Consider the following 126,473-nt stretch of genomic DNA (forward strand, 5'->3'; position numbering starts at 1 on the left):
GGGAAAAATAGGTAACTGATTTCTGGCAATGCTCTCTTCCCTCTGGGTTCTTGGCCTTGTACTCACTAGCCTTCTCCAGCAGCAGTAGGAAAAAAACCCAAAACATTTAAGTAAAAGGGGTGTGTGGCTATTGTGAGCTTAGTGACATAAAAATAATGGAAAAGTTAGTTCTATATCTCCTCCACACTGGGACATCGGTTGTTGACCTCTCATTCCATGAAGAACTGCCCACCCAGATGCCGGGCAGCTGCAATACAAGCATGAGATTTCACTAGGTTGTGAAAGGGACACAGGTAATAACTTAGAGTATTTATCAAGATAATTCCAAATGCCCATGCCTTTTAATCCAGCTATTTCACTTTTAGAACACTAACCAAAGGTAATAATCAGATGTTATCAAATATGTATGTCTCCCCAAGTTCCAAAGCAAACCTAACGTTCCCAAACAAGGAGACAGTTGATCAAAGTATAGAAAATCCAAACAATGCATTATTGTGTGACCATTAAATAAGATGTGTATAAGTTTTAAATGACAAGGAGAAATATTCATAACAGCACATTACCTGGAAGAAGCAGGCTATGAAAGTGTAATCTACAATATCAGCCCTTAATATAAATATAAATATAATTTATAGATGGTAGAGACATCTATAAATCTACACAGATACTTGGAAGAAAAATAGAAATGAAATATACAGAAACAGTAGTAGTAGTGATTTCTGGGTAAAGGGATTATGGCAATTAAAAAATACCTTTTTGCTTTTTCCAAAGTTTTATACAATGACTATATATTACTTTTAAAAACTAAGGCTGGGTGCGGTGGCTCACGCTTGTAATCCTAGCACTTGGGAGGCCGAGGCGGGTGGATCGTTTGAGCTCAGGAGTTCAAGACCAGCCTGAGTAAGAGCGAGACCCCGTCTCTACTAAAAATAGAAAGAAATTATATGGACAACTAAATATATATAGAAAAAATTAGCCGGGCATGGTGGCGCATGCCTGTAGTCCCAGCTACTCGGGAGGCTGAGGCAGTAGGATCGCTTGAGCCCAGGAGTTTGAGGTTGCTGTGAGCTAGGCTGACGCCACGGCACTCACTCTAGCCCGGGCAACAGAGCGAGACTCTGTCTCAAAAAAAAAAAAAAAAAAAAAAAAAACTAGGGGGCAAAGTTATTAAAAGACAGGCACTCTGAGCCCCCCAGAGCAGGGTCTCAATGTCTGTCCCCAACCAAAATGGCTGAGGGATGGAACACCCAGTGGGGCTGTTATATAGTCAAGGGCAGAATGTGTGTGTGTGGGGGTGGTCATCCAATGTCAGCCCTCAGGTGATTCTGGAGTGTCTCCCACTGAAGAACGAGATGGCCCCCAGCCACCCACCCCCTCACTCTTCTTCAGAACCTTGGCCTTCATGGGAGATCCTGTTGGAATCCAAGGCATGAGAACCCAGGTACGCTGTCCAGGGAAGGAAGAGTTGGCCTCATGGTTGTAACATCAGAATTCTTCTCAACTCTTCCTTCCCAGCCCTCCCAAAAAGCTATTCCACTCAGTCACCAGCACCCAGAATTCCACTATGGACCTTCATTCATTGGTTGAAGGTTTGGTAACTGCAGTGTGTTTAGGACACTTGTGGAAAGGATTTAGACTAAGTGACCTCTGAGATCTAATGCTAAAATTCCATGATACTGCACTTTTTTTCTTCAGTGTGAACAAATTCCAGGTCATTTCTTGAAAGGCAGTTTGGATAGAGGGTGAATAGGGCATCTGTAATCTGAGGAAGGAGGAATGAAAACAGGGTAGAACTATAAGGAGGACGCAGACCAAGTTTGGGGTCCTCACTGTACCAGGGCTTCTCTACGCGCTGACTTTTCTCTTCTCCAAGGGGCAGGGGAGGGAGGAGAACTGTCTCATGGTCTGAGGTGAAACCCTGACATTGGCAGCTTCCCTGTGGCTTCTGGTTGGAGAGTGAGAAGCTGCAAGACTCTCCTGGGTGAGCAGTATGGGTTGAATTTTGTCCCTCACAAATTCCTATATTGAAACCCTAACCCCCAGCACCTCAGAATGTGACCTTATGTGGAGATAGGGTTATTGCAGATATAACTGGTTAAGATGAAGTCATACTGGAGTAGGGTGGGCCCAAGCCAATACGGTTGATGTCCTTATCAAAAGAGGAAACTTGGATACAGACATGCACACAGGGAGAGCGCCTTGTGAAGATTGGAAATATGGTGCCACAAGCCAAGGAACTTCCAGAAGCTGGAAGAGAGGCCTGGAACAGGTCCTTCCCTAGTGACTTCAGAAGGAGCAGGCCCCTGCTGACATCTTGATCTCAGACTTCTGGCCTCCACAGCTGTGAGAGAATACATTTCTGTTGTTCCCAGCCACACAGTTTGTGGTGTCTTGTTATGGCGGCCACAGGAAACTGATCCGGTGAGCCTGCAGGAGGCGTGGGCTGGTGAAGGGGCCCCAGAAGGCGTGCGGAATTGGCTCCCTGGCTGCGTGCAGCCCAACAGCACTGGCCTCTGATTCCACTGGGAGCACTGAGGGGCCCCATTTCAGAAGAAAGCTGACCCCCCCTCCCCAGCCAAGAGAAAGGGTTAATGGAATCTCGTGCCACACTGAGCCTTCTCCCCGAGCACAGTTTATTTAAACTGTCAGTCCATTTTTATTACTCATGACACACCATCATACAAGTGACTCATAAAGTGGGATATAAAAGGAAGGTAGTATCATTTTTAATCCCTTTAATGTAATGTAATGGGGGAATCAATCATTTATTACAGCAGACAATTGAAAACCACTCAGAAAGACTATTCTCTTTTCCTGAAATTGGCAGTGAAAAGTTTGTTTCCCACAGTTTTCTGAACTCTTTGCATTTTTTAAATCTTTGGCAGAGGAGACATCAGATCATTTGAATAACAGGTTTTGTTTGTTTGGGTTTTTCTTAAGCTTCTTTATTAAATATTGTCCTAAGAAGCAAACTGCAACGCAGGCCTGGAGGTGAGGTTGGCATCGCAGACGGCGGCACCCTGGGACCCGCACTGTGGTGTGGAAAGAGAATACGTTACCTGCTAGTTACCCAGAAGAGAGGGCGCAAGTCTAATTTATTAGCCATATTTAACAATTACTCCCTCATTTCTACTGAGGAAATATTTTGTGAAGGGAATTGAAACTTCACAATGACTCAAGGGATAGACATATGCTAGCTAAATTTGCAACAAAGGAGGGCAAACGAAGACACAAAGACAAGGCCAGGGGCGCCAGCTGGGCCACCCAGACTGGCCAGGCTCCTGACCCTGTGCCTGCCCTGGCCAGCGTGGCCTGAGCAAACAACCCTGCAGCTGCTCACAGCAAGCGCTGGTGTCTACCAGTCAAGTGTTGCAACCCCAGGGACTTGCTAATTACTCTTTGAGACTAGTTCCTGGCTTTGTTTCAGAGGACTTCCTGGCTGCTGGTAAACCCATGCTCCTCTGGCCACTGGTCAGGCACAGTCCATAGAAGCAGCAGAAAGAGATGTGGCTGTCACCAGCCACCATGCTGTCTGCAGGACTACAGCCAAGGTGACACCGTGGCATGTGGCCACCAGCTGCTGAGGTTGCTTCCTAAATAGAATTCATACTATGTAGGAGGCTTCTACTGCTATGCCTGTCGCCACGCTCGCCAAGGGAAAATTGGGGTCTGTTCCCAACAAACCCAGAACCCCAAACCTAACAACAACAAGGGAACTTGTAAAAGCTACTGGGAAAAAAATCTCTGGTCTTGGTGGCATATTTTGGATTCAAATGGCAAAGCACAGTCGTGTTTCCAAAGAGTTTTGGATTCAAGGATAAGTGTTGATTCCAAGAGTCTGTCCCTACAGCGTTGGAGCCCAAGGGAGTTTCCAATAAAGAATGTAATATGCTGACAAGAGGTGTACAACTCTGGCACCTCCTTGGTGGTTTTCTCAAGCCACCTCCTGCCACTTTTGTTGACAAGGGTGTAAAAATTGGCTAGAAGGCCCCAGAACAATCACTGCACCAGCACTGGGGCTGCTCTTGCTCACGTCTCCTTATGGATCTCTGTGGGGACAGGACAGTGGTGAGGTGTGCAATGCACAAGGGTTCCTGTGTCTCATCAGATCCTCCTTTCTGCCCCCCACTTTGGGATGCCTGCCAATCTGGAGGACACAGGCCTCCCCTCCTTTCTGTCAACAACTTATTGGGTGTCTGCCGTGTGCCCACTCCAAAGCAAAATGGAAGACTTGATTATAGTCAGTTCTGAAAAATGTCTTCCCCTAGATCCACGTATTTCATATAGAAGCATGACTCAGTATTCAAACCTATTCATTTTCTGAATTTTGGAAAGTGATAGCTAGAGATAGCAATGGATACTCTTTTCTCCAAACAGCTCTATTTCAAAAAATTGTATCTAAGTGATCCAATCTGTAAGTAATGAGGAATAGGACATATCAGATGAAGAGAGAACTAAGATGCTTCCAGAAGAGATAACAAACGAACATCCCAGCACAACGTTAGGTATCGACCCAAGTCTTTACTTCCAACTTTCTGAAACATTAATTGGATACAGAGTCCCCCCTAGGAATTGTATTTATTTTATTTTTTTGAGACAGAGTCTCACTCTGTTGCCTGGACTAGAGTGCTGTAGTGTCGGCCTACCTAGCTCACAGCAACCTCAGACTCCTGGGTTCAAGTGATCCTCCTGCCTCAGCCTCCCGAGTAGCTGGGACTAGAGGCGTGGGCTGCCACGCCCAGCTAATTTTTTCTATTTTTTAGTAGAGACAGGAGTCTCACTCTTGCAGAGGCTGGTCTCGAATGCCTGACTTCAAATGGTCCTCCTACCTCGGCCTCCCAGAGTGCTAGGGTTATGGGTGTGAGCAACTGCACCCAGCCAATACTGTATTTTTTAAAAATGTTTTATTGCTTTGAATATTAATAAATAACAGAAATACAAATCTTAAAAAATGATGCAAAATTCCCATCCCCTAACAAATCAATTACTTCATTTGCCAAGTTTCCTAATAGTCTTTTAAAGAAATATATCTATGTTTTATACATAATTGCACAATATAGATGTAACTTCATTTTCCATTTTACCTTAAATCATAAACATTTGTTTCTACCTAGATTTTGTACTTATCAATGTTTACCAATTCATTATAATAAATCTAGTAAATATACTCTAATTGACCTACCATCATTTGCTATTAAAAATATCTATAATAAGGATCTTCATGTGTGTATTGTTTATTCCTTTGTTGGAATATTTCCTTTGGAAATTTCCTAGAACCAGGGTTATTGGTCTAAAGGGTATTTTTATTTTATTTGTTTTTAGTGAATTGAAGTGCATTTTGTTTGGAAAATTTCACAATAGCATTTGAAGTCGTGGGGAACGCGAGGGTGTTGCAAAACCAGCACTGGTGATCCCAGAGTGCCTGACACCGAGTCTGCTCAAGCTATATCCGTGGTCTAGACACACACCAGGCTGGCTTTCATGCACAGAGGAGTACCTTTAAGAGGCAGACAGAAAAAGAGTGTAACATTGAAAACAGTTCAGATAGGGCATACAAATGACTAGGCTAGAAAAATGATCTTTTGCCTTATTGATGTTTTTCTGCTGCTATACAGCATGTTATGAAAATGAAGTTCCCAGTTTTCATTTATCTGTGACTCATCAGAAAATCTTTTCAACTGCATTCAGAGCTAGCAGCAAGCCTTATAATGACAGGTGCTCAACAAATATTTGTTGAATCAAATTGCAGGGAACTGAATTTTTGTAAGACTTTATTGTATTATTCTGTTTTTATAGTGGACAGCAAACAATGAGCAAAAAATACACCATTGTGGCTGTAAGTGCAGAGATGGGAGTTGTTTGTTACTGTAGCATTATCTAGACCCTCTGGGCTGATCGACCACTGTCAAGTGCTTTCTTTGAAAAATAGTTAAATGTATGAAGGTATCTGTTGTAGCATTACTTATAGTTGCAAAAGAAAAGAAACTACTGTAGGAGTTAGCAAATAATGGAATTCCACTCAATTTATTATACAATTATTAAAATCAATGTTTATAAAGACCTTGAAAGTATGTGGAAAATTCTAATAAGATTAATTTTAAAAGGAAGACCAAATTGTATGTATACACTGTTAACATTACATTTCAAAAACTATGCATATGGAAAAAGAATAAAATCAATGTAACAAAATAATGATAGTTTTAAATTTGAGAGAATGGAGTCAATTTTTTTCTTCTTTTTTTCTACTTTTCTTAATTTTCTTTAAGAGTGCATATTTTTCTGAACAAAATATTTTGTAAGAGACCATTTTCCCTGTGGACCACTTTTTCCCTATTTCCTTCTTTTACAGTAACTCATTCATTCATTCAGCCCACATTTATGCAGCTCCTAATATGTGCACATCCTCATGGTTCTACAGCCACAAACAATACAGACAACTGAATTCCTGTTCTCATAGAGCTTACATTCTAGTGGAAAATTATAAGCAGAAAATTTCTGTAATAATAATTTTGCTTAAATTATTTTTGAGACTTGGAGGAGGAAGGAGAGAGGTGTCTAAATGAGAAACTTGACTTTCTTCTTTTACCACATGTTTAAAACTCTGGGTTAGTCATTTTCTGCTTTAATTAAAGTCATTTTCCTAACACTTTTTTAAAAAATCTGCAATCACTGTTAGAGTTGTGTCTATGTTTTACAGCTTTAGTTAATATTAATAATTGTTATTAAAATCTAGAAAAGAGGCCCCAGGAAGAATACTGCTGTTTATTAACCAGTGTTTCATTAAGCTTCTGGCCATGGACATGTACGGTATGTGACAGGTACACACTTACTGGAATCCAAGTGCCACAGAAACATTCAGCCTGATTCTGCAGACTTAGAAGCAGAAGCCAGACCCCAAATAGCAGAGAGGCACAGTCCGACCGGGCAGGAAGCGAGGAAAGCAGGGATTTTCTCTGTTGCTCTTAAAGGTGTCTGACTATGCTCTCCAAAGCCAGCAAAGAGAATAGCTCTGATTAACAAGGGTTTTCCCTTAAAAAAGTACAAAACACTTAGAAATTAAAAACTAAAGAGAATTAGGGTGGCACTCCATCTGGTTTGTTTTAATAACCTTTATTATTTTACCGATTGTAAAAATAATATATGTTCTTCATAGAAAGTATGAATAATGCAGAAAATTAAGAAGAATATAAAGCTCATCTGTAATCCTGCCACACAGAGATAACCACTGTTATTATGACGGTGCACCTCTGTGCAGTCCTTCTGGAGCAGGGGCTGCTAAGCGTTTTCAGTACAGGGCCAGATAAATATTTTAGGCTCTGCAGGGCCTCTCTCCCTCCCTCTCTCTCTCCATTGCAGCTCCTCTGGCGCTGGGGAGGGAGAGCAGCCATAAACAACACCTAAATGAATGAACGTGGCTTTGTTCCAAAAAAACTGCATTTACAAAAACAGGCAGCTGGCCTGACTAGGACTCATTCGTAGCTTGCTGCCCCCTGTTGTATTAATAGAACGTTCAATTTGGAGAGGAACAAGCATGAATTGCAAAATTTGTATTTCCCTGTCCCCTCCTTGTCCTCCCCATCGTCATCATCCTGGATGAAGGACCTCATTACTGTCCACTGCGTCCAGCAGTCAGCAAGTGTTTACTGACAGCCAACTACTTAGACCCCAAAGAGTGGTGTGGAAACCCACTGAGTTCCTGCCCTCCTAGGGCTATGGGCAGTAAGCAAATGATTGCTAATACTCGAATAATGACAAGCGTGCACAGGAGGGCTCCGGGGTGCTCTGGGAGTGTGTGGTAGGCAGACCTCACCCGATAAAAGGTTCCAGGAGAGCTTCCCTGGGAGGTCGATTAAGCTGAAATCTGAGTGATGAGTAGGGTTACCAGGGCCACGTGGTGGGAGGAGAACGTGCCAGGCAGATGGGACAGCAAACATGAAGGCCAAGATTTGGGACAGTCCAGACAGCCTGAGGGACTGAGAGAGGCCCGTGTGACCAGAGCCCAGAGATACCAGGTGGGAAGAATAGGCAGGAGCCAGACATGCAGGTTTCTTAGACCAGGGAAAGCATTTGGACTTGATCCTCTGGGCAGTGGGAAGGCACTAGAGAGTTTTAAGCAGAGAAGTAACAAAATCAGCATTATTGCAATAGATCCTGACCTCAGTTACCCCACCCCACCCCGCCCCCAGCCACTCCCTTTTGTGCATTGCAACAGAATAATCTTCGAGTATCCTCATCTTTCATGTCCCTGCTAAGAAAGATGTGAAATCAAGTCCAGACTCCTGGGCCCAGCATTTAGAGCCACCCCATCTCCTGACTCTCCCCTGACTCTCCCTTACTCCTTACTCCCCTTCAAACGAGGTCATTTACTATTCTCTGGACATATCCCCTGTTTTCCCATTTTCATGCTGTGGCTCAAGCGGTTTTCTCCACTTAGAATGTCTTCACTTGTCTCAGTCCATTTGGGCTACTGCAACATAAAACACCATGGATTGGGTGGCTTATGGACAACAGGAATTTATTTCACTGTTCTGGAGGCTGGGAAGTCCAGGATCAAGGTGCTGGCAGATTCGCTGTCTGGTGAGGTCCCACTTCCTGGTTCATATGTGGCTGTCTTTTTACTGTAACCTCACATGGCAGAAGAACCAGGAGAATTCTCTGGGGCTTCTTTTATAAAGGCACTAATCCCATTCATGAGAGCTCCACCCTCAGGACCTAATCACCCGCCAAGGGCCTCACCTTCAGATTCCATCACATTAGCGATTAGGTTTCAGCATATGAAGGTAGGGTGGAATAAACAGTCTATAGCATTACTCTAAATTCCATAATCTAGGCCTGCTTCACATGTACCCCATAGTGAACCTTGTGCCTGGTTCAGGATCAATTACTACATGTTGAGTGAACACCTGATTTCAAGAACCAAAAGGTAGAGAACCTCTCTGCTCTAAACTTCCATAGCATGGTACCTTCCCTGTTTCCACATACGTCATTTTTGTCTTGTATGATAGTCACTTGTGCATTTATTTTATATCCTTTCCTTGATGGTATGAAGGAAAGGGACCATGTATCTTTTCCAACAATAACAAGAACTGTTATTTGTCAAGAACTTTAATTTATGGCAGGTGCTATTTTAAGTTTTGACATACATTATCTTATATAATGTTTATGACAATATGGAAGGCTTGTGATAATATATTACTGTTTTAGAGATGAAGGTTGAGTTACTTGTCCACCGTCATAAAGCTAATAAAAGATGATGCTAGGATTTGAACCCTGGGTAACTGACTCTAAAGCCCATGCTCTTCTCTGTGGAAGTTTCCATCATTGCTTGGTACTTACAGTAAGTCCTGGCTGAACAGAATGAGAAGAGGAGGACTCATTAGATCTACGCCTACAGAACAATTCTGTCTAAAGCTTGACCATCCCTCGCATTTCCTGCCTACCAATTTGCTACTTAACAGAGGCTAATGAATCTCTTTCTAGTGAAAACGGTGACCCACAGAAAAAAGATCCACAACACTAGCGTTGCCAGGTTTTGCAAATAAAAACGCAAGATGCCCAGTTAAAATGAATTTCAGATAAACAATGAATAATTTTTTAGTGCATGTCTCAAATTCATTGCCTATCTGAACTTCAAATTTAACTGGCAACTTTAATCAACAACTGAGGAAAAAGTAAAAAGAACCTCATTATTATGTTCCATAACATCAAAGAGGAAAAATGGAACTGGTTCAAATTTTTTTTCCTAACAAATTTAATTTCCAAAATTGAAAAAGTGTAAAACCTAAAAGAGTAACTCCAGCTGCTGTAACAAAATACCATAGACTTGGTGGCTTAAACACCAAACATTTATTTCTCACAGTTCTGGAAGACAGAAAGTTCAAGATCAAGGCACCAGCAGATTTAGCGTCTGGTGAGGGCCTGCTTGCTGGCCACAGGTGGCTGCCTCCTTACTATGTCCTCACGTGATGGGGAGAGAGAGAAACCTAATAATTTACCTGAACATTCTTTTGGATTTTCTAATGTACAAAGTCACATTATCTGAAAACAATTTTATCACAATTTTATTTCTTTCTTTACAATACTTGCAACTTTTGTTTCTTTTTCTCACTTTATTGCACTGGCTAGAACCTCCCCCTCCATACTGAGGAGAAGTAATGATACTGGTCATCCTTGTTTCCTTCCCAATTTTAGGGGAAAGGTGTGCTACTCCATTGAGTATGATTTTTTCAAGAGGTTGTTTGCAACTACCTTCGGTAGTAGCTTCCCAAGGCTGCCATAACGAATTATCACAACTATGTGGCTTAAAACGATGAAAATTCACTCTCTAACAGTTGTGGAGGCCAGAAGTCTAAAATCAAGAGGTCAGCAGGCTTGGTTCCTTTTGGAAGCTCTGAGAGAACATCTGCTTCTGCAATCACTGCTAGTTTCTGGGTATTGTGGGCAATCCTTGGCATTCCTTGGCTTATAGAAGCATCACTCCAGTCTCTGCCTCCATCTTCCCATGCATCTCTGTCTGTGTCTTTTCCTCTTCATTGGATTTAGGGCACTCCCTAAATCCAGCATGACCTCCTCGCAGGGCACTTAAGTACATCTGCAAATACCCTTGTCCCAAATAATATTACATTCACAGGTTCTGGGAGTTATGACTAGAATATATCCTTTTGGGAGCCACAATTCAACCCACTACATTCTCTTTAAGAAAATTGCCTTCCATTCCTAGTTTACTGAGTGTTTTTAAATAAATGGCTGCTATATTTTATGAATTTTTTTCTCCATCTATTGGTCATCCATTGTGTGACTTTTGTTCTTTATTCTGTTGATGTGCCAAATTCTATTAACTGGTTTTCAAATGTCAAATCAATATTGCAGTCCTGGAGTAAGCCCAATTTGGTTATGATGTATTATCCTTTCTATGTATTGTTAGATTTAATTCTCTATTTTTTAAAAAAATTTTTGCATTTATGCTTCTGTGAAAGATTGGTCTGTAATATTTCTTTCTTATACAGCACTTGTTTGCTTTTGGTATCAAGATTACACTGGATTCATAAAATGAGTTGGAAAATGCTGCTTCTTTTTCTATTTTTCAGAATATTTTGTATAAGATTGATATTCTTTATTTTCTTTTTTTTGAGACAGAGTTTCACTTTGTTGCCTGGGCGAGTGCCATGGCGTCAGCCTAGCTCACAGCAACCTCAAATTCCTGGGCTCAAGCAATCCTCTTGCCTGAGTAGCTGGGACTACAGGCATGTGCCACCATGCCCAGCTAATTTTTTCTATTTTTAGTAGAGATGGGGTCTCGATCTTGCCCACAGGCTGGTCTTGAACTCCCGAGCTCAAGTGATCCTCCCACCTCTGCCTCCCAGAGTGCTAGGATTACAGGCGTGAGCTACCACACCCGGTCTTATTTCTTTCTTACATATATAGAAGACTTCACCAGTGGGGCCATCTCCATTAGCAAAATCCTAGAGTTTTCTGTGAATAAAAGTATTACATTCCGTTTCCTCAATAGATATTGAATTCAGATTTTCTCTTTCATCTTGTATCAGTTTTGGGAAGTTATATTTACCTGGATTTTGTCCATTTGATCTAAATTTTAAAGTTTATTGGTATAAAGTTATGCATGACATCCTTCTATTATCTTTTTAAAGTTGTTAAGATCTTTAGCAAAGTCCCCTTTCTAGTCCTAATATTACTAATTTGTGCCTGTCTCTTTTTTCTTTTTCAGTCTTACCAGGGATTTATCCCATTTTTGGTCTTACCAAAGAACCAACTTTGGCTTCATTGATTTTTTTTCTATTGTACATTTGTTTTGCATTTTATTAATTCATGCTCTTTTTTTCTCTTTCTTCCCTTCTACCATCTCAGAATTTAATTTGCTCTTCATTTTGAACTTCTTGAGATGATTAGTTTATAAATTTTTCATCCTTTCGTCTTCTGTAACACATGCACTTAAGGCTATAAATTTCGTTCTAAGTACATCTTAGCTACATCTCATAAGTTTTGATTTGCCAGGTTTTTTTTTTTTTTTTTCAGTTCAAACATTTTTTTACTTCTGCTATGGTCTGAATGTGTCCCCCAAATTCATATCTTTATGACCATCCTTTTGAGCTTCTGTGAGCCCTTGGGCCACCCCTCATGTACCCTTACATTCGACCCCCTTTATCAAACATACTGTTCTCTGTTATCTGGCTAGAAATGTTGCAAAAGATGTAATGCAAAGCCAGATAACATTTCTCATTTCTTCTTTTTAGATTGTAAAATATCTCAAACACAAAGAAAAGTATAGGAGAGTGATGTCAGCAAAAATGGCAGAGTAGGATCCTTCCCACTGCAAAAACATTGAATTTTATAAATAAGCAAAAAATGCTACAACCAACTTTTTCAGAACTCTGGAAAATAGTCAACTGGATTAGTCTACAATGTTGGTCTCCAGCGACCAAGTGAATGCTGAATCGAGGCAAAAATGACTTAAACATGGTAGAATAGCTTTGTGGTGTTTTAATGTAACCTTGTCCTACTCCTCTCCCCTCCCCAGCATGGTGGCAATTTTAAGATGTGGCCTGTATTCCTTCCTCTGGGAGGGAGTTCCAGAGGGGGCAGAGCAGACCTTGTTTCCAAGGAATTTTGTGTGTTGAGGGGGGGTTCCCTGAAGCGCTAACATTGGGTGCTTGCTTTTGTTTTGCCTAACACAGAACTCTCTCAGTGCAGAAAATGGCTTAAGCAGAGGGAGTTCCATGAAAACACTAATAGGCAAATAAGTAAACTGCTGCTACCTGGAGCAAAAGATTACAGTTGAGTCAACAGTAGACATGTCAAAACCTGGGAGGAAAAACCAAGAAGAGAGTTACTTTGGGGAATAAGGGCTTGGGTAATCTCCTGCATGTAACAGAAAATCTACAAAGCCATGTCTATGTCCAGGTTAGGATGCAAGCCCAGAAAAGAGCTGAGAAAACCCTTAGCTCTCACCTCTGCCTGACCTTTAGGCTCAGTGTGAGCAAGAAGCGAAGGCCAAGGCAGAGTTGCAAATTACCTGGATACGTGTTCAAAGAGTGTCTCTAACACAGAGCCAGTCTGCAAAGACCAGGAGAATATTTTTTCTTTTGCCCCTATGAGTTTAAGGAAATCTCTGTTAAACCACTAGCTGACCAAAGGGGAAAGTAACAGAGCATTCAGAGACTGTTCACAGCAGGCAACAACAATAAACCCTGAGGGAAGTAAAGAATCTGATTTCTAGAGTTACTACATTTAAATGTTTAACATGTTCAACTTTTAACACAAAATCATGTGGCACACAAAGATACAAGAAAGTATGACCCATTTTCAGGAAAAAAAAAGCCAAATGAATAGAAACAATTCCTGAGGAAGCACAGACATTGGTCTTACTAGACAAAGATAATAAATCAGCTATCAAATATGGTCAAATAGCTAAAGGCAACCATGGACAAAAAATTAAATGAAACCGAGAAAATGATGCTGCAATAAATATCAATAAAGAAAAATTATATAAAGGAAGCAAATAGGAATTCTGGAGCTGAAAAATACAATAATTGGAATGAAAAATGTACTAGAGTGTTTTAACAGCAGATTTATGCAGGGAGAAGAAAGAATCAGTGAGTTTAAAGACAGGTCAATTGAAATTATCCAGACTAAGGGGAAGGAAGAAAAAAAATGAAGAAATGTGAACAGAGCCTAAAGAAAAGTGGGATAACTTCAGGTACACCAACATATGCATTATAGGAGCCCCAGAGGAAAAAAGAGAAAGAAAGGGGAGATAGAATATTTGAATAACTAATAGCCCAAAATTTCCCAAATTTGATTTTAAAAACATGAAGCTACATATGCAAGAAGCTCAAAGGACTTGACTTATGAAAGAAAGAGATCCATACTGAGACACATAATGAAACTTTCAGAATACAAATATGAAGAAAATCTTGACAGCAGAAAGAAAGAAGAGAAACATTCCCAGATAAACAAACGCTGAGAGAGTTTACTGCCCACCTAGAGCTGTCCTACGAGAAATGCTAAAGGGAGTCCTTCAGGCTACAATGAAAGGACACTAGATAATCCCTCAAAGCTGTATGAAGAAATAATAATAACAATAATAAGAATAAAGAACAATGGTAAAGGTAACTGCACAGGTATTTTTGGTTTGTTGTGCCTCATTATTTTTGCCTAACGATAGCCACATAGACCAATAGAATAGAATGGAGAATACAAACCTGTACATCTGTGGTCAGTTATTTTTTAACAAGGATGCCAAGACTAATCAGTGGGAAAGAATAGTCTTTTTAATAAATGGTGCTGGGACAACTGGATATTTACATGCAAGAGAATAAAATTAGATTCCATTTCACATCATAGACAAAAGTGAACTCAGAATTGATCAAAGACCTAAATGTAAGAGTTAAAACTATAAAACTCTTAGAAAAATCACGGAGGTAAATCTTCATGATATCAGATTTGTCAATGACTTCTTAGGAATGATACCAAATGCACAAGCAACAATTAGACTTCATCAAAATGAAAAACTTTTGGATTCTAAAGGATACTATCAAGGAAAGTGAAAAGCCAATCTACAGAATGGGAGAAAATATTTGTAAATGCTATATCTGATAAGGGTCTAGAATCCAGAATACATAAAGAACTCTTATGACTCAAACAACCCAATTTAAAATTTGGCAAAGGATTTCAATAGACATTTCTCCAAAGAAGATACACAAACCATGAAAAGAGGCTCAACATCATCAGTCATTATGGAAATGCAAATCAAATCCACAATGAGAGAGCATTTCATACCCATTATGATGGCTATTTTTTTAAAAAAATGGAAAATGACAAGTGTTGGTAAGGATATGAAGATGTTGGAACCTCCATACACTGATGTTGGAAAAGAACTAAAACTAGTGCAGCCCTGTGGGAAACAGTTTGGCAGTTCCTCAAAAGGGTAAATATAGAATTATCATATGATCCAGCAATTCTACTCCTAGGTGTGTACCCAAAATAATTGAAAACAGGTATTCAAACAAATTATTTATACACGAATGTTCACTGCAGCACTATTTATGATAGGTGGAAACAGTTTGGAGGTTCCTCAAAAAGCTAAACATACAATATGACTCCTACATATAAACTTAAAATAATTGAAAACAGGGACTTTGTGTGCCAGTGTTCATTGCAACGTTATTCACTGTAGCCAAAAGGTGGAAACAACTCAAGTGTCCACAACAGATGCATGGATAAACAAAACGTGGTACCTATACAATGGGATATTATTCAGCCATTAAAAGAGTTGTGGTTGCACAGCTCTATGAATGTATTAAAAACAATGTGTTGTACACTTTAAAAACTTATACTCAGGACTCATATTGAAGCTCACTCACTAACCCCGAAGTTAGTGACCAATATACATACAGCTTACTTTGTTATTTCTGGGAGAGAGTGAATGAAAAAATGGTATAGAGGGAGGGTGCATCCTAACAGGAGTAGAAATTTAAATTAAGGTACTGAAGTTCTAGATAAATTTCCAGCATCAACCTATGGGTCCGAAATGAGGTTTGGGGTCTCCTGGAATAGCATTTGGCCGTCCCTGAAGGGCATGCTCATCAGCTTTGCTAAAAGCCATTATAATTTTCTTTCAAACCTGTTCGATTTCAGCTAGGAAAGTGTTGCAGTTAACAAGTCTGAATGTGAAATGTTTATAAACCCCAATATAGCATTTACACTGCTGCTGAGATATGGTGAGAGTGTTGAGACTAGCTCAGGGCAACACTGCATCATAAGGATCGTGACAGACTTAATACGCGGCTTTTCTCATCTAACACTCAACTGTTCCTTCCACTTTTTAAATTAAATATTTCTCCTGTAGCATTCTTTTGTACTCTTCCCTTCCTTCCGTTCCACAGCTTCCATCCTTGATGCCTTTCCCCCTCCACCAGCACGAGATCATTACAGCGTATCTGACGAGCTCTCAGACATTCAGAAAAGCGATTCTTGGAATGCCATCTGGCTAACCATTAGATATGTCCAGACAGACATTTTGCGGATTATCTCCAGGAAGGAAGAAAAATAGAAGAGAGTCTCAGAACTATTTATACAATTATCCTGCAGGCTTTGGCCTGGAAAATAAGAAACTAGGACTTTCAGGTTTTTGATTGCGTTTCTTCTTTCCTGTGTTTCATGAAGTTTAAATTATAACCATCTGTTTCAGAAGATATAAAAATCCTGGCTCCATCTTCTTTCACGTTACCAGAATACTAACCCTTCAGGGAACCTTCCATCGATGAGGTGCTTGGTGATGACTACTAGAGTGAAATCACAGTGTAAAACAAGCACCAAGCTACAGCTCATCGCCTCGCTACCTCATTGGCCTCCTGCATCTAGTGGGGAAAGGGGCATCGATCTCTAAAATGCATTATAATATGGATGTTCCCCTGTGCAGTTGTGGGGACACTGACATGTTTTCTGTTTGTTTGATGATGCTGTTGAGGAGGAGGATGGCAATGATAGTAAAATCTCCCTTTTTCCCAACTCTTATTAGAGACCATTCTTTTTTTCTCTTTTTTAAATTTTTAATTATTATGGGTATGTAGTAATTGCATATCTTTATGGGGTGCATATAATGTTTTGATACAGGTATACAATGTGCATTAATCAAATCAGGGTAATTGGTTCATCACCTCAGGTATTTACCATTTCTTTGTGTTAGGAACATTCCGATTTCACTCTTTTAATTATTTTAAGTATACACTAACTTATTGTTGATTATAGTCACTTTGTTGTGTTATCAAATATTGTTCTCCAGTTCCATCCATGTTGTTGCAAATGGCAGGATTTCATTCTTTTTGTGGCTGTATTATATTCCATGATGTGTATGTACCACAATTTCTTTATCCATCATTCATCCATTGATGGACACTTAGGTTGATTCCACCTCTAAGCTATTGTGAATAGTGCTCCAATAAACATAGGAGTGCAGATAGCTTTTTGATATATTGAATTCCCCTCCTTTGGATATATACCCAACAGTGGAATTGCTGGGTCATATGGTAGTTCTATTTTTAGTTTTTTGAGGAACCTCCATACTGTTTTCCATAGTGGTTGCACTAATTTACATTCCCACTAACAGTGTATAAGGGTTCCCCTTTCTCCACATCTTCACCAGCATTCGTTATTGCCTGTCTTTTTGATGAAAGCCATTTTTACTGGGGTGAGATTATATTTCATTGTAGTTTTGATTTGCATTTCTCTGATGACTAATGATGTTGAGAATTTTTTCATATACCTGTTGGCCATTTGTATGTCTTCTTTTGAGAAATGTCTATTCAGATCTTTTGCCCATTTTTAATTGGATCATTTGATTTTTTTTCCTATTGAGTTGTTGGAGCTCGTTATATATTTCTAGTTATTAATCTCTTGTCAGATGGGTAGTTTCCGAATATTTTCTCCCATTCGGTGGGTTGTCTCTTCACTTTGTTGACTGTTTTCTTTTGCTGTGCAAAAGCTTTTTAGTTTGATTTGATCCCATTTATCCGATTTTGCTCTGGTTGCCTGCGCTTTGGGGGTTTTACTCAAGATGTCCTTGCCCAGACCAATGTCCTGGAGCATTTCCCCAATGTTTTCCTTTAGTAGTTTCATAGTTTCAGGTCTGAGATTTAAGTCTTTAATCCATTTTGATTTTGATTTTTGTATATGGTCAGAGATAAGGGTCTACATTCTTCTGCATATGTGTATCCAGTTTTCCCAGCACCATTTATTGAAGAGACTGTCCTTTCCCCACTGTATGTTCTCGACATGCCTGTTGAAGATAAGTTCACTATAGACATGTGAATTTATTTCTGGGTTCTCTATTCTGTTCCATTGTAGAGACCATTGTTCTTTTGCTCATCTTTAATTCTCAAAGATCCCCACATCATTTCTGGCGAATTCAGAGGCATTTCACACTTGGTGATTAATTTAATTTGCTCTCATTCTTACAGCCTATAGGACAATGTGGGTGTGAAAAACACCACTCTCAAATTCACCATCTGCGACAAGTCTTACCCTATCCTCCACTCCATCGCTCCTCCCCCCCTCAATTTGGTATGTGATCCTTGATATCTTTTTGATAAACTGGAGGCAAAACATGTGTCCTCAGACTTTTTTTGACTGGTGCCCCATCAATAAAAAAGATTTGAGCACGTACCCCAATGTGCACTGTGGCTGTCTAACATAGCCTTTTCCTATGGCCCAGAGAGTCACGGTGCCCCTTTTGGTTAATGCGTTAGACTCCAATTTTCCCTCTCAATAGGATTTCTCTCATCTTCTCTCAGAAACAGTTTATTTTTTACCTCCCCTTAATAATCCTTTATTGAGCACCCACTGTTTTCTAAGCACTGTGCTGGGTAGTGGAAGTACAGAGATAAACAAAACCTGATTTTTAATCCCAGAGCAACCAGTAGTGGGGAACAAGCCATGTATAGAAATACCTACAACACAAGCAAACGAGAGCTTTACAAGTGAGGAGTTGGGTGGTGTGGAGGAGGGATGACTCATAAACTATAAAATCTTATTTTTTTTCTTCTACCATGTATGACTTTCTAGTATTTGATGGTGAATTCCTTCTTATTTTACTATTTGATATTTCTTTAAAAATCTCTGTTTTCAAGGCATGTGTTTTTTAACTTCTTTTATTAGAACACGCTACCTTTTTGGAGTCTCATAGATAAATATAACCTTTTATTGTGTCAGTTGGATCTGTCTGCGATATAGAAATCAGGTAAAGGGATATCAGGTAAAGGGAGTTGCTGGTTCACACAAATGTGCAGGCGTTACCGAGAGCTGGGACCAGATATGCTGTTGAGTCACATGCCACGGTCGAGGCAAGTGTGCTACAGGCTCTTAGAAGGTAGAGATGACAAAATGAGTCAGAATGAATGAGGAGAGGGAAACCTCCCCCTCCAGCCAGAAAGAGAAAGCCTGGAGGGCTAGAGAGGTTTTATCAATGTGTCTTTCAAGAGAACAGCGGAGACACAGTCTGATATAATTCACTGTCAGCTTCACTGTCAAGGTGAAGCAAGTTGAAGAACTAAAACTGAAAACAAGTGTGATCCCACTCCATATATTGTTACTTCTTATTTGGACCCAAGCCCATAGGGAGGCTAAAACCTGTATCTTAGAACTAAAAGTAAATAAGCATTTCAAAGTGGTTTTCCTGAGGCTGGGGTATAGAGAGAGAGGCAAGGAAATAGAAAAGTATATTACCTGGGAAAGATCAGAGAACATAAACTCTCTTTTTATGTTGAAAAACTAATCATGCGTTTACATAAGAGGAGTAATTAACTGCCTATTAATGAATTGAATGAAGAAAGGAACACTAGAAAGAATTTTCTGGAAAGCATTTGAGGCCTTGGCTAAACTAACAAAATGATGCACTCCCGGGTTGGGATATAGGGTTCCAGTCACCCCTCTGTACCTGAGGGGGGTTCAGCTGGAGAAGGATCCCTCACACCGATCAGGCAAACTGGTGACGTGGCTCTGGGAAAAAAGCGGACCAGCGTCACTCATTTTTTAAAGTTAGTGAGTGAGGATGCAGACTCTTGACTGGATGGGGCAGAGGGGCTGACCTCTGCCACACAGTGCCTCGTGGCTTTAGCAGCTAGAGGTTTGTGGCCTCAGCCCCGGGTGGGCAGCAGTAACAGGCAGGCGTGGCCAGCCCAACCCCCAGGAGCACTGCGGAGGTGGAAACCCTGTGACCAGAAGGACGCAGGGTCACAGGGAGTCTTTGGGAGTCACAGGGAGTCTTGGGGAGTCTTTGATGTGTGGCTCTGTTTGAAACAACATGCTGGCAAGGCCTGGAGAAGGATTCCATTGCTCCAGTGCCAGGCGTGGATGGGGTTGGAAGGTAGGGAGGCCAGCCAGTTCAAGGATAGTGACTTCAGGTAGACACCATTCTCGTGTGGCACCAAGGAGTCCTTTAATGCAACAGGCCAGAGCTCCTGATGAGGGATTTCCCATAACTGCACCTAGGAGAGCACCAGCCTCGGCAGGGCTCAGAGACGGTCCCTAAGGATGGGTCAGCAATACTTTCCCAAGGCAGGACAGGCAGCCTGGTCTGCTGCTCCAGACGCTCCCGTGTTCTAGCATCTGTGGAACTTTCCTCAGCCTGTTTTATTGAAGTATTTCCACCCTGGTTGTTTAGAACCATGTCTCCTAACTCTTTTTGGTCGACACCCCACCAATAAAAAAGATTTGAGCATGAACCCCAATGTGCATTTATTTACTTATAAATTATAGACATAAGCTCTTATATTAGAAAGCACACACAGAAATAAAAATTACAAAAAGGTAAGATAAAAATAAAGTATAAATAGAAGTTCTAGTATTTCCTTCCAGCACTCCAGTGGAGTTTCTGGTGCATCCTTATAGAGTACATGCACCCATTGTGAAGGTCACAGGTGATTATAGTAGTCACCTGGTAGTGACCAGTTGGACAGCCCATTTTCAAACCAGTCTTCTGCCTTCAACACTTGCACATCAGGAGTTTTGGTGACATTGGCTCAATTCTCATTCAAAACCATCATAGGTAAGACATCTGTCACCAAGGGAGTGAAGTGTGGAGGATCTTGCTACAGTGCTATGGTTTAAGTTCACCCCCATGCCCAGGGGATTAGCTGTTGTTCACCATATACACACAGCCTAAATCCTGGCCTACAGACGAAGGAAAGAATTGGGAAATGTGGAGACAATAACAGTTGTGAACTCACTAGAAAAAATAAGGAGAGGAGGGTCATTATAAATATGTTTCTGAAGTTCTGCTTTGTCTATCCATTACTTCCTGAAAGGCACTTTAATGACACTAATTATATCTCTCTATTAAGTGCTTTATCTAGTCCTCTATAATTGACTTGTGATTATTTGGAACAGCTATAAGAAGGCTGTTTTTCCTCTTGTTGTTATATTCATAAGTATTTGCTCAGTTTAAAAATCATTCCTTTTAAAATTACTATGTATAGTTTTAGACTGTCCCATTAAATAAAAATGTTGACACCTTTTGAGATTATCCCAAATTATTATGAATTTGTCCTCAGTTATTGGAATTGAGTTCTGGAAAACCATGTGCAAACATACATGAACTTTGCCAATACTACTCGACCTGTTATTTCTCAAGGTAGGAGGGGGATTTTAAAAAGATTAAGTTACTAATAAGCTATGACCCCTCTTATATCTTTGTTTTAGACACACTGTCTAAAGATTAAGTCCTTGGCATCTACATAATACAGTGCCAAAATGTCATCTTTGCCAGTAGCAAGTTTACTGCTAATGATTCAAGAAGAGGATTTCAGAACACATAAGAGACAAACTATATACCCTTGAATTTTATTCCAAAGTAGTTTGGTAAGTCACAATATATTCACTAGATTATAATTTCCATGATGATATAATTTTGTTTAGTTGGTTGCTATATCCCTAGAATCTAAAATTGATTTTGGCACAGAGACATGTGAATATTTGTGAAATTAATAAATGAATTTAGAAAAGCCAAAATATTATCATTGATACACAGAATCACAAATTTGCCTGGGGAACAAAGAACATATTTGGAGAAAAAGATGTGAGATACACCATAATTTTTTTTTAAAAAAGGGATCAACTGAAATATTAATGGAAAGTGAAATTTTCAATTTTCTTTCAAACTATGCCCAAGGAAAGCTTAATTGTGGCTCAATGTTTAATAATATATAGGAAGAGTAATGCATTTTTATAATGTGATAATTTTTTTAGTTGTTAAAATGGCATCTGAACTAATATTATACAAAACATGGCCATGAGCCAGGAGGTCCCGGACACGAATCTGTCAGAGCAGAATGTGCTTTGCCTCTGAGAGCTGCAGAACGCAAGGGAAGGGTAGGTGGCAACCACCGTGCTACGTCCATTTATCTGCTCATTTAGTATCTGTTCCTGGGGCACTGAGCTGGGCACTGAGGGTACGGAGAAGAAAATGATTGTTCTGCAAACTTGAAGATCTCATAACTAAGCAAAGCAGCAGATCTGTGGGGGTATAAACACCTGGGCTAGATCTGTAAGGAAAATGTGGACTGAGGGTGACACAGACCCGAAGGAGGGCAGGCTGGCTCTGTCTGAAGGAAGAGGGGACACATGCATGCCAGCATTTGCCTGATCTGTCAGACAGAGAAGTGGAGGAAACAGTTTTCAAGGGACTGTTGCCAGAGAGGCCGCCTGACGTGGAGGATGGGCAACAGGAAGCTCTGCATCCGTTTCCTGGGGCTGCCATAACCAAATTGCAAAAGGTGGCTTAAACAGCAGAAGTTTGTTTTCTCGTAATTCCGGAGGCTGGAAGTCCAAGATCACAGTGCTGGCAGGGAGGTTTCCTCTGAAGCCTCTCTCCCTGGCTTCCAGGTGGCTGCCCTCTTGCTGCCTCTACACATGGTCCTCTCTCTGTGCATGTGTGTCCCTGGTGTCTCTGTGTGTCCTAATCTCCTTTCCTTATAAGGACACCAGTCAGGTTGGATTAGTGCCCACCCTAATGGCCTCATTTTAAATAATCACCTCTTCAAAGGCCCTATTTCCAAATACAGTCACATTCTGGGACACTGAGCATTAGGGCTTCAACATATGAATTTTGGTGGAACACAGTTCAGCCCATAACAGTCTGAAGCAGCGGTTCTCAAAGTATAGCCTCCCAAAGTGCTAGGATTACAAGCATAAGCCACCATGTCTGGCAACTTAATTTTTTTTTTTTTTTAAGACAAGGACTCGCTATGTTGCCCAGGCTGGACTGAAACTCCTGGGCTCAAGGGATCCTCCACCTCAGCCTCCTGAATAGCTAAGACTACAGGCACCAGCCAGCCTGCCCAGCTACATAATTTTTATTACAGTATACTGTTACAGTTGTTCTATTTTATTAGTTTTGTTGTTATTCTCTTACTGTGCCTGATTTATAAATTAAACTTTATCACAGATATGCATGTATAAGAAAAAACAGTATATATAAAGTTCAGTACTATATCCATGGTTTCAGGCATCCACTGGGGCTCTTGGAACGTGTCCCTGAGGATAAGGGGGGACTGCTGTACATCAATAGCATGAAGAATTAGGGTAAGTACTCATTAATTTCAAGGAGAACACATTGCATGAGTGTTTTCTAAAGGTTTTTGAGGAAGGCAGTGGGGTGGCTCTTCTGAATGGCTGCCTTAGTTCTACATTCACTTAATTTCTCAATGCTGTTATCTGTTTTAGAGATAATATCAAGTGGGTCTTTAAGCAAAAACAAACAAAAACCTTTATCTATAACTACGATTACCAACGCAGTATTGTACAATGGTCAACTAATAAAAAGGGCACTCTAGAATAACGATAATAATAGATTCCATGCAAATTGCACTTTTTGTTCTAATGCTGGCAGCATGCACTGTCTAGATAATTGCATTGGATTTTGTAATTTTGATAAACCTTATTTTTAGATACAAATAGGTTTGTGGAGCATCCAGAGTTTAGCAGAAGTACCGGAGACTAGGAAGGCTGTGTGGTAAAGAAAATGTCTAAATCTATGAAGTCACTCTGCTGCCATGAATACTGAAACTTAAAATTCTTGGGCTTAATTCTCTCAGTACAAGATTCAGTCTAGATTGTGCTAATGGTTTCATCTTATATGTGTATCTAGGTATTAAATATTTACCTTGTCACATAAACTAAGTTCGATCGATCTAAAGCCACACCATCCATCATAGTAGCCACTACCTATATGTGGCTATTCAAATTTAAATTAATTAAAATGAAATAAAATTTAAAATTCAGCTCCTTGGTCTCACCAGCCACATTTCAAGTGCTCGGTAGCCTCAGGTGGCTGGTGGCTACCACAGTGGACACTGCAGCGATGGAATATTTCTATCGCTAAAGCAAATTTATTGACCAGTGGTTATCTAAGAAGATAATTTGTAGTTCTCATTTTTAAAATATATGACCGTATAACAGTCATGTTGATTTTTAAAGAATGTGAATAATTTGAAAAATTGATTACATGAAAAAAATGAGTTTTAGTTTTGGAATTCTGTTGATAAATTCGTGTTTTTTAAGTAATTAACATGAATATGGCAAAAGCGTTTATTTGCAGAGCAGCTGTCTTCCAGGTTGCTTATTTTACTCTGCCAACATTCATTTATTTATTTAAAAAAAATTATTGAATGCCTGCTGTGGGCCAAGCACTCTTCTGGGCTCTAGGACAGAAGAAATAAAACTCCCTGGCCCCTGGAGCTTATGTTGTATCCAATGGGATTAGAGGCAGATATCACCTCTGTTTTTAGGGCCAGGTACAGAGCTATTGTGTGACAAAGCAGGGAACAAAATGAGAACATTCTGATTCTTAGGTTATTGCTCATTGAGAAGTCATGGAATGAGGCAAATATTAAGAACATAATTTCTGATTTTAAGACATTCTCAGCAATAACAAAAAAGCCTTGCAAATAATTTAAAAATATTATTTCCAAAAAATCCTATTTTCCTGACAGAATGTGCAAGAATCTTCGGCACATTTTCTAATGTCACCATTTTCCTTCCTGGAATCATAGTATCTCCAGTTGGAGGTGAATTTAGCGTCTTCTATTCCACCTTTCCTCTACAACGTCTAGCCAAATAACTGTCTGGGCCCTGGCTGAGCCCTTTGGGTAGCAAATAAATATAGCTCTAACTCACTATTGCAATAGCTGTATAACATTCCATTCAATGAATATATCATGATTTATTTAAGCCCTTATTATCAAAAGTGTACATTGTCCTAAATGTTTGACTATTATAACTGATATTGTGTTGAATACCCTTGCACGTATCTCTTTGTGAAGCTGATTAAACGTCTGTGACCAAAATCTAGAAGTGGAATTCTGGAGTCAAAAGTTGTGCATATATTTAAGGCTCTTCATACACTTTGCCAAATTCCATTCCAGAAAAACCATACCTTTACCCTTAGTCCAGCAGAAATGAGAATGCCCCTTTCCCGCAAGCCCTCAGCTAGGACAGTGTTCTTGAGAGCACTTTATCTTTTCTCTATTTTTTACTCCTTGGTTCTTAGCTTATCCCAGGGACAAGCTTTCTAGTGTTTCAAAAAAAACTGTCATGTCCCTCCAAAGTCTTCACCTTTTCTTGACTTAACAACCCTCCAATATGGATTAATAAATTATCGTCAGCCTGGCACCTGCAGGATCAATAGTTTTGTCCTTGATCTTTTATTGCTTAGCATTCTAACAGATGACCCGGAGGAAGCTATAAAAAGCGTGCTTGAAAATTCTGCTCAACGTTTGTTCAGTGCCTACCAGAGGCGGGGCGTGAAACATGGTTCTAAGGGCATAAATACAAATGAGCTCTCTGCCCTGCCCTGAAGGAGCTCATGGAAAGATCTGGAGCCAGAAATGTAGGTGAGGCTGGACACGGTGATTTCCAACACGGCACACGTAGCAAATGGTAATATTTGCAACAGAAGCCAGTGCCGTGCCAGGGGACACAGCCACCCGCCCCTGACCTTTCACAGGGCTGAGCCTCACTGGATGGGAGACTCTGCTCTGCTCAACAAATATTTATCAAGCACCTCTGTGTGCTAGGCCCTGTTCTCCCAAACATGGATTATTTTGAAGGTGTCATGCCCTTTCTCCCGGCAGAGCTACCAGCAGAAATGGGTTTTCAGTGCACTCAGACACAAGTGCCCTCAGCTTCCCCGTGCCTCTCCTGCCTCAGCCATTTATTTTCTCTGACAATTTCCCAAGAGAAATTTTGACCAGCGAATATAAAAATCAAATACGTTTTGAAGAGTTTTAGGGCCCAAACACATTAACCTTAAAGGGAGATAAGCTGCTTCAAAGCTTCTGGGAGGAGAACAAGGCAGCGCCTAAATAAATACCTAAGATGGTAATTCCCAGAGTTCGCTGTGAAATATAAATTAGCCTGGAATAGAAAAAGAAGTGCTCAAACTCAAAAACAGTCAGCATTTCGTGACTGATAAATGATTTTGTTACTAATATTAAACATCCAGAAACATCTTCTAAATGGTTCTCTGAGAACAGCTAGTCCCAATGTCCTGTTTCTTCCTCTACCCCATATCAGCCCAGGTCTTGGGTTCACTTTATCCTCAGCGGATGGGGTTGTTGCGTGTATACCAGGAAACCTCCATGTCTGACAAGACTTGAAACAAGAAACAGCTTCTCTCCACTGCGGCCTCCCGGCCAGTCGTCCTGGCTAGGACAGATGGACCCAGAGAATATCACCGTACTTTGAACTGTTAGGTGTTGGATGCCAAAATCAATCGCCCTTCTTTCCAGAGAAGGACAAACAGCTCATGGTTTGAAGAGTGAAATAATGAAGCATATCCTGTTTTATTTCAGATTTATATGTTGTAATCTTTGGATGGGTGCCTGACATTTTGTTTGATGTCATAATCGCATGTGGATTGTGATTGGAGCAGAGCAGTTGATCTTTGCCTTCGTGTATTTTATGAACCGTGTCCCATTCACCAGAGCTATCGGAGTCTATCAGGGGCTGGCTACGCCTTCCTCTGACACTCCTTTCCAGAATTTTTTGGCTAAAAGGAAGAGAAACAATGTTCCTGCCCTCCCTCCCCCACGAGGTCAATGCCATGCAGGGTTACCTAACATTCTAGGTCTTCATTTTCCAAATCATGACCTGTTGGTGTGTCCCCAAGACAGCCACCCACTGGCTTGCCTTGGGCCCAGAGGTGCACACGCTGGCAGTGCAGCAAGATCCACTGAGGACATGGAGCCGAGGAAAAGGCCCTCGCAGGCTCCAGAAGTGGGCTGGAGGCCACTGTGGCAGGAAATTCCAAGACTCAAGGCTCTGTACTGAGCAAGTACTTGGCCAAACCCCTTGGCCTGTGGGCTCCTTGCCCTGTGAGAAGGGGCCAGGCAGGGGTGGCCAGAGAGGGCCTCTACAGCAAAGAGCTCATCGGGGCACCTTGACTTTGGATCTATGTGTCACACAGCTACACACACACACACACTCTTCCTTCCTCCTTCCCTCCTCTTTTTTAAATTTAAATTTTTATTGAGAAAATTGTAGATTCATATGCATGGGTCATATGCCCTGGCAACACCCCATCCCTGTCTCCTGGTCTTTGCTCCCTCGCTGCTTTATTGCCATATAGAAGACTCCCTCTCTGATGGTGATGATTACTCGCACCCTGCCTGAGTTGCTTGGGCCACTCCACTGTCCTTACAGAGCCATCTTCTGAAGCCAGATCAGTTGAATGTCCTCCCAGCCTGTCCCCTCTCACAGCCTCTCTCGCTTTGCTTGGGATTCAGTTTGCCTGAGCCCACAGTGGGCCCTGCAGTATCTTGGCTGCCAGAAGAGCTCACTTGCACCAACAGGAGCAAGCATGGCAGGACCACGGCCCTGGACCAGCGGAGGGGGCAGGACCTGATGACCTCTAAGGCCCCCTCAAGCCCTGAGGTTCCATATTTAATCAAGGCAAACACATACTGTTACCCCTGTTTTCACAGATGGGTGAACTGAGACTCAGAGAAGGTAAGTGACTTCAGTAAGCTCACACAGCTGGTTAAGAATTTCATTTTAAGCACAAAGGTAACTTAGGAAAACTGACGACAGTTAGTGGTTTTACTTTTGGTAATATTGGCACATATATAGCTACCTGCTAGGACTCTGTTAAGATCAGGACTTTTTCTTTTTTAAAAAAAATAGCTTTGCTGGCTAAGTTTCAGTTTCATTTTCTTTCTATCACTTAAGTTTCAGTTCTGTTTCTCAGGATACTCTCTTTCCCTTTTAGTGGTATTATTTGATCTTGTTTGTTATAATTGTTCCTTTGTGCCCTTGAACCTGATTAAAAGAAACCAGTTATTCTAGGGCAGATGTTACCAAACAGGAACTTTAAACAGATTTAAAGCTTAGTACTATGCCAATTTATTCTAGCATTGAGCAAAATGCATCTGCTTTACTAGATCATAAATTTTCCCAATAGCTGCTTAGTATTTATGTGTTCATGGCTTGATTAACCCTATCTGTAATTCCTTGATGTGAAAAGGCCACTAAGAATTTGTGACACCCTGATCAGCCTACCTTTGAAGGACCCTATGTAGTATTTCTGCGCTTACCTGGAGGTAAGATTGATTCAGAACTTCCTGAGTTACCCAGTATTCTGGCCATAAAGTAGAAGAAAGGAATCTATAATCCCTTCTGTTCACTCAGTTAATTCTCAGCTCTGCAGAAATCCAAACTGCCCCCGGGGTTCCATGGGACCACAGAAAAACTAGAAAGTTTGAGGAAGGGATTCAAAATAAACAAAGTGGTTAGATCACTTGTCAGACTAGACAACACTTAGGGAAAAAAGGGTTGAACTATTTAGACAACCACATATACTTCAGACACTAAATCACTAAGATATTTTAAACTCTAAAAAATTTCTGCTTGAAACTTAAATCCTTGATGCTCCCATATTTGAAATTATATGTTTTATTCCAAAATTAATATATGCTCAATTTTGATGATTTGGAAAACAGAAAAAGACAGAAAGAAAAAGAAAACAATCTAAACGGCAATCCAGTCATAAAAAGATAACTCATCTTAGCATTTTGGCATATTCCCTTCCATTTTTTTTTCTACTTATATTTTTGTATATTATTTTGACCATGTTATATATACATTTTATATCCTGATTTTTTTCCACTTATGTCATTTCCCTGTGTTGCTACAAATTTTACCAACTACATTTACATAATATTCTCTCACATATATATTTGCCCACTAACTTATTTTTGAATATTAATATTACCATTTATCCTATTATGAACACATTTGTTCATGTTTGCATACAAATATGTTTGCATATAAAGCTTTTTTATTTTTATTTTTTAATTTAGGATTATTTCCCTAGGATACATTCCCCAAAACAGGTGAATTAGGAAGTGCAAAAAATTATAAGATTTTTGATATATATTGTCAGGTTACTGTACAAAATAGTTACAGCAGTTTATACTCTAGAGTAGCCTATGTAAGGTAAATATTCCTGGTAAAATCAGCTAAAGTTGTCTAAAGCAAATACTCTGTTAAAAGTAGTTTGCCATATGTCTAATTTGTACAAAAAAGTTCTTTATTTTACCGATGTCTGTGTGGTTTTTAGCAGTTCACTAATGTGACCATATTTGAATTTAAAAGCCAAGCTTTAATCATTGTATTTATTTGACACAGAGGCATAAAAAGAAGCATAAAATGTGGTCCACATTCCATAGGATAGACAAGAATTATACACAGAAATAGTTGGGGGACATCGAAGAATGGTAGGGCTTAGTTAAACACAGAAGAGGAGAGAAGGGCCTTCTAGACTGGCAGAACAGCATCACAAAGACTGTTCATCATTATGTTGGAAAATACAAAGACAGTAGGCTAAAATTTGCAAGTGATGTGGACCATATTTGTTCACTAAATTCTGATGTGCCACCTCCTGATTTGTATTCAAAGTCAGACCCCATACACTCGTATAATTTTAGAGCTATAAAAGACCTTAGCAATCACTCAGCCCAATACCACTCACATCCTACATTTTGCAAAGGAGGAAGTGGACATCAGTGAAGGGTTAAAAGTTTTATGTCCTTATTCCTAGGGCAGTGCTCCTTCTGTGGTCCCTTAGTACTAATCTTATTCACTCAGATTCACCATATGGAAGTTTAAAGAGACCCAGATTATTTAATGCTTTATATGGTGTTATATTTGTGTGCTCTAACAGAGAGCGGGGAGAGGGGAAGAACACAAAGCCTGGGAAAATAGTGGGGGGGAAATTCCAGGTAGGAGTGAATATGTAGATTCAAAGAGGTATCTGAGTTTTTAATAGCTTCAAAGTTTAATTCCACATCTATATTAGGTTATTTTGTGTGAAATCATTAAATGGTATAATTAACTATTGGGACATTAGTTTCTTGCATACTGAAGTATATTTAAAGAAAACCTACAAATGTAATCATCATATCGATTAAACTTTTTCTTGAACCCTTACTACATGGAGGTCACCCTGCTAAATTTTTATAAGGAATGCACTAAATTAGGAGGAAGTACCCCTAAGTAACTCCTAACTTAGGAAATAAGATACACTTAGGCATCACTTAACAATGGGGATATGTTCTGAGAAATGTATTGTTAGACAATTTCATCACTGTGCAGACGTCATAGAGTGTACTTACACAAATCTAGATTGTACAGCCTACTACACCCCTAGGTTATATGTGACCAGAGAGCCCATTGCTCCTGGGCTACAAACCTGTACAGCATGTTAATGTGCTGAATACTGTTGGCCACTGTAACACAGTGGAAAGTATTTGTGTATCTAAACATATCCAAACAGAGAAAAGGTACAGTAAAAATACAGTATTATAATCTTATAGGACCACTGTTGGAAGTCATCAAACAATACGTCGTTATGTGGCTCCTGACTGTATAGAAACACATATCTACAAATGCAAAATATTTCGGTACAGATAATTTTTACATTACTTCTATTACCTACTCAGTGTCTCAGAAAGAGTGGGCACTTGATACATATTTGCTAAATGAATGGAGGAAGGAAGGAGGAAAAGACCATTTCCAGGTAGAAGAGCCAGGGGAAAGTCCCTGAAAGAGAGTCAGTGTGAGCTGGGTCCTCAAGGGTGGCTGACATTTAGAATTGGGAGGAGATGAGAAACATTCCAGAGAAGGAAGAAAACAAACCCAAAGGCCCTATTCTCGGCAAGTTAGACAAATATGTTCTCTGATGGCTAAAAATTAACTTTCCCAAACAGATAAATGTGGTATAACCAGGCACATAGCATAAAATAGCATGAACATAGCATAATATAAACATATACCTACACACAGCATAAAATTAACAGTACATCTCACCAAGAGATAGTTTTAGGGCAAGAGAAAAAAGTATATTCTAAAAGATCGTTGAAAAATAAATACATTATTTATCCTCTAAAAAATAAACAACTAAAACCATGCACTAAAAAATTTTCCCCAATCATAATGCTATAGACTAGAACAGTCAGAAATGGAAAGTATACTATCTCCTAAAATTTCTAAGAGATATTATTGATGAAGATCACAGAGTAGCAAAATACTGATAGATGACAATGCTCTCTCTGTGTAAAAGACATGTAAGCTCAGTTCTGTGTGATTGCACGGGGGCAAAAGTATTGCAAGCATACACAGATCACTCACTTTACACATAATACCTTTGTCACCAATAACCCTCTGAACACTATATACATAAATGAATTAGAGCCATTATTTTAGACACTAGTCTCTACAGTATAAAACCTTTCTTTCCTCTTTTGAGAATTTTAAACCATAAGGAAAGACATGTATTAATACTATACATGTCGACCACAGGTAAAGAGATGCAGAACACATGTAGTTTTTATCATAATTTTTTTTTCCCTTAAAAGCATTTGTGGTTTTTGAATGAAAGGGGGCCTAATCATTGTTTAATCCAAATCCTGAAAATTGTTTGTAGATATATGATAACTATAGCAAAGAGGATAAGAGATGAGGGAAGTGTTTACCATGACCATATAGATGAACCTATATATTACAAGGTTTCTACATTTTTGCATGAAGTAGGAACAATATTAACTAAAGTGACTGAAAAGTTAAGGATATATGTTGTACCCTTATGGAAACCAATAAAAAAAATAGAGGGCCAGGATTGCCAGAAGGGAGAAGCATGGTAAATCCTTTCCCCAAAAAGCAATAATAAAATTGGACAAAATTATCAAAACAACCATTCCAGTATTCTGTAAATTGACCAAAGTCATACAATAAATTTGAGAAGAATTTATTCAAGGAAGACTACTGAACTCCAGTAAGATCAGTGGGGGTCTGTGGTGTTTTCACCTGGGGCTGCTCCTACCCATTCCCTTCCCCCAGCTCCACCATGTGACAGTTCTGCCAGGGCAGTGTAGTAGGTCATGAGAAGTTGCTGCCAGAGGGGGCTGATTTTATCTGGGGCAGAGCTTGGAAAAAACCTATCTCAGGAACATTGTCAAAAACAATAGGGATCTCAGTGGCAAACAATCAGAAAAGTCCAGTATTACAGCTAGCCTGAGGTTGCAACACTGGTTGGGGCAAGCAACACACCAGCAGACCAGCCAGAAATTTAACAGTGTGATCTGGGGACTGAGACATAGTAGGCTCTGATAAGCTCTCATATATCCCTGGGGGGTCTATAAGACTGCCTGCCTGTGCATGATTGTGCACATGCACAGTAGAGAACAGAGATGGCCTCAGCTAGCTACATAGCTAGCTGAATATGAGGCTTTGAGACAGATATTAAAAGCAGGGAGTAAACTTGTAAATGGCCTAGACACTGCATGTGATCTTCACCGAAACAAATTTATCAGTGAAGGGTGGAAGCTTTATTCCAATTACTGGCTGACAATTAAGCTATGCCTTTATGACAGCAAAAACAACAACATTAATAATAAAAACTGAGCAGAAACATCAGTAGTTGCATGTTGTAAGGAAGCCAGATTCCACAGAATTAGTCCAGGTAGGTCCCTAAACAACAAGCAAAACAGTAACAATAACAACCTACAGTTGAGGAGGATCTGTTTTCAAAGTTGCTACAGTATATTATCTAAAATATTCAGTTTTCAAGAAAAAATTATGAGACATGGAAAGAAACAGTAAGTGTGACCCATACACAGTGGAGGGTAGGGGGAGAAGTAGTCAATAGAGATCATCCCTGAGGAGGCCCAGATGTTGAATTTAGCAGGCAAAGACCAAATATTTTCAAAGAACTAAAGGAAACAATGTCTAAAGAATTAAATGAAAGGATGACAGCAATATCTCATTAAATAAAGAATACTGATGAAGAGATAGAAATTATTAAAAAGAACCAAATGGAAATTCTGGAGTGGAAAAGTACAATAAATGAAATGTAAAATTCATTAGAGGGTCTCACTAGCAGATTTGAGATGGCAGAATAAGAGTTTATGACCTTGAAGGTAGATCAAAAGAACAGAAGAAAAAAAATGAGAAAAAATAAACAGAGCTTCAGACTTGAAAGATACTTTGTGTGTCAGGGGAGTACTAGAATGAGAACAGAGGAAGGGGCAGGGAAAATATTTGAAGAAATAATGGCTGAAACTTCCTGATTTGATGAAAAGCTTAATCTCTGCATTCAAGCAGCTCAGCAAATTCCAAACAGGATAACTACCAACACATCATAGTTAAGTCATTGTCAAATTGCTGAAAGCCAAAGACCATTGCTGGCTTTGCTATCACCATTTTGAAATTCTTAATTTCTGAACAAAAGATCTCACATTTTCATTTTGTACTGAGTTCTGCTAAAGACAAAGAGAAAATCATGAAAGCAGCAAAAGAAAAATGACTCATGATATAGAAGGGGACCTACAATAACAACTGATGTTTAACCAGAGTGAAGGTAAGAAGGCAGTGGGATAAATTATTAGAAGAACAGGAAGAAAAAAAAAAAAAAAAACCAAAACGCAGACCTGTCAACCCAGAATTCTATATTCAACAAAACTATCCTTTGGCAATAGAGGCAAAATAAAGATATCCCCCCCCCAAAAAAAAACTGGGAGAACTCGTTACTAGCCAGCTTGCCTTACAAGAAGAAATACTAAAGGAGTCATTGAGGATGAAAGGAAATGACAGTAGATGGTAACTCAAATCCACATAAAGAAATAGAGCACTCCCAAAGGTGGTTTATTTCAGTATAAAATATATGTAACTATTAAAGACAGTATAAATATTTTTTCTGTTTTCTTAAGTAGTTAAATGATTATCATTGCTGTTACTCTGTGTAGGGATTCTCATGCTTTGCTGTAGGGAAATGATTCTTTTCTCTGGGCTGCCAGTTCCTTGCTCTGTCTGACTTCTTCAGGTCAATGGCATAGGGAACACTCTGGCCAATAAGGATCAGGTGGAGATGGAGATCATCACTGTAACTCTACAGCTCTGTGTTTGAGCCATTCACTCGCTGCATAACATCAGCTCTTAGGGTCGCTGCTCCAGTTCACAGACAGGACATGCTAGAGAGGTGAGTTGTGGTACAGCCATTACCGGAGTTGTCCCAAATGGCGAGCAGAAGCTAGGATGGTCCTGCAGTATGGTTTCCCTCCTTGTTATCTGACATCAAATGCTTGTGAGACCTTGCAGCTAGATGACTAGGTGTGGATGCAGACAGTGTGCTAGGGGAGAACTGCTCATGTATGTGAGTCTGAAGTTAGCATCATGCAGTCATCTCCATGTGGCTGCCTGCTGAGTCCCCAACTGAAGCCCAAGACTCCTCAGAGGTCAGAGGTTAGGAAATGACAATTTAGTCAAATTTCTTTGATCACTTCTAACCCTTCTAGCATTATCACCCAAAGCCGTCTGATAGAACTGAAATAGGTGGGCAGGTCACCAAATTTCATTAGCAATGATGACATATATTACAAACTCACTAATCTTATGCAAGCACAATTAAATCTAAAAAACAAACTAGACCTACGGAGATAGAGTCTTAATGTGTGGATTTAGCTTACATTTCCATAAAATAAAACTGTTCTCATCCCTTTTAAAACAGCATGATAGGCCAGGCACGGTGGCTCATGCCTGTAATCCTAGCACTCTGGGAGGCTGAGGCAGGTGGATCGCTCGAGGTCAGGAGTTCGAGACCAGCCTGAGCAAGAGCAAGACCCTGTCTCTACTAAAAATAGAAAGAAATTGCCTGGCCAACTAAAATATACATATATATAGAAAAAAATTAGCTGGGCATGGTGGCGCATGTCTGTAGTCTCAGCTACTCGGGAGGCTGAGGCAGTAGGATCACTGAAGCCCAGGAGTTTGAGGTTGTTGTGAGCTGGGCTGACGCCTCGGCACTCACTCTAGCCTGGGCAACAAAGCAAGACTCTGTCTCAAAAAAAAAAAAAAAAAAAAAAAAAAAAACCAGCATGATAGTTGAGACTTAAAATGAAAATCCTTTAAAGGTTGTAAATGTTGATGGAACATTTTAAAAGCAAATAGTACATGCAGGAAAAATAAACTTTGACTTGAGTTTTAATAGCAAAATTAATGTTTTTGAATATTTCAAGTATGGTCAGACTATAAAACCAGTGTTCTGATGTATAGATAAGCTCTGAGATAAATGTGATTAAGAGTATGGTTTTATTTAGATTATATTTGCTTAGCTTGTATCCACACAGGTCCATCATAAACTGTTGAAAAATGAAAAAGAATACAAACATATTTGTACATCCTAAAAAAATAGGCTGGTTTTTAAGTAAATAGTTTTTAAATGAACTAAAGAAATTCATCATTTTTTTTATCATAATTTAAACATCATTTTTGTTTTAAAAGTACATTTTTTAAAAAAGTAATTTGTTGTTTATGGGGTTTAAGTAAGAGTTTTTAGTATGTGTTTCCCTCTTTACATAAAGGTTTGTAACCAGCCCTCTAAGGTTGATAAGTGATATTTAAAATTGTAGAGTTCATTTTTAAAAATGCCTTCAGCAAGCTTTTTTTTTTAAAGGAAGAACAGTATTCTTAAAATGGTATTGTTTCAGATCTAAATAATTATTAAAGTTCACACAATATATAAATTAAAATGATGTCAAAGGACAAGAACAGCGGGCTGTTCAAGTCATCATACATAGTTGATTTGTTTATCTCAATTGATAATATTCGGGGGAGTGACCCATCTGACTAAACTTATAAGGGACTGATAAGCCAGAATGTCAATGTACTTACTTATAATGTGGAATATCCTTTGCTTGGGAATGGGTTCTATACCTCTATTCCCCTAGATTATCTTGTCTCCCAGCATTAAGTTATCGGGAAACTGAATTGCTAATCAAAAGATTATTTGGTTCTGAATCAAAATCACACTGTGAAAATTTGATGGTCTCAGATTTTTTCTGGGGGTGAGGAAAAAGCCCAAAAAACTGACTTTTCTCCAGGATACAGTAGGTCTTTCCAGTGATAGAAAGGCCATGTCCACCCGATACAATAGCTAGTTACATTGAAAAGTGCTGCATCAACCTTGTCAAGTGCATATAATAGGATACCTGCAGTCCTGAACCCCTGGTTAGGAACGGGGCTCACAGCAGCAGGTGATGGCAGGCAAGCAAGGGAAGCTTCATCTGTATTTACAGCCACTCCCCATCGCTTGCATCACCGCCTGAGCTCTGCCTCCTGTCACATCAGGGGTGGCATTAGATTCTCATAGGAACATGAACCCTACTATAAACTGTGCATGTGAGGGATCTAGGTTGTGTGCTCCTTATGAGAATCTAATGTCTGATCATCTGAGGTGGAGCTAAGGCGGTGATGCTAGTGCCGGGGAGCAGCTGCAAATACAGATTATCATTAGCAGGGAGGTTTGCCTGCACAGAAACCATAATAAATCAATTGCTTGCAGACTCATATCAAAACCCTATCAGTGAGTGGCAAGTGACAATTAAGTTGCATCTGATGGAAGGCTTTATAGTGGCAAGTGAGTTGATGTACTTCAATTTTACAGCTGCCTTTGGTGGCAGGCTTTAAGTCAGAATCTGACACTTATTTTAGTCCTTGCATGGCCCACCCATTATTTTATCTACCACTTCCATCCATGCCTCTTTCCCATATTGCTTACTTGTCTCAGTCACAGTCTTGGTAAGCCCACCAAAAATGAGTAAAAAACAAATGTTACTGGAGAGCTTCTTTGAAAAGGGGAAAAGACTCAATCATGAGACAGCAGGAGACTCTAAGACTGCCAACAAAATGAAAGATGCATTTAAAAGAAAATACCAAGAGTCTTACTTAAATTACGGGTTCATTACAACAGGTGATTCACATTTGCCAAGCCCACTTTGTATAATATGTGACAACCAGCTAACCAGTGAAGCCATGAAACCTTCAAAACTGCTTTGCCACGTGTAGACCAAGCACCCTGCATTAAAATACAAGCCTTTAGAGTTTTTCAAAAGAAAAAAACATGAACACAAAAAACAGAAGCAATTATTGAAGGCCACCACTTCATCCAATGTGTCTGCACTGAGAGCATCATTCTTAGTGGTTAACCAGATTGCTAAAGCTAAGAAGCCCTTCACTATTGGTGAAGAGTTGATCCTGCAGGCTGCTAAGGACATTCACCATGAACTTTTAGGAGAGGCTGCAGTTCAAAAGGTGGCATGTGGTCCTCTTTCGGCTAGCACCATAACTAGATGAATTGATGAAGTAGCAGAGGATACTGAGGTGCAATCGTTAGAGAGGATTAATGAGTCACTACAGTATGCAATCCAGGTTGATGAGTCTACCGATGTTGACAACAAGGCAACAATGCTTGTTTTTGTATATTTTTCAGGAGGATGTGCATGAGGATATGTTATGGTACTTTCATTGCCAACCAACACCACAGCTGCAGAACTATTTGAGTCTTTGAATCATTACGTATCAGGAAAACTGAACTGGTCATTTTATGTCAGTATATGCATGGAACAAGCAGCTGCCATGACTAGGTGGCTTTTTGGTTTCACTACTTGGGTCAAGGATGTTACTTCTGAATGTGAGTCCACGTGCTGTGTCATCCATGGAGAAATGCCAGCTAGCCAAAAAAATGTCACCCAAACTAAACTATGTGTTGCAGGATGTGATTAAAATTATCAACCACATTAAAGTACATGCCCTTAACTCACATCTATTCTCGCACCTCTGCGAGGAGATGGACACAGAGCACACAAGTCTTCTCTTATGCACAGAAGGGAGGTGGCTTTCTAAAGGTAGATTTCTGGCCAAAGTTTTTGAGTTACAAGAGCGGCTCCAGAGAGTTCTTTTAGAAAAAGAGTCACCACTGGCAGCACATTTCAGTGACACAGAATGGGTCGCAAAACTTGCTTACTTGTGTGACATGTTCAACCTGCTCAATGAACTCAATCTGTCACTTCAGAGGAGAATGATGACTGTGTTCAAGTCAGCAGATAAAGTGGCTGCATTCAAAGCCAAACTGGAATTATGGGGCAATGGATGAATATTGGGATTTTTGACATGTTTCAAACATTAGCAGAACTTTTGAAAGAGACTGAGCCAGAGATTTCTTTCTCCCAGCTGCTGCATGATCACCTATCTCAGCTTTCAAAAGAGTTTGAGGGTTACTTCCCAACCACAAAACTGGGAAGGGATGGATCCGTGACCCATCTGTGAATAAGCCAGGTGAATTGATTTTTGTGCTCGAAAGATCAACTACTTGAGATCACAAATGACAGTGGCCTTAAAAGTACGTTTGAGATGTCAAATCTCCATATGTTCTGGATTAATGTCAAGGCATAATATTCTGAGATTGCCACAAAAGCACTGAAAAGCCTGCTTCCATGTCCAACATCCTACCTTTGCGGAGCAGGGTTTTCTGTAGTGACAGCAACCAAAAGAAGATTACTGACTAGATTGGACATAAGCAACACACTTTGGGTGTCACCGTCTCCCATCACCCCGAGATGGGACCATCTAGTTGCAGGAAAACAAGCTCAGGTCCATGGAAAACACCCTGGTCCACGGAAAAATTGTCTTCCATGAAACCAGTCCCTGCTGTCAAAAAGGTTGGGGACTACTGCACTATACTACCCATTTTTCCTATTTTAGATCCTAAGCATTAGTTAATTAAGAGAATTTAATGATAACGTACTCCACCAGGATTTCATGTAGTTTGGTTCCAGAGTGATTGTTTTGCAGCTTCCTTTGGTAACTTTTCTATCTGAGGATGACCTTGCTTGGACTTGGCTGTGTCTCAGGTTTCCTTTATAACACATTGACAAACTGACACTTGGGACACTTTCAGACTCTGCAAGCCACTACAAGTTGATTCTAACCAGTTTCACTCTCTAATTTTTTGAAATGTCAATGTACTCAAGTAACACATTCAGAAAACCAGTTCTTTAAGCTTTTAAGCTCCCTTTATAAATCTTATTATCTCTCCATGAGTCCCTAGAAGTCAGTGTTGTCTTTTGGGGGGAACAGGCCTTGCCCTTTTGAACAGTTGAACAAAAGGTCTATGTGCAGAGGTCCCACAGAACCGGAGGCCTTAGTTAAGGACCTCTACTGCGGCAAGTACCTAACATCAGCTAGTTCATTAATTTTTTTTTTTAAAAAAGATGGGGTCTCACTATGTTGCCCAGGCTGGAGTGCAGTGGCTATTCACCAGTGGGATCATAGTGATCCTGGGCTCAAGTGATCCTCCCACCTCAGTCTCCCCAGTAGGTGGGACTATATAGGCTTGTGCCACTGTTCCCAGCTAGTTTATTAATTTTTAACACAAGCCAGTAGCCTGATGATTTTCCAAACCAAACCACTTTAAAATCAAGTTCATTTCTGGACAGTCTCCAAAGATTGGTGGAGTTCATGGTTTTTCCAAAAATTTCAATGTATGAATGTAAGAACTTGACAGCCTGGTCAGTCCAAGTCCCTAAGAATCTTTCTGACAAATGGAACCACAATTCCAGGGAGACTCTGAATTAAACCCAATTCTAGTCTTCCAGAAAAGATGCCATATACCACAGTGCTGGGCACAGATTCCTAGGTCACCAGTGGGAATACTGTCACAGTAACAATATAGATAATTTCTATCTCAAATCTGTCCTATAGTGTATTTTTATAAGCTTTACAAAAATTTATCTTTTTAATTTTAATATGCAATTAATTTTTCCTTAAATTGTATATCAATGAGTAATTTATCTGTGCTGTTTTCAAGACTTTTAAATCAGCTTTATAAGTGTAATCTTTAAAGGTAGTTTAATATTTAACATCTCTTTAAGAATAAAGGCTGTATGCAATCTAAGCCAAAATGTATTTTTGTGGTACCTCATACCCATGACAATTTAAACAATCAAAACTATAAGATTAAAAAAAAAACTATAAGATTAATTAAGGTACAATGATTGGACATATGTTGGTCATTTCCCCAGCATCCATGTTTCCTTTCTCCATTCCAAGAGCCTAGATTTCTTTTGGGGGGATCCATATAGTTCTCAAGAAGCTGACTCACTTCTCTGGCTCCAGTGATTGATCAAGAATGGGCATATAACCTCAGCCAACTCAACAGGAATGACTCTCAGGACTAGTCTGACAATGCTGGGACATGTTTTCTCTTCCCTACTAGACATTAACAAGGTTTCAAGTGACCCAGGAGCTTTTGCCATTACTTTTGGTTCCTAGAACATTATTCATTCATTTGTTTATTCAACAAACATTTATGAACATCTACTGTGTGCCAAATGGGAAAATACAAAATTGAATAAGACATAGCCACTAACATCAAGATATTTATATTCTCCCTGCCTCCCCCCTATATATATATGCACACACACATTGTACCTTGTACCATTGTACCTTGCTCTGCTGCCCAGGCTGGAGTGCAGTGGGACAATCATAGCTCAGCCTTGAACTCCTGATCAGGGGATCCTCCTCCCTCAGCCTCCCAAGTAGCTGGGACTACAGGTGCACACCACTGTGCCTGGTTAATTTTTTAATTTTTTTGTAGAGATGGGGTCTCACTATGTTGCCCAGACTGGTCTCGAACTCCTGGCCTCACGCACTCCTCCCACCTTGGCCTCTCAAAATTCTGGGATCACAGGCATGAGCCGCCATGCCTGGTAAAATATTTATAGTCTAATGGAGGAAACATGAGGGATCAAATATGTCAATATTCACAAAGACCAAGACAACAAATTCTTGGAATGGATCAGATTGGCTGCTTCAGGTTATCATCTGAGGTAGAAGCAGATGTATCTGGGCATCCTTTTTATGGAGCCAATGTCATTAAGTATAGCAGTTGGCCCTGAGCCATCAATGCAGTAACCCAGTTGCAAAATGGAGGGTTGAGGTCTCTTCAATCACTAGTGTCTTACTCCAAAGTACAACCTTAACTTGAAACCAGTTTTTTGGTCACCTACAAATACTTGGACAATAATACCAAGTATATTACGGTATAGCATGGTATGTGAATAATACTATATTTCATTATTAAAGAGGCAAATAAAACAGCATATCGAATGTGCATTATCATCTAGGGACAGCTAGGCACGGTGGCTCACATCTGTAATTCTAGCACTTTGGGAAGCCAAGGCAGGAAGATTTCTTGAGGTCAGGAGTTCAAGACCAGCAAGAGTGAGACCCCGTTTCTACAAAAAATAGAAAAATTAGTTGGGTGGGGTGGTACACTCCTGTAGTCCCAGCTACTTGGGAGGCTGAAGCAGGAGGATTGCTTGAGGCCAGGAGTTTGAGGTTGCAGTGAGCGGTGATGATGCAGTGATGACTGCACTCTAGCTCAGGTGACAGACTGAGACCTTGTCTCAAAAAAAAAAAAAATCTACAGACAAAAGACAATAGTACTTTGTGTTCTTACAGATGTTTCTGATGGGATATATCCCTCTATAAAAGATTTGGATACAAACCACACTCACTATTATCACAATAACACTATCTGGCCCATCTGATTTGATTTTGTAGGGAATATATATCAGAGACTCTAGAGCAGGTATTCTCCACAGGTAGGGTGGGTAAGAGAAATATCTTCCTAGGGAATCTTATTAGAATCATCATAGTAATTTTTCCCAAAAAAACATACCCACATCTCACCCTGGGACTTCCGTCTGGGCCCCTCCCTTAAAAGTACTGCAGTAGTGCTTTTTCACTCTTACTGAGTGTGTTCTCTCATTTGTGAAAGGGTGGAAAAAACACTGAGGCCTGGTCTAGTGAGTTGCAGTGTGGACATAAGGCCCTGAAACTGTGCACTGGAGAATAAACAGCAACTTACCCAGCTGATGGATGATAACTAGAATCATTACACAATAGTATATGTCATTTACGTGTATGAGCTTTGATCCCTCAATGTTCTAATGCCAATGACAGAAGGACAAAAGTCATCATTATCGATTACAAATTTGAATTCTGGTGTGAAATGTATGCAATCAAGAGTTCATACCAAATGGCTCTTCTTGCCAAGGAAAATGACCTTTTGCCTGGGTTACATGTAAAAATCAACTTGGAGATAAAGCATCTGCTCCCTACACAAACATCCAGATCTATACAGGTGACTCACTGTGAACCTGTGAATATCTAGCAAGATTAATATTATTATTAGTTGCCTAAAGTATTTCACCCTATGCTTTAGAAAAGTGGGACTACAAGATGAAATAGGAGTAGAAGATCCTAGGCAGTTGAGGGTAACAGCTAAAATGGGCAAGGATTGTAAAAAGTGCTCATAAATTATTCCCCTGATTGTAAACTACATCCAAAGAATATAAGGCAATAGCAAATTACATGAAAGAATGACTTTCATATATTCTGCTAACCTCCGATGTATTGAAAATCAAATTCTCCCTCTCCCGGTTTTATCGCTGAAACTGATTTAGGCTTCAATTCAACCTTTTCCTGAACTACAAATGAGCTTCTTGGGGTATAAAAGTTGTGAGATGGACAGAGTTCCAACACTTTGGGAAAGAGTTACAATGTGGTTCTTATACTGTCTTACATACTCCTACTACATATATGTAATAGGACTTCTAAATTTAAAACATTAAGAATTTTTTTTAAAACCCCATCTTTCTTATTAATCCTCAAAAGAGCTCCCTGAATTTTAAAAACGTGTACTATGTCTCTAAAACAGCAACAGCGTGACAGATAGACATTTGGGGAGTCTTTAAATGTTAAAAATGCGGCAGAACTTTTTTTAAAAAACGTTAAAGCCTGTGAAGGTGATAGCTTATTAAATTCCTCCAGTCACAGGAAATTCACACCAGCACAAGGATTCAAAATGTTTGTGTTAGACACCCGAACGATATTTAGCGAAGACATGATGCCAGAACGAAGGAAGCTCTGGGGGGCTTTTCCTAACCTGCTGAGGAAATAAAAGAGCGTTCGTTACACACCATAAGCAACCGTTAGGCTGCGGTGTCCCCACCAGCGCGTCCCCTGGGCCCGGGTGGCCTCCGCATCCCTCCGCGCCGCGCGTCCCCACCTGCGCTCGGTGCCGCCGGCCCCGCGTGGACGCTCGCCCGGGCCCCCCAACCACCGCCACAACCCTGCGTGTCGACCCACGTCCATCATCTGCCACAGAGTCAACACAACCGCTCCTCGCAGTTCCACGAGGTGCATTATCCGACCGCTGACTTTCAGACAGCCCACCAGGCGCCGGAGGACGTGGAGGAGGTCGGCCCCGGGTTCGCGCGTTCACTTCGCAGAAGTCCCCTTTCCGGGGGCGCGTTCAATGGGGAGGCGCAGACCGAGGCGGGGCGGCAGCCGGCGCGAGGTGGCGAAGCAGAGAGGAGCCACTGGTCAAAAGCAGAGCCAGGGCCTTTGGGAAAGGTGGAATCGCCCACTTCCCTCCTCTCACGTGGGCCTTGACCGCTCTTCGCCGCGCTCCAGCACACCTAGCCGCGGCCACACTGTCCCAGCCCGCGTCCAACCCCACGCTGGGAACGACCGGGCTTTAGGACCACGCGGAAGCCGCCGAGAGGGAGGTGGCTGGGCAGCAGTTGGGCGTGGCTTCTCGGAGAAAGACAGCCCCTGAGGGCGGGGAGAGCTACGTAACCGTCGGCTGGGAACGTTGATTGGCTGGGGTGAGGTGCGCGGATCCCGCAGGCGTCTCCGCCCCAGCCGGCCGCTCCCCCTCCTCACCCGTCCGCTCCGTCCGCACCGGCTCGAGAGGGAACCGCTCAGGCACTGCCGCCCCAGCTCAGTGCGGACGACGGAGAGAGGGAGGCGGAAGGAGGACACCCTCGCTCGCTTGCTCCCGCCCGCAGCCAGGCTCCCAGAGAAGGCGCGGAGCCCAGGGGGAGGAGCCGCCGCTGGCAGGCCCCGCCTCCGGCCGGGGAAGACGACGCCAGCGACCCGACCGGCCAGCCACCGCCCCCCTCGCCGGCCGAGACCCGCCCCCGGCCCTCCCCCGGTGGCATGGAGGGGCCCCGCTCCTGACGGCCGCGCCGCCGCCTCGGCCCGCGCCCCACCTCGCGGCCCCTCCCGCCCGCCCCCGCTCGCATGTCCGCGCCGCCCTAGCCGAGGATGCTGAGGATGAAGCTGCCGCTGAAGCCGACGCACCCCGCGGAGCCGCCGCCCGAGGCGGAGGAGCCGGAGGCGGACGCGCGGCCGGGCGCAAAGGCGCCGCCGCGCCGCCGCCGCGACTGCCGCCCCCCGCCGCCGCCGCCGCCCGCCGGCCCGCCGCGGGGCCCCCCGCCGCCGCCGCCGCCATCCCGGGGGCTCGGGCCGCCTGTTGCTGGCGGGGCGGGGGCGGGCATGCCGGGCGGAGGCGGGGGGCCCTCGGCGGCACTGCGGGAGCAGGAACGGGTCTATGAGTGGTTCGGGCTGGTGTTGGGCTCGGCGCAGCGCCTGGAATTCATGTGTGGGCTGCTGGACCTGTGCAACCCGCTGGAGCTGCGCTTCCTCGGCTCGTGCCTGGAGGACCTGGCGCGCAAGGACTACCATTACCTGCGCGACTCGGAGGCCAAGGCCAACGGCCTCTCCGACCCCGGGCCGCTGGCCGACTTCCGAGAACCCGCCGTGCGCTCGCGCCTCATCGTCTACCTGGCGTTGCTGGGCTCGGAGAACCGAGAGGCCGCCGGCCGCCTGCACCGCCTCCTGCCCCAGGTGGACTCGGTGCTCAAAAGCCTGCGCGCGGCCCGGGGCGAGGGCTCGCGGGGCGGCGCGGAGGGCGAGGACGGCGACGGCGAGCAGGACGCCGAGAAGGACTGCTCCGGCCCGGAAGGCAGCGGCGCCGAGCCTCGGGCCGGTGGCGGACTGGGCTTCAGGGCCCAAGAGGAACTGCTACTGCTCTTCACCATGGCTTCGCTGCACCCGGCTTTCTCCTTCCACCAGCGGGTCACCCTGAGGGAGCACCTGGAGAGGCTCCGCACCGCGCTCCGCGGGGGCTCCGAGGACGCAGAGGTGGAGGTGGAGCCCTGCAAGTTTGCCGGCTCCAGGGCCCAGGTAAGGCGCGCGGAGCCTCGCAGGACTCGCGGTGCGGTCACCGCCCCAGTGGGCTCTGCGGTCTCGCTCTCGGACGCCCCTTGACCGAGCCCCAGCCCAGCGCAGGTGGCTCGGAATCCCCCCGCCCGCCACGGCTCCCAGCCCAGGAGTACTCTTCTTCGTTTTGCTGGGCCGCTCAGTTCTGTTCCCCCACCCCCCACCTCATGCACACGCAGCCACCCGCCATAACAGAATGCTCTAGAAGTCTCTTCCATGGCATGGAGCTCCCAGCCCGGGGTTCCTCTTGGATGAAGAGTTTCGGGACATTTTTGGCTTTGAGCATCTGTCAGCAGTAGGTGCGGGGGGAGAGCGAAGCGCTAGGAGCCTGTCTGTTAGCCGCAGTCAAGCCTCGGGCAGCGCCGTCCCTTTCTGGCGGACCGGCGCTCTGCTTACACGTTGCAGAGCTCTGCCTTCCCGTGAGGTGTCCTAAAGGTGCGCTCCCGGCGTGCTGCCCTAGTCTTTGGCTCAGAGGGACTTCCTTGCTCAGTGTGTGCCTGAGTTTAGAGGGGTCATATGGGTCTTTTGGCCCCTGCTCAGAGAGCTGGGTGTTCCCAGAAGAAATCTGATGTGGAGACTTGAAACTTGAGTGGGATAAGTAGTAACGCAGGTTGTCTGGGTAAAGAGACGTCTCCTAGGGCGGCCTGGTTATGCCCTTTACCTCTGACATACTCAGCTTTCTGACGGGCTTGATTCGTGCCTACAGATTTGGGTCCGGGATATTTGTTGGGCCTTTATACATTAATGTTGTCTAAAAAAGTTATTTAAACACCAAGATGTAGTAGATGAGAATCCAGATGAGCCACTTGTCGCAAACGTTAAAGACAAATTTTTATACAGCCATGAAAGCAATTTAATAATTTAGGTCCAATAAAGTCTTTGAGAACTTCTTAATGGAGGAGGTGGATTAGGGTTCAGTTAGAGTTGTTAAAACTATGTACCATAAGAGATGATTTTTGTGCATCACAGTCTTTTGAAAGGTATTGATTTGGATTCCATGCTTTCCAATTTTGGTGATCTCTAGGACGATATAGTGGAAGAGGGGATTTCCCCCCTCCTTGCTTGAAAGTTAATTCAGCTTGCATATCTGCTGTCATTCAGTACTGGAACGAAAATTGGGCATTGTATTTCACTAATGGTTGTGTGGACTCACCATGGAATCAAGGAATTTGGGGGCTGGAAGGAATTTAGAGATAATCTGGGCTGAAATCTTTTTAAAACGAGGCTTCCATGAAGGAGTCTTATGTTTTAGGACGTGTTTTATCAAACTCAGATGTAATGCTAGTACCCAGCATTTTCTTAAGTTTTATTATCTTCCAGTACCTATTTACTATTAGCATGTAAAGTGTGTGCACAGTGGAACAGCTTATATATCATTCCATTCATACCATTCCAACAAGGATGCCCATTTCTGATTTTAACTGCTGGTAGTCTTTTTTCCCTTTTCTTTTTGTAAATTTTGCTTTTAATGGGAGTGTTGCAAGGCAGCTAGACGAAGGGGAGGGATGCGTGCAAACGAGAGCAATGAGATTTTTATCTTGACTGCAGTGCGTGGCCTTTTCTGGCCAACAGTGAGTGCTGGGAGGAGTGGACAGAGTGAAGTTGGGCATCTTGCCATTAATTTCAGCACGTCATTACTTCTCAGGAAGTGCCCTGTGCTGTGGCCATCTATCGAAGTAGGGAAGTAAGTCATAGGGAGTACGCGTACGTACTACAGGTGACACTGAAGGCTATTTCTAGACACTTGGTGTGGGGAACTTTTTTCTCCAGCAGTTTAGGGTTACCATAACATTTACGTCTCATTAAATTGTTATGACCCCGCATTTTCTGCTTATTAGAGTGGCTTCTGAGTCCCAGCTGTGGCTTGTTCTGGCCTTGAAGACATTTTAGCGGGTCTGGTTGCTCCCGGGCTGTCAATCCGGAGGCCGCTGATGCGGGTGGGCTGATTTAAATCCTGGTTCGCTGCAGTCCAACCCAGCTCTTCTTCGGCCTTCCGCCGCTGCGATGCATCCGGGGAGGGAGTGCCCACCTCCGGGTCTCCAGGAAGGAGCCCAGAGCTCGCGCGTCCCTCGCGTGGAGGCTCCGCGGCCCGTCTGAGAGTCCCGGTGGTCACGCGCCGCCGCGGCCGAGCAGACTGCGACTCGGGGCTGGTCCCGCGGGGCTCCTCCCCTCCCCCGCCCTCCAAGATGGCGGCCACGCTCGCCGCCCACGTGACTGGCGCGCCGGCCCCGCCCCCAGAGGCGCCCCCGGAGCTTCAGCCGGAGGCGGCGAGGGCGCCGGGCTAGCGTCGGAGAGTCAGGGACAGAGCCGAGGACCACGTGGATTATATATTCTGGGGGTGCTTGGCCGTGACGACGACCCTGGGAAAGGGGAAATTCGCGTGGCTGCATTTTATTGCCCCGGAAGTAACCTTTTAGATCCAGTATGCTACTTTTTAATTGCTTGAGAATCATTCTTTTTCTTGGCTGCTGTCTAAATGAAGCTTTGTGTCGCTCCCTCGTATTTTCATACATGTTAAATGAATAATGTGAAACTAATTCCTTTTAATTTTCCTTTCTATTAAAACAAGAGTATATACTAGCCGAGAATAGTGTTCCTGGCTCTCACAAGACTTGTATCCAGTGCCTAATAGGAATCAGCCTGTTAGGGAAAAGAAAATTAAACTAATGACGTTCACAGGTAGAACATGTGCTTAAATGCCAATTTTATATTAATTATATGCCTTGAAGTTGATCAGGTGCGGCAACTATTAGTGATATACTGTAGTTAATAGTTGAAGTGACAGGTCCACAAATTGCCACTAAAATATGCTTACTAGGTCACATTGGAAAAACAAAGGAAGATTCAATAAGTATGTTTTTTCTTTTAAAAGTAACATCTCTAGAGTTTTTCTTTGTGATTTGCATGATTTTATAGTAAATGTTACACTGAGTTACAACTTGAATGTTGGCATTCTTTTTAGGAGGCTTGTGCATAAATCTCACAGGAACTACCAGTAACTTGCATACAATTCAACAAATAGGACAGTAAGTGAAAGCACTCATTAACAGTGTCCTAGGAAATGTGTGTGATTGATGTAGCTGTGTTACAAGCTTACAGACTGCATATATAGCATAGCTGTAAACACCCGGTTTTAAAAATGGGTCTTTTCCAATTATTAGGAAACCAAACTATAAATTGTGTGTTAGCAACAAAAAAATTGTAGAAATATTTTTAAGTGATGCTAGTTTTGTTGCTGTTTCATTGAAAAGGCTAGAAGCAAGACAGGCAAGCTTCCTATGTTTGCAGGCCTAAAGACATTTTTTAACTGTTCATGAAAATGGATATTCTAATTTTGGAGGTTTAACCCCCAACTAGCAACACAAAGGTGTGAGAAGCAAAAAAAAAAAAAAAAGCATAGACTATCATAGTAGTGATTAGTGGTTTATATTGTTAATATGGCCATTCTGTGTTTTGTTTGTGTTTTGAGGATCCTCAAAGTTTGGGTCCTTGTCAAGTAGTAATGGTTGCATGAAATAAAATGTAAACTTTTCATACTAAGACACACACAGTCATCTTGTGTTTTACAGTGTTATTTGAACTCAAAACATTTGAACTCAATTTTTGTGAGTTCAGATGGTACTAAGTGACCAGGTCCTTATTAAAATTAGTTGTTAGTTTAAAAAAAAAGGCAAAGAAACCTTGTAAAATTGTTACTGTTTCATAGCTTAGGTTGGTTAGCTATATTGTACTTGATAGACTAAATACTTTGACTCATTTTCAAATATAGATAATGTATTGGTGGTAGTTTCAAGGAGTTTTAACATAAACGATGCTATTTCAAGATAACTTGAATGTGTATGTGGCAGCCAGAATCCTAGTGAGAGAGCAACTGACTTAAAATGAGAGGGAAAAGATTGGTTGTCAGCATTTCAGTTGTTCTTGTATTAGGCACTAAAAAGATGCTTTTTAAAAATGGCTTTTAAAAAGAACAGGTCTAATGCTCACTGATGATAAATATGTTTATTAATTTGTTGGGATAGTTGATATTTTGAAGTGCATAGTGTCATTGGGCAGTGTGTGCTGCCCGAGACTTTCCTCACTAAAGCCTGGGATGGTAACGGTACTTAGGCCTTGTTGGGAGTGTTAGACTTCAGTGAAGGAGTACTCATAGAATCAGTGCCTGGCGCATGGCCTTCAATAAATGTTAGCAATTATGGGTAAAAGTTCAGCCTTGAGTGGAAGGTGGTGGTATAGGAGTGGTTACAACATCTTACAGATTGAGAGTGGGGAGCAGAGGTAGCAGTCTTTCTTGGGAAATTTTAGGTTGGTTTGGCTGCAGCAAAAAGTAAAAGCAGTTCAGTTATAAAAGCCTTTTGGAAGAGGCTTTTTAGCCTATCAGAGTTAAGCAGTGACTGTTTTAGTAGCACATAATCACTAAAATATTGAGTATCCTTCCCCAGTTACATTTTTCTGTGCAGTGGTTTTCTCAGGTAAGAACTTGGAAAAAGTCTCATTCATACCACAGTAGGAAGAGAGGGGAGCGGGTGTTGGTTGTGGAGAGGAAACACGTTCTTTTCTTCAAGTTAACTAAAATCTGTGTCTGTACGTACAGTCGGCCTTCTGTGTCGGTGGGTTCTGCATCCGTGGATTCAATCAACCTTGGATCCAAAATATTTGAAAATTGTACTGAGCATACAGAGACTTTTTTGTCAGCATTCCCTAAACAGTACAGTATAACATAGCATTTACATTTTATTAGATATCGTAAGTAATCTAGAGATATTTAAAGCATATAGAAGAACGTACATAGGTTATATGCAAATACTACATGATTTTATATCAGGGACTTGAACTTCCTTGGATTTTGGTGTGTATGGGGGAGATCCTGGAACCAATCCCCCACGGATACCGAGGACCAACTGTGCATATATATATGTGTGTGTGTATATGTATATATATATATGTATATAGGAAATCTTTGTATACACATTTTACTTACATTTTTTTATTTTCTTCATGAGGAGGGGACAAGAAAGTGTGTGGTAGAGGCTATCAGAAGGCCTTGAAGAATGATAGCCATGTTTAGTAGAGCACTAGACTTGGAGGCCTAAGTTCCAGCCCCTGTCACTAGCTCTGTAATGTGAAGCAGGGCACTTAAATCTCTGAATGTCAGTCTTATTTGTAAAATGGGGATAATAACTTCCTTTTGAGGTTGTGGTGATTGAATTAATGAGGTAAGATGCACAATAATTCACATACCGTCTTGAGCATGAATTTTCTCAGAATAGTTCTCAATACATTTTTCTTCTCCACTAAGATACAACCTCCAGATTGTTTTATGAATGTGTCTTCTTTTTTTCATATAATACAAATTCTTACAGTAGAGTACTTTCTGTATTCTCTGTTACCACACCTGTAAATACATTGATGTTCAGGAAGGATGCATAATTGAAGAGGCGGTATTCAAAACACATTTACTTGGAACAGTTATTATATTAATTATAAAGATCTGGTATGCTACAGATTAACCTAAAGGAAGACGTTCTCTGGGTCACAAGTTATTAAAGTACATATTTTTCCCATATTGGATTTAGGGATAATAGAGAAAATACATATTTTAAATTTAGATTATCATTAACTCCATGCAACTTTACTTAAATATTTATCCATTTTTCACATTTAGCCAGAAAACTTCTATAATTTAAAGCTGTTTTGCAGTTTTAAATGACATAATTCTTTGTTAGTTCAAAACACAGATGAGAATCCATGGATAACTAAGGAACATTTTAATGTGTTTTTAAATAAAAGCTATTAAATTCGCTTATTTTTTTAGCTTATTTAATATATTTGTTTTTCCTTGAGAAATGTTAAGCTAAAATTTAAAAAGAGAGAAGCAAAAAGGCCCACACTACTAATCTCAAAGCAGACTGAACTTTAATTTTATTGACTATGTTTTTCGTTATAAAGGACTGTGTATAACAGTACTCCTTTTACTTACAGAGAATTCTTTGTCACAAAAGCTTCATTCATCCACAAACTTTTTTTGGTTCCTATCTATGTAAACAGTCAATCTAGAAGGGAAGTACCTAATCGGGTGTTTATGTTACAGGTGGCTGGGCTGGAGGTAGTCGTTTCCTTCTGTTCTTCCTATGCTCCAGGGAACATTTGACCTTTAATTCCTTTCTAAATGTCTTAGCTCATTAGAAGTGTTCTATGCTCATTCAAGAAGTAATTTATTTGAGGTCAGATTTAGATTTTGAAAAGGTCATTTTGGCAAGTTATTTAGTCTTTCCAAGCTCCAGAGTGCCCAGTGTAAAATAGGGATATGACTCCCATCTACTTCATTTAACTGTTGTATGAATGTGATAATATACGTGAAAATGCTTGATAAACAGCACATGCTGTATGTATTATTCAGAGAGTGATTAGCACAATTTGGTTGCAGTGGATGAATAAAAATGACATTTGAAGAGATAGTAGGGATTGGGTTACATAGGGCCTTCGAAGGTCATATTAAAGGAATGGGTTGTCAGCAGGTTGCAGTGGGAGCCAGTGAAAATTTGTGTGTGCCTATAGTACATATCTCACTGAATGCCAGCTGTCACTTTAATCTGTATAAAAAGAATTCATCATTGATTTTTTTTTTTTTTAAAGTTCTAGACTCCTCAGTTCTCTCAGTGGTACCATTATATTCTGGTCACCATAATTTGCTTGATAACCTTAATCGTCATCACCTGTCATAACCTGAATCCTCCCTTTCCTTATCCTTGCCTGACACCATGCTCTTTTGGGACTTTATGCTTAGACTTTTATGGTAGCCTAACTTAATGCCCTGCTTTCAGCTTTTTCACCTCTTATCCTTTGGATACTACTGCCAGATACATCTTTTTAAAGCAATATTTAACCATATTACACTTTCTTTCAGTGACCATTGGACCCTGACCTCTATTAGGTCTTTGGACTCAAAATCTCTCTTGCCCACTCATTTCATTCAAGGCTGTGCTCATGCCATCACCTCTTGCATAATGTTCTCTGGAATTGTCCTTGTGGCAGTCTTATGATAAAATATTCTTTGCAGCTGCTGAATTGAAGTAGCATGTATATTATAATTTTGGTACTTCTACTGTGCTGCTTGGTATTATTAACCAGTAAAAGTTGGCCTTCCCCACAAGATTTTAAGTTCCCCAAAGCCTCTGACATTGTGCTTCATTTTTTTTTGTCAGTGTTGCATGTATCATAATTGATCAGTCATAATTTCCTGTGCTTTAGGCTTTTCAATGTAGCTTTGAAAAATACACTTAGTCTTAAAGCAATATATGATATTGGTATCAGGCAGTGATTTTGTCTTATTTTGAATTATACTTAACAGATATGTACTACGTAAAAATATTTGCAGCCATGTAGGATAGGCACAGTTGTGGAAATAATAAAAGGAATTGTTTCTTTAGATAAAAAGTATAGAACAACAATATAGTTTTGAACTGAATCTTCAATGGGTGTATGCTGAATAGTTGTGCTCATTAAATACTCTTTCAAAATCAGACTGTTCTCTAAGTTAATTATGCTTTTATGTAGTGGGTGCATAAATTGGTGCAAACCTAGCAATGATGTTTTGATAGAATGGAAAAGTCATATTACAAACTATTTTCTTATTGTTTGGTTAATTGACTCTAGTGAGTCTCTAGTGTTTGATCTCAATTTATAATTTACTTGAGGGATAGTGTGAGTCAGCTGTAGAGTTTTGGGATACTACCTTGCTTATGATTAGAAAGTTAAAAACTTACTTTTAAGGTCACTGAAGTGAGCATTCTATAATGTAAATATCATGGAATGTTTGTGTCTTGTTAGGAATGTCTAAATTGGAATAATTTCCTGAAGTATAATTGACTTTTGTTTTGGATATCAAATGATTGAAATTCAGTAGTAGGTCCTGTAAGGCTGCAGTCCCCAACCCCCAGGCCACCAACTGGTACCGGTTGGTCCCTACTGTTAGGAACCGGGCCACACAGCAGGAGATGAGTAGCCAGCAAATGAAACTTCATCTGTATTTACAGCCACCACCCATTGCTGGCCTTCACCGGCATAAGCTCCACCTCCTGTCAGATCAGCAGCAGCATTAGATTCTCTTAGGATCGGGAACCCTACTGGAAACTGCACAAGCACCTCTCTGATTTTGTGATCCGGTACAGAGTATATATTTTTCACCAGTCCACCTATCAACTAACAGATGGTACTATTTAGGTTGAAATAACAGAAGCATGGAGAGAGGGTTTTTTTCTCTTTTAGAGACAGGGTCTCGCTCTGTGGCCCAGGCTGGAGTGCACTGGCAATCATAGCTCACTGTAACCTCCAAGGATTCAAGCAATCCTCCTGCCTCAGTCTCCTAGATAGCTGGGACTGCAGGCACTTGCCACCATACCTGGCTAATTTTTTACTTTTTGTAGAGACAGGGTCTCACTATGTTGGCCAAGCTGTTCTCAAACTCCTTGGCCTCAAGTGATTATCCCACCTTAGCCTCCTCCTGAAGTGCCGGGATTTACAGGCGTGAGCCACCAAGCTGGGCCATGAACAGAGTTTTGCAAGGAAAACGTCAAGGCTTGTTCATGGGTAAAAATTGCTGCCCTCACTACTGTTTCAGAGCCTTCACTCCCTCCTCCCCAGTAGGCTTCTGTGTCAGCATTGTTTTGCTAGAAAAAAATCCATAGAAAGTGATAGTGATGACTTTCCCTGCCCCCTCTCGCTACCGCTGTCCAGTTCCATTCCACCCCACTCTGCACAGGGTAAACACTGTTAGTTCACAAATGTCATTTTAAGAACTTGTATAGTTGTTGTTGCAGTGGCCAGGTCTGATCTGCGGGCTGTCATGCCAGAGAGGTTATAAAACTCCATAAATCGTTTGTCATCCCCACCCCTCCAATTCAATACCTGGAGTGCATTTGCCCAAGCTTTAAGATAGCTAATTCTGCCACACTCTGCTTGGTGAACCAATAAGTTACATAGGAAGTGCAGGGTCATAGCCGAAATCTGTATCCTGCTGTTTCTGAGCCATTGGTTCATTGGGCTCCCTCCTGTCTGAACTGTTGTGTCAATTTTGTTGTTCCAATGCAACTTTAATACATTACCAGCCAACTTTCTTCTCACTCCAGAACTTGCCTTTTATCAGATGCTGTAGGGTGATTCAAGGCATCACTTTGGGTTGAGTTGTATGGTTTTATTAAGTGGAAATTGGACAAACCTCTGCCTCTTCTACCACATCTTCCTCAGTAAAAAGACAGGCAAGTAATTCTTGAATTTTCCCCAACTTCTTCCCTCTTCTTCCAAAAAAATGGATGAAATTTGATATCTCAGTAAAGTTTCTGTTTATGAATCATCTTCTAACACTCAAAGCAAGACTTTCTGTGACTCTTGCTTAAATAGTAGCAGGTGCTTTAGTTGCATCCCTGATTATTTAGCAGCGGTCCCCAGCCTTTTTGGCATCAGGGACCATTTTCGTGGAAGACAATTATTCCACGCACCAGGGTGGTGGGGAATGGTTTCAGGATGATTCAGGCACATTACGTTTATTGTGTACTTTAATCCTATTATTATTACATTGTAATATATAATGAAATAATTATACAACTCAACATAGGTTGGGGACCCTTGATTTAAAGAATAGAATTTAAAACATATAACTGTGTAACAAATTGTCCCCAAACTTAGTTGCTTGAAACAATGACCTTTTTCATTACCATCTCTCACAGTTTTGTGGGTGAGGAATTTAGACAGATAACAACCACAGAGGTGCTTGTCTCTGCTCTAGCGTGTCTGCAGACTTAGCTGGAGCCTGGAAGGCCTCTCTGGACCCCTCTCCTCTTTCCATGTGGTCTCTTGAGAGTGGCCGCCTAGAGGAGCTGCACTTCATATGTGGTGGCCCACGTGTCCGGGACGCCCAGGCTGAGGCATCCTAATCTCAGCGGCACATTGCTCCCGTCACAGTCTAAAGCCAGCCCAGATCCACTGGGTAGGGAATTAGTTTCCATCTTTCAGTGGCAAGAATATCAAAGAATTTTTAGCTATCTTTACCACAGAAGCTTAATAGAATGTTGTTATAAACCAATGTTAATTTTCTGGGTCTCATTTGACAAGTGTGAAAACTTCAAAAGAAGTTGGTAAATTTAGTTTAAAGAAAAAGCTAAGAAACTCTTACTGCTTGTTTTTATATTGGGAATGTCTTGGCATTTTTTAAATTTATAGTCTACATCAAGGAACTAGAGGAACCATAGAATATTGCTAGATGAGTTGAAATAAACTCCTACAGTTTGACCTTTGTTAACAAAATAAAATGAGACAAGCGTGACTTTTATTATAATATAATGGTATATTTTCACACAAAGGTTTTTTTAGGACTATTCAGGCACTTGACTATTTCACAAGGTTCCCACATTTAAGAAATCTCAAGTGTGTAATTGTGATGGGTCTCAATGCGTGAAAGTTAGGTCTGAGTGATCTCTGGCAAAACTCTCTAGACTACCTGAATCACACATGATGCGTGGATCTGTGCTAACCAGTAACTCTTAGAGGACACAAGCCATGGGACAGAGAAAGCTGTACCTCACGGAATTTAAAAAAGGAGAAGACTGCACACGCCTACTACGGTTCTTTGTGTGTTTGTGCATGTTTTTGCAGTCTTAGACTTTTTAAACTCTGTCTTGATCCAAGCAGAGAAAAATTCTCCACTTTTCACATGGTCCTGACTCTTCCTTCTAACTAGTCTTTGTGCAGTGCTGACTCTGGCATGTCATCTGTACTGCATTTCCATTGGAATCTGAGCTAAATAGAAAAAGTTGGTGTAATTCCTATCTGCACAATTTCATCATACCGGTAGTTCTCAGATCTTAAGGCACCCTTCCCCCTCCTGAGCACAAAGACAGGCGTGTGTGACAGTTGCACAAGGGGAGCAGCGTGGCTGAGCAGCCGCCCACTGGTGAGGCTGCTGAAGGCCGTCATTCCGATCTCTGTAACTCCTGCGGCTTCTCATGTGTGAGTTTATAAATGGCTTCTAAACTTAGTCTAAATGACTTTACAGCATTGGTACATGCTGAGACTTGGGAAGGAAAAGAAACATTTAGTTAGTAGATATTTCATGGGTTGATGAGCGTAGGTCCTTGGATAGAAACTCAACCCCCATTTTTCTCCCTAGGCTGTTAAACAGGAGGTTGATTCCTGATTGTTAAATTGTGTTCTTAAGTTAACTTCAGACTTCAAAAAATACGATTTTGATTGTGAAAGTAAACTGCTTTCTTATGGTTGCTTCACTGTTTGAGGAGGCAGCATGATCATTTCAATTTTTTAAACTGTGGTATAAATAATATACATACATAACATAGACTATCCTATTTTGCCCGTTTTTGAGGGTACAATTCACTGGCATTATAAGTACGTTCACATTGTTGTGCAATCATCACCACTATCTCCAGAATATTTCTATCATCCCAAACTGAAAGTCTGTACTCATTAAACAATAACTCTTTATTTCTCTCTTTCCACCTCCAGCCCCTGGTAACCACTATTCTACTTTCTTTATGAATCTGACTACTCTAGGTAACTCATATATGAAATCATACACTATTTGTCCTTTTGTATCTGGCTTACTTCACTTCATATACTGTCAAGATTCATCAAAATCATATTATGTATCAGGATTTCATTCTTTTTTAAGGCTGAATAACGTACAACTGTATGTATATACCACATTTTGTTCATCTGTTGATGGACTTTTTAGTTGTTTCCACCTTGTGGCTATTGCAAATAATGCTGCTAGGAACATTGGTATTCAAGTCTCTGTTTTCAGTTCTTTTGAGTATATACTTAGAGGTGGAATGACTGGGTCATATAATAATTCTATTTAAATTTTTGAGGAACTGCCATACTGTCTTCCACATTGACTGCACCATTTTACATTTCTACCATCAATGCACAAGGGTTCTGTCTTCTTCACTTTCTTGCTAACACTTCTGTTTTTGATAATAGCCATCCTAATAGGCATGAAGTGGTATCACATTTTGATTGGCATTTCACTAATGAAAAGTCTTGTTTTTTGCACATTTTGTATTTATATTTGAAAGTGTTATTTTAAATTTATGAACCACGTGTCAGTAACAAAGAAAAATATTCCACTATAAGAAATGGTTGACCCATTCAACTAAACTTCTTCCAATTAACACAGCTATTTGAAAAGATTAATTTATTTCTTGACTTTTGAAGTATTTATAGCAATGTTAAATTTTTGAGACACAAAATCTCTTAGGCAAATGTGGTTTTACTACTTTGTAATAAAAGATTATTTGGTCTGAGTTAGTGTATACATGATTTTATTTAAAAAATTGTAGCCATATTTTTAAAAATCACTAATATCAAAAATTAGTAAATGCCATCGGGCTAAATGTTTGAAAATTTGGATGTTGACCAAAGGGATCTGTGCTCTCCCATGTAGACAATCTTTATTTCCTTGGCTGTCTAGAGGAAGACAGACAACAGGGCTCAAGCTTGTAGCTCCCAAGAGTGTCTAATGTGGTGCTTTGTTTTCAGAGTAAAGCTGTCAATTGATAACCCGTACTAATTGTCAGACAGCAGAACAAAGTATTTTAGATTGAGATTCTTGGGAAATTTAGGATCTTCTGTTTGCTTCATTTCTTTACACAATTAAAAAAATCAATATTATTTACTGCAGGTTTGTAAAATTTTAATTGGTTCTTGAAACCGAGCTGATTTTGTTATGTTTTCAGATTCTGAATATGAGCAGGGGGGTGGTGGGGGTGGTGGTGGGGTGGGGGTGTGGGATAAGGTGTGAATTGTGATAGAAAGGTGACATAAGGCTGTTTTATTTTTTGGCTTAACCAGCATGTGGCAGTAACAGTTCATATGTGACAGTGCTTGACTTCTGGAGATCTGTAGGTTTGGCAAGACCTTTATTACTCCAAGCAGCAGATCTGGGAGTGCAGCGCACTGTAGTTCACTAGTGGGTTGGCTGGGCAAACTCAGTTAGGTTTAGAGCACCAGTTGCTGTTAGATTACTTAACTTTAAACTCACTATCCATACACGTTCTTGTTTAGAAAAATTTGGCATGTATTAACAATACCTTTTGTAAGACTTTTTCCTAACACAGAATATTTTTACACTGTCACTAAAACCAATGTAAAAATTGTGTAATGATTAATATAAAAAATACAAATAAATGTCCTTACCTATGGTGGGTTAGTGTAAAGGGTACCATTTATTATATATGTTCCTTTGATTCTGGTTCATTATAGCACAGAACTGACATCGTTGGCAACTCTGAATAATTACGTGCAATTTTTTATCTCCCAAGAAAGCTGAGACAGTAAATAATAGAGTATTACTGTTGAATAGAGATATTGATGATTCCTCTTTTATTTGTTGCTCTGACACTTTGTGCCTTTCTGCACTTTGTGTGCTGTCACCTATTTGATCTCTAAAAATTGCCACTAAAATATGGTTGTTATTAAAACTGGAAAACTTGAGTCTGGCTTATTTTTATGGGATTCATTACTGTTAATTTGTGGTGTAGACTAACATGTCCCTCTCTTTCTCTTCTAGAACGACTCTGCTCATGGTGATTATGTGCAAAGTAATGAGACCAGTTTAATAGAACAAGCCCCAATACCTCAGGATGGACTTACTGTGGCCCCTCATAGAGCTCAGCGAGAAGGTATGCTGTATTTTTTAAAACTTAAAGCATTAATGCATCATAAGATTATAGGGTACTGTTTACACTGATTAACTCTTAACTTCATTCCCATATTTGGAGTAGAGTAATCCTACTGGTGGTCCAAGGTTTTGCTCAAAAGCCAGTCCTCCCAGTTTTGCCCATCTGCATTCTGGCCTCAGCTCCGTAGCCCTGGGCTTGTCCTAGCATACACTTACTTGGTCTGCCTTTTGTAGTCAGTTTTCTTGGCTGTATCTTTAACTTGGTTGTATGCATACTTTTAGAGGGCAAAGACCTTATCTTATTCCCAAAGTATTTAGAATAGTGCTTTATCTGTAGAATGAGCTCAATGTCTACTGAAAAAATAAATTTCACAGACATTCACTGTAAGAGTAAATAAATTCCCTACAAATCCATTCTTCCTGCAATAGTACAGTTTTTAAGGGGCTTGTAGTAGGGGAATGAAAGAACATTGCCATCTAAGAAGAAATAAGTTTGGATAGTCTCTTCTCTTTTTATTTGGAGAATCCATTAACCCCTGTTGGGAGAAGAATTGGAATGGAAAATGTAGACTGCCATCTAGGCTTTAGAAGAGCCAAGGATATTTGATAAGCATCACAATTATAACAGTTTTCAAATTATGTCTCCTTTTAGTCCCAATAATCTTTTTTGCTTAATACATTTTTCCTCACAGAGGAAAAATAGGTCTGTTTACTGTTAAAGTTTACATAGTGACCACTTCAGTTCAAGATGATCACAGTACTCCTGTCTCTCCAGCTAAACTACTCTAATCGTAGACGACTACACCTGAGCTCATTGGACACATGAGTAACCTATAGCAGAGTTTGGTTTTACAATGAAGGTCCCTTTTGCTTTATAAAAATATTTTAGAAGAACATAAAGATTATATGAAAATGCTAACAATTAACTGTAAGGTGGTACTGTAGATGATTTTTCTTACATTCCTAACTTTTTAAAAGGTGTATGTAATACATGCTTTTTAGTTTTAATTTATGGGAGTTGGAGGCACTCTCATTCTCAGCCATCCCTTGCCACATACTCTCTCGTCTTGTCTTGATTCTGGTAGACTAGAGTGGCTATAACTTGAAATCAAGGCTGAAGCTACAGCCATGTTCCTGTATCCTGTGATGTCTTTCTGCTAAGCTAAACTAGGATCTGACCCAAAAAACCCCAAGATCCCGACCCTTAGGCCCAGTGATTTGCAGAAGTAGAGCTGGTTTCTTTCTTTCTGAACATAGATTAGTTCAAAAGGTTTTTCCTTAATAGCCTCATCTTTAAATAATTTACTGTAACAGCTTTTGGAAACAGCAAACCCTCCCATCCCAGTTGGGCCTTTGTACTGTTGCACTGAGGTACAGACTTCTCTCCTGGCTTCTGAGGTTTTCTTTCATTTCTGTCGTCAACATTTCTGGCCTACAAAGGGGAAATTGGCCCAGAAGCAGACCACCAAATGCCCTGTATTTGGAAAGCTGGCACAAAATGATGGTGATGGTATATCCTTTGTCTGTTATAAATGTCTGTTTCCCTGCATATTTCTGTGTCTTACGCTTCCTACCTTCTTGTTGCCCACCTTCCATGGTCTTGTTTCCTCCTCCATACTTTCATTACTTTGTGTATTCTACTCCACCTGTTTTTACTTCTTCCTCTAAGACAAAAATGAGCAAACTACCCTTTTGCCCATCCCTGCTCCCCTGAATCCAACAGTGTGACCCATCCTACTGTGTTGAGTTACTTTGCTAACCGCTTCCCTGCAACGTTTGTCATAGTCGTTGTTAACCAGGCTCGTTACTATGTAAGTACTGTTTCTTCTGTTTATACCCAGAGCAACAGTTTTCTTAAGTCCTTACGTTACACTCAGTAGATGAGCTCTTTTTAAATTGGCTCTTTTTCAATTTGATTTATTTGCTAAGGAGATACTTTTATAAAAGGAGGTATTGGGGGATTTGTATGTTTGCTTACCTCATGAACGAGTTGGTTATTTAGTTCAAATCAGAATAATTGTTTTTAAGTTTAATATGATTTATGTCCACTATTTTCTCCCTGTAATAAATTGTGAAAAAATTTGCTACAGTGAACCTTCATAGTTTATTACAATGTTCAGTTTGTATTTACCATTATATGGTATTGAGGGTCACATTTGAGAAAATCAATTTTTACATACCCAATTAGAAATTTTTACCAGTTTGATATGTAACTTTTGAGTAGGATTTTTTTTTGGATTAACACATTAACTGTCATGTCAGTTGTATTTAACTCAATCAAGGTTTGAGCCTGGGATCTTGTGAAGTATGTATAACTCACAGGTCTCTTTACTTTGGGAGCCTAAAAAATAACAAAGTTTTCATTAAATTAGAAAGGATCACTTTGTTCTCAAAGTTTTTATTCTATTTTCATAATAAAACACTGTAGCCCCAAGGGAAAAAATTTTTTTTCTAGTGTGGCAGTCGATGTGTTAAAAATAAAACTAGGTATTTTCTACTTTATCCCTGCTATGTATAAATAATTGAATGAACCAGATTTAGTTGATCCTAAAGTGCTATATTTATGGTAATTTGAATAACAATTTTAAAGATTATCATTTAGAAAAATATCTTAAGTGCAGGCACTTTTTATTGTTTTAAAATCTTTGGTGTTAGCAGATTGCTTGAAAGTACTTAGGTGATCAGCATGTCGAATGGATGTAGAAAAAATTACTGCACAGGTGTGTGGCACATTGCTGTGAGGCTGGTGTGTTTTTTAATCTTGTGATTTAAAGCCAGTAGTAAAGATGAAAGTATTAAATAACTTAGCATAATTTTTAAGTATTTTTCAAATTTTAGGGTTACTTTAGGTTACTGAAATATGTATCCAGTCTTTGTAGAAGTCAGAGTGTGTGTTTTTTCTTTCAGCTGTGCACATTGAGAAGATAATGTTGAAAGGAGTCCAGAGAAAAAGGGCTGACAAATATTCGGAGTACACTTTCAAAGTAAGCTATTCTCAGCCACAAAAGATACCTGATATACACTATGTTAAGTGATCTTTGGAAAGACTTACAGCAAGTTTGCTAATTTAAAGGAAAAAACTGTATATATGCTTGTTTTAAATTAAGGGAATGTACTGTTTTTAGTATATACTGCATGGTTTGCAAAGTATTTTTGAAGTTATATCTTATTAAAATTACTCTGGCTGTTTTATTAAAAATAAATAAGAGCCTTAGATTTAGGGAGACAGTTAAGATATAAGATGTATCTTTAAAAAGTAAAAGTAAACCTTTTGTGCCAGTATTTTTAAACTCAAGATCAACGGCATTGTCTTTCCTGGCATTGTTTTCCCTGGCATTTTTCTCTTCCTCTCCTTTCTCTGTGATGTTTTTATTCCCTGCCCTGTTGCTTTGTCTTCTTAGGTAACAGCTCTCCTGTCACCTGTCCCTCTGATCAGCTGTAGAGCCCAGCTTTGATTCTGTCACTCCCAGGATAACACTTTCCATGTCTCCTTTTTGCCTGTCAGCTGTAACATGATTCCTTGTCCACAGCTTCCTTATTCCTCCCTGCTTGGGCCCCACCATCTGGCCCTTTCTCCTCAAGTTGGGCTGTACATACCCTGAAGCCAAGTGGAATGATGCCACTCCAAAGCATTTCTTGCCAAATTTTACCTGTACCTCTCTCATGGACTGATTTCTGATCCTCCAACAAAATGTTTTCGCCTTCTTCCGAGGTGTATACTACCCTTTTACCTCTCACAGATCTTTCCAGTATATGATGCTCTCATGGAGAGCAGGGATCTTCATCCTCTGCCATCCCACCATGTCTGACTTGCTCGGTACATCTGTTGAATGAGTTTCAGAACTCTGGCTTCTGCTTTGAGGGAGAAAGATCCTCAGTTGGCAGGTTTCAGTCTTTATCTCCACGTGTCTCATTGTGGCGCGTGTCTTAGTCTTTGCTCTCTGCACTCACTCATGCCCCTTTCAGCTGTGGAAGTCACAGCTGTCCTTCCTGAAGGCCTCACTGGGCCCTCACCTGGAGAGCTCTTCCCCCAGACTGAGACACAACCGGCTTCCAGCTCAGGAAGCTCCCCAGCTCCTTCTTGACCCCAGCTAATGTGTTCTCCCTACTCTTGTACCGTGCCCTATTCATCTTCTTCCAAGTACCAATCACTTATGGAAATTCTTATATGTTCATTTGCTTTCATCTGTCTCCTGCACTAAACTGTGAACTCAGCCAGCAGAGACTCTGATTGTCTTGTCCATTTTTGTGTCTCCTGACACAAGAGTCAGAACAGTGCCTGACATAAGTAGCCATTCAGTGAACATTTAAATATTTAAAAATCGTTTAAGAAACGTGCCAGTTAATAAAGATTGTTTTGAGAGTTGCTAGATAAAATTCCATATGTATTTTTAAGTGTCTGATTAATTATGTTATGATTAGATGATAAGGCTGAGGTATTAGCATCGCCCAAGTATTTGTTTAGCTCAAATAATTGTAGGGTAGAAATTATTAGCGGGCCACAGTTGAATCACTGAATGAAAGTACCCAGGAGACAGGGCAGCGTAATAGATGTCAGTTCTGGCTCTTACACTTAGGGTCACACCCCGCAGTAAGTTAACCTTTTTGAACTTTAGTTTCTCCACCTGAAAATGGAGGTAATCATACCGCCCCTGGCCTCTTAATAGGATTTTAAAGCTCTGACATAAACATGAAATCTCTTCATTAACCATAAATTCCCATAAAAATAGGAAATGCTGCTACCAAAGAGGGGCAGTAAACTCTAGTTATTCTCTTAAGAATGCATATATAGTAAGTTTCATGAGATAGAATTGTTATCTTTGGGTGGTATAGATCTACCCTGTCAAAGTGTCATTTTAGAGTCCTGTAAGTTGACAAAAAGAATGTAAGATATTTCCCTTTCTCAAAAATGACTAAAACATAGTAACATTCTAAGATGACTTTTTTAAAATACCATGCAATTTGAAGAGTTATTAGAAAACTTTTTTGAGTAGAATATGTCAATGTAGAGTTAATTTTAATAATTTTGAAGAAAATATGACAATGCCAGATTAACTTTATGTTTCTAATTGTTAACCTTAATAAGATTTAAGTAAGGCCCTTTGTTTTACACATGGCTTTTTTCCAGCCGGTTCCTGCCTAAGGAATAACTATATAATATGTGTGTTTTTTTTAAATCAGGTAAATTGGTCTGATCTTTCAGTCACAACAGTAACAAAAACCCACCAAGAACTACAGGAATTTCTACTGAAGGTAAAAGTATAGATTTTGTTGTTAAAATGATTTTTACATAATATGCAGGTTCGAAAAACCTCAATGTTAAAACAAACACCAGGAAAATTAAAACACATAAAGGTTGGCTCAGAACTCTGAATGACCGTTAGCTATAGAAGACATGATATTACTCTATAAACATGTTTTCTTACCTTACATTACTAACATAAGGAGATGATGAAGGGACTTCGACGTTTTAAAGAAATGGAACCTGATTCCTAGTTCCTTGCAAAAGATATACATTGTTGATGGCTGCTTGCAAGGGTACTTCCAGTGAGAGAGGGTGTCTGCAAAATGAGATAAGATTCGTTTTTGTTTGGTAGTAGTTCTCAGACCTGATAACTAGTCAGCTCTCTCTGGAGACTTCCTTTAAATATTTCTCCATTTCTTTCTTCTCTGGGTTCCATGTCCCCCCTACCCCCCTTTTGAGAGAATCTCCAGACTACTGGGAATAAGAAGATAATGGAAACAATACAGACTTGCTGAGGTGAAAGGTATCTTAGATCATTTTGTTTAAACTGTCACCTGTTTCTTTTATACTAATTTGATTTTATTGCAAAGTGAATAGGTAGAAATAAATATGAAAAGGAGGGAATAGGTTTAGATAATAAATTACTATTTCTCAATAAGCAAAATATTTTAAAATTTATTAATAGATAAAACAGTCCAGAAACACCAAACATGCGCAATTCAGTTACTAAGTTTTGGGTAAGGGTGTAGTTATTAAACCTATAGCATCTGAAATTTTCAGGCCCAGTGCTGGTTTGTAGGTTTCTGCTTATCACCATAAGTATATTCTTTTCAGATCATTCTTAAATCAGAAAAAGGCTGTTTTTCATCAACTTGGAGAGCTTTGAGTAGCACATTAGATGCCAGTTCTCTGAGGAACACATAGTTTGATATCCTGTCCAAGTGTTAGTTCAGTTGGATTTCTCATTAGTTCCTCTGAATGAAGTCACACCCAGGGATGACTTGAACAGTTCCATTTTCTTGTGGCTTATTTTAAAGTCGGCTCTCTCAATGAAGGGCCAAGGAGTCCTTCACCCACCTGTTAGTGACCTGCCTGCGGGTAAAGATAGGGGGTGAGTTTCACTTATTGCCTGTTGCCAAAGCCCACTACCTAGGGCATACCAGCCCTGGACAGCTTGGTGAGGGGGAAGGAGTGGTCTGGAGCCCTGGCTCTGTCTGCTGGACCGTCATGGTAACAGTCCGGTTGTAGACGTGGCTGGGAAGAGAGGGGCCTGGGCCCAGGCAGGCACCGTCCGCAAGGCAGTGCGCCCCACTGGAGAAAATGAGGCCCTGGCTGACAGTCTGATTGTAGAGGAAATTAAGGAGGCCCACCCCACTTCCAACATACACATTTAAAGTCTCTTTTACTTATTTCTAACTTTTCTGGCTCTTGATAGGATAAATTTATCAAAGTTTAAGGACAAGTGATCATGAACAGGCTTCACTTGGGTTAGGGAGCAGCATGCTTTCGTTTCCCTTCTTCTGTTGCCCTTTTCATGACAGAATTCTAATGCTGGAGGGAGAGTTGCAGGGGATAAGAGCTAAGGCTGAAAAGTCTTGGAGTGCGGGTCCAGTGCTTGCCACCTGTCCGGGCCAAGGAACTTGGCACGTTTGTGTGTGGGTACTACCTCCCTGTCCACGGGTCTGCGAGAGTAAAGTGAGAGCACATAGCAGCCGAGCCCCGCTCCCCGGACCTGGCACCCAGGCAGTGTCCGTGCTCCTCAAGCATCAGCTATTGTATGTCTTGGCACATTGCATTTTTTTTTCAGTCACACAATTTTTCTAGAAGCTTAGGTGCTTTTAAAAAACTATAACCCCAAATAAGTAATTCAGTCTTTAAAATCATGCTAATTAATACTTCCCCTGTTTAGCCAACATTTGAATATAATATTTTTCTAAAATGGTATTTATGCGTTTTTGCAGAAAATAATCTGCAACATTATATACTTCTAGAAATGTATTGCTTATTATAAAATATCAAGTTTCGCGTATCCTTCTTTTCTTTTTACCTTTCTTTTAACATCATCTACAAAAGTTTAAGAGCAGAACCCGTCGTTTTGACAGCCTATACAGACTGACACCCTTTAGCTTGTGTGGTTGCTGTTGAACTGCACTTGTAGTTTGCCACAGTGGGGAAACGTGAGGTTGAGGTCAGCACTTTCAAGTCCTTTTTTTCCATGTATGTGGCAGCCTTTGTCCTCCACATCCTGTCCCCCGTCCTGTTTTGTTTTTCTTCTTAGCAGCTACATCTGTTGTTTCTCATGACCAAAATGTCAGCTCCTTGTAGGCAGGGATTTTGTTTCTTCCTTCACTGTGTGTCTACAGTGCCTAAGACAGTGCCTGGGGCACAGAAGGAGTTCGAGTGTTTGCTGCTGACTGAATGAATGAATGAGGATTGTTGCAGGAACTACATTGCAATGAGGTTTTATAGATGGTTATCCACTGACTTCAGTTTTTTTTAAAGATAAACTTGTAATAGCTAGGTACAAAAACATTCCATTATTCTGAGTTTATTCTGAGGCTGAGCTGGAGTTCTGGGGGTGGGAAGCTCTGGGTATATTAGAACTGAGAGGGAAGAAAATTCAAAACAAGTGACTAAAATACAAAAGACATGATTTGAAGCTGTATTTTTTTTAGCAAATATGCCTTCCCATAAGACTAGAAATAGGCTTTGGAAATTGAAGATGAAAACCACATGAAAATAAATCAGTTTGCAAATACTGATGACCACCTATCTGCACTCTGCCTAGTAATGTGAACAGTGTCATTGACTTGGTGAACATTTATGTACTGTTGCCATCCGTGTTTAGAAGAACCATCAGGGATTCGGTAGTTGAAATAGACTTCTTCACTAAAGCTGGTTTTCTTTGGCTGTGCACAGATATTCGGGAGAAATCGTGTTTAAGTGGGTAATATGATACATGCCTGGTGTCATAAGTCTGTATTAAAAAGCTAATATCAAAGCATAAATACTGAAATGAAGAGTGATTTCTTTGTTTGGAAAATGTGTAGATCCAGAACTTGTTTCTTCCCCACTAGTCAGATGACGTGGTTTCCACAGTGAGTGTGTGGAATGCCAACAGAGCCTTTGATCTTACCCGGTTAGTAGAAGAACCAGAAGGAGCTTCATTCTGACAGAGCATCTTGATTCCATAGTCTACTGTGCCTAAAATTAGTAATGTTTTATGTTTCCTTTGTAAATTTTTCATGTCTAAATTGTTGACTCAGAATACTTATTTTTCAGAAAGTATTTACTTTGGATTTCTCAAAGCTCCATATGTAAATCACCAATTTGTATAGATTTGTATATTCCTTTGGCTTTTCAAATACTGTCAATGGTTCTACTCTGAATTTTAGTGAAAGTGCCAGTAATTCAAGAGTTGATAGCAAAGATTAGTTATCAAAAGTCAAATTTAAAACTTTGAGTTCTTGAAAGACTTGGAAAGTTGGTTTTATAAAGAATCAATTTACTAGGAATTTTTTAAAGTTAAACAGTCAAATAAAAAGGCAAAATTTTGTTTTAAATTTTTCTTGGCCAAGTGATTTTTTTTTTTTTTTTTTTTGGTGGTTTCTAGCACATTGCTCTGAGGGTACTTCCATTACATTGAGGAAAAGGTTACCAAACCTCCAGTTGGTGGCTTGTATTCAAGTGAGATTGAGAGTTTCTCACCCATCTTTCATACTCAGTTCTGTATTGCTGTACAGCAATGATAGTCTGACATTGCCTGAGATTAACATGTAAAACTGGAGGCACGAAACTGGTAACTATAAAGGCAGAGATAGCACTTCAGAATACTATTCCAGGATAAAAATAATACTAGCTCTGCTATGCAAAATGTTCAGTTTAACTAGAGAACCTTAGTGTGGGTGTCATTTTCATGTGGCATGTGGAACTTAGAGTGTGAGGTACACGCAGGTGTGTCGGGAAGTGCGTTGAATGCTGTGGGTTACTCTGCACCTCGGAGAGCCCTGAGGCATGATCAGAAGGAGATGTTGCATTTCCTGGTGGAAAGATCTATACTGCTTCAGTATGGTGCCCTGTGTCATGAAGATTTGGAAAAGGAGCTGCTCTGGGGTGATTGATTAATGAGCAGGAGGCATTTATCTTCATTTAATGCATCTGATTTGTAACATATTTACCAGTAAGTGAGAAACTTAACTTTCAGCGTTATGTTTTTCTTTGTAGCTTCCAAAGGAATTGTCTTCAGAGACTTTTGATAAGACCATCTTAAGAGCCCTGAATCAGGGTTCCTTGAAAAGGGAAGAACGGCGACATCCTGACCTAGAGACCATCCTAAGGTAACAGTTTACCCAACACTTAGCACAGCAGCATTAGAGACAGGATAAAGTGCTGCTTAAGGGGGGTCACAGATTCTTTCTTTGGGGTACTTTTTAAAATGAGCTTTTATACTTGTGCTATTTAGGTCTAGGCTCATAGTAAAAGTTACCAAACTAATTTCATATTGTACTCTTCAGTTCTCTGATATCATAAAATTTAGTTGCTTCTAAAATATGCAAATATTGAGTAAAACCTCTTATTTTCTCCATAAAATATGTATTGAAAGATGCCTTTGTCTAAGAGCTCAACTTTGGAGATGTTTTTTGTTTCGATTAAGTTGTCCAGTAGGAAGCCCAGGCTGGAAAGTGCAGGGCAGCAACACTTGCCGAGCGCCTGCTCTCTGCTATTTGCCCTTCTGGAGCCACAGTGCTGGTTAAGTAAGGTCAGGGTCTTCCCCTCTCGAGGCTGTTGGGCCATTGGGAAAGACAGGTGTAGGTGAGATGAGCGTTAAATGTGCTGCCAGGGGCATAGACCTTATCTTGCCTTAGCCCCTAGAGCCTCCCTTGGGCCCATAGAGAGAGGAGAAGATTGAAGAAATAGGCAGGGGGGACATTGGTGACAAGAGGTCCCTGCAGAGGCAGGATGGGTGTAGGTAAATTTACTTATTTTGTGATGGGGAGTTGAGGCATCTTTTGCCTCATGGCTCATATTTTCTCTGAAGTAAGAGGTTTGCTTAAGAAGGGGTAGGTAGAGGGTACAGGATCAAAAGCTTAAGAGTAGAGGGATTTAAAATTGTGTGAGATTTGGAGGACAGCCTAATAAAGGAAGCCTACTAAGCTGGACAAGGTATGGAGTCCAGTTGAGATTGATGATCAGTAAATTATAATGATATTGGTTTGTCCTGTTGTATGAGATTTTTTGTTTTTTGGTTTGTTTTTAAAAATCTTTCCAGCAGTGGGGTTGAAAGTAGATGGTTGGATTTGTCCTGGACGGGAGCTTTCTTGGATGTGACAAAAAGATAATGGGGCAAGGGAATTCAGGAAAAACATATGTTCAGTTTTTAACAAATGATAGATCTGAGCTGGACTGGGAAGTGTGAACACGGGTGAGTCTGATAGAGTGGAATGCGCTGTGCTTGGAGAACGGGCATCCTGGGGGTGATCATGTTATCAGGCAGAAGGAATCAAGCTGGGAGTGGGTCTGGAGGTGGTGATGGAGGTTGGAGTGCGGTTTTGGCAGTCGTGGCACTAACCCTTCTCTGAGGGCTTCCCTTTAGGAGGGAGATACATTCAGGAATAATGGCCAAGGAAACATGCTGGAAACTTGCAGTTATTAATAAGTAAACAAAGTAAAAGCAGTGTCAGAGCCTGGGTGGCTTAGGGTCAAGGCTTCAGTGAGATGCCATGTTGTCTGCCCTCTGAACCTCAGATGGCCCAATTTGGGAGGCAGACTTGCCGAAGGGGAGCAGAGAGGTGTGCCACTGGCTGCCCGCCCTCCCCCTCCTGGGGAGGGAACTGGGCCCAGTGAGTATTCTTGAGGTTGGGGAGCTGAGAAGAGGGGAGGGAGATGAATGTTTGCTCCTTGATGGAGACAAGCAGAAACCTGGGAGGGGAGAGCTTTTTCATTATATAATAACACAAATTGAGTAGCAAGGCCTCAGCTGTTGGTGAGCACTCAGACCACCGAATCTAGAAGTGGTGAGAGAAGGGAGTTTCTGCAGCTGTGTTATTTGTGGGGGACAGGGTGTCTGGCAGCAAGAGCCTGGTGGTCTTGGTGTGTGGTGAGCAACAGATCATGATTCTTACAGATGAGCAGTCAGTGCGTGCTGTTAGCCTGTCTGTGTTGGAGTCTTTGTGTGCTGCGACCCCCACCCGACCATGTTGACTGCTTGGCCTCAGAGTCAGACAAATGGCATTAACTTATCTGTGGTCACATGGCTGACCAGTAGTAGACTCAGCTCCACTGCTGTCCTGCTCCAGTGGAGTATGGTAAAATGTTTTATACAGATTGCTCAATATAGAATCACTCAATTTATTTTGAATAACTTGGGGCTTTTGTGATAAATCTAACAGATGCTCAATAAAGAATGGGAAAACACAGAAAGTAATAAAAAGATGGGAACTACCCAAATAGCTATTATCGACATTTTTAGTTTTCCTTTGGCTTGTCTTTTGTTTGCCTGTAATACTAGATCTGCAGTTTTATATCTTGTTTTTCTTCTCAAATTATAAGCATTTTTTACAGGTTGAGTATCCCTTACTGAAATGCTTGGGACCAGAAGTGTTTTGGATTTCATATTTTTTTGGATTTTGGAATATTTGCATTACTCAGGTTCAGTATCCCTAATTCAAAAATCTGAAATTCGAAATGCCTGAAATAAACATTTCCTTTGAGCATCATGTTGGCACTCAGAAAATTTCAGATTTTGGACTTTCAGATTAGGGATACTCAGCTTGTATGTAGTTCTTGAGAAGCATTTTGAATAGCTTCAAAGTGATATCCTATCTGGCTCTGTAATCTTTTGACCTTTTTTTTTTTATTATTGGGAATATAGGTAATTTTCCAGGTTTTTTTTTTCTTCCTTTTCCCCTAAAAATAAAGCTTTGACCATTCTCTTCCTAGAACATTTCCCAAATTTATGATTAATTGCTGCAGAGACATTCTTTGGAATCAATTTACTCACTGAAAGAGTAAGATCCTGTTTAAGGATCCCTGACACACACTGTTTCTCTTATGAAGTTTATGTAAGTAGCAGTACACACAGTGTTCAAACTAACCTGCTACCACAGGTTGGCTAGCTTAGAGTATCAGCTTTAAAAATATTTGTTAATTTGACAGGTGAATGATTAATTGGCTTAATTTTTATTTTCTTTATTAGCAAAATTTAGTGTCTTTAATTGTAGCCATTTGTATATTTTGTGAGATCATCTGTCCTTTTTCAATTTCTTTTTGTGTTTTTTTTCCTTAGATTTTTAAGTGAAATACATTAATCTTAACCACTTATCTTTTATATTATTTTTCATTTAACTGTGATCTTTTTAATGAAATTTAAAGTTATGTCTGTCAGTCTTTGCCTTTATGTTACTTTGTCTCTTTCCAAATTAGAAAGTCATACCCAGATTCTTCATTAAATGTCAAGTATATCTTGGTAGCCGTGTAGAAAATAATTAGGTTGGAATCCTATGTCATTCCTTGTATCAAAATTGACTCTAGATGACTCAAAGATGTCAATGCTAGAAAGAAAACATGAAATTTATAATGTGTGTATGAAAGATTTATCTAAGTATCACATAATACCTAGAAACCATTAAAGTAAAACAAATTTGGATACTCAAAAATCAAATTTCCTCCTGATGTAAAAAGGAAAATACACTAAAAACAAAGTTTAGACAAAGGTGACGTTCAGGGAAAAAGTACTTGCAATAAGTTCTTTTTTATAAAAACAAACTCCTTAAGAATCAATAAGATAATAAAGACTAATAGTCCAAAGCAGAGGGAAATGGAAATAGTTATGAACAAATGGCACAGAGAACCTGAAATGTTAAGTGACGGTTAAACATACAAAAAAAGATGCTCGTTATCAGAAATGTAAATGAAAACCTTGGATTCTTATTTGACCTGTAGAATATGCAAAGATCAGAAAGGTTGGCAGGTACTCTCTGGTGAAGAGCATAAATAGATAAAATTTCTACAGAAAGCTATTTGGCAAAACAGCATTTGAATGCAGATAGCCTTTGAATAGTTCCACTTCTAGTTATTTATCCCACAGGTGTATTCCCACTTATATGCAAAGATGAATGTTTAGGGATTCAGGGATGTTTACTGTAGTTTTTTTTTTTTTTTAAATCTATAGATACAGGGTCTCACTGTGTCACCCAGGCTGGCATGTGGTGACACAAGCATAGCTCACTATAACCTCAAACTCCTGGGCTCAAGCAATCCTCCTTCCTCGGCCTCCTTGAATAGCTGGGACTACAGATGTGCACCACCACACCTGGCTAATTTTTTTCTGTAGAGTTGAGATCTTACTATAGTACCCAGGCTGGCCTCAAGCCACACTCCTGCCTCAGCCTTCCGTAGTGCTGGGATTACAGGTGTGAGCTTCCGTGCTTGGCCTTTACTGTAATATTTTTTTTTTACTGTAAAAGACAAACAGTTCAATGTTGATGCAGACTTGATTACAGTAAAAATAAAGGCCATGTCTTTTGAGGAAAATAAAGGGCTTATTTTATACAGTAAAATAGTAAAAATCCCATGTCTTTAGGGAACAAGAAGCACCTGGAGAGTAGGAATGAGACTGTTTCACTTTGTAATTTTTGAATTTTGGCCATGTTTATTCTTCATTTTTAAAAAATTGTAAAGCCGTTCCTCTTTAGAAACTTGATCAGTTTACTGTTTGCGTGATAGTGTTGGTTGTTGTTTTTATTGTTTCCTGTAATCATTTTGGAATTTTTGTTACACCAAATGAGGTCAGGATCTAAATTCACTTCTCATTCCAAACAATGAATTAATTGATTCCTATATTATTGATATGCTATTTGCTATATCATTCCTTATCATACATTCCTAGGTATGTTAACATGTTGCTGGGCTTCCCATTTCATCACTGTCATTCTTGTTCTGAGATCACATTTCAGTTATTAGAGCTTTATGGTTTACTACTAGCTGGCAAATCTGGTTTTTCCTACTTTTGGTACTGTTTCTAAAATATTCTTATATGCATTCTCAAATACTTATTCTTCAGCTTAGATAGTTATTTTACAACTTGATGCATATGTGTTCTAGGACATATGCTGAACTGTGTCGTTTGGGTCTTAGTAATACCAGTGACTACATTCTGTGTATGAGTGTAAAGTCATTGCAGCTTCCTGTCCTCTTTTCCTCTGTCCCTTCTGAACAGTTAAGTCCTAAAGCTAGTCACCCATTGGGATGGGAGGATGTGCCCTAATGGACGGGAGAGCAAGGGTGTTGGGAGGCCTGGTGTGCGTTGCGGGGAAGGTGAGGAGGGCCGATGCATGGAGGGGCCCAGGAGGGTGTTGGCACCCAGGTGGCGTCAGGAGGGCATCCGCACAGGGTTGGAAGGGAGCAGAAATGATGGTGGGGGAGGTAGTTTGCTCCCGGGGATTTGAACTAATAAGTCAATATGTTAAGGGTAATGAGAACCAGGTTTGTTTCTTTTGAGGAAGAGAGTTATCATTTGAAAAGGGAGAAAACCAGAATGAACCCTGGAGTGTCTGATTGGCATTGAAGTTATTGGTGTGAACTCATGATATTCAGTATATATAGATAAATAAATGTGGTGGTGTGTGTGTTTATACACACATGTTCCGTAGCTCTGTTCATTGAAAGAGTTTGGAAGCAACAACACCCCAGTATAGGAATGGGTGTACCTGGTGCCCAGATCTTGACTTTTAAATACCTGTCTCCACTAAAAGAAACTAGACCTTCTTGGAAGACAGCCTGATTTCAGGGTTGGGGCAGGAGAAGTGTACAAGATCAGCCAGAAAGCAAGGAAGTGCTCAAAGAATGATGTGGTTTTGACAAAAGGACACAGAGCCAGCTTGAAGGGGCTCCTAGTGGTCAAACCTGGGACAAACAACATCAAGACAAATAACAATAGTAACATTGAATAAAATAAGAAACCAACCGTGAGTCCATGTTGAAATCATAACTGAACAGATTGAAAGTTTGAGGAATAGGTTATTTATAATACCAAACAACTTTCCCACGACTTTCCCGCTAAATAACGCATGTTAATTATAAAGGGAGAAAGAGTAACTTTACAGTAGAGAAGCCTGACCAAATGCCACTTAATCAACTAAAGGGAACTCCCGTCAGTGGTAGGTCAGTCAGAATTGTCCACCATACCATAGGCTACAGCAAAAGAACACAGCCTAACTTCTCTAATATTCCTGCCGTGAATCTGATGATGAGGAAACACCAGACAAGCCTCCATGGAGAACATTCCACAAAATACCTGGCCTGTCCCCCACGGCCAGGAGAGTCAAGGGAAGCCTGAGGAAATGGAGAGGCCTGGCAGTGACTGCAGTGCAGGATTCTGAGCCAGGTCTTTGAGATAAAAAGGATGTTTTGTGGTCAGTTGGCCAAAGTTAGATGGGGGTCTGAGGATTAGAAGGTAATTGATCAGTATTAATTTCCTGATATTGTTTGCTGGAGAAAGACTTTGTAGGAAATGTTCACGTGCCTTCCCGGAAGTTGAGACATCAGATCAGCTGGGAAAAAAACTCATATTATATTTGCAACTTTTCTGTAAATTTAAGATTTTCAAAAGGAAACAAAAAACTTATTTCCACAAGGAGGCACTTTCAGAACTTTGACTCTCAGCCACGACCAAAATTAAGAAAAGTGTATGTGACTTCTCCTTATGGCTTTTGGGGTTTTCCTTAGCAGTGATCTTATTTTGTCTCCATGCGTGTGTATCTGTGTGTGTTTTTACTATAAAGTTATTATTCAAGCCAATTGTGAAGAATGCAAGCAAAGTTGTAATGTGAAAATTCCCTAGTGTTCGTTTCTCCAAATCTAGTTTAGAAGTAAATTTCATTAAGAATCTTACGAAACTTTTCAGAAATTTTCTGTGTATGTACATACCCTTGGATTTATGTATATGTATATCCAAATGGAAATATCTATACTTTCCTGCCACTTTTAAAATTAAATGTATTAAATGTATGTAACACTTCAGTACATGTAAAAAGATTGCTGCGTTGTATTACTGTTTGCTACATAATATTTCACTTTTAGCTGAACTGTGAATTAATCATTTATTATCATTTTAGTTCTTAAATATTTTTAAGCTACTACAAACAATTCTAAAATGCCTGGGTATATATTTCTTAACACATTTACATACATTTATCTGTAAGGTAAATTTATAGAATTGTAATCATTCAAAAGTTGTACATGCAATACATATTTCCAAATTACCTCTAAGGAGGTAGCAGCACTTTGTCTTCCGAAGCCTCGTGTTCGTACTGCCCACCTCTACAAACACAAAACATTCTCCATTTCTCGTCTTTGCCAGTCTCAAAAAGAAAGGCTGTCATTTCAATCTGCATTTGAGTGGCCTTTTCAATCCTTTCCATTTTTTATTGGTCTTACTGATTTATGAGAGTTGCCTATTAGATTAAAGAAAGGAGCCCTGCTTGTCATTATTTCTTGACCCATACAGATATTTTAAATTTTTATGTAGTCAGATTTTTCTATCTTTTATGGTTTCAGGGTTTTGTGTCATGCTTAGAAAGACCTTTTATCTTCAAAGATTATAATTGTTAAATGTTCTCTTCCAATTTTTTAAAAATATTTGATTCGTTTGGTTTGTCATTTATTTGGTGTAAAGGGTATGATAGGGATCTGTATTTTCTCCCGAATGGCAGGCCAATGGTCTCAACACCATTCATGGGATGTTAGGGCACTTCATTCTCAGTCTATGAATTTTAGATTGGTAGATCATCATTCATGTTCCTTAAGAGAAATATAGCATTTATAAGGGAGAGGGGAAGAAAAATGAAAATGAGAAACAGGAAATGAGTTTATAAGTGAAATAGAGATTGGTTGGTATGAGACACACAGCATTTGGTCTCAAATATGCTTAAATTAGGAAAATGAAAGTATGGCCCTGAAATGTATATTTAGGGATGGATGATTTCTATCATGTCAAAATGTAATCCTGTTTTCCTTACTCATTTATTAAATGGTTTATGGCCACTTTGATTTTTTAACATAGGTATAATCACCATCTTGTGGTTATGCATTAATGAGCCTAGACTTTAGTCTGTACACTGATTTCAGTCCTGTGCCTTTATCTCATGTCAGAATTAAGTGTATAACTCAGCATTCCTGGAGTGGATATGCACTTGATAACTTGGAGTCATATCTGGGCTGTCCCTCAGGACTCAGGCCTTGAATAAAGGTGTGCCTGTGCTTTTGACCAGTGGTTTGTGCATGTAACTGGGTGTGGGTTCTGCTGCCTTTGGATTTTAATCTCAGCCTAAGGTGATGTGTTGAGACATGGGAATTTAGATCGGCTCCTCATTCAGATCTGTTATTCTCTCATCTCTTCATTTCCCTCGTGTCTTCCTGTTGAGTGTTTCCCTCCATATTGGAGTCCCAAGAAGCAGTTTTGCCTAATATACCAGGAACCTTGGCCCATATGGGTCATCTGTTGGTATGGTAGTTAATGTTTTTATAATGAATCTGAATGATAGGTCAAAAACCTTGGGGAGAAGTTAAGAATTAAAATTTTAAATAAGCATTAAAAGTGTTCAAAAGTAATAGAAGGGGATTTGTATGTTGGGCATCTGTGTAGCAGGTAGGGTACAGTTTATTTACATATACTGTTTGAGTCTCATAACCTTGAGGAATTGGTAGTATTTTATTCCCTATGAGGAAATTGAAGCTGAAAGGCTAAGTTGTTTAGGGTGATTCAGCTTATAAGTGGTTGAATTGATACTCAAACCCAGAGCAAACTTTCCATTAGACCACGCTCTACTGTATGCTTTAAGACCTTTTTACAGGTACTGCTGTAGGGAAGACCTCTAGTTGGAATCTTTTATTTATATTAATAAAATATGAGGAAAGCTGGTTTTCAAAGATAGCTTAGAATCATAGTATGATACACATTCAGTGTGAATTATACGTGTAATATGTTAACTGTTAATACATAACTGTGTTCCGTGTTTACCAGGAATTTTAGCATTCCAAACTTTTCCCAACCTCTTTCAGAGTATGGGAATGTCCCTTAATGGTACAGCCAAATGATGAAATGTAACATCTCTGGAGAAGAATAAAGAAATGGCAGTTCTTTCTGAGCAGGAAGGGAGCTATTGGACCACTGGGGCAAAAGGCTGAACTTACTTTTTTTGCCAGAATTGAAACCTTACCATCAGATTATACAAAATTAAAAATAAACCTGTTTAGTTGATTCTTGGAAATGAGTTTTGTTAAATTTTACTTGCTTTTTTCTATAGGAAATGCATTAGAAAATAATACTCTTTAGGAAAAGACAGTATTTTTCTATACCTGAATTAAAGTGCTACTTGTATCTGCATTATAGTCTAAACTGGGTCACTTATAGATTTATATTGTCTGAAATTAACAAATCTCTTTTCTGTTCATTTGCAGGCAGCTATTTTCAACTTCATCACGAGCTTTTCTACAGAGTCAGAAAGTCCACAGCTTTTTTCAATCCATATCATCAGACCCTCTACACAGTCTCAGTAAGCATCCTCTTTCCTCTGTGGAAATCTTTTTTCTTTGCTTGGTTTCTTGCTTTACTGTATCAATGCATATAGCTTTGTCATTTTAGTTAAAGAATTAGTGACATACAATTAAGAAATACTTGCCATTTTTAATAAATTATACGCTGCAGTTTTAAAGAAAATAATCTATAAAAGCTAGTGTAACAAAGTGGACTGATTCCAAGGCAGGGTCTGAGTATCTCTAGACTTTGGGACATGGCCGATCCTTCAGTTCCTTGTCGGAGCTGGCTCACAGATCAGAGAGATGTTACAGTGTTTCATGCAGGATGTATAGCCTATAGTCCGCCTTCCTCCTCTGTCACCTGTTCCCATAATGACCTTCCTTACCTCCTAGCTGCTCAAGTGGAAAGCAGTAGCCTTCCACTTTCCTTTGTTTTCAGTGACTTAAAGGCCAACCAGTGCTAGACAAGGATGTCTTTCTTTCTGTCCCATCATTCTCGGTTAGGCCCTTCTTTCATGCATAGACTGTTCAGCTGTGAAGCCTCACTCTTCTCTCAGATCGTATTTTCTCATTCTGCTTTAACCTATCTGAGGATTATTGTAGTAATAAACTTGATTTTGTTAATCCCCTGCTAAAAACTTTAAAAGTTTGGTATGAAATTCAAGCCCTGCTGGGAACCTCCTCAAGGTTCCTTCTGCTGTCTTGTGCTCTGTCTGCTCGAAGGCTCAGCGTCTCTCACTATATCCTGCCAGTGCCTGCCCAGTGTCTCTGCTTAATTATACCCTTACTTAAATATCCATCCTTCGGTCACAGCCCATTAAAATCCCACCTGTTTTAAGTCACAACTGAAATATCACCGCTTCCATGAAGCTTTCTCAGTTTTTTCTTATGTTCCTGTGTGTTCAGTTTTGCCTCTTTGTTCAGCGTTCATCACAGCCTGCCTGGTGTTTAATTTTATACATACCTACTTCAGCCTTCCTTTTTAATAAATATTTTGCCAGTAACATTGATGTGTCCTTAGGGAGCATTTCTGCCCCTTGTAAGCACAGCTACTATAGCAGGGAACATTTTTTTCTTTAAATTTACCCTGCTTTCAACAGAGTCATATTTTCCTATACTTAGAGAGAAAACACATATTTCCTTAATTTGAGATGAGCAAGAAAAAGGTGAAAAAAATATGATTGGATGTTACATAGGTTTATATAGGGTTAATTTTTTTAAAGTTTCTGTGTTTAAGTATATATAGATACCTTAAATATTTTAAACATAATTAGCAATTAGAATTAAAAATATGGGTCTTTATGACAAGTTGACCAAGACAAGATGCACAGCTCCGTGGTTTAAATTTATGTCTGAGTAGTGTCAATAGCATTTGCTGAAGAGAATCCTGATCATTCTAGAGCTATGTAGATTTAACAATCAGCACCTTCTCCCTGAGCCAAGTGTAAGTACTCTTTAATGAATATCTGTCCATAGCATCTGTTTAATTCTAAAAAAATACTGAATTGAAGCACAAAATTAAACTTTTAATTCAGATTAACAGGCTGCTCAGGAAAACTCACCCTAGTGAGTACACATATAAGTAATGGAAAACTCATCCTGAGGGCTTGGCAGTATTTAAATTATGTGAGCAATGCTAAAGAGGTTGGTAGATTTTGTTTAAGGTTGTAAAATTAAAATACTGTGGAAGTGGAAGTAATATGGTTTGAGATTGTGAAAAGTCTTGTCAGCATTAATGTTCATGCATATCTGAGTTGTCTCACCAATGAACACATTGTCAAGGTTCATTTGTGTAGTTTTTTTTTTGTTTTTTTTGTTTTTTTCTAAAGAGACAGGGTCTCAGCAAAGTGCAGTGGTGCAATCTTAGCTCACTGCAGTCTCGAACTCTTGGGCTCAAACACTTCTCCCACCTCAGTCTCCTGAGTAGCTGGGACTACAGGCACACGTCACCATACCTGGCTAATGTTTTTTTTTGTTTTTTAAAGTTTTTGTAGAGACAGGGTCTTGCTGCATTGCCCAGGCCTGTCTCTAACTCATGGGCTCAAGCGATCCTCCCACTTTTGCCTCCCAAAGTGCTGGGATTCCAGGCATAAGTCACCATGCCCGGCCTCAGTTTTTTGGTTTTTTTTTTAATTGATAGCTTTACCTTTTTGTTACCCTGGGACAGAGAGCAGCACTCCATATCCCAACAACTAAGATAGAGAAAACAATGTTAAACTAAATGAGTGAAGATGTGGAACTCTGGAATCCTGCTGATCTGTATTTTAGGAGGGAAATAATCCATTGCTTACAGAATGTGTCCCATGGGACAGTGCTGGTCCACAAATTGCTCTTCACTGGTCTGTAGTAGAACAGAAACGGAGTAGACACTGAGAGACTTGTATAGCAATTTGACATTGCCACAAGGTTATCATTGTGTTTACAAAAGTAACAATCCACAAGAAAATGAAGATTTAAAAGAAATAAACAAAAACAGAACCCTTACCACACTGCAGAAGTTTGAGAAGCACCCACCTAGTCCAGTTCCCCACTTTGCACATGAGCACACTGGGCTGACAGATCTGAAATGCCTTGCCAGGTCACCTGGTTCTTCAGGGGACAGCTGGCTCCATGATTCAGGGTCCCCCCCTCACAGTCCCTGCTTTGTGCTCTGTCATCTTGCTTTCTCAAAGGTCCAACCAGTAGAAATGTTTTCTTCACCACTAACCCTCCCCTCTCATCTTGTTAGGTAGAAAATAATTGTTACATTTGTTTTCTTTATATCTCTATTGTGGTTTTCATAAAAAGGTAATAGTATTGAATACTTCTACAGATAACTTACAGTCCTCTCTGAAGACTTCTAAGATATTAGAACACTTGAAAGAAGACAGCTCAGAAGCTTCAAGTCAAGAAGAAGGTAAATGTAGATTCAGTAGAACAAGTCATTCTGCCTGATGTTGGCACCTGGACAGAACAGATTAAGGAGCTGAGAAACAGACGTATAGGGGATTAGAATGTGGCAAGAGGTTGCATTACAAATAAATGGGGAATGTGAATAGACTGTTCAATAAATGGTGTTGGCACAATTGACTTTCCATAGGAAAAATACATATAGTTAGATTCCTAATTACATCATGCAGAAAAATTTCAAGTGAATAATAGTTATATGTAAAATTTAAACTTTTAAATGTTAATCTGTGAAGAGAAGCTTTTCTTGAACAAGACAGAGCATTACCACTGTAGAGATCTTACTAATCTAAATTAGAACTTACATGTGACAAAAGGCATCGTACAGCTAGAAGATAATCCATAGACTGGGAGATGATGTTTGGAGGATATTTACAGATAAAGGACTATATCCAGACTATAGAAGGATCCTCCTAAAAAATCAATAAGAATATCAGCCCAACAGAAATACGAGTGAAAGACATAAATGGGTAATTCATAGAAGAAAAGACTTGAACGGCCATTAAACAGTTTGCAGCCTCAGAAAATGCAGATGAAAGCAGTGAGGTATCATTTCACACTTGTCAGATTGGCAAAACATTTTCACGTCTGACTTTATCAAGGATATAAAGCAGCGGGAGCTCTCATGCACTGCTGATGGGGATATGAATTGGCACAACTATTTCGGAGAGAAATTTGGCACTGTGTAGTGAAGTTGGAGATAATTTTATGCTCTGTCCAGTGATTCTGCATCTGTGAAAATTGTACATGTACATGCCCAAGAGGACAAGGATAGGAGTCCTCGAGGTGGCATTGTTTATGCAAGCAAATACCAGGAAATTGCCTGAAGTTTCAAATGTTATTAAAGTTATAAATAAATTGTAGTGTAGTAAAGGACATTCATAGTACAGTTGGCCATCTGTTTTTACTCATCCATGGGTTTAACCAACTGGAAGTTGAAAATATTTGGGGGAAAGAAATTGGTCCTTACTGAACACATACAGACCTTTTTTCCTTGTCATTATTCCCTAAACAATACAACAAATGTTTATGTAGCATTTACATTGTATTAGGTATTGTAAGTAATCTAGAGATGATTTAAAGCATACAGGAGGATGTGCATAGTTATATGCAAATACTGAGGGACAACTGTATATTCAAACATGTAAGACCTGTATGTGTTTATGAACACATATATATGGTGGTTAAAAGAAAAACTTGCACTAGAATGTTTCAACCTCTGTAGAGGGCAGGAGGTAAATGGATGGAGGAAGTCCTTTAGTAATACCTGTGATACTTTGTTTCTTTTCTTTTCTTTTCTTTTTTTTTTTTTTTTTTTGAGACAGAGTCTCGTTCTGTTGCCCAGGCTAGAGTGCCGTGGTGTCAGCCTAGCTCACAGCAACCTCAAACTCCCGGGCTCAAGCAATCCTCCTGCCTCAGCCTCCCAAGTCACTGGGACTACAGGCATGCGCCACCATGCCCAGCTATTTTTTTTCTATATGTATTTGTAGCTGTCCAGGTCATTTCTTTCTATTTTTAGTAGAGATGGGGGTCTCGCTCTTGCTCAGGCTGGTCTCAAACTCCTGACCTCGAGTGATCCTCCTGCCTCAGCCTCCCAGAGTGCTAGGATTACAGGCATGAGCACCCGGCCAATACTTAGTTTCTTAAAAAAAAAAAAAAAAAAAAAGGCAAATAAATAGTATATGTGCTGTGGAAGCAAGCACTGGAAAAAAAAAGCAAATATAGAGAAGTCTGGGAGGTAGATATATATGGGTGTTATAGTAATAGGTATGTTTTTTAAATATTCAAATCGCTTCATCTTCTAGTGGTTAAAAAAGAGTTCTACCTGAAATTGAATGTTGTAGTTTCCTAGGGGTATGCTCATGTTAGACTTTTGGAGAAAGATTGATTTGCTGTTAGGTGGAACACATCTGAGAGGATATTTTTAAGGTAATTAAATAACTTATTGTGTCTTTGAAAAATTGCTTAAGGTATTTTGTGTTGAGAAATGCTTAGAAGTGCTTCACACGGTCTGTCACCACTGTTGTGATCGCATAAATTAGTAGCAGTTTTTGGATTTTTGCCGCAGCATTTAATATAACAAATTCCTTTTTCCTCCACTCTAGATGTGTTGCAACACACCATAATCCACAAGAAACATACTGGGAAGAGTCCCATTGTGAAGTAGGTATCTAATTTCTAAAACTTAAATCCCTTTGTACATTCTTAAATTGGTGTAACATTTAATTAAATTACTGATGTATTTGGCTGTAATTCTTCCATTTTGCTAATGGCTGCTTATTTGTCCCATCTTTTGTGTTTTTTTTTTCCTCTCCTTTGTTGCTTTCTCTTGGGTTTTTTGTTTTTCTCTTCTTGATGGTTTTGCATTGCTTTTCTATTCTGTTAGCGGTTATCCTAGAAATTATACATTTTGACCTATTAAAGTCTGATATTAATTTGTGCTTGTACATTCCCAGTGTGAGATAACTGTAATGTCATTTGTCTCCTTCTGACTTTAAATCGTAGCTGTCATGCATTTTAATTCTCTCTATATAATTTCAAGCCCCATGAAACCTTTTTCAGTGTTCACTTAGATTTTTAGGATTCCCTTGCTCTCATTCCTTCCTGTGTCTTAAGCATCCACCTAAGTACATTTTCCTTCTAACTGAAGAATACTTGAGTATTTCCTATAGTAACATCTGCCAGTGATGAATGCGTTTAGCTTTTATCTGGAAAAAAAAGGTTTATTTTGCCTTCAATTTTGAAAGATACTTTAGCTGGGTATGGCATTGTAGGTTGGCAGTTACTTTCTGTTAGCTCTTTGAAACTATAGTTTCCTTGTCTTCTGGTCTGTTGCCTTTGGTCCCTTGCATCATATGCTCAGCTCACCTGGGGTTTCTCCTGCAGGCCACGTAAGTCATTTATGTGATTTCTGACTCACATCACATTAGTGATGTTCCCTCTCAGGTATGTGCCGCAAGACTTTCTCCTCGGCCTCAGGGCCTTTGCTGATCCCACAGGAGGCTGCTTCATGTTCTTTGGGTAGATCATTCTGGGAGGGCCCAGCACCTTGGAGGTCGTGTTGCTTCTAACCTCAGCAGTGGATCATTCACTGGGGTCCTTTGCTGTTTCTCTCCACTCCCTTGCTCCTTCTTTTTGGGATCACCTCCAAGTAAACTGTGTCATTCCAAACTCTGTTTTTAAGGGGAACTCACACTGAAGATGTCTGGCATCCATCATTTCACTCAGTCTTACCATTGCTCTCTGAAGGTAATAGGCTTTTTCCCCTGACTGCTTTTAAGTTTTTCTCATTGGTTTCCAGCAGTTTTCCTATGATACATTTTGTAGCTTTCTTTGCATGAATTCTGCTTCTTGAATCTATAGCTTGATATCTTTTGATTTTAGGAAACTCCTGTTGTTATCTCCTCAAATATTTCCTTTGCCGTATTTTCTTGCTCCCTCTTCTAAGACTCCAAGTCCTCATATATTAGACTTTTCACTCTGTCTCACACGCCTTTTGAGCTTTTTCCTGTTTTCCATATTTTTTCCTCTCAGTGCTTCTTTTTTCTTCTGATCAAATGTTTTCTTTGCTGATTTTCTTCATGTTTCCCCTTCACTGATTTTCTTCACCTATTTCCCATACATTGGGTTCTTAATATTAGTTTATTTTACAGCTCTAGAATCTAAGTTTGTTTGGTTTTTTTTTAATATTTTTCTGTACTCTTCCAAAATTTTCAGTCTTGTACTCATTGCCCATGTTAAGCACTGTTATCTGAAAGTCTGTGTTCAGTAACTTCATCACCTGGATTCTCTTTTGGCCTGTTTCTGTTTCTTTTGGTTTCAGTCGCATTATCCTGTCCCTTCATGCACCTAGTTTATACACAGTACTTAACACAGCAATTCTTTCAAGATACAGGGTTATATTCTGAGCTGTAAGTGGTGCAGAATAATCACCAGAGTGTAGAGTCTAAAGGCAGATTGTGCATTTGTTTTTACTCTTCTTAGAGATGATAAATGATATTAATGATAAAAATAGATGTGTACTGGATTATTTCTCATGGTATACTTTTTTCCTTAGACCTATCACTACACATTCTATGAAAAAACTAGTACACTGAAGAAAGAGTCACTGTAGCTTCTTCATTGAAATGATATAGCAGGTTAGATTATTTAGGGTAGATTTTCATACTTTCATAAACTTTTCTTTTGATAGCACTATTGGTATGAGTTGTTCTCCATTGGACGGGCTTACCATGCAATATTCTGAACAGAATGGAATTGTGGATTGGAGGAAGCAAAGCTGCACCACCATTCAGCACCCAGAGAACTGTGTGACCTTAGCTGACCAGGTATATGGGGGTTTTGGTCTGTTTTGGTGCCGTATAGTTAAGTCATAGCAATGTATTTACAAAATTGAGTTCTGTAAGCATTCAGTTAGATAGTATATCTGGTAAGGAGAAATAAAGGATTATTTAAGTGTTAGACATTATACTTAACTGGTATATATGATCTAAGCTCTTCTGAGACCTGAAAAAGTATATTTAGGTTACTTTTATTGCTCATGTAAAATTAGTATACCTTTTTATGACACCCAAAATGTTTATTCTAACAAGTGGATGTTCAATTGTTATGCCAAAATTTTTTGATCTTAAAAGAATTATTTACATTTCAATCACTGTCTTGCTATTTATGATATAAATTTTCAAACTTCCTTTTCTTCGTAAGTAGTTGGGCCAATTTACTGGCACTTCAGAGTGTGATTAGGGAATATTTGCTTTTTTAGGAATTGGGTGTGATCATAGAATAGAGTGCTGTCAAGTATTTAGTGTAATATGGCATCGCAGATACGGGAGGAAGTACCTGTGTGTGTGTGTGTGTGTGTATGTTGCAAATATGGAATGACCTTTCTATCTAGAAAATTGATTTGTTAACCTAATTACATCTTTTGCCACAGCTCAGATCAAAATGTTAACTCTTCCTGGAATGTGTTTTTATACACTAAAGCATATTTTGAGAAATTGTAAATTGTTTCCATTGTACTTAGCTAATGACCTATTTTCAGAGCCCATCTGATTCTACTTTCCTGCCTACACCCTCTCTTCTTGGAGTTGACAAAATTGTGTGTTGTCAGTTTTATCAAACTGAACTTTAAGAGAATACTATTATAGTAAACCTGTAACAAATACTAGTCACTTGACTGTGTTTTATTTTGTAGTCAGAAAAGAATTCTGGTCGATTTTAAAGGAAAAATAGAAAACAGATATTTTTTCTCATGATTAATACAGTATTAAGTGTTTATCACCAAATATATCAATTTTAGTGGTTCAGGTAGGCAAATTCAAAAATAAGTTAGAAATCAAAATTTGTTAGAATATACAACTGGAAATATATCATTTTAAAGTTTGTTACCAGAATGAAAGGATACCTACATCAGTATGGTTTACCTTTTGTCTGTTTGATTTGTCTTTTAATTTTTTCCACTAGCATTCTGCTGAAAAACGGAGCTTATCTTCATTAAATAAGAAGAAAGGAAAGACACAAATAGAGAAGTAGGTTCAATTTAATGTTTCAGGAATAGAAATTGGTAAGGAAAGACAGCATGTAGCATTTGATTATGGATATATTTAGTTTATATGGTATAGTATTTTTTTTCATTTGTTTGCTTTATGCTCTTAATTCTGGGCTTTTTTAGTTTAAAATATTAACATATACAGACGATAAAAATAAAGCTATTGTCAAATACTATATTCAGTTTGGTGAGTCAAAACTCTCACAGCTCTAAAGGGCGAATCTTATATTTAGATTGTTTCTTACTAAAATTTCTTTTTTAAAAAATTTTTTTATTTCAGCATATTACAGGGGTACAAATGTTTAGATTACATATATTGCCTTTCCTAAATTTCTTTTTAATTACAAAAAAATATTGAGGGGAATTTTACCAATACTGTACTTAATGTGTTTGGTAGAGAACCTTATTTAAAATGATACTATGTATGTTTGGTTTAGGGAGAAAATTAAGAAAACTGACAACAGATTGAATAGTAGAGTAAATGGTATTCGACTGTCCACTCCTCAGCATGCCCATGGTGGTACTGTGAAAGGTAAGAAAGTGTATTTTTCTTTCAAATACCCATCACCTAAATATATTCAGCATGATACTTGTATTAATAGATATTGAGCTGTCGTGTCAAATCCTAATATTAGAAGTTTACCTTGCATTGATGTGTACAGCAGTTTCCAAATTATATAATTCTGGAATCAATAATTAAGGAATAGAAATCAGCCATGGAGATAAACATTCCCTCTGCTTTAGTCGTACTTACCCACCTTTTTCTTCCTCTGGTGGCAGCAATCTCCCTTGTTTCCTTCTCAAGCCAGTCCCTGTTCCAGAGCAGGCAGGTCCTGCGGTCATGGGGGGTCTTTTCTACAGCTTTGTAGGCCGCTCTCGTGAAGTCTGGATGTGTTTTTATGGAAAGTCATACTTCAGAATATTGTTGACCTTTTCAAGATTTAAGAACTGTCCTCTGAGAAATTTTATGGGGCTTTAGGAGAATTCTGATCCTCAGATTTTTTTTTTTTTTTTTTCCTATTTTTTTAGTAGAGACGAGGTCTCGCTCTTGCTCACGCTGGTCTCAAACTCCTGAGCTCAAGCAGTCTCCCGCCTCGGCCTCCCAGAGTGCTAGGATTACAGGCGTGAGCCACCGCGCCCGGCCCCTCAGATTTTTGTTGTACTGCATTTATATGGGTTCCATTTGCCCACCATTATTTTAGGGTTCCTTTATTTTTAGGTACAAGGTTCATTGGACTGAGAAGTACCCCTTTTGCAGCTCCATTGGTTACTTTTCTGTATTTTGGTAACCTTTACTATTAATAGTAAAGATTAAAAAAGAATAAAAACCCACAGACCTCTAGGGGAATGTTCTGTGGGTGCCCCTGACACATTTATTGAGTAGTCCACAAATATTGTTATTTTAACTTAAATTTTATTCTAACGTTAATACATTCAGTTGTGATATAATATAAATAATCAGAATGTTTCTTAAATGGAGTATATTTTTAAACTAGATATTTGTGTAGAGAGACTGAATAGTCATGAAAGAAAAACAATTACCTTTTGAATCTAAAATCATCTGGCCAACTCATTGAATCAGCTGAACTGGGGGGGAAAATGACCTGAGAAAAACCCATCTCATCTATATAAGGATCTAATTCCAGGAGGATTTCATAACACTTTACCGTCTTTGAGGTTCCCCGTGGTGATAGCAGCTAAACAGATGAAGAAAAAGCTAAATAAGGAAGACAGAAGTTTCTGTTGGTGGACAGTTGGAAATTGCTTCTGCCAGGTCTCCCTGTGTCTGTTGCTGTCATTTTTTTTTTTTTTTAAGAGACAGGGTCTCTGTGGCCCAGGCTGGAGTGCAGTGGTGCAATCGTAGCTCACTGTAGCCTCCAACTCCTGGGTTTAAGCGATCCTCCTGCCTCAGCCTCCTGAGTAGCTGGGACTGCAGGTGCACACCACCACGCCTGGCTAATTTTTGTATTTTTTGTAGAAACAAGGTCTTGCTATGTAGCTCAGGCTGGTCTTGAACTCCTGGCCTCAAGTGATCCTCCTGCCTCAGCTTCCCAGAGTGCTGGGATTATAGGCATGAGCCATCACTCCTGGTGTGCTACTGTATTTGTCTCCTAAAGTACATACTTAATTGGGTCATTTTCCTGACGAAATTCCTATCAGGTATATACCACCCTCCACAAGATCACTCTGGCTCTTGTCTCACATCGTTTAGGAGCTACTGCTTGCAAAAGAGGTTTGTACTGTTCTTTCCTTTATAGCCTCATTTCTAGAAGAGAAGCACATGGACTTTGATCAGACAGCTGTGGGTTTGAATCTTTATTAAACCTTACTTTGTCCTTCGTATGTCACTGATTCATATATATTTACATTTACGGAGTGTAACTATGAGTAAAATACATCTTACTTATAGCTTGTCTCATTGATGTCACATGTTGCTCAGATATATGCCAAGTCTAACTTCTCAAAAACCATCTATTTATTAATTTTCCTTTGAAATATTAAGGTACCAAGAACAAATTCCCTTGTGATCATTCAGTAAACACAAGACATGTTTAAGGTTTTTTTTCCTCTTAGGGAACAGCAGCTCATATAAAATGTAGATACCATATTGAAGCTGAAAATACTGAGTCCTTCTGATTAGTAGATTGTTTGGATTTTTAAATAGTGCATTCTAGCCTAAGATATGTACTATTTACTTTTAATTTTTTAAAATTTATTATTGATTTTAAATTTTAACTATTATTTTGAGCGATAATACATTCCTGTAGCTCAAAATTCCAAAAGGGAGCAAAGTCGACATCCCTCACTGCCTCCCTCTGTGTTATTTCCTCCCAGGAGGCAATCAGTGCTATTACTCATCTGTATTCTTTGCAGTGTATTTTCTTTCAAAACCCAAGCTTTTTGTCTGTCTTCTAAAGAGACGTGTGCATTACCTCAAGTATTTAATAGATCATTGAGATCACTCACTGTTCCAGGTTATCACTCAGGGTTTCTGCCAGCCCACTCTTCTGTTGCTGACTGTGACACCAGAAAGTTTGGGGGAAATGAGGTGATTGACCTCTCGGCATGTTTTAAAAGGTTTAGGACGATTTAAAGGTCTGCAGCTTCTTTTCATATTTCAGATAATAGATGTAGTTCTGATACCTGTGATTTATCTAAACAGTTCTTAACTCTGTAACTGACTTCTGTTGTTTATAATTACAAATAACCAATATTTTTATTGATAAAATGGTAGCTTAGGTTTTTGTTTTTGTCTTAATTATGTGCAAGACCTCCCATCACTTGAAACATGACAAAAAATTTAAAGTTTGCATTTCTTTTTAAAAGGGCAGTTTGTGGAGTATCGTTTGGCATAATTGTTTCACCCTCAGCTTCTGCACCTGAATCGGATCACATTATTTCCAAGCATGAAGTTCTCACTCTACCCAGTTCTGAAATACCTTCTGAATCATCAAAAAGATTACATGTAGTGTAGGTTTAGATTTATGTATTTATTTCTTTGAAAGCTGCAATTTAATTATGGCAGTTTGGTGATTAGAATATCTACTAGCTAGTGTAATGTAAAGAAAATAGTTTTGTAAATTATGCCCCTTGGAGAGAGAGCTGCTTTTTTTCCCCCCCTTCATTGTATTCTGAAACTTGCTGTTTGAAGTTCCAAAGACTCCCACTACAGTTTCCATGCCTGAGTTTTGGTGAACACTACCCCAGTGGTTCCCTTTTAGTCCATCCTTTCTGTTTTGTGAAGAATATCCTGTTGAACCTTGGATTCTCTTAATCTTTGGATTGTTCATTTTGTTATATGCTGGTTAAAATATTCATATTCAGGATTTCCGTACATGCTACAGTTATGGTAGTACAATTTAATGCCAAGTTGTTTGGCTACTGTGGCACATTAGCTTGTCTTCAAACAGCCATTTGTGTTGACTTGTATCTCTTTCTTTGGACATGTTGTGACTGGTAATTCAGAGCCTGTTGCTTTGTTAGTGTACTCCAGATTACTTTTCTGTAAAATTATCACTTGCCCTTGTAACTCCTCTGCCACTTTCCTTATACCCTCGTGAGACTTTGTGTAGTTTTCCCTTGGTAGTTTGACATATAATTTATTACCCAAAAGGAATTAGTAATGTCTGCATTTCCTAATGACTTTATTTTTCTTCAATATTCAACCAACATTTGAGTGGCTGGGCTAATCTAGGTCTTCTTTAACAATCTTAACACTGTTATATTTCTACCCAAAAGACACAGGTTAGTCAACTGAATTGCTCATTACACAAATCATGTCTTTTTTCTTATACAAGTGATTAATAATGATTACCTTTTATTGGTTGTACCAGGTTGCCATGGAAGTGATTCACTTATCTATAGTTTTTAGGCACTCTCTGGAATCCCTTATGTGGGGATTTGTACACTGAATGTGTATTGGATGGATGCTTGCTGTGGGGCAGAAGTTGTGCCAGCCCCCGGGTGTACGGAAGTGAATAGATCAGTTCCCTAAGTCTGGGCCAGCGTGGGAATGTCCAATACTAGATATACCAGTAGTCTGTCCTTACGTGCTCAATGCAGATAGCTAGTTGGCCATAGTGGGGACAACACCCCAGTCCTTCCCCACCTTGGTATAGGTGTGGCCTTTGGGCAGAACTTAAGGGGCTACGCAGTCTACTAGATGGGAAGAATTTGATTCTTAATATTCAAGCGAAGTAATTTTAACTGAATAGACATTTTGGCATTTCATTGTATTCTTGAGTTCTCTTAAAGAAGAAATTTTTCAATAAGCTCGGAGGTGTTAAAATATTAATATCTAGACTTAGTGCCTCAAAGTAATATTATTGGACAGACCCTACAAAGAACCTTAACTCCTTTTTGAAGTCAGTAAGATTGACTTGTTCTTCTGTACCTTTGCTTTAAGAGTATATTTATCAATATTTTCAATTAAAATTGTGATTAATGAACATTCATGTACATCAAAAACAGCTTTTTAGGTGGTTATAGGAAAACTGGAAAAAAAATTATAGCTACAACTAATTTCTAATGGTTCAATTTAGAAATTAAGATTTTTTTAAAATAGAGTTGTTATTTTTAGATGTGAATTTGGACATTGGATCTGGACATGACACATGTGGAGAAACATCTTCAGAGAGTTACAGTTCTCCGTCTAGTCCACGACATGATGGAAGAGAAAGTTTTGAAAGTGAAGAAGAAAAAGACAGAGGTTTGCTCTTGGAGAGGGTAGAGGGGGAGAAGTCGGGGAGGAGGTGGTGGAGGGAATGTCGTCTCTTCAAATCAGAGTCAAACAAGGAATTTTATGTTCCTATAGATTCTATTACTGATTATAAATTTAATTGGTATAGGGGTGTCATATAGACCATTGCCTTAGCAATTCCTAGCAATGTTGACTTTGTAAGCTTATTTCACTGCATATAAAATTAAATATAAAGAAGACAGGATCCTGACATAGTACAGAGTTAGTATAGAAAGATTGAAAATGTGTGTGTTAGATGTATGTATGTTTATACTTTTTATATCTTCTTGATTGATCCCTTTATCATTGTAAGATACCCTTCTTTGTCTGTAGTAACAAGTTTTGTCTTAAAGTCTATTTTGTCTGGTAGTAATATAGCCATTCCAGCTGTTTTGCTTGCGTGGGACTTCGTTTTCTATCCTTTTACCTTAGACCTATTTGTGTCTTGAAAGTGTATGTCTTCTAAGCAACATGTAATTTAGGGTATGTTTTTTAATCCATTCTGCTGAGCTCTGCCATTTGCCCATTTATATATAATGTAATTACTGATGAGGTAGAATTTACATCTGCCATTTTGTTGTCTTCTGTATGTATCATATTATGTCTTCAATTCTTACTTGCACAGAGGCTTAAAGTCAGCCAGCAATGAGAGCTTAGGGCCTTCTCAGTCTTCCCTGGGAATGCACACAGCCAAAGCATGATCATAGCCTTCTGGATTCCCAGGAATATACTGAAGCTTTTCAGATCCCTCTCTGGACATCTCACTCCCCAGTTTTTCATTTTGTTTTTTGGTCAGCCTCTTGTTAGCCCCAACTGGTAATACTGCCTCTGGGAGCCTCGTTGTTAAACAATTGCCACTGATTAATTATGACAAATGTCCTCTGGGTAAGAGGCTATAATACAGAGTGAGCTCAAGCTGCCAGACTGGTCAAATAGAACATGACAGTTCTTTGATGATGTGGCTTTGGGGTAACTCCAAACCTTTATTTCTTCTAGTTGCTCCTAGGCTGCTGGTTTTCATAGCCACCAAGTGGTTGAGGGACTGCTAGTTTCCAGGGCTACTTCAGAGCTGGAGAAAGAAGGAATGGAGTATGGCAAGGGAAAAACGCCACGAGGCTTTCTGTTCTTACAGATGCAACTGTTTTTCTTAAACACTCCTCAGATTGCTGTAAGCCTTTAGTTAATTTTCAGAGTTCTTAAAAAGTTAATTTTGGTAGTTTTTGATAGGGTTCTCATTGCTTTTATGGAGGAGTGGATTATTAGAGGTCCTTATTCCACCATTCTGATCTGTCTTTGCACATAGTAACAACATCTGATTAATAACACTGTGGTTATAGGGTGGACCCATGCTGGTGGGCAGTATCGAGTGATTTCTCTTGGGCCACCCGTGGATAGCTAGAGATCCTTAGACCTCATCCTTCCGGCCACATGCAGTTTCTTCCTGTGCAGCCCGCAGCGCTCCGGGACCTTAGCTTTTGTATTACGGGTCCCGTCCCAAGGAGCGTGCAATAGTGTTGCTGCGCCACAGGCAGTTACGGTCAGTCTTTGCCATTACGTTGTAGTCACACCAAATATAGCACGCGGTGACTCCGCCCCCAGTTCTAATCCGAGGCAATGCTGCATGAAATGCTCTGCGGTTTTCCTCATGAAAGAAAAAATGAAAGCAATTTCACAGAACTATTATGAAGCTTAAATGAGAGAATTTTTATGCCTTACCCAGAATAGGCAAGCTTTGAGTATGTTTCACTGCGCATGTTATACGTGATTCTGTAGGATGTACAGGAGATTCCATGGCTCTTCAGCTCACGCTGCAGACGTGGCCTGGTGGTTACAGTGGAAACTGCCCGCCCTTTTCTGTCGTCAGCGTGATTTGGGGGCCTGTATGGAGGAGCTTGCCCGTTTTCAAATAGGCTCAGTTATTAAGTGACAAAATGAGCCTTCCCTAAATGAAAGAAGCACTTAGGGCTCTCTCAAACCGGGGAAATGTTACTTAGGGTAGAGAACTTTGATCATTTCTAGAGTTCAGAGGGGATGAAAAGGCCATTTTGAAAAGCACGTGGCTGGCTTTGCTGCTGTTCTGGGTGGGGTGTGCTGGTTTCTGCTTGGGACCTGACGCTTTCTGAAGTCAGGGCGAAAAACGGGCAAGACCTGTCTGATCCCGTCTGGGTGAGTCCTTACAGTGCTCAGAAAACCATTTGGGACCACTGAAAATCGTACGGCCATTTACTTTGACTTGAGATTTAAACAAAGCCTAATTTATATAGAAATTTAACTGACTATCTGAAAACATCTCAGCTTCTTTTAAACTTATATTTTTTTAATTTTTGAAAAAAAATTTTTAACAGGCAGTTCAAGCAGAAGCTTCTTTTAAACTTATGTTAATATTTTTAACTCCACGCTGGTGTGATGGTATAGATACAATGCCTTAAACAAGTTATTGCTTTTTGGATACTTTTTATTTTTCAAAGTTTGGCAAGAAATACCCCAATTATTAATCTATATTTGGAAGTTTATGCTAGAACCATTTACTCATTAATTAATTAGCTGAATTAATAACACCGATATTCTGTGTCCATAACTATATTTCATTTCACCATTCTTCAGGAAGACTAATTTGTTTTTAGTACTCTGTTTCAAAAATTTTTAACATCTTCAGGTGAATATAACCAGTTCTTACATTAAATAAATACAAATATTTTAAGTATCTAGGGTAATTCAGCATATATTTTTGAGCAGAAAAACTTTAAAGGCACCACATTTAATTGAATGATCTGTGTACACATCAGTGCAGTATCTGGGTTTATGATGTTTAAACATTGTGAATTAGATTTTATCTTTTGCCCCCTTTATACCAGAAGTCCGGATATCCAGGGGAAGGCTTGATTGAAGTTATTTCTGTATACAAGCATAAAAATGATGCAGTAGTAGAAACAGGCCGGGCACAGTGGCTCACACCTGTAATCCCAGTGACTCAGGAGGCTGAGGCAGGAGGATCACCAACACCAGGAATTTGAACCAGCCTGGGCAACACAGTGAGACCCCGTCTCTACACAAAATTTAAAAATGATCTGGGCATGCTCATGTGTGCCTGTAGCCCCAACTACATGGGAAGCTGAGGCCGGAGGATCTCTTGAGCTTAGGAGTTTGAGGCTGTAGTGAGCTTATGATTATGCCACTGTACTCCAGCCTAGGTGACAGAATGAGGCCCTGTCTCTTTAAGGGGGGTGGGGGGGGCGAAATGCAGTAGTAGAAATAAATGTGCCATTTTGCCATTTTGATGTTGGAGAAATGGCAACACTCTCATATTTTTCTGCTTCTTGTATTCTAGCATATTTTATGATTAGTAGATGCTTTAAATTTTCTTTCCCCCATTGAAATATTTAGTAATAAGAATATTTATTTCCTTCTAAGAAACTCTTTTCCATTCCCTACCTTTAGATATTTGAGTTAAATATTGTCTTGATTGAACTCTTTAAATTATGTCATTTATCTGAGATAAATTGAAGACCTTGTGTTTGATTGACAGTGCAGAATCTAAATCAAGTGGATTGCCTAAAATTGATAAAGGTTGAAAGTAATAATTTTCTCAGTTATAATAAGGTAGTATTAAATAAATCTCTGTTTTTATACTGTGCTTCATTCAGTCTCCAAATAACCTTTTGTTTTGGTTTTTTGTTTATATCCCTGTATTTTTTAAACAAAGCATGTATGATCCACAGAAAGCCAGAAGTTAAAAGGTGGTCAGCTTGGACTGTTAGGAAACACAATGGAGGGACACCTTCCAAGCTTCACAGTTAATTTTAGATTTACTTAAATTTTAGTTCTAGCAAGAAAGATGGGAGTTATGCTTGTGTCAATATCTGTATTTGTGTGTTTTCTTTAGACACAGACAGCAATTCTGAGGATTCTGGGAATCCGTCAACAACTAGGTTTACAAGTTATGGTTCTGTCAACCAGACTGTCACTGTCAAGCCACCTGTTCAAATTGCTTCACTAGGAAATGAGAGTGGAAACCTTTTAGAAGATCCCTTAAACTCGCCCAAGTATCAGCATATTTCTTTTATGCCAACTTTACACTGTGTCATGCACAATGGTGCCCAGAAGTCTGAAGTTGTCGTTCCTGCACCCAAATCTGCTGATGGTAAAACAATAGGGATGCTTGTCCCTAGTCCTGTTGATATCTCTGCAATAAGGGAGTCCACAAATTCAACCCCTGTTGGAATACTAGGGCCGACAGCTTCTGCTGGAGAATCAGAAAAGCACCTCGAATTACTGGCTTCCCCCTTACCTATTCCGTCAACCTTCCTTCCGCACAGTAGTACTCCCGCTTTGCACCTGACATTGCAGAGGCTAAAATTGCCACCACCACAGGGATCTTCGGAGAGTTGCACAGTTAACATCCCACAACAACCAACCGGAAGTCTGAGCATCGGGTCACCAAACACTGCCTTTATTCCTGTCCATAACCCAGGTAGTTTTCCAGGATCTCCTGTTGCTACCACAGACCCCATCACAAAATCTGCATCTCAAGTGGTAGGACTAAATCAAATGGTGCCTCAAATTGAGGGAAACACTGGGACAGTCCCTCAGCCTACCAATGTGAAGGTAGTTCTTCCAGCAGCTGGCCTCTCAGCCGCACAGCCACCAGCTTCCTACACCTTACCAGGCTCCCCCCTTGCCGCCAGCGTGTTGCCCAGTCAGAACTCCAGTGTGCTCAACACAGCAGCACCTTCCCCCCAGCCGGGCAGCACGGGCCTCAGCCAGGCCCAGGCTACTGCTCCTCCTGCGGTTCCCACCCACACCCCAGGCCCTGCCCCGAGCCCCAGCCCTGCTTTGACCCACAGTACTGCGCAGAGCGACAGCACATCTTACATCAGTGCTGTGGGGAACACAAACGCTAACGGGACGGTAGTGCCACCGCAGCAGATGGGCTCAGGTCCTTGTGGTTCTTGTGGGCGAAGGTGCAGCTGTGGGACCAACGGAAACCTTCAGCTAAACAGTTACTATTATCCTAATCCAGTGCCCGGACCAATGTACCGAGTCCCGTTCTTTACTCTGCCATCCATTTGCAATGGCAGCTACCTCAACCAAGCACATCAGAGCAATGGAAACCAACTTCCTTTTTTTCTGCCTCAGACTCCGTATGCAAATGGACTGGTCCATGACCCAGTCATGGGGAGCCAGGCCAGCTATGGCCTGCAGCAGATGGCAGGGTTCGGGAGATTCTATCCTGTATACCCAGCACCTAACGTAGTTGCCAACACCAGTGGTTCGGGACCCAAGAAGAATGGGAATGTCTCGTGTTACAATTGTGGTGTCAGCGGACACTATGCACAGGACTGTAAGCAGTCGTCCATGGAGGCCAACCAACAAGGTAATCACAGTAACTCCCAGAGGACTTGCTTTTGAGTTCACCCGTTCCTCCTTCCTTTCCTTACTGATCATGGGATTCTGTTGTAGCAGAAAGGTCTGTTTGTGTGTTCATTTACGGATATTCTGTTTTCAGTGACAAATCATAAAATACAACCGGAAAACCTAGTGTAGACCCAGGTCACACAGAGCACAAGGAAGTTCAGAGGAATTCAGTTTTCAATTAAGGAATAAACTTTACAGGCACTTTTCAAGGAATGTTATGGGAATTCGCATTATTGTAATGTTAAATTTCTTGCTTGCAGCACTTTTTTTTTAAAGCTACAATCCTGTTTCATAGAGTAAGCAAAATTTTTAAATACTGAAAAAGTAGGAAGTAATCCAGGCATCCTGACATGTAAGGTTTCTAGTAACTATTTAGTATATCTGCATAACCAGCTGGCCTCACGCATACGCCCCCTGTTACACTTTTCCTTCCCAGCAAATGTTAAAAAAAAAAAAAAAATCCAAGATTCTGTTGCATTTTACAGGAACAAAATAGTTCAACACTGATTTGGCAATAGGGGAATTTGAACTAAGTTTAATATTACTACCATCAGAAAGAAGGTGCTCATACTTAGGTGTGAGTGAGATACCAGATTCACTGTTGACCTTTAACTGTTGTCTTTCACTTGCATTTGGCCTTTGTCATTTTGCCAAATCTTACCCAGGAAGAAAAAAAAGTCTTGAATTGGGAGTATATTTACTTGGCATTCTTAAAGGAAGATCAAGTTCGATAGCTTTAGATTGAACTTAAAGCACAAACTTCATGTTACTTTTTTGAAGTGATGTGAGTGACCGTTTTGGAGTGGTACTAGTGCTGAAGGTGCCTTGTGAAGAGCATGCCCATTTGCTATCTTGTAGTGGTTTGTGATGACGTTTCCTTGTAAGCGGTGACTTAGCAGTTCTGTCTTTCCCATTTTAGGCACTTACAGACTGAGATACGCACCTCCCCTCCCCCCTTCTAACGATACGTTGGATTCTGCAGACTGAGACAAGTAAAGCTTGCCTACTTAATACACTCAAGTGTGGGGAGTCATGGGGTGTGGAGGGGAGGAAAGGAAAGGTATTTTGTTTGTTTCTTTGTCTATACATTTCCTAGATTTCTATGCAGTTGGGATTTTTCATTTCTCTGTACCGATGTCCAAAACAAGAAAGAATGCAATGCTTTTGAGCCTCTGGTCTCCTGGTTCAACAACAGGCTTATATGTGTGATACGTGTAATTTAAACTTCCAGACAAATTATCAAAAGGAAAATGTTGATGCGTGCTTTTTTTTACACTGAATACTTGCTGTGTGCAATGTTTACTGAATCTTTAAAACTGTGTATTTGACCTTTTTTTACAACACTGGTGACAGTCATATGGTTTTGAAAAAAAGAAACTTTGCTTCTTCCCCAGCTTTTCTCACTTTCACCCTAAACTACACCTTTCTCCCCACCACCCCTCACTCTTCCCCTAGCCTGAGGCAGGAGTGGCCAGCAGTATTCTTGTCTACACTTCTGTAAACTGCTCTGCATATAAACCAAGGGCAAAATGTTTCACCTTAATCTTATGGGAGAAATCAAACTCCCAAAGTAGTGTGTATATATGTAATAAACAGCATCACGTAAATACATATATGCAGTGCTTGTCCACATAAAAATGAAAATAAGTGGAAGAGGGAGGAAGAAGTCAAACCGTATGAAACTGAAAAAACAGGATGTATGAAATGGACAAAAAGCTTTTTCTTAAAAAAAAAAAAAAAAAAAGAACTTTTTACTTCTATCATACTTTTTTAGCCTGTTGCTTCAGAGAGACACAAAGTGAACACACTGGTGTGAATGTTGTTCTCTGTGTGCTTGTGTTTGTAACGAAAGTCCACAGCCAATTTTACTTGTCGTCTACCACCGTGTTGTGCTCAAAGAGACACTACTTGAGTAAAGATTTCTTCCCTTCCTATACCAACTGTTACAGTGTTATGTTGTGTTTAAATTGTGTGTGGTTTATTGCAATCCAATCAGAAGCTATGAGTTTCTACAAAAAGTCAGGTATCTGTTCCCTAACCTGTCTCTCATAACAAAGTCACTTTTATAACAGTTTACCACTATGCTTGATTATAATGTGAAAGACTGAATTCTGAGTGTGTTAAGATGGTATTAATCATGTCAGTGTCGTGTCACTAAGTTTAATGCTGCTGTTAAAAAAAAAATTTTTTTTAAAGCCAATCTATGTACTAAATTGCTTCCAGGTAATTTTTGATTTCCTGAAGTGCACTGAGGTTATCTGGAAGACTGGGTGTATTTTTTGGTGACTGCTGCATTCAACAGCGATAAACAGCTACCACTGTATAGTCACAGGTCTAAGGGGTTAGGGGTTTTGTTTTTCCATTCCTCAATACAGAGCAGAAATGATAGATTTTTGTTGTGTGGGGTAATGTTCGTATGCAGCAGAGGAACTTAAATATTTGGTCTTGGTTCAGAAGCCTAACAGATTGCTAGACAAAAGAAAAAACTTGAAGAAAAGAGAAGCTTAATGGTTCGTAAGTAGCATTTATATTTATAGCACCAATGTACATTTTGAAACTTTCAGGGGTAGGAGTTATGGGGAAGGGGAAGGGGTGGGCGTGAAAGGGTAGATGAAAGCTTTAATTTAGAAAGAAAAAAAGTTCGAGTAAAGGAAATTATTTTGATTAAATATATTTTATTTGATCTGGGTATTTTTGGACCACATGATTAAATTAATTGTTAAGCTGCAGTTGAGTTGTTCGAGTGGGAGTTTTGATAAGCCACGTACGGGCCGCATTGTGAACCACTTGCCAGTTGTACTTTATGGAGCTTATTTTATGATTTAAAATACTGTACTGTACATAGGAGGTATGTTACCTTCTCCTTATTTGTATGTTTACCATATACTTTGATATTTGAAATGTTATGTACTGGAAAGGCCACTTATATTTCTAGAACAGATTGGATTTTATGCAACCTTTTTTCCTTGAATTAACAGCAATAAAAAAATGAAAAACAGCTTAAGAATTGTGCCTTATTGCAAAGTCTGTAAAAGTGAAAGGACATCATACATGGTGATTTTTTTTTTTTTTTTAAAGAATCAACCCATTTCCCTTTAATGTGGGCGGTGAATCCCAGCGTTATTGACCAGTGGGATGTTCTTCCTTTGTTCCCCAACGACCTGACTGTGTAGGGCCATCGTGTGAACACTAGAGGGGGCCCCGCACGGCAGTGTGTGTTGAGCACCACTGCGTCGGAGGCTGTGCCATCAACAAGGAGACCTTGTCAACCCAGAGCATGTTTCTGGTGTAGGCCACCCCCACCGAAAGTGGAAAGGACCTCATTTCTCAAACTTGTTAATGTGATCTTGTTAGCCAGGCACCTGTCTCAGTACAATATCAAATGTCTTTTATTTCATTATAAATTCTCTTCTGTAATCCAGTCTGAAGTGAGAGTTTTTACACAATAATTTACAAGAGGCTGTTGGGAGGCCCATGTGCCCATGTCCTTCCCGTAGTCCCAACACAGTCCTGGACAAAGAGGCCCGAGCCCTCAGGCACCGAGTTACTGTCTGGAGCCATCTGGTGAATGTTCCCTCTGTGTCCAGCTGGGCAGTGAGTTTGAAACAGTTAGAGATTCCCTGATTGTTTACAGGGCATCAACTTGCATTTTCAACAGCAAATGTGCACCTACCTGTATGTAGTGTGTATAAGTCATGAGCCCAACTTCAAATTATCTAGAATGTCTCCAGTGTCATTGCCTATGTTCCTAACCTGTCCCATCTCCCTCCTTCCACCACTACACCAAGATTACCACAACTCAAATGTTGCATTATTCCTTTGCTTTTTTTTTCCTCTCACATCCCTCCTAAATATATAGTTTGTTTTTGCTTTTCCTGAGCTTTATAAAAAGGGTATCCTTTAGTACCTAGTTTTCTGTGAGTGGCTCTGCTATCTGATTTTAAAGTCCTACAGTTTTCATTTTCACTATAGTAATCGAATTGGGGAAGAACATAGATAAATAATTTATCCATTCTGTCAATGGACATTTGGATGATTTTCATTTTTTTGGCTACTACAAACAAGGCTGCTAGGAACGTTTTTGTACCCATCTCCTGATTGGTGTGTGCGAGAGTTCTCGCAGGTATTACTGTTGGGGTGCAATTGCTGGGTTGTAAGACACACACATACTTAGTTTTCTAAGATTTGCCATATTTTCCAAGTGATTGACACTCACACCAACAGTGTAGGAGGGACCCCTGAGTCCACATCCTGACACCTTCCCGAGCAGGTATCCTGGTGCCAGGCCGGGGGCACGTGTGCAGCCTGGATATGTGTGTGAGGCCCCATGGTGGAGGCAAGTCTGAAGAGCCTTGCAGTGTGGTCAGGGAGGGTTGGCAGCCACCCCAGGGGCAGGGGATGCACAGTGGTCAAGAATTGTGTGTCCCAGGAACAGAAATGACGGTTGTGTTGTCGGGGAGGCAGGAGAAGGAGACAAACACAGCTGTAGTCGAGGAAACATTTTGAAAGAGGAGCTCTGCAGATGCCGTAGATAAAATGGAGTCAGACTCTGGAGAATTTGTAGTTGATTAAAAAATCAGAAGTTACCAAGTTCTAAATAGAAGGAAAACATGTTGATGATGGTACTTGAGGAAGTTACTGGATGGATGCAGAAAGCCTGAAAGTTGAGAGACGGTTAGGGTGAGGCCTGGTTAGGATGGTTAGGGGAGGGCCTAGACTAAGGTGGGCAAGGCCAGGGTCGGGAAGAATCGACTTGGTAATGCCCATTTAGAAAGGGATGCAGAAGCCATGTAGAAGGAACCTTGGAGCTCTGAGCTTCGTTTTCCCTAGATGTAAGATGAGATTGTTTATCTTAAATTATGGCTCTGAAGGTTAACATAATATGTGGAAAGGTCCAGCATAATGAAATAGCACTGAGAAGGCACTTGGAAGTTAGCTGACTTCAATTTTGATGAACAGGACTGTGATACTGTTTTAAGAGACAGGGAAGGTGTGGAAGAGAACGTGTTCATCCGGGAGTGACGGTGATGGTTCTTTGGGTGGTATGGTACCCGGCATGGCTCATTAGGCTAAGGTTAGTTAATCCTGCCCTATCCACTGATAAAGACATACAAAGTATTCCTTGCCCTCGAAAGAACCTACTTGGAGCTTACCAGTTAGTTAACGGTGGGGATGGACCATATGTACATTCGGAGTGGTGTAGTCCTGATCTTTCAGTACCAAAGTAAAATGAGTTCATTGCATCGCAAATTCACATGTAATTTTTTATGTAAGCACTAAAAATCAAATTCTTCTGAGGAGGTTTGAAAGACATTAAAGCACAGTGTAAAATATCTTTTTTCTTTTTTTAACAGGTAGCATCTAGTACTTAGGAGCAACATCCATTTGAGCTTGGAAGACACCTTTTTTCAGTTCCGCATACTGATCACAAAAGCACTCTAAGGTTAAGGCAGTGAAACCACATGGAGGCAAGCTGTGACAATAGTGCGACCCCGTAACCTTCCCACAGTTTCATCTCAAAAGAATAAAGAAAAATGCTGACTCCCCCCACCCCACCCCACCAAAAGGGCTCATTTATTTTCAGAGAAATGAGTTTTGAGGTGTGGGGGACGAAGTGAGGAAACGGGGTGCTCTGACTTGAAACACGTCACGACATCTCTGCATCTTCTCTTTGGGGGCGAGAGCAGCTGTTCCAAGGATAAATGGCTCTCGGGTCTGAGGGTTGGGTGGCAAGATGTCACCTGGGTGTTTGCACTGCAGTGCTGTAGACTCTGCAGCGTGACCGTTTGCAGAGAGGGCAGGGCGTGGTGGGCAACCTTGTCTACTCCCAGGGACGCCCATTCATATACTGGCTTGCACAGCTGGGATTCCTAAGGTCAATCTAACCATCAGTATCTTATGTTATCACTGCTTACAAATCACAGCTGTTGTGCCTATACATGCAAAAATAACTTTTCTTTGCCATATCCCAGAGAGAAATGTACCTGATTCTTAAATGCTGCCCTCTGTTGAAAATACAAGCCCACTAGACTGGAACATGGGTACACATCTCCTGAACTCTGTGTGTGTGCAAATGTTCACCCATCTCGGCAGCGCAGGGATTTGGGGCTCCCCTCTTTCCTGTTACGGAGAGTGGAGGACACACACGTGCAGGGGGCACAAGCCCTCCACGTGGTCACCTCCGTCTGCAGTGACTGCAGGCCTTGGTCACTGGAAGCTCTTAATCCCAAAATCCCGTTTTGTTCTTTTGACATTTGGGAGTGGGAGGTGGGGTGAGGTGGGGGGTTGGGTGGTTCTTCATTGTTTTTCTTTTTCCTCTTGCAGCTCCAATTTGATCCGCTGTAAAAAGAGCCCGCAGCCGGCCTCTCACCAGAAGAAATTGCTCATTGGAAAGCAATGCCACCTGGTGGGAGACAAGGACAGTGCAAGCAAGCAGATGCTATTTCCTACTGACCTAAATTAGAGAAAATTAAACGTAAGAGAGAAAGCGTTTGGGATTGTAAACCTGTGCCCAAAACCTTAAAGAATGCTGGCGACTGGCTGTAAAGGCAGTGTGAGCGGCCTCCTCGTTCAGCCATTGACATCCGAGTTTGTGTGTGAACACCTTGAAGGCGTGGGTGGTTCTGTAGTCCCCCTTGCACCTTTCCTCTGTGTTCCTTTGGTCATCACGACAGTGAAAGGGATGGGATCGCCCCCCCCCCCGCCCCACCCTGTTTTCTGTATTAGGAATTGGGGGTTCAGCAAGATTAAGTGATGCAGTCCAGGCCCCAACTTCAGCTTTGTGCTCACTTCGCTGCACCACGTCCTGCCTTCACGGGTGCTTCTACGCTGAACTAAGTGCAGTGGCTTTTTAAACTGTGTAAGAGGATAGGAACCCACAGACGCAGCCACCATGTGGCCTCTGGATTCCTAAAAGGGCTGGACCAGGTCGTGGGCACACCGGCAACCCAAGCTGTGTTCTAGCTTGTCAGGACGTCTTTCTGTGTCTCTGTTGAAGGATTAAGGACATAGAATGGGAAAACATTTCCAGGGATAGGAAACCTCAGGACTTTTAGAACTAAGCTTTAAATATTTGCCTATTTCAGATAAATTTAAGGAGTATCAGGGCTTGCTCATACTGAAGGTTTTAACATGCACAGATACCCTCATGGGCACACTGAGTTTTGTTTTGCAAAGGTTTTTGTTATCCTTGTGTCTTAAGTCGAGGATGAAGTGAATATTCCATTAGTTTTAAAGCTTCAGAAATCAAGAAATGAAGGGGTGGGGCGAGCAGGAAGGACGAGCAATTGCTGATACTTTCAAAGCTCTGACGTTTGCAAGTCAATTGTCCCAAGCACCCCTGTACCAGCCACCCCCCATAAAACACTCCAAAGGCAAAGAATCTTGGTGGCAATAACCGCAATCGTCCCCACCCCAGCAAAGCACTGCTAAGTGCTGAGAAGGCCACCAGGGTACCTAGCAGTCAGTCAGTGCTTGCTCTTGCTGGCATAGTGGGGTTAAGACCTGTTTGTTACATGGTAACTCACTCGTGCCTTGGACATCCTCATAAAACCAACTTGCTGGACGTGCGGTGCTGATCCTGGCTTTGTTCCCGGCACCCACCCGCACTGCAGATGACCTTGTCAGGCTGCTTTACAGAAGGGGGACAGTAACACTCATTTCATAGAATAGTTTGGAAGGATTAAATCTGGCAAAATAAATAAAGCTCTCAGTGTCTGACACGTGGTAGACCCTCAATAAGTTTGTGCTAACAACACTTGAATGCCCCGTGTGGGCCAGACCCGATCAGCGCATTTCAGCCTCACACCCAACCCGTGAAGCAGGTTCTCTGCCCCGTCTTACAGTTAGGGGATTCGAGGCACGAAGGCTGAAAGTTGCTGTCCAGGGACGCAGAGCAGTTAAGTGACAGTGCACCCAGGCAGTGCGGCTTCAGGGGCCTCCTTGGGTCTGTTTTATAGCTACGTCAGTGCCGGCACAGACAGCCCCGTGCTGCGGCCAGGGAGGCGGGATTCTCAGGCTCTGCCTTAAACACTGTTGTCTTGAACAACTAGCCCTTTCTGGACCTTTCTTTTTCTTGTCTGAAAGCTATGTGGATGGTAAACGGTGATAAGAAATTGAACTCAGTGATCTCCTGTTCCTTTCAGTTCCAAAATTCTGTGACTCACTGGAAGCTTGCCTTTTCACTTTAAATGATTTGTCAAGGTTTATAATTCTTTGTCCTTACACTTTTTTCTGGCTTAACCGGTTTGAAGTCCTTATTTGGTGTGGGTGAGGAACACAAACCCCAGCTGTCACAGCGAGGCTGCTGCGGGACTGGGAAAATGTTCTCCTTTCTTGAGGGAAGAGCTGGGCGGAAGGACCGGCCGGTCCCCAGGGGGCAGTGCCAGCTGCGTGGCCAAGGCAGACAGCAGTTTCTGTCCGTCCCCCTCCATCAAGGTTTCTGGGCTCCTCTCTACCTGTATGTATGAAGTTGTCATTTTCAGGGGCTTTTTAGTCAAAAGATAAAGCCGTATGACTGAGTCTCTTGCCAAAGCACGTGAGGTTAAGCACAGCTCTGGAATGGGCAGCATATCCCAGCGGTTGGCACACTACAGCCCACAATCTAAGAATGATTTTTCCATCTTTAAATGGTAAAAAAAGAAAATTTTTAATGACACATGAAAATTCTATGAAATTCAAATTTCAGTGTCTACAAATAAAGTTTATTGGAACACAGCTACTCTCGTTCCTTTACGTATTGTCTACTGCTGCTTTCATCCTGTCACAGCAGAGTTGAGTAACTGCGATAAGAGACCGTGTGGCCCTCAAGGCCTAACATATTTACTGTCCTGTTACAGTAAAAGCTTGCTGACCCCTGACATTTACCAGCCTTATGTAAATAAAGTTGCCCTTTGAAGTATCTTTAAAGTCCCAATGCTCTGGAAGGAGGAATTTGCACCCTCTTTTTTGGTACTGTTTTCTTAGCACACTAAACAGAAGTTAGTCCTTGGACACATTGAGTTTAGCAAACATTGGCTGGGAGCTCGGCCCAGGAGGGGCGTAACTAACCACAACACAGTGACATGCCGGGGACCGCAAAGAATGGAGAGGTAGATTTGGTCTGCGGAGAACTGAAGGAGGATTTTTCAAAGGACATGTTTTAGTTGGGCCAAGAAGGAAGAAGTGTGATTTTCCTTAGTGATGATGTGAGAGATGGCAGAGGAAACAGCATAATCAAGGGTGTATTTCAGAAAAGTAGCTGACGTGGAATGTATTGGGTCGGGGAGATGAGAAGGTGGTGGCAGTAGGGGGTGGCAGGGCCCAGGCTGGGAAGGCGCAGGGCCAGGGGACAGGCCGGGGTGGGCAGGGGCTGAGGAGCGGGTCTGAAAGTAGGCCTGGGTCAGCTGCACCGGATGGTTTTGTGGCGCTTGAGTGACATGTGGTCAGCCCCAGTGGTTCTCAAAGTGTGGTCCTTGGGTTGCCTGCAGCAGTCACCACACGGGCTCAAGTGAAACACAGACTCCGTGACTCTCCTCCCCCAAACCCACTCCTGCAGAGTAGAGGTTTCCAAGGAACGCAGAGCTGCCAAAGAAGGCTGAGAATGAGAATTAAGAGGCATTGGAGAAAATCAAGAGAATGTGCCCTGAAAATAATAAATAAAAGATTTCAAGGATGAAATGGCCGTTGTTATTACATGGGTAGAGATAAGGAATCATTCAGCAGTGGGCTGGTTACCCAGGGCTGGTGTGAGCAGAGCTGGAGGGAGCCGGAGCTGTACTGGGGTGGAAGTGGCCCAACCGCCTCCTTTGTCCTGGTGAAACAGGGAGGCGGGTGAGAGGAGAGGGACCAAGGTCTGGAACTTCTACCTGGAGCAGGGAGCTGAGCACTGAGTAAACTGCAGCCTGAGGGTCGACTGAGGTAGAAACTGAATACTTGAGGGGCGGCCAGTCCACACAGCACGGTTCAGGGATCCCTTTTTCCCTTATGATGTAGGGAGCTGGGGCGAGAGAAGGTTCGGTTGATTTGGGGTGGAGATGGTGGGTTTCCTGCCAGGATTTTGTGCCGATTTCACTGCCCTTGCTCATGCAGCCACCTCCTGTGGGCTTTCACCTCCCTTTTCTGTCCCTCTCTGACAAACCCGTTTCTGTCACTTCTGCAAGCCACATGCTCTGTCCGAGGGTTCCAAGTCAGCACCCTGCCTGCTCCCTGCAGCCACTCTGGGCCTTGTCCCAAGGGTCCTGCTGCCACTAGACCACTCAAGCCTTCACTTGTCCAAGCTCTAGTTTTTGTCCCAGCTTCCAGGGCACTGTTCCAGATCAAGTAGGAAAGGGACTTTGCCCCCAGAGATGCACACCTTGTCCCCCAGTCACTGATCTCTGGTAACTCACATCAGTCACACAAACCAGAGAAAGAAGAGGGTCTCCCAGGCCCAGGGGAGGGGTGGTTTTCCTGTAGATAGTGTGTGAGCACGAGGCAGCAAGCTGAACTCCATGCCCGAGCAGCAGAGGCCGACTGGGCAGCTTCACTTGAACTTGACTCGTTTGGGTTATGGACGTATGAAAAGGTGAGTGGCTGAAATTTGCCTTTCTCTAGTGGCGGGGGTGAGGGGAGGGAGGGCAGTTTGCTGAATGTAGAGACATAAATTCCCGTACAAGTAACTTGCAAGAATTTCACAAGGATTGATTAACAAATAAGTGACATTACAGTTCTCTGTTTAACCTCAGCCTAGTTGCTAAATTTTTGGAACAGAAGTGTGATGTAGACGTGATCAGCTTAGACTGCCACATCCGTGCTGGGGCCACACAGCAGCTCCCTTCCCGTGTTATCTACAGTGACAGTGTCCACCCCATGGGTTTGCATGAGGGTTAGTAAGATACTACATTTAACTGTGGTGCCTGGCATACACAGAGCACAACCACATTGTCATACTTCCTTTTAAAATGTTTTCTTATTCAAAACCTGCCTTCCTATTTTAGGGCCTGTCAAAATTAGAAATGCCTTCCTTCTCTGGATGAGACTGCATTCTTTTGTGTTAGCTATTTTTATTTTACATATTCATAGTCATCCCGTACATGCTTTTTATGTCTCATTTTTATAGTTGATGAGCCAATATTGATACTTAATTACTAACTAAAGTTCACAGTTAATTGGGGCTCACTCTTTGCTGTAGAGTTCTGTGGGTTTTGGCAAAGGTATGATGACAGTATCCTCCATGATGGGATCATACAGAACAACTTCCCTGCCCTAGAAGTCTTCTGTGCTCTGCCTATTCATCCCTCCCTCCCCCTAATGCCTGGCGACCACTGATATTTTCATTGACTCTATAGTTTTGCTTTTTCCAGAATGTCATGTAGTTGGAATTGCGCAGTGTGTGGCCTTTTCCAGTTGGCTACTTCCACTTGGTGACATGCATTCAGGTTCCTCCATGTCTTTTCATAGCTTGATTGTTCATTTCCTTTTTTTGCCAAGTAATATTCTGTCGTATGGATTTGCCACAGTTTCTTTATCCATTCACCTTTTGATGGACATCTTTGTTGCTTTTAGGTTTTGGCAATTATGAATAAAGCTGCTATAAACATTTGTGTGCAGGTGTTTGGACATACATTTTCAGCTCATTTAGGTAAACACCAAGGAGTGCAATTGTCGGATCGCATGTTTAATTGTATGAGAAACTGCCAAACTGTCTTCCAAAGTGGCATCTTTGCATTCCCACCAGCAATGAAATGAGAGTTCCTGTTGCTCCACATCCTCACCAGCACTTGGTGGTGTCAGTATTTGAGATGGTAACCATTCTAATAAGTGTGTAGTAGTACTTAATTTGCAATGCCCCACTGAAGTATAATGTTGAACATCTTTTCATATGCTTATCTGCCATCCTGTTTGGTAAGGTGTCCAAATCTTTTGCTGAATTTTGTATTGGATTGGCTACTTTTTTATTGTTGAGTTTTAAGAATTCTTTGTATATTTTGGATACCAGTCCTTTATTGGATATGTATTTTGCAAATACAATATTTTCTCCCAGTCTGTGTCTTGTCTTTTCATTCTCTTAATGCTTTTTTATTTGTATTGCAATGAAACTGAGATTTGGGGACACCAAGGAACAGAAACCAGTCATAGGATTTTACTCTGCCTTTATTCTCATCAGATGTGATGCCAGGCAGTATCCAGTGGTACTTCCTTGTACATTCAGCAACGTGCTAAAGGTGGGACGTCTGAGCTGGTGCAGCTCACTCAGCAGAGAGTGTGGACACTGGGGACTTACAAGTTCTTCCCCTGTAGGGACAACTGGACACTATATGGGGGCTGGGCCAGTGCTGATCCCTTTTGTTACCTGCCCTGCTCAGGGGACAGAAATTGTAGGCCTACAGGACTTCCCCTTATAACTTTGACCTTATTTGGGACACAAAGGACTGAGCTCCTCCCCAAGGTAATTTATAGAGATGTACATATTAGAGGAACAAGTACTATGTTTCCAATCTTAGAGGTTTCAAGCAGGGATTGCAGGTGTTGCCTGTCCCCTCCCTGCTGCCCAATGCAGATGTGCCTTTTGGAAGGCACACACAGACCTTGGCAAGGCCTTGGCAGAACAATAGACAACAGTCCCAGACTATTAATCCTGTCTGCTTCCCATAGGATGGAAAATCATTCCATGGCAGTGGAAGGGAAGTTCAGCTCATGGAGGGCTTTTCCTGTGGGTCTCCAGAACATTTCTCCCACCATACCTGCCTCCTGATAACACAGTGTCCTGATGCTTTAGAATAGCTAAGTGTCTTCTCAGGAGTTCAATATTAAAATATACCTATTTCTGGGCTTTATTGGAAAACATGGCCAAGGAGCAAGTAAACTGTCCTGGTTTCTTTGACCTCAGTGAAAGTAGGAGCAAAATGGTGGAGACCACCGAGAAAGCCTGTGAAATGCTGAATGCCTGGGGTGAGCCTGAGTGGGCATCTCACAAGCTGCCAGGCCATTCAGGTACATATTACATTTGAATATCATTAGGTTAAAGCACAAACTTCAGAGGCCTAAAAACCTGGATTTAGATCTTGACTCTGCTGCCTTTGGGTAAATATTTAAATGCCTTAATTCTTATCTGCAAAATGGGAATGATAACAGGGTTGTGGAAAAAACAAAAATCAATCCACACCTTGCACCATAGTCAAAAATTAACTCAAAATGGTTCATAGATCTAACTGTAAAAGCAAAAACTATAAACATTATAGAAAAAAAAAAACAACAGGGAAAAACCTTTGTGGCCTTGGGTTAAGCAAAGATTTCTTAGCTGTGATTCTGAAAGCACAATCCATAAGAGAACAAATTAAGAAATTGGACTTCATCAGAACTTAAATTCTGCTTTTTGAAAAACATTGTTAAGAGAATGAAAAGACAAACCATAGACTAAGAGATTTGCACATCATATATTTGATAAAGGACTTGTATCTAGAATATGTAAAGAACCTTCAAAATGTCATAAGAAAACAGCACAATAAAAAATAGGCAAAAGATCTGAACAATTCACCAGAGAAGATATACAAGTGTCAAGCCCATGAAAAGATGTTCAACATCATCAGCCATCGGGGAAATGCAAATTAAAACCAAAATGAGATACCACTACACACCTATTATAGAGCGGCTAAAATTAAAAAGACTGACCACACCATGTATTAGCTAGGGTGTGGAGCAACTGGAACGCTCATACACTTCAGGTAGGAATGTAAAATGATACAACCGCTTTGGAAAAGATTGACAGTTTCTTTACAAGTTAAACACACACCCACCATGATCTAGCCAGTCTACTTTTAGAAATTTACCCAAGAGAAATGAAGCCATATGTCTATGCAAAGATTTGTGCAAGAATGTTCATAACAGCTTTATTTGTATTAGGCAAAAAGTGAAAACAACTCTAATCTCCATCAACAGATGAAACTGTGATCTCCAAACAATGGAATACCACTCAGCAATAAAGAGGATGAACTACTGAGACACATAGCAACATGGGTGGATCTCAGAATAATTTTGCTGAGTGAAAGAAGCCAGGCAAAAAAAATCAGTACAGACCCATGATTTCATTTGTATAAAATTCTAGAAAATGCAAACAATATAATGACAGGAAACAGGTCATTGGTTGCCTGGATGTAGGGGTTGAGGACAGAAGTGAAGAAATTACAAACATGGGCATGAGGAAACTGTTGGATGTGGTAGGTATATTCACTATCTTGATTGTGGCAGTGGTTTCACAGGTATACATGGACCATCGGGAAAGTGTCCAGCCATGTAACCGTTACACTAACAATGGCTGGATACTTTCCAGACAGACCTCATGTAAGTCAAAACATCAAATTTTACACTTGATATGCAGTTGTCATACCTCAAAATTGTTAAAATTTAAAAATTGAAATAAAATTTAAAATTCAGTTCCGAGTTGCACCAGCCAGCCAATGGCTATGTGTGACTAGTGGCTGTCGCACTGGATACCAGAGAGGGAGAGAACTTTCCCTCAGAGCAGAAGGTTCTATTGAGCAGTGCTGGCCCCAACACAGGACCTCCTCTTCCAGGCTGGCAGGGAATTCTAATAAAAAATAATTATTCTTCTGGCCAAAGTTCCTACTGCCCCTTTTGTCTACAGAGTAAAATGGATGCGGGAGGGGAGGGACACATGTGGCAAGCGATTGTCCGCCATCAGGACAAGCCATTGCCATGGACCAGGTGCGCAGGTGCATGCCTGTTTCTTCAGTTGCACGGCTGGGAACGTTGGTATTTTGCTCTCTAGTCCTGCTCCTCAAACGTAGTGCACCCGTAAATAATCTATTCAGTGTGAAGACTCCCGGGTTTTAACCCAATTTATGTCCTGCACCCTTCAGTGGCCAGGCGAAGCCACAGATCCGCTTCTCAGAATGGTGTGTTTAAGTGGACCAAGTCTCATACACAGACTTACAAAGAAAACCCACTGTGTTAAAATACAGCATTTTGTCTCCAGAACCTGGCGATGCGGGACCACTACTGTAACTGGACGAGGCCGCTCCTTGAACCTATTTTGATAATTTGGCGATGCTCACCCCAGATTCCAGAATACCATAGAGCAAGGAGTTTGTTTCCCTAGAAATCCGTCCTTTTTGGATGAACGAAGGAACTGAGACGACACCAGGACATCAAAGAAAAGCCAGGTCACCTGGCCCTCCCCAATTCTGGCCGCAGACTCCGCCAGTATTGTAGCCAGGTGCGCCCTCCAACGCCCCTCTCCCCGAATACATGTATTTTTAAATTATTTATTCAACAAAAACGTGTGGGGTCGAGCCCTCCGTGCTGCACTGGGACAAGACTGTCACATCAAACCTCACCTGGGACTGGGGTGGCGCCAGGACTGGAGGCGGGGTCTCGTCAAGATCCTCCAAGTGGGTCCCTAGGGGGACCCCGTTGGCTTTCCCGTCCCGGGCCCCTGGGCCAAACCGTGTGATCACTCGGGCTCCGTTGCCCTGGGACCCTGCCCCGGTCCCATCCCGCCCCCCTCGAGCACCCCGCTCCCGCCCGCCCCAGACCCGTTTGCAGAGCGGCCGCGGTCGGGCGCCCTTCCCCAGGAGCTGCCGGTGATCGGCCCCATCAGCTTGGGCGGCTGCTGGGGTGCGGGGAAGGGCCGTCCTGGCGACACCCCCGCGACATCGGTCTCCCGGGCCAGCGTGGAGAGGCCTCTTCGCGTCTCCAAACCATTTTTGTGACCAGAAGAGGAGCCCAGGGGATTTCACCCGAGGGCACCGCCCTCTAGGGGTGTTGGAAACGCGCGGGGCGCCTCAATGCCCGGGGCCGGGGATGTCCCGGCAAATGCGCGCGACAGCCCGCGCCACCCAGGAAGGAGCAGCCAACAGGCCGGGGAGGGCAGGATCCGGCCCCCGCCCCCACGCGCGCAGAGCCGACGTCTGCGGCCGCCCAGGACGACCCCGGCCCGGCCCGGCGCGCGGAGGCCGCGCTTCCCCTTCGCAGCGCAGGCTCGAGTCCGCGGGCCGCCCCGAATGCGCCGCAGAGCGAGGTGGGAGCGCCCGCTCCTCAGGGCGCCACCCAGGCTTTAGTGCATCCAGCACACGTGCGACCGGAAGAAGGTGAGAGAGGGCTCTCCCCAAAGGTTAAGATAGAGCTTCCAGCACCTTCTAAACCCCCAGAAAGTGGTGGTCTAGAAATTGCTTCCCGGCTCCCCAACCCTCACCTGGAAAGGGTCCTTGAGCCCAAGCTGGCGGGCAGCCCCACAAGGCCTGGAATGTCCTTTCCCTTTGGATGTCTCCTCCTCCCTTTCTGCACCCCCGACCCCGGGGTGCTAATCCCATTTGCCCCCAGACTGGATTCTCCCTGAACGGGGGGTGGGGGGAGAGATTTGTACCTGGGAATTGTCTGCAAAGCAAGCTGCGCCTCGTTTCTAATGAGCACTCAGTAAACGTGAAGCGAATGAATGAAGCGAGGAACCAGCTGCCCGCGATTCCCTTTGGTCCCTCTCTTGTAACGCAATCCTGCGTGCTCCCCGTGGGCATTCTAGGACCACAGCCCTGATCAGCGGAAATTATGGGCCCGCGGATGCACCGCCCCTGGGTCTTTTCCCACCCAGACCAGAAAAGGAGCTCTGAGGCCGCCGACTTCCCTCTAACAAGCAGATCGGAAAGGCAGGAAGCACCGTTCTGAAGGCAAAAGCAAATGGCTCCATTTATTTATTTTTAAAATAACACATGTAAAACATGAGGACATGCTCACCAACAATATTTTTGAAAATAAAGTTAAAATCTCCTGTCCCTATCCCCCAGTCAATTCCCTGCCCAGGGACGGCCACTGTGGGTTTGATGTGCACCCTGCATTCACCTGCCCCCTGCGTCCACCTGCCCCCTGCATTCCACCTGCCAGTTTCCTGCTGTTCCACCCTCAGGGCTTGGTGCTTATCATTCCGTCCTCCTGGCATGCACCCCCTTCCTTTTCTTTTTTGGAAAGGGGTAGTTTCATTTGTATTAAGGTATAACATTCATATACTAAAGTACACACACCTGAAGTGTGCAGCTCAATGAATTTTTCCATACACTTGTACAGTATATTCACCCAGGTCAAGATATAGACCCTTCGCAGCACACCGGAAAGCTCCTCAGGCCACCCCCAGTCAATACCCACTCCAAAGGGAACCGCTATTCTGACCGCTCCCACCCTAGACTCATTTTGTCTGTTCAGGTAAATGACGCGTCTCCCGTGTTTTCTGTGGGATCCCATTTGCCTCTTCCAGGTCTCAGCTCCGACGTCACCTCCTCTCCCCTTCCTTTCCATGGCATCGTGCTGTTTCCTCCAAAGCACTTCACGGTCTGCAGTCTCTGTGTTTACAGAAAGTGTCCTCTCCTATTCACTGCTTCTCCTGAGCCCCTAAGTGCGGTGTCTGGTCCGTGTAGATTTGCAACAAATACTCATTCAATGAATGGATATGTGTGTAAATGAAAGGAAGAAATACTCCAGGCATCAATGTGTACAGTCCTGAATCCAAAACTAATTATTTGTCCAAACACTGGTCTATGACTGAGGTCTCTGCACTCACTGTTACAAAGACAATATTCACCAAATTCAAATTAGAAGGCTTGGAGAAAAATACTGGCATTATTCCAGTCTGCCTGGAAGCAAAAATTGGGCTCATTCTCACCCTCTATAACAGGATTACCTTCTCCACCAGGACTGGGACTTGCGCTTTAAACTGTTGCATCAATGTTTTATAAAAGAATTCCACTTTGGCTATGTAAAAAGACTCTCAATAGTGGTTATCTTTATTGGGGTGTTGGAGGATGATTGTTTTTTATTTCCTTTATACTTTTATGTTTTTGGCATGGGCAAATATTACTTTTTTAAATAAGAAAAAAAATTTAAATTATGATAAAATACGCATAACTTAAAATTTACCATCCTAACCATTGTTGATGTGTATAGTTCAGTGGTGTTGAGTACATTCACACTGTCGTACAACCTATCTCCAGACCGGTTTTCACCTTGCAAATCTGAAACTCTGTACCCACTAGGCAACTCCCCGTTCCCCCCTGGCAGCCACCATTCTACTTTCTGTCTCTATGGATTTGACTGCGTACCTCGTATAAGTGAATCATACAGTATTTGTCCTTGTGTGACTGGCTATTTCACTTAGCATAAGGTCCTCAAGGTTCATCCCTGTTGTAGCATGTGTCAGAATTTCCTTCCTTTTCAGGCTGAATTATATTCCATTGTGTGGATACCTCCCATTTTATCTGTTCATCTACCCAGAAGTGGAGTTGCTGGATCATATGGTAATTCTATTTTTAATTTTTTGAGGAACTGCCATACTGTTTTCCATAGAGACTGCACCAATTTACATTCCCACCAACAGTGTACAAGGGTTCCGATTTCTTTGCATCCTTGCCAACTCTTGCTATTTTCTGTTTGTTTTTCAGTAGTAACCATTCTAATGAGTGTGAAGCGGTATCTCATTGTGGTTTTGATTTGCATTTCCCTAATGACTAAAGACATTGAGCATTTTTTCCTGTGCTTATTGGGCCATTTGTATATCTTTGGAGAAATGTTTATTCAAGTCCTTTGCCCATTTGAGTACTGGGTTTTTTTGTTGTTACGTTCTGAGTACATATTGCTTTTAAAATCAGAAAATAATTTTATTTTATGAAAAGAGGGTGAAAAAATCAAAAGAGGTATAGCGCTTAAAAGAGTGGGCTCTGAAATCAGAAGATTCAGTCACCACAGTTATTAAGCACCTACTGTATAAGTCAGGGTAGGCTCAGTACTCTAACAAACAACCCCACAAGCTCAGTGCCCTAACACAATAAAAGTGCCACTCCCTACTTCAAACCCAGCTTGGTCTGAGGCAGAGATGGGGGTGGGGCAGGAGTTAGGAAGAACAACAGGGCGCTGTGTCATGTAGTCATTCAGAGGCCTGGGCTACATTCATCCTGTGACACTGACATCCTCAAAACGTGGCCTCCAAGGTCACCATGGGAGGAGATAAAAGGAAGGATTACACAAGGGCAATTTTTTATGGACCATTCTTTCCCTGTTTTGCAGCTAAACTCGTAATAGCCCCACCCAACTGCAAAGGAGACTGAGAAACCTCTTCCCGTGTGCCTGAAGCCACCGTCCACTCTTTTGGTCGCCAAACCATTTCATTCTTCTTCCCACACAGACGCACGCATCCCCTTCTCTAGGGAGACAACCCGAAGTCCCAACCAGTCCCTGCATCTGGGATCTCTACCTCATGCACACTCTTCTCCCTCAGGACTAGATATCGGTCCTGTTGTTCTGGTGACCAGTGGACTAAAGGGGTGTGTTACGTGCCCCCCTCCAGCACCCAGCACACAGCGGTGAAGTAGAAGTGATGCAATTTCCCTTGAGAAAAGGGAGGGCGTGGTAGGTAGCCCTGGTCCACAGAAGTGACAAATGCCTTTCTGTACGATGGGCTTAGGAAGGAAGCGGAGGGGCCCAGGGAGGGGCAAGAAAAGCAAGGAAGGAACCTGGCCCTCGCCACTCAGAGGACGGGTGTCACTTGAGAGGGCTCAGGAGCTGCAGTGTCCTCAGGACAAGCCAGGTTTGGGTTAGAACATTCAGAGAAGAGGGTTTGAAAGCAGGACATTTCGGGAGTTAGGAGGGGCAGGAGATGAGGTCACAGAGAGGATGGACATGCCACGACAGGCTCTGTGCCCCCCGGGGAAGGGATTCAATCTTAGACATCTAGTGAACAACTGTGTTCCTCCTCAGGATCAGAAACTCACCCAGGGCCACAAACTGCTCAGTGACAGGGACACGATTCTGACAAGCCAGCTCTGCCCTCTGGACTCCAGGCTGCAGCGCAGGAAGCTCAGGGGTCGCTGCCTGACTCCCCCAGAACAACGGGACTCCAGTCGCCCTGCCGTTTCTGTCAAGGAGATTCCTGTCGGTGGTTTTAACCTTTCTGCAGTCACAGATCTCTAAGACGCTGGGCAAAATCTGTGGACTTTTCCCAGAAAAATGCACAACACGTCCACGGGTGGTGCCTGCATTTCCAGGGGTCGTGACTCCAAGAAACCCGCCCAGAGCCCCCGGCTTAGTACCCCCAGCCCTCGGGCCCCCACATCCCTCTCGCATCCCCCTTTTCTCCTGGGGCCTGAGAGAGATGGAAGTGGCTGTGACCTGCAGTCAGAGTGCCCATCTAGGAAGGGCGAAGTGGCCACACTGCCACTGCGCCATCTCGTTGCTTTGTCCGCAGTCTCCCTCGCTGTTGCCTGGACACCAGGGCAAAGGGGACTCCTGAGCAGGGAGCCAGTGTCCCTGCCTTTCCACAAGCTGCTCCGTCCCTATTTAGGGCTCATAAAGGTGCACCCTGCTGCCCCCACGCCATGCTAAGCAGGCCACCTGGCCTGTCACCGGCCCTTCAGAAGTGTGTCATCAATCCAACTATTTAGCTCTGCCTGGGAAGTTCCCAGGGGCTCCTCTTCGGTGCACACCTGACACAACTCTCAAGGCCAGGCCTGGCCTGTGCTGTAGCCGGAACATCCAACCTCCCCCGGGCGTCATGGGAAAGGGCCGGAGGGCTGCCTTCCGCTCCCCTCCAGTCTCCAAATAAACAGCCGTCTCCACTGCTAGCTCCAAACTGTGCCTGTGAACAGAGCAGTAAGGGCGCCGTGCCCAGGTGGACCGGAGTTCTGGACTAATTTGATCCCCATAAGTGAGTAACTCCCATGATGCTGCAGAGTGTAGCCCAAGGGGACAGGTGGCATGCTAGGAGACCCTGCCACTCTCCGGCAAGGTCTTGCTGAGAGTCTCCCTTGGGGGACTGGCGGTGCCTTGAACTAGCTCACCAGCCAAAAGTGCCCCCATTCCCTGGGTCCCCAGGAGCACCGGCTTTTTCCATCTTTTCATTTGATGCTGGAGAGACCCAGCCATTGCTTCAGGCTCTGTTCTCTCCCTGAAAAGGATGCAATCCATTTGCTTTCTCCCTTCCTCTCCATCCCCCTGTTCACCTTAGAAAATATGGAAACCCTCTGAACAGCTATGGCAAAAGAACTTTTTAATCTTATTAATGACAACAGGAATAAGGAATATGAAAGCAAAGCAGTTAGCTTAGCCATAGGATGTTGCAACGTGCTCGGGCTGGAGAGCCCAAGAAACCCCGGCTCTTTTGTGTCGGCTAACGGCACACAGGGCTCGGTTTCTGGGCAGCTGCTATCTCCCCAGATTCCCGTCACCCCACAGAGCATCATCACCTCCTGGACCGGCAGGGCCCGTGCTATTTGCTCTAGTTAGCTTTTTTTTCATAATAAGAGTCTTAAGTCATTTAAAAAAATTGGAGGAGGGTATTTTAAAGATGCTCACGGTGAATGAAAGCTGGAGAGGGACATTGGCGGATGGGGAGCCCTGCACATAACCCTCCTGGTTGAGGTCCCTTCTAGCTATTTCTCTCCATTCTGCAATCCATGTTCTACATGGTTAGTGTAACCACAGCCAATATAGATTCTATGAGACACAGCCAATATAGATTCTATAGATTCTATGAGTGGAACAAAACTGGAATTTCTGCATGGGTAGAGTGAGAGCCACCTCCTCTCCTGGGCTCCTGTGCCCACAAATTCTAGCAATGGCAGGGACAGCATCACTCTTGGTGACTTGTCCCCAGTCTGTCCTGAGCCCTGCAGACACTATCCTAGCCTCAAACTGGGACCTTCACCATTAAACTAATTGACCACCTGTAGGTGGTGGGAGAATTTGGGGGTCCTCATGGGACCTCACTTATTTGCACTAAAGTGAGTTCTGTGGTTGCTGAATCTGACTTCCAGAGCTGCTGCCTGCTGGGTTGGTTGTGCCAAGGCTTTCAGCTGGTGCCTGTATCACAGGTAGAGCTACCTGGCTTTCCAGCTTGGTTCTAAGGTCTCAGAATTAATTAAGGGACCAAAACTCCCTGCAACCTTTTTGAGTGTGACATATCCCTTTTTACCAGGTTGGGGGTTTTTATGTTGATACATTCCCTGCGGAACCTCTCAGGGCTGTCCTTCAGGTCCCACTTGGGGGTCTCTTGGCTCGTACCTGAAGGCTTTGGCATCTCCAGGCATCTGGGTCACCGTGCCCTGTGGAGTGGCCAGCTCTCAACAGCTATGATGGCGCCCAAAAAACTGAAGTCCCAAGGCTTCACTGCTAGGCAGTAACTTGGGCTGGCCTCCCCGTTGGAGAGTGCGGGGTGCCCATAAGAGCCTGTCGGCTGATCTGATTTTGACCTTGTTGCATGACTGTGGGCTGGACGGCTTCATCCTAGAAGTTGAGGGCCGGGCAGGCGCTGTGAACGCACACTGCAGACTATCGTTATGTTATATGAAATTCAATGACATTTAAAAATAAACTCAGTCCCTTCAGCAAGCTGCCAAGGGGTTGGCGTTTCCATACACAGAACCCCTCGCCCCCACTGAGGGCTCCTTGAGGTGCACACTCTGCCTTCCCAGCCACAATCTCATTTGGTCCTCAAGTTTGGTTTTAGGATCCTCACCTGGTAACCAGGGAACTGAGACAAAGAACATTTAAGTGATCTGTCAGGGCTCAGGGCAAGACTAAGAACCCCCATTTCCTCATTTCTAGCCCCCCATCTGGGGCTTTAGTTTGATGTTAACAGCTTCTTACAATTTTAGCAGGGGGATGTGTACAGCGCAGTATTTCTCAAGAGAGGGAGGACGGTATTAATAAATGCCTAAGAAGGTCACCCTACTTATTCCTCCAGTTTCCCTGGGTTCCCGTCTTTGCTTCCTCATTTTCTTTGTTAGAAATTCCCTTTGCTGTCATCTGTGCTCATCACACATCGTGGTGTCGCGGGGGCAGCAGAACGGGTAATGAGCTCCCAGGCTTTGCCGCCCCTTCGTCGCAAGCACTTTGCATCCTCCCGTCTTTCTCCTCCAGAGATCAAACTCTTATCCTTCTCTCTCCTTTCCTTTGATGCAAACTTTATGACAGGGAGGATGTGCTTGGCGGTTGCTGTTCTAAGGAGCTGGAGGTCATTTCAGTCCCTGCTTCTGCGGAAAGGACGAATTTGGAGGGAGCAACCCACCAGCCTCCCCTTCCTCCACTCCGCCTGTTTGTGTGTTTGCATAATCTGTTTTCAGCAGTCGTTGTCCTACATATGAAAATATGAAGGCTTATTTTGACAGCTGGCAGTGTATGTGATACTGGAAGATGTCCTTCGGAAGAGGGGGAACAGCGGCAGATCGGAAGCAGCTGTGCGCCGTGGCGGTGGCGAGGGTGGGATTTGGGGATGAACGGGTTGGTGTTTGTTTCTGTTTTGTGCTTTGTCAAATCCCCCAGGCTGGATAGCATCAGACTACGAGCACCACATTCTGTTTAGTTAGAACCAGGAGTCCGTGACATCAGAGAGGAGGAGGAGAAAGAAAGAGCAAAGAGGCGCCAAGAGGAGAAAGAAGAGAGGGGCACAGGAGAGGACCCCAAAAGGTGGAATGAGGCCATGAACGCAGGGGAGAGAAATCACAGGACCAGAAAGACAGAAACGAGGCGGTGTAACTGGGCGTGCAGTGGATGTGCTAATCTGAGTCGGATGCAGATTTTCTGAGACCTGGACATTCTCCAGCTGTTTTTGCTGCTCAGAATCCCAGACGCCACGGCTGCCCTAGTGCAGGGAGCCCTGCAGGCTACGGACAGCAGACAGAGCCCTACCTGTGGCCGCCCCCACCCACCCAGCGGCTGGGAAGGCCCCCCCCCAGCAGGCTGCTCTGAGGCTGCCTGTCCCTGCACATATGCCCATGGCAGAAGTGACTTTCTTGCTCTTTCTTGGGGTTCCAAGGCAGCCAGCGAGGGGCCCGTGAGGCTCAGGTGTTGTTCCCCTCCAGACAGGTCTGGCCTGCAGCTGCCCCGGGTGACAGTCCTACCCCAGCTATCGGATCAGGCTGCGTCCTGGACCCCCCACACGCCTGCACACACCCCCTCTCCTGCGCTTCCTCCCTCCTGTTCGCAATCTCCAGTCCTGGGCATTTCTTGTCACCACCACCAAGAAGGCCAACTCTAAATCCCGCAGAGACCAGGGCTTTGTGGGGGAATCTGACCGGCGCCGCTCCTGCAGGCTGAGGATCAAGACGGGAACCACAGGGACAAGTCTCTGCTTCACTGCAGACAGAGATAAGCCTTGGAGTAGAGTTGGGCACAGAAGTGGGAGTGGGCTCCCTTGCAGGGTCTGTGACAGGGGAATCGTCATGGGTCGGCCAGCCTCTCTGGTACCGGTAGCCCCAGGACTTAGGGAGGACAGCCAGGCCCTCCCTGGCCCCCTAACCACAGCTGCTGGGGCTTGTGGCTGCAAACCCAGATTATCACATGAAACCAGGGCAAGCCAGTGACCAGCCTCTGAGCGCAGGACAGAACCACGACCCAGAGTGTTGCTGGGGAGGCCCAGGCCTGGCTCAGGGTCAGCTGCTTTCTCCCTTCCAGTCTAAGGATCTGCTGCCCACCCGGCCCTGGGCGGCTCCTGCAGCCCCCCAAGGAGGGGGAGGCCACCCCTTGTTTCCCGTCGTCATCCTAGCTGCCTCCGTTCCTGCAGCTGACTCTGCAGGAGGGGAGAGGCTTGCTAGGAAGACAAGTGGGATGTGTCTCCATCCACGTCACACTCAGCTGACAGAAGCCAGGCGATTCCAGGGGGAAACTCCCTCATTTCTTCGGAATGGGCTGGCTACACATCAGGTGCACGGAGGCACCGTGCCGAGACCCACCTCTCAATCCCCCCATCCTGGTGGGAAGAGGGAGCAGGGAAGTGTGTGGCTGGGTCTGGCTGCTTCTGCAGGCTTCCAGCTGTGGGGTCCTTCTGGTGTCAGAAGCCCCCTGCACTGCCGCCACCCTCCGGGGGCCCAGCAGTGATGGGATGGGGTGCAGGGGGCTGGCAGGGAAGCAGCCCCTCTGCTGTGGGACGGGGATGGCTGCAAGGCCATGGGATGCAGGACTGCCAGCCTTCCACAGGGGCACTATATGAGCTTCTATACGAGCTTCTCCCAAATGCCGGAGAGTTGGGCACAAGCCCAGGGAAGGGAAGGTTTCAAGGAGATGAGTGGTCCCAGCATTCAGGGTTGCAGAGAAGCCAAGGAAAGCACTTGCTGAATCTCATAGCTAGGAGATCCCTGAGACAGAGGAGCCACAGATAATACCCGGGCACTGCTCCTTCGGGGAGCGTGTCAGCAAGAGGGAGAGTAGGAGGGACCCTAATGAGGGCTTTTAAATGAGAAGGAAAGAGGAAATGTAATTATTTTTTAAGATTAAAGAGATCAGGTGGCATAACGGTATTGATAATTGGGGAACGAGACTGTCACACACAGCATGACGCTTGATCAGTTCCAGCCTCTCTCATGTGACAGCTGACACTCACACTTCCAGGACCTCGAGACACACAGCAGGGGAATGAGGGGTAGTTCTGTCCCTTCTGCCTCCGCTAAAGAAGCACCTCAAAATGCAAGGATGCGGCAGTGACTTTATTGTGGAGATAACCTTGAATTGCCTCTAATTTATTAAAATATTGAAATAAACCAAAGACTGGTACTTTAGTTCACAAAGCGCTAACAGCATGCCTCTCAATAACATAAACCAATAAAAACCCAGTGAGATTGGAAACCGTGATAGCTCAACTAATACCCCATATACTCACTCTTCCCTTTTTAAAAAATATTAATGCCAGCAACTTACAGAAAAACCTAATAAACACTGAAAAGCTATTTCATAAAAATTCCCTTTGGGTATATGTTGTATATACATCAATGTACAGAGTTATAATCAATATGTACATATAATTTCATGTTCTATTTTTATTTGCTATATATTTCATATACACATTTCCATTTACTGATATATTCTCACAATTTCTAGGGGCTAAAAATATTTTATTAATTAATGTTTTCCTATTACGGAGTATTGGTTGTTTCCCACTGTTCATTTTATAAATAGTGCTGCAATTGGTTTTCTTACTGTTTCCATTTTGAGGTCAAGTCTCCCAAAGTGAAATTACTGAGTCATAAAGGGGCATAAAGGTTTGATACCCAGTTACCTATAGCCAGATTTCTTTTCTATAAAAATAAACCTATTGTTAGTATTACCAGCAGTGTATAAATGACCAGTTTCCCTTCAGGCTTAACAGATTTTTTTCTTTCTTTTCTTTTCTTTTTCTTCTCCTTTTTTTTTTTTGTTAGTTGAATAGATATACAATATTCCATGAAAGAATTGTTTTAAATTTGTATTTCTCAAGTTGAAATTAGTCAGCCTGAAGCCTGTGCTTCTGATGCCACCTTAAAGTGTCAGAGCCTCTTCACCCTGACAGCGTCTTTGCACACATATGCGTGAGTCCAAAGACAGAAGTTTCCCCAAGACCCAAGCCTGGACAGCTGGCTCATAAATGCCCATGACTGGTCAGAAGGGAAGGGCGCAGCCGGGCTGGAGCCCGTCACAGCAACTATAGATTCAGCACCTGCTGAAGGTGGACAGTCCGTAAGTAGGCACGGAACCACGTGCATCCTGGGAGTATCAAGGAGAGGGTGGCGTTGTGAGCCCGTCCTTCCCACAGCTGCCGGCAACTACACATACCTCCTAAAGAGCTACTCTTACTCTGTCTTCTGTTTTCTGTTCTGAGTATGGCAACGACATGTCCTAAATCTGCTAATATTTCAAACAGGTCGTCCAGTTGTCCCCATGAAGTGTACCCATTCTTTTAGACCACGTGTCCCAAATTTGAATTGGGAATTCTGGTCACTACTGTTTTGGTATATCGGTCTCACACACTCCACTAGAATGCAAGCTTATTAAGAACAAAGACTATGTCTTAGTCATCATTCCAAACCTAAATCGTCCCTTTCCTACTACATACACACCATCCTTTAATTATAGAGTTGGTTCTACTTGCTCTCTTGTCCCTTTGAGAGTTGCTATTCTTTGAAAATATGGATCCTAAAATAGCATCATCTCTTCTTTCTTCCAATCTCTGTGTGTGTGTGAAAATGGGTTTCCAAAATATTATCTATCCAGTAAGCATTGCCTATCAAATTAATTCTTGCTGACAGCTGACGAGTGGTATTTGAAACTCACAAGTTTCACAGCTTTAACTTAGTATACAAATTAAAGCCAGTGTGGCCCATGAAAACTATCAGCAAGAGGTGTCAGTCATATAAAGAGCTTTCAGTACGGTGCTATAAATGCACAGTTTTCAACCAACATTATAAAATGAAAATAATAAACGCTCTTTCAGAAGTTACATACTATTCCAGAATATCTTCTGGACTTCTATTCCAGAAGTCCTCCAGGGTAGCAGAAATGGAACCCTGGCAAATGGTTTGATTCTAAATTCTTCACATTCCACTTACTTTATCACAGACCCCAGCACCTAACATTTTCTGCTGAATTCTTCCTCCTAGTACAACTATCCAGGAGCCTGTCTTCTTGAAATGGCACAGTCTTCAATGTGCAAGGAGACCACAGCCACCCTCATCCTAGAGCTCAAAACCAAGCTTTTGCTACTGGACCAAAACATCTAGATGGGTTGGGTGGGTGGAGGTGAAGGGGGTATCTAATCATTTATACAATGGCAGGAATTGTCTTTTATTATCAATTAGAGTTTTTAATTCTCCACCAAAAAATGTAAACTGTGAATTCAAGGTAAGTGAGGAAGTGTCCTATGGAAGGTAAACAGCCCTCATCAATCCCACTTGTGGTTTCCGGGACAGCTGTTGTGAGTCTAGGGTAATAGAAAACATCTCCTACAGCTCCTGGCTCGCCCTGGGCCCCCACCCAGGGCCTTCTAAGTCTACCTTTCAAACTTTCCTCTGCTGCCCAGCCAGCCTGTGAAAGGCTACCGAGCGGCAGATCAGCTGGTGTGTGTGTTTTGTCCTCCCAATTTTCCCCGTAACATGAGCTCCAGACCCGACACACAGCAGCGTGGAGCAGGCTGGGACTTGACCAGTGCTAACACTGAGCTGTGGCTCTCAGAGGCCAAAGACAAAGCAGGAATGTGGCTGGCATTGGAGGATGGAGGTGGGGAATATGGCTGTGGAAGTCCAAAGAGTGTCCACCAGGGAGTTGTCTGCATGGCAGATCCTCAGCTGGCCAGGAGCACCAGGAAAAGCAAGGCATCGCCACCAGGAAAGGGTCTGGAATGACCACGAAACGCTGGGCCTTGGGACAGCAAAGAGGGCTCCAAGCTGAGAGAACCGGCTTCTGGACCGCCTGGCTGCCTATCAGAGTAAGTAGAGAGGGCTGACACAGGAGGTTGGTTCTGGACACTGGGTGAGGAGGGAGAGAGATTCTGTGACCCACAATCTCCACTGGGGCTCCTGGGCCCCGACTGTGGTTCGCTCATTCACACATGGACTGAGCTCCTCTCATAGCTGGCCAGGGTTCCAGGGCCTGGGAACTAGCACCCAATGAGCAGACATGCTCCTGCTCCTGTGGAACATTCGTGAGGGAGGGGCTTTCAGTAGGAAGCGATAGCAAAACTTACATTTATAACTAGACCCCTGTGGCCAGGCACAGTGGCTCGCGCCTGGAATCCTAGCACTTTGGGAGGCTGAGATTTGAGGATGGTTTGAGGTCAGGAGTTTGAGACCAGCCTGGGCAACATACTGAGACCCCCATCTCTACTAAAAAATAGAAAAGAGAAATTAGCCGGGCAACTAATAATAGAAAAAATTATCCAGACGTGGTGACAGGTGCCTGTAGTCCCAGCTACTTGGGATCAACCTGAGATTGCGGTGAGCTGTGATGATGCCACTGCATTCTATCCAGGGTGACAGAGTAAGGCTTTGTCTAAAAATAAATAAATAAATTTGTACTGTGTAAAGCTTCTCCAGCTGATTCTGATGCGGTAGGTTCTCATTCCACAGGCTAATAAATGCTGCCCCAAGCGTGCACTAATTAGGCCAGTGGTGGTCAAGGTGTGGTCTGTGGACCACCGGCAGCATCACCTGGGTACTAATTAGGAAACCAGACCTACAGCATCAGACACCCCGGGGGTGGGGCCCGGCAATCTGGGTTTTAACCAGCCCTTTCACACTGAAGTTTGAGAACCACTGAGCTAGATCTTTTGACAACTCTTTGTTCGTTGATAGACCGATGGCTAAACCAGAGTTTTTGGATAATCGGATATGTAGTTTCACCACGTATGTGACCAGTTACTGGAGAAAGGGACTATTTATTCTTTTATATTGGCCTGGAAATGTGATTTGCATATTACTGAATTGGAAAAGTTAATAAAGAAAATTAGAAACACTGTTACTGGAGGACACCCCTCTGGCATAACTGATGGAAACCTAGAGGAGGCAAATTTTGGCTTCGTAAAAGGAGTCACTTTCCTCTGTTCAGAGGGCCGTGGCCACGGGATGTGCGCATGTGCTGTGGTTGGAGGCGTGCCGTTTGCATGTTATAAGGACATCCAAGAGCAAACTAGACTGGGCCAAGCCTTCCCAGATGCCTGTCTGAACATCAATATCAGTCACCTGGAATTGTTAAAAGTACATTCTGGGGTCGCACTCAGTAAGACTCTGATGTGGCACACGTGGGGTGGGACCCTGGCATTGCATCGATTCCCAGGTCATTGTGAAGCACCAGATCTGAGAAACACCAAACCACGTATATTTGACGTCCTTTCCAAATTCTGTATATGTATAAAGGAGAGTAGAAAGATTCGTTTCCAAGGGTTGGGAAATGAGAAAAGATAGAGAATTTTCTCCTTCAGATAAGAGGTTTTTCTTCAAAACTAATATGGAGAATGTTGTTTTCAGCTCTGCTAAGGGTGCCCCTAAGAAATGGGTTTAAACTACAGAAAAGATTTGCATTTCAAGAAAAAAATGTCTTGGCAATAAGGATTATTAAACATTGGGATGAGCTAAAGAAGTTGACTGTGGAAGATTCTTGTCTAGAGATTTTAAAAAAAGGTGAC

At 41.7% G+C, this 126,473-nt stretch overlaps 1 protein-coding gene across 5 annotated transcripts; it reads left to right on the forward strand.

Annotated features, from left to right (window-relative positions):
• The first annotated feature begins 43,623 nt into the window (after positions 1-43,623).
• Positions 43,624-103,596, forward strand: ZCCHC2 (zinc finger CCHC-type containing 2). Of its 5 annotated transcripts, XR_006729175.1 has the most exons (16): positions 44,017-44,937; positions 58,556-58,667; positions 61,574-61,650; positions 63,848-63,919; positions 68,136-68,248; positions 77,370-77,464; positions 80,260-80,343; positions 82,499-82,556; positions 84,586-84,721; positions 85,857-85,921; positions 86,379-86,473; positions 91,022-91,150; positions 95,064-96,554; positions 97,515-97,655; positions 101,950-102,038; positions 102,920-103,596. XR_006729175.1 is itself a non-coding variant. In XM_045527342.1 (15 exons), the coding sequence occupies exons 1-14, from the start codon at positions 44,017-44,019 to the stop codon at positions 97,580-97,582; spliced, it is 3,516 nt and encodes a 1,171-aa protein (XP_045383298.1). In that variant the 3' UTR covers positions 97,583-97,587; positions 102,920-103,596. The 5 variants fall into 5 exon arrangements, 3 of the variants coding, with proteins under 3 accessions (XP_045383296.1, XP_045383298.1, XP_045383299.1); XR_006729174.1 differs by lacking the exon at positions 102,920-103,596 and having other exon boundaries at positions 43,624-44,937; positions 101,950-102,825; XM_045527342.1 differs by lacking the exon at positions 101,950-102,038 and having other exon boundaries at positions 97,515-97,587.
• The last annotated feature ends 22,877 nt before the right edge of the window (positions 103,597-126,473 follow it).

This window comes from Lemur catta, chromosome 16, assembly GCF_020740605.2.
Source record: "Lemur catta isolate mLemCat1 chromosome 16, mLemCat1.pri, whole genome shotgun sequence".
In the NCBI taxonomy this organism is placed as follows: Eukaryota; Metazoa; Chordata; class Mammalia; order Primates; family Lemuridae; genus Lemur; species Lemur catta.

Coding starts and splice junctions, on each gene's coding strand:
- ZCCHC2 (XM_045527340.1), top strand. CDS start 44,017: ATGCTGAGGATGAAGCTGCCGCTGAAGCCGACGCACCCCGCGGAGCCG. Junction 58,668..61,573: donor TCATAGAGCTCAGCGAGAAG/GTATGCTGTATT, acceptor TTTTTCTTTCAG/CTGTGCACATTGAGAAGATA. Junction 96,555..97,514: donor CATGGAGGCCAACCAACAAG/GTAATCACAGTA, acceptor TTCCCATTTTAG/GCACTTACAGACTGAGATAC.